The 120,757-nt window shown below is 32.5% G+C and overlaps 2 protein-coding genes across 6 annotated transcripts; one reads left to right on the forward strand and one right to left on the reverse strand.

The window, feature by feature from the left end:
• The first annotated feature begins 1,290 nt into the window (after nt 1–1,290).
• On the forward strand, nt 1,291–106,255 carry LOC135128201 (disheveled-associated activator of morphogenesis 1). 5 transcript variants are annotated; one of them, XM_064055110.1, is made up of 9 exons: nt 1,291–1,645; nt 86,810–86,932; nt 101,655–101,783; nt 102,545–102,703; nt 102,756–102,986; nt 103,037–104,443; nt 104,493–104,791; nt 104,846–105,398; nt 105,452–106,255. In XM_064055110.1, exons 2-9 carry the CDS (start codon nt 86,888–86,890, stop codon nt 105,896–105,898), a joined length of 3,270 nt encoding a protein of 1,089 aa, XP_063911180.1. In that variant the 5' UTR covers nt 1,291–1,645; nt 86,810–86,887; the 3' UTR covers nt 105,899–106,255. The 5 variants fall into 5 exon arrangements, with proteins under 5 accessions (XP_063911180.1, XP_063911173.1, XP_063911195.1 ...); XM_064055103.1 differs by lacking the exon at nt 1,291–1,645 and adding an exon at nt 31,057–31,159; XM_064055125.1 differs by lacking the exon at nt 1,291–1,645 and adding an exon at nt 46,249–46,267.
• On the reverse strand, nt 14,204–20,831 carry LOC135126327 (sialin-like). Its single transcript, XM_064052333.1, has 6 exons — nt 20,801–20,831; nt 19,889–20,746; nt 19,369–19,836; nt 14,528–14,810; nt 14,310–14,444; nt 14,204–14,261 (listed from the first exon to the last, which is right to left on the reverse strand). Exons 1-6 carry the CDS (start codon nt 20,829–20,831, stop codon nt 14,204–14,206), a joined length of 1,833 nt encoding a protein of 610 aa, XP_063908403.1.
• Nucleotides 106,256–120,757: the final 14,502 nt, after the last annotated feature.

The raw sequence follows: 120,757 nt of genomic DNA on the forward strand, positions 1-120,757 counted from the left end.
ATTGCACCATAACCTATTAAAACTTCTTCTTTACGTTTTTATCGTTGATATTCTTTAAGTTATGTCGAAAATGCGCGCACTTCTTTATATTTCTAGTTTCCAAAGCAATTTTTACTTTGCCGAAAGCAGGAAGTCCAGATAATTGATCTAATATTTCATCAGGAAACAATGATATATAATTTCTCAGTTTATTTATTTTGTATTAACTGTTAAGCCGTTAACTAAATAATTACACGAAGGTTTATAGTTTCCTAGACCATTACCTTGACCATTAAAGATTCCAGTTAAAAGAGATGAATAATTTTAATCAGTGTGTCTGACAGCTGCAGTACTACTTTAACTGTCGATTCTTTTAATATCGTTCCTTCATGTATACATTCTATGCATAACCGCGTATCATTTAAACACATTAGCCACATTTTTAATCTAGCGGATCGTAGAGTTATAAATCAACGCAACCGTTCAAGAAGCTTAAAAGCGAATTTATGAGCACAGTCTGCATATCTACGTCAACAGTAATGAATATACTGCAGCCCCTGGGTATTCGCTTAATTGATAAAATTGCATCGTCTGAGCCCCCCGGTGTCTTCCTGCATTCCCCTGTGTTTTAGAAAATTTGACAGCCGTCAGCAACGTGATCTGTCGTAATTACAACAAAAAGTCGTCTATGGAAACCGTTAATCCTTTGAAGAAACGAAATAAAAGAGACGTAAAGTTTAAGGATGTTGCAACGCTCCAGTAGCCATATGCACACCCAACAAACGGGAAAGCACGACATTTTCAGCGAACTTAATAAGTTATTTTCCGGCGGAATGTAACATTGATTAAACGTTTTGTCTCCACGATTTTGCATCTAATGGTTAATACTTAACATGAAGTTATTTCCATTTTACATTATAATTATGTAAAGCAGTTCAGTTCTGTGAAAGCTGTTGTTTGTAACAAGTACTAAACGTTGCTGAAAAACATGTCACAAATGTGTTGTTTGGATTAAATTCGAACGTTATGTTAATTTGTGGTGGGTGGTTACAACAAAACTGAAGCTGTCAGCTGAAACCATTAATCCCCCTGAAAAGAAATAAATGAGATGCAGAAGTTCAGGATGTTGAAACACTTCAGTAGCGACATACACAAGCTTTTTCTTTACTGGCGGCACGAGATGCAATCTTGTCTCATTTCAGTAAAATCGATTCAGACGTGCGCGAACGGTCTGGATTACTCCGGGCCTGCGCTGAAAACACATTGTTACAATTCCACTACAGTTTTCACGCACTTTTTCAGGGGCTTAACTGAAATAAGATTGTCTGAAAACTTCAGATCTTGCAGCAAAAATGAGTTGAACTAGAGGGCTAGACAGATTAACTAAAGGGTAATTTTTTTGAATTAGGAGGGGTTTGTGTGATGATAAGGGATAGAGACAGGGTGAAAGCTGTGGTGGAATTAGTATACATGATTGTACCGGACCCGGCCAAAAATGTTTGCGGTAGTGCAATGACCGGAGTTGGAAATAGTCCGGGTTTTCTGAAAGTTGTAATTTTTGATAACTTATGATTAAGTAGTGATCGATATGTGAGTTTTATGTGGTTGTAAAAACAGTGTATTCATTATCGTTATTTCGGTGTTGTGATCGCTGGAGTTTTTTCCGGTAAGTGATTAATCAAGATTTGAATTTTTTGTGGAACGCGTCTTTTCCGCAAAATTTTCATTGGTTAGTTGATGTTTGTTTTAAATTGTTAGAGTGACGGAAGTGAATTCAGTGTGTGAGTTTTTGAACCGGCAATCAATAAATGTAGCAATTTATTGCGGTGCATCAGTGCTGGCATAGCTGCACATGCAACTGCACTGAGTGTGGTATAATAAATTCATAATACTTCTGAAAAATCTGATAACAGTTTATGTTTATATAAAAGTAATCCGTTGTGTGGGTAGTATCAATTTCATTAGTTAGTAATAGGAGATAAACTAGCGTGAGTATATTCATGTTTGTGTCGATTAATTGGGTAGTAGGAGAACTATAGTACTGAATTAAAAATGAATCCACTGCAAGAAAAGACGTATTTTGCTTAAGACGAAAGTAATAAATAACTGTAAGTGGGTACGAAGTACGGAAAATGTGCATGTTAAAATTATGCTATGTGTATTTTGGGATGTGTCTAAATTCACTAATAAGAAAGCCAAGGTATTTCTTATGAATCATGAGGAGTTATTTACTGGATTATTATCTGTTACAAACAATGTGGTAGCATGTTAGAAATTTGACGGTTGTCAACAAATGGAAAAGTAATTAAAATAGATCGTCGTTGCATTCTTCAGTTTGTTTTAACAAAAACAACTTACATTATCCGTAGATATAATCTCAATTTGTATTTTTTTATAACCAAAGAGTATTGAACTATACACATACAGTCGAAGAATAAAAAAATATGTTTATGTTTTATGTTATTTTTTTATAAAAATAACAATAAAAAGTGCTTTAAAGTTATATATTGTTATTGATTATTGATTATTGATTATTTTTAATAGCACATCTGCTCATGTTGATAAAAATTTTACAAAAAATATTTTGGAATGCAATCTTTCTGTTGTTTTTCATTTGTACTATTGATGCGATGTAGACCATAAACTCTGTTCTTAAATGTCATAAAGCAATATAATTTACCCGACAACATAAAATGGATCCAGGTTTATGAATAATAAATCAGTTCTCGTAGTTTTTTATACACGTGAGAATGTCAATCGCTAATTCATGAATATATTAAATTGAAAATATTTGGGAACTCTTGTATGCAACTTAAGTTTTTTTTTTATTTGAAGCAAAAAAGATGTACACAACACCTGAATAAAAGTTTATTTTTATCAGTAGTGTACATAAATAATGATATATATTGATTGAAACACTAATATAATCAATATTGGTAGTTTAGTATATGAGATTTTAATTGAAGTTCATTTTCAATTCTCGTTGTTTTTATTATTTACACTATTTATTAATTAATTAGAGAGTATTGTGTGCTTCCTTTTAATTTGTATAACACGTTGTGTAAAAAATTGTCTATTAGATATAACACTGAAAATAATAATAATATTAATAATAATAATAATAATATTAAAAGTTGTTACGCAGAAATATAGTGTTTTAATTGTTAATATTCATTACTAAGTATTCACAAATTATCTATACAAGATGATTATTAATCTTTCTATTTAATTGAAAACTGTTTCTATATTTAGTAACACACAACATCTGCTAGCCAACTATTATTTCCTGTAGCACTGTGTAAATAAAATCGAAGATTATTTATTTATTGTTGGGATATTTGTATTTATGAGCGTTTTAAAGAAAACGATATTTATCGCTATACTAAAAATTAATAAATAAAATGAAGTATAAAATAATTTTATTGCGTGTACGGCCAACAATTTACAAATATAGGCATAAAATGAACGACGTGTTAAAAATATGTAATTTTTTTTAAGTGATAACTAAATGAAGTTAAAACCACTAACCAAAATTTGTGTGTTTTTCAACCTTAAAATAATTCTTGAAATTTTTCTTGCTTTTTCTTTTCCTCTAATTTATTGAACCACCCATATTTTGTATTTCATCTATGAAGTATTTAGTGTTTTAATGTCTCAAAACCTGGGTGTACATATTTAGGAAGTTATTAATTTAAAATCCTGGTACTAACATAGTTTGTTGTGATTAGTGTTAATAATTCTATACAATTTTTGACATAATCTTAAAGAATTGTATTTTAAAATGTTGTCGTGTTGTTGAAAGAAAACTCCATTTATTAAGAAAAAGAAACCAATAATTAAGCCCCACCCACCCACCCCTATCTCAATTGTGATGAATTTTTTATTTGTTGTAAGTTTCAAGCACGGAGCTTAATTACAAAATTCACATTTCTCTACGAAAATTTAAACCATTTTAAAGATGTTTTAAGTTCCATGTTGCCTTTAATCGAGTCCGTCAACCGACTCTGTACTTTTACGTTTTTTCGACTTTTCATAACCCCTAGAGTACGAAGAATTAGGTCTTCCGTTTCCGTCTGTCTGTCTGTCCGTCCGTCTGTTCGTCTGTCTGTTCGTCTGTTCGTCCGAATGCTTTGAATCTTGGAGATGTTTTAAAGTTATCATACACATGGTAAATTTTTGATCAAAATGTATTTGCTCATTATCCCTAAAAAATTGATGACGTCATCTCAAAATATTGCTCAATAAATCCTATCTTAAATGTGCAAAATATGATGAGTCTATGTTTGTGCTTTATCACTGCATTAATATTTTTTAGATTTGCTTATACGGGGTGTCCCAACAAAATTAATGAATGCGTGAATTTATTTTATTGATTTAATCAGGAACTGCAAAACCGAATACTTTGAAATCTTACAGACATTTTAAAGTTATTGTAGGCATGGTAAATTCTTAATCAAAATATGTCTGTTTATTGCCCCCAAAAAAATTGATGATATCTTCTCAAAATTTTGTTGAATAAATTCTGTCCAAAATGTGCAAATTATGATGAGTTTTTACTTGTGATTTATCATTACATTTATATTTTTAGGTTTGCTTACACAGGTGGCTCAAAAAACTTTATGAATGAGTCAATTTATTTTATTTTTTAAATTAGGAACGACTCATTCCATTTTCCTAGAAAATTTTGGGAATACAATCTCGAAACAACTTTAGACCAGTTTTTTTTTCTTAATATACCTAGCCTTCTATTCACAATAAGCAATTAAGCTCCACCTCTCGACTGACAACGAATGAAAAATTCTTCACGATTCAGTTAGGGGTGGGCGGGTGGGGCTTAATAATGCGCTTTTTCGTTCATAATAGATTTAAGACTTGTTCTTGAAAAATTATACAGGGTTTTTCATAGTCATTATTTTATTAGAAACACGACTCGGTTATGCGAAATAACGTGCAATTCTTTAAATTTCGAATCTTAGGTTGGTTTTAGAATAAAAAGTCATATCGTTAATAATACAAATTTTCAACGTGTTCTCTATTTTAGGTTGCATACCATAAGATCGAAAAAATATGTCAATACGCTTTGGATTTTTATTTATTTTTACTTCCCGATCGTACGTCAAGGAAGTATAATCAACCAATCGATTCTATCGGGCGACTTGCCACTTTCTTGTTTTCTTGACGTTTCATGACCCCTAGAGTACGAAAAATGGAGTCTTACGTTTCCGTCTGTTGTCTGCTGTCTGTCGTCTATGTCAATTTTTATTACACAGATAATCTCCGAAAAGACCGGACCCATTGTGTTCAAATTTTGTGTCTAAAACGCTAATTCTATTTAAAAATGATTTAAGTATCGTGTTGTTGAAAGAAAACTATTTGTTAAGAAAAAAGGCCAATAATTAAGCCCCACCCACCCACCCCTGTCTCAATTGTGATGAATTTTTCATTTGTTGTCAGTTCAAAGGACAGAGTTTAATTAGTTACAAAACCCACATTTCTTTACAAAAATTTATCATTTTAAAAATGTTCCAAGTTTCTTGTTGCTTTTTTTCTTATTGCCCTTCTTTTTCTTAAAATACGTAGCCTGCGAAACTGTCGACGTAGAAGACATCTTTTCTTATTTGTTATGTCCACGAGTCCCGAAATACAAAAAAATAGTATAAAGAAAAATGGACGAGAACAAAATTATGAATAGAAATACGTAGCCTTCGTTTCATAACAATAAACTCAAAACATGCTTAAATTTATAAATTTTTGTTGACAAATACCAAATTTGCAATTAAGCTCCGCTCCTGGAGTGACAACGAATGAAAAATTCATCACGATTTAGATAGGGGCGGGTGGGTGGGGCTTGATCTTGCGCTTCTTTTCTTAATATGTATAGTTTTCTTGCAACAACACGATACTTAGAACATGGTCCACATGGTAATTTCTTGTAGAGAAATAAAGATTTTACAATTAAGCTCCGCCTCTTGGCTCGCGACTAGTAAAAAAAAATAATAACAATTGAAATGGGGGGGGGCTTACATTGAGCCTTGTTTTTCTTAATATACCTATAGTTATCTTATACAACAATATACATACTCCTATACTTGTGATGTACGAATCCGCTTTGAGTTTTTTCCCTAAACGTCTAAATTTTCGCAGAAATATTTCCGAAGTACATATAATAACATTTTACTACGAACACGGGATATACGCCTTCCTAGAGTCGTGGGTAATTTAGGAGAACGTCAGCCTGCTGGCTTAATTAATAATTGTAATCCTGTTTCGAGGAGACACTCTTTCCAATCAAACAAATTGCTACGTGACATTCTTTCAATGTATAAACATAAACATTTGAAATTAAGCATGTTATTAATACATTTCTTTGCTGTGGTTATCTGCTTCAAATATTTTTTAGACTGTCCGTATTTGTGCGGCGACTCTCTGGAATTTACGCTCCCACGGCGCGGGGGTGTTATTTATGTCGCTGGTTTTTACTTTATAGAAGTTATCACAAACAAAAATTGCAAAATAAAATTTATACCATTTTTCAAAGAAGCGAACTTTTGAACTTCTGTCGAAATAAATTTCGACCAATTTTTTTCATCGAAAAATTGATGACGCGGTATTGGTTCCAGTTCAAAGGGAAATTAGGTGTTAATAACTTCACAGACCATTTAATGGGATTTCATTTAAAAATAAAATTTCGGACGGTGCTGTGAAAGCTATCACGTTTATTATGTGTGAAGGGTAATAAAAATCGCCGGAAAAATTATATCAACATTATTAACGTTGTAATAAAAATTTTCAAAAATTCTGGCTGTCATCTTGGAACTAAGTATTACATATTTTTTTATAAAATTAATTTTAATTAATTGAATGGTGCGAAACTAGTAAGAAAACTTTGCTCTTACAGATACTTTCCTTGTTTGATTGATTGATATTATGCTACGTTAAAGTTTGTTAACCGTTCTTTCTTAGCCAATTTTCCATCAGATTTAAGATTAAAACGTCCTATCCTTTCCAGTAATTAAATGTTGCAGCAGACAATCTTACTCATCAAAACATTAGTGGTGTCTACAGCCTGAACCGAGGTCGCCGGGGAAATAATTGTTAAAACATTGCACTGGCTGCAAATAGCAATAAATATTAATATAAAGCCCATTATGGTTTGCAATTAAACCATTAAGTATCTTCCATAAATTGAACATCCTTGCACTCATACAAAAAAACTTTAACAACTAGGTACACACAATGGAGACAAATACAGCAAATGAGTGCATTTAAAAATATATTCAATTTCAATTTGTAAACCGTAAGCTAATAGTTTATAGATTACGTTGACTGAAGCATCTAAAATAGACGCACAACACAACATATGCGTTTCGTCGGTTAGTTTTTATGTCAGAAAGTAACCACAAATGAGTGAATTAGCATTTAAATCTGTGTTTATTTTCAAAGATCGAGAATAGAAAGTTACGAAACTTTTAGAACTATAACAATTCCAAATTCTTGCCGCCACCCCTTGCCGCACTGTTTGAATGGCCGCACAAATTACAGCCTATTGTGTTAAGAGAGTCTTCAGTGCAGGAAACATGATATTACCAAGTACAATCAAGGTATAATTTAAAATTGAAGGGAACTCGTATATTATTGGGAGTAGTATAAATCGTCTGCTCAATTAACTCGTGGGGATTCTTCATGATTACAATACACAATGTGCATAATTTATGGCGTTTTGAAATATGGGTAAATGCGAGACCAAAGGGTGCTGTAGAATCGTAAACGTTACTTTCTGAGATTTGTTGTTATTGTTAATCAGTGCGGTAACAAAGCTGGGAGTTTAGATGATACTTGGCAGAGACGGGTTGTTTTAATGGATAGATGACATTTGCGCTTCCAAGTGCTTTGTTTTAGAGCAGTAGCGCACACACTGAAAGTGGGATGGGAGTTATTGAATTATTACAAATACCTACAAAAAGTTTGTATTTTTAACTACCGTTAAAGTGATTGCAGACCCAGAGGACGTTTTTTCACTTTTCGTTTTGTGCATTGATTTTGCCACTTGAAGAAAGATTTTTACTTTCCATTGATACCAACTTAAGTTTATTCCTCAACGAATTGAGATTTGTCTCAAGTTTCAAGAAAGTTACAAACCTTATTAGGAATCACACTCTAACTTCGTAAAACTTTTGCAAATAAAATACATTTGTTACAACACTTTTCCCTGACAGGCCAACTTAATAAACGAATTTGAAGTGTGGCTACTTTACTAATTTCACTTCTTTTGTTAGATGTTGGATAATTACAAGAAAGTGCTATCTTAAAGCTATTACTGGGTCAGTCTTGACGATTATCTGATAAAGCGCACATTTTTTAAATTTCTCTTCTCTGTGTATGTACACAGTTTTTTACTGTCAGGATGATCGTTCGAGGATTGACATCAAACTATTGTCAACTTGCAACTGATAAAACTCATAGGTTGTTTAAAAAACTGAGATAATTTAGTTATAAACCGTTATACCATATGATCGAAAAAAAAGTGCTTAAGCAGGCTATGGCATTTATTTTTAACATGATGATGTTGGTATTGCCACTATTTGACACTTTTTATTTTAGTTATATAGTTAATAAATTTCATAACCTACTACAAGACATTTTTTTTTCGATCATATGCTATCTGGTGTTTAATAAATTGAAAAAGTCATGAAGTTGACTGACAACACCGAAATGTCAAAAATAAATTAACTTTAAATTTTCTACCTCTGTGAAGACGATATTTTAAAATTAGTGAAATGAAAAAATGAAAAAAATAGTGACTTGACTGTGTCCTGATAAAATTTTGTAGTGACGTCATCAAATTTGTAGTGGGGATAAATATATCAGTTTGGGTAGATAAAATGTGATATTTATAACAACAGCATCTTTTCAAAATTTCAGGAAAATAAGATAATTGCTTCATTTATTATTATTATTATCATTAATGTTATTACAAGGCATCGTGGATTAATAATTCTAAAAAATAAGCAGGCGGCGATAAATTTGTAATTATTGATGGGGGCGATTAAAGGACTATCGTTAATGTTTTACCATTAATAGAATATTCGTAAAAGATAAATTTTCGGAACAATGAATCAGTAATATCGAAAGTTGTCTGACTAATAAAATCCCCAACACACCACAGATGCGTAGCCAGACAGACGAAAACGGAACATCAATATTTCGTGTTGATATAACCCGTAAAAGGCGGAGAAAACATAAAATAAACCGTTCGTCAAATGGACTCTATTACCTCAGCTTACCTTCGCGAAGTAAAAACGTCCGATTAGAATTAATGAAGGCACTAAAAATATCATCAGATGTTTTGCAACAAAACATTAATCGATTTATTTCAAATCTACTGCCTGTATGAGGAAAAAATTGATCGAAGTTCATTTCGACCGAACTTTCTTCGCGCCTGAAGTAAGTACACTACAATAAATCCAGATTTTTCCAAAAATTTTGTGAAATTTAATTTTTATTATAACCTTTACAAATTATATTAACAATATGTACATATAATGTTAAAGTAAAGACAAAGAAAAGTGGTATGAGTTTGTTTCAATTGAGTTTTTCCATGACAAAATTTTATCATCAACATTTTTGTAAGGCTACGTATATCAGTTTGAATAGATGCACTGTAATATTAAAACCAAGAGACTCTATTTCCAAATTTTTGGAAAAATGGATTTAGTCGTCAAAATTTTGAGATGACGTCATTAATTTTCTGGGAGGGAATAAACGAATGAATTTTGATTAACGGTTTACCATGATTACGGTAACCTTAAAATGTTTGCAAGATTTCAGAGCATTCGGTTTTGCAGTTTCATAGTATATTGGAAAATGTTGTTAAGCAATTTAGAATTTTTTCCAAAAATCTGGATATCTAAGGTGAAAACTCAACATGGATTCATACACCACAAATACAGGAGTATCTCATTTTATGATATTAAAAACAAATTTACAATAGTAAATTTATTTTTAATTTCATTCAGGACCATTTAAAATCAAATGGACAGTTCTTCAGTCAGTTTTGAAATATAGTTGGTGTAATGATTTTTTGATTCTTTACGTGCCAATATGTCACCATATTCTTTTGAAAATTGAAAAGCCATTAAAACATTAAATTTCTTGGAAAAACCGGGAGGGCTGCAATCAAGTTTATAATGCACTTGAACAATATATTTTTTAAAAGATCTTTGTATAATTTCTACTTCCTGAGGGTAAGCCCAGAAAGTATAGTAGTAATCGAATTCATCGAGCGATTTGCCACTTTATGTTTTCTCGACGTTGCATGACCTCTTGAGTTCGAAAAAAGTGGTCTTCCATTTCTGTCTGTCTGTCTGTCTGATGTCTGTATCCATTTTTATTAGACAAGGAATCTCCGAAACTACTGGACCGATTGTTGTCATATTTATTATTAGATGGTTAAACGTTAACTAAAATTTGGCTAATCATCTCCACCACCAATGGGATGACGTCATCTGAAAAATTGATAATAAAAAGTTATTTTAAATTTTACAAAATAAGATACGCCTGCACTTGTGGTGTCGAATTTTCGCCCAAGACATTCAGAATTTTTGGAAAAAATTCAAAAGTGAATCACAATATTTTGCAATATAACTTTGAAACTGCAAAACTGATTGCTCTGAAATCTTGTAAATATTTTAAGGTTATCGTAATCGTGGTAAATCGTTAAGCAAAATTTATTCGTTTAGCCCCTTCCAAAAAATTGACGACGTCATCTCAAAATTTTGTCTATAGGTACTTGTGATTTATCATTGCATTAAAAGTTTTTAAATGTGTTATACAGGGTATCAAATAAAAATTAATGTATGGGGCAATTTATTTTATTGATTAAATCGTTTTCTCAAAAATTGACGTTTCATGACCCCTAGAATACGAAAACATAGGTCTCTTGTTTCCGTCGTTTGTGTCAATTTTTATATGTATATTAGGACGACATTCCTAGTAATTCCCAAAGTGTTCAAAATTTCCATAGATTAGAAAGACGCTAGAGAGTCTAAAGACTAAATACTCTAAAATCTAAAGATTTTAAAGGCTCTAAAGGGTCTAAAGTCTCCAAGGACTGTAAGGGGTTAAAAACTAAAATTCTGTTTCGAATACTTGAAAGATTCTAAAGGTTCAAAAAAAATTCCAAAAAGCCAAAAATTCTAAAACTTGTAAAAATCGCGTGAACTCTTAAAATGCCAACGATTTTAAAAATTCCAAAGACTTTAAAGAAAACAAAAATTTTAAAAATCTGAAAGTCGTAAAGTTCGGAAAAATGCTTTCTTTAATTTTTATAAATCCTAAAAGCACTGAAGGCTTTGGACACCCTAATTTTTTCTTATAAATCTTAGAGACTGTAAAGATTCCAGAGATTCCAAAACTTCCAAAGATTTAGACTCTTGAGATCTATAAATTTTAGAAAATCTGAAAAAAATTAGGAAGTGTGGGAAAAAAATTTAGAAATCTTGAAAATATTGGAAAATGTTGAATTTAAAAATTCTGGTATAACTGGAGCCTGATAATTTTAGAAATTTTGGAAAATGTGCTCATTCTGAAAGATTGAGTTTTGCTGGAAAATCTGAACATTCAGGAAATTTTGAAAATTTTGCAAATTAGGAAAATTTCCCAAATTAAAAGAAAATAAAAAAATATTAAATTTCATAATTTCAAAAGTTTACACAATCTTAAGATTGTAGATATTTTAAAAATTCCTAATGTTTGAAATATTTAAAAGGTTTCAAACCTTTCAAAAATTTTAAAGACTCGACACATTTTAAAAATGTTAAAGTTTTCATCCACTAGAATTTGCGAATTGTAAAGACACCAAAGATGCTAAATAAACTAAAGTTTTAGTTTCTAAATAGAAGAAACAACCAACCAATCTTAAAAATTGTAAAGATCTTGGAGTATTAATGTTTCTAGTGATGTTGAAGTATCCAAATTTCCAAAGATTGTTAAAACTCTAAGGATTCTGAAAATTCTAAAGATTCTAAATATTTTAAGGCCTCAAACGTTAAAAAGATTTTTAAACTTCTGTTCCAAATATTTTAAAGATTCTATAATTTGTAAAAAACGCATGAACTCTTAACGGGACAAAAATTTTAAAGATTCCATAGACTCTAAACAAAACAAAAATCCTAAAAATTTGAAAATCGTAAAAATCTGAAGAATGCTTCCTTTAATTTTTATAAATCCTACAAGTATTAGTGGTCTTGAATACCTTAATTATTATCTTATACACCTCAGAGATTCCAAAAATTTCAAAGATTTAAAGACTTTTGGGGTCTATTAATTTTAGAAAATCTGGAAATATCTAGATAGTGTGAAAAATCTGGAAGACCTAGAAATCTTCAAAACTGAGGAAAATATTGAATTCTGGCATATCCGAAGACTGATGTTTTTATAACATTTAGAAAATCTTGAACTTCTGGAAATTTCAAAGATTTCGAGGATTCCAAGGGTGCCAAAACTCTAAGGAGTCTATTAATACAAAATTGATATATGTGCCGTTGCTAAAATGTTAATGACGTTATCAAAAAAAAATATATGGAAAAACTGACTATAAAGATAAAAAAAAAGAATTCTCAAAGTTAAAGTTTATAATTTTTCGAAGTTGTATTTGATCGACTGTACTTTAGGGGCTAGGGAAGTTTTGTCGAATAACTTTCAACCAATTTTTAGAAGTAGTGCTCGATGTAGTGTAAAAATTCAAAACAGAATTGCTCGTCGTGGTTTCCGATTTTTCCGCTACTTTCAGAAGAATCTTCGATATAACCCTCAGACTGTCGAAGATTTAATTAATTGCCGTTAAATTTCCCCCGAAATCTGATAGTATAGTAGCAGACGTCCTCTGAAAGCAATGTCCGATGTATAAGGTGGAAGTTGGCAAATTCAGAAAAGTCGTATGTCTGCGTCTCGGAATTTTGTTTTTTATTTCCGGTCTGTTGACTTTTACTAACTATTGTGTGTCATCAACCGTCATTTGACAAAGTTCATCTCTTCGATGTGTGCTAGCTAAGCCTATAGCAACATATGAAATTTAGTTCAGTGTCAAATACGGATCTGGAATAGAAAAAGCGATTACCTTGATCATCAGTAACTTTATAGACGATAACCCTCCCCTTTTCTTTTCAAAAGGCAAAATAATTTATCATATTTACTTATATTTCAATCGTTATTATTATTTAGTAAAGTTGTTATACGAAATAGTTGGTTCAAAGAGTTGAGAATATCCAAAATTTGTAGTTTTTTTTTTCAAAACAAGATAACAGGATATTTTCTGAAGAAGTTCTTTCGACTTTCTTGATCCTACACCAGCCCATGAAACGACCAAGTCGAAATTTGCGCTTTATACAAATTCTTCAATCTCTGGGGACGCCTTTTCGCTATGGATAATATGTTATAATAAACTTTAATACTGTACTATACTAAAATACAAAAATTATATTATATATTCAATTGTAAACGTCATAAAGTTCGCGTTGCTTTTCATAGGAGAAAATGCAGTGAAAAACGAATGTGTTTTATTAATTCTTACTATTGTGTATAAATTACATTTGACAGAGTTGTTGAAAAGCGTTAATTTCATTAACGAAAATGTGGGGTTAGGTTATTGCAGACATATTTCATAATGTTTACAAAAAATCAAGGCTACCTTGACGACTTTTTCAACTGATCACCCGATACCGGTCTTGTGGATCGACAAGAAAACAATAACACCAAATAATTTCTTTGTTATGGAAAATCTGCAACATTCTCAAAAAACTGTCAACTCACGACGTCACTTTTTAGATTTCCACAACAAAAGATACATTGTACCTCCCCTACTCTAAGAGACGCCACTGATCCCGTGTGACGCGTGCCACGGCACACCGCCCGAGAAGGCAGCTGTTCAGAGAGGCACCCTAAAGCCGAATGCACATGTCTTTTATTTTTTGGAGCAAGCACAATTCCCACATATGTTCGCCAGAAACGCAAAGCAATTACGCCGCTAAAAGATGCGAAATCATCCACTTCTGCGCCTCCCATTGTAATAACGGCATTCCTGACCGAAAATGAAATTTGTTCCCCCCTAATTTACTGTCGATTTGGAAGAACTCAAAGAAGAAATAAACCCACAGTACCAGGAAGAGCACATGTTTAAACACACCATCAAAGAGCTTCGGATGTTCTTCCCTGAATTAAACTCCACTTAAAATAAGTGATCGTCCAAAAGCGCGTCCTGCGTGGACAAAGCTGAAGCTGCGCATCTGCAAGAAATGTTAATTGCGAAATTACGACAGGTTGACCGCAAAAACTTTCTTTTGGGTGAATTAGGACAATTACGCTTACTGATAACAATACGTGGGTGAAGTTGCGACAGTAGCGGAATTTCCACAACCTCATTACTGTTCCTTAATAACTTGTGGTGGTAATTTGCATCAAAAAATAATCTGTTGGTTTAAAGTGCGGTTAGTCGAATTTCCATAAAGTTCAAGGGTGTAGGTCCAGCGTGGGCACGGGGCAAGGGGGTTACTTGACGATCGAGGGAATAGTGTACACATACGCACAGATGTGCATGCGTATCGTGTGTACCTTTGACTGCTTGAACCGTGCAGCATCAAGTCGGCTTTTAAACTTAGTGAACATGTGACAATCTGGATGACCGGCCGCTGTGATTTCGTTGACGTGGTTTTGACGTTTTGTGTATATGTGAATGTTTGTTTGATGAATGTGGGTGTATTTTTGAACTGGATGTGGGCTGGATGTGAGTCGTAACTGCAACTGAGGTGAATTATTATGATTTTTTGTTTTAGACTGTGTTGTTTAATCGTTAAAATTTCGGATGTGTAAGGCAGTTGTCGTAGATTAACATGTTTTTAAGTACTTACTTAAAAAAGGAAATAGTACTAAAATAAGGTCGGAAGTAATAAATGAGGCGAGGGTGCTTCGTGGTGTCGTAAAAAGCAGACGTGATTTTATAAATTTATGTTTTTGTTAACATTACCAAAATATTTCTTGCTAAAGTCTTATCAGATGGTTTTTTTTTTAATATACTGTCGTCTTAATGTGTTGATTCTTATCTTTTTTAAGTTTTAGTGTAAATATGAAATTGAAACTAATAAATCAAATAAAACTACATATATACTGAAAAATACTTGTGACATAAGTATTTTTCAGTTCGTTGGCTGGTTATATAAAATGAAAGTGAATTAATTTTTCTGAAGACATTTTTCTCTGTTGAACTTCCGCTTGGCAACCCTTCAAATGGCTTTTAATTTAAGTTAATTAAGGCTTGTCCGAGATCCCGGAAACTTTTGTAAACTAGGAACTAGGAAATGTAAATCAGAAGTTAATTATAAACTTAGAAAATAATCACATTTTTATACGAACAGGACAGCTTGATTTTTGTTCTGTTTGTAAAAAAATATTCATAATGTTTATTGTTTTTTAAACGTTTGTTACTTTTTCAGTTTGAATTTTCTTTTTCTTATTTTTCTACAGCTGCTCAGAATGAAGTTCAAAACTGCTTGAGAATTTCGCTAAAATTTTACGTAACTTGTATAATAAAATAAATTGTAAAATCTATGATGTCTATGTTGTGTTACAAAGAGTAAAACATTTTTGTATATTCTTTTGAAAATTTTTACTTAATTATTATTAAATATACTCGGGCGCAACATCACTGTATTTTCAAATTTTCGAGAAAATGGGTAAAATTGTTCTTGATTTGAAAATTAGAAAATTTGACTTTACGAATTTTTATTTCTGATCACCTCTATACGAGTACTTTAAAGAAAATATATAGATAACAGTAGTAATAATATAAGAATCAAAAAGCCTCTGAGAAAATCGAACGCCTGACATTCGTTCTAATCACTAATTTGAATATTCTTGTACGGGGCCCATTTATATTATTAGTATAAAAAGTTGCTACACAGTTTCGAAATTTTTGCAAAAATTTGGATGCTTCGAGAAAGACCTCAAGGCAGATTCATAAACCAAAGGTACATACTATTTTTTCCTACTCGTCTTGAAACGTCAAGAAAATATGAAAGTACCCATTCGTTCAAGTAAAAATACATTTTAATGTGAAATGTATTAACATTTTATATCTTTAACAAGGAAAAACTGGCAGTTTAATACACGGAGCACAAAGTTTTTGTCTAGATGTAACTTCCGGGAACGTTCGTCTTAAAATTTAATCTCAATTTAATTGCCTTTTAGTCAAACTGAAGTTCTTTTGTTCGCTCTTCAATTATAAGTTTAATAACGTGCAATTGTTTAAATTTCCAATTTAGCTAGGCTGGTAGTTTCGAAACGTATGTGCATGCTGGGTGCATACACCACATACCTATCAATGAATATGAAGTTAAATACTGAAGAGTAATACCATATGATCGGAAAAACTTGTTAAGAGTGCTTTGGAATTTATTACAAAAAAATAAAAAAATATGTCGGTAATGTCATTATTTTTGACCTACGTTGTTTAACTCTGTCAATTTGACGTTGTGTCTGATATGTCTGATACATAATGAGTTATTATTGATTACTGATATTACAAAATTTTGTGATGACATTATAGATACAGTATAATACTAATAATAATAGTATTGTATTCCCAAACTTTTGGGAAGCTGGAGTGTCATTTTTGATTTAATTAGTAACTGCCTGATTCATTAAGTTTTTTGAGTCACCTTGTATAAGTAATTTTAAAAACTATGAGTGCATTGATAAACAACAACAGTAGAGTCAAAATTTTGAATGACGTCATGAAGTTTTTAGGAGAGGATAAACGAATCAATTTTGATTAACAATTTACCATGATTATGATAAAATTTTGCAACATTTCACAACATTCAGACCCGATTTATAGAAAGCGAAGTTAAAGTTAATTCGCGATTAACTTTTAACCGAAGTCCGTTGCGAGGCAACGCGCATATGTATTTTAACCAATCACGGGCTCATATTCCATATTTTAATTCTCTGTTAACCTAATCGAGGATTAAATATTTAACTCGCTGTTCTATAAACTGGCCCTAAGTTTTGCAGTCTCAAAGTTCAGTTGCGAAATGTTTTTATAAAATTTTGACTTTTACAAAGAACTGGACATCTAGGGTGAAAACTGAATACGGATTATACACTACAAGCACAGGGGTATTTTTTTTATAGTTTATAGTGAGTTTAAAAACACTTATGTATTGTTGTAAATTTTGGAGATGCCATCCGATTGGTAGTAGGGATGATTAGCCAAATTTTGGTTCTGCATGATATTTCTAATATATATACTAAATTTGACGACAATCGGTCCAGTAGTTTTGGAGATTATTAGTCTAATAAAACAGACAGACAGGCGACAGACAACACACGGAAACGGCGGATTCTATTTTTCGTACTCTAGAGTTCATGAAACGTCAAGAAAACATGATTAAACCGTTACGACACTTCCTTACCTTAAGCTCGGGAGGTAAAAATAAATAAAAATCAAGAACACAATGACAAGTTTTTTTCGATCGTATGGTATATATAAACTTAAAATAGTGAGCACATTGAAAATTGATATTATCGACGATATGACTTTTTATTCTAAAACCATCCGAAGATTCGAAATTTAAAGAATCTCACGTATATCTGGTGTTAGTAGTAAAATGTTATTATACTTCGGAAATGTTTTTGCGAAAATTTGGACGTTCAGAGAAAAAACTTAAAGCGGATTCGTACACTGCAAGTATAGGAGTATATTGTTGTAGAAGATGATTAAACATATATTAAAAAAAAAGACTCAGTGTAAGCCCAGCCCCATTTCAATTGTGATTAATTTTTTTATCAAATGGGAACCAGGGAGGCGGAGCTTAATTGAAAAATCATTTTCTCTCTACAAGAAATTTCCTGGGAACCAAGTTTTAAGTATCGTGTTGTTGAAAGAAAACTATACATATTAAGAAAACAAGTGCATAATTAAGCCCCACCCTCCCGCCTCTATCTAAATCGTTATGAATTTTTCATTCGTTGTCATTCCAGAGGCGGAGCTTAATTGCTAAACGCGTATTTGTCCACAAAAATGTATAAATTTAAACATGTTTTGAGTTTATCGTTGTGAAACGAAGACTACGTATGTAACGAAAAAAGGGTAATAAGAAAAAAAGCAACAGGAAACTGAAAACATTTTTAAAATGGTAAATTTTTGTAGAAAAATGTGGGTTTTGCAATTATACTCTGTCTTTCGAACTGACAACAAATGAAAAATTAATCACAATTGAGATAGGGGCGGGTGGGTGGGGCTTAATTATTGGCTTTGTTCCTTAATAAATAAAGTTTTCTTTCAACAATACAATAATTAAATCATTTTAAAATAAAATTTGCGTTTTACACACAAAATTTGACAACAATTGTTCCGGTAATTTCGGAGATTATCTGTTTAATAAAAATTGACATAGACGGAAACGGAAGGTTCCATTTTTCGCACTCTAGGGGTCATGAAACGTCAAGAAAACATGAAAGTGGCTGAAAGTTGATAGTCAATGATATGACTTTTCATTTTAAAACCAAAAATTCGAAATTTACAGAATCGCATGCTATTTTGGATAAGTTACTCGTGTTGATAATAATGACTGTGAAAAACCCTGTACATTTTTTGAGAACAAGTCTTAATTCTATTATGAATAAGAAATTATCTCTTAGTTTGCAAACAATTTAAGAGCAGTTTCCAAATTTGATGGTTTCACGAATATCATTTTCCGTAGGTATGTCCTTGAGACCTTGAGTTTCCAAATTCTATCTAAGGTGTACTTACTTATTACTGCTCCAAATTCAAATTAAATCTGAAATTTTTTGTTATCCATAGTTACATACCAAAAATAAAGTTATTTTTTGCTTCAAAAAACTAAACAAAGCTATACAGTATAACCCAACTTTTTATTTTTTCTAAAATATTCATTCAAACTAGGACTATGGGTGACGTAACAATTTTGACAAAATTGCCCAGAGAATTTCAAATTTCATCTTAAAATTTAATTCATTTATTAGAAAATCAATTGTTAACTTTCTTCCGGTATAATTAACTGTCCATCATCATTCATCACAAAAATATTCAAAGGCTTGTAAGTAAAACGAAATTTTAATAATACTTGCTGAAACGAAAATTAATTAGTGTTGTTAATTAACATTAATGTCGCAGCAGATTTAGTAGGAGCCTGTTGTCTGTTATGTTATGGCATAAAAATTAACAGAATCAGTAAAATGGACAAAACGACCTATTCATCATTGTCTAACTCCAATACATCCTGTATTTAATCAATGTCCAATAATACTTCGAAATAGCTTAAACGACATCTTTATTAAGAGGAATTCCTTCAGCAGTACATTTCACTGTTTCATTTTTACACCGTTTGGAATCCCAACTTTGTAGTCTTCCAGAACATAAAACTAAATATATGATTCCACCAACACAGTATACACCACACTGAATCCAAAAAAATGGGCGCCAGTCTTGGAACGTGTGACCACTGCTTAGCAATAAAGCCACCAGTCTTGTAGCAACATAAACTCCAAATGCCGAAACCATGTTAACTAAACCACAAATGGTACCTGAATAATTTGGAGACACTTCCAGGATGTTTGGACAGTGTCCAGCTGTCACAGCTGCGTTAGCTATTAACGCTAGATAAAAAGACGTTAGCGCAACTGCTGCAACATTGCCCCAAACACCCAACAGGATCATAAAAATACTCGGAACTATTAACGAATACGTCCCGAAGACTTTTCTAACAGCGGTAACTGACATCCTTTCGGATTTTAATAATCGATCCGCTATGTATCCGTAACTCAAAGACGATATGTATACACCTGAAAAATGTAATAATAATTTCAAATGTAAGCTTCCGGTTGCAAAATCTACCCCAGTTTGGAAGACTTGAAAGAATCCCGTTTTGTTGAATATTGTAATGTAAAACTTGATCAAGATAAGACGGCAGCTCTGCATTTATAGTCATATTTCCAAAGAAACTCGCTGTTTGTGCAAAAGCAATTGCCCACACTGGTCCAGAAGAAAGGATTTGTTTCCAAGGAATTTCAGTAAACTTTATTTTCTTTCCACTTTCGCCAGTTTCTTTTATTTTGTTTTCGAGTTCTTGTCTTTCTTTTGGAGAAATTCTGGGATGTTGGCGTGGTGAGTCGTAAATTAGGTAGAACCAGAAGCCTGACCAGAGTAGTGATATTGTTCCAGAAAAATAAAATACACTCGGCCATCCATACTCGGAAATTAGGAAGCCGCCCAAAATTGATGACAAGGCATAACCTATGGAGGAAGATGTGATGCATGACATAAATACTGACTGTTCTGTGGGAGCAATCCATTTAAAGGATAAGGGCATCAGAGCTGGCCAGCTGGCTCCTATTAGAAAACCCATAAGGACTCTCGAAGTTAACAAAGCGTAGTAGTTTAAATGTGCAATTACTGGTGTTATAATTGTTAACACTGCTGCTAATACCATCGAATATCCAGAAACCTTTTTTGAACCGAACATTTCAGCTAATCTTCCACTGGGGATTTTAGTGAGCGCAAAACCCCAGAAAAACATGCCCAGTATATTTTGTTTTTGGTCTTCATTCCAGTCAAAAAGTTCTGAGTTGCTAGTTTCGTTATTCTTTTTTATCATGGTGACAATAGCGATGTTGAACATTGTTTTTAACAAACCATTGAGAATAAAGCCTGAGGTTACCATTATAAATAAAATTCGGCGACAAGTCATTAACTCTGGGTTAGAAAATTGTGAAATTAGTGTTATTAATGTTTGAAAATTACACATACCTAATGTCCATTTTTTTGTAGTTGATGCCATTGCCACAAGTATACTTTTGTAAATTTTTACGTGCTGGTTGTATTAAGAAAACTTTTTTCTACATTACTTATCTATTGACATATTTAAGGACACAGCAAACTGGGTCATAAAATTTAGAATATATGCAAGGACGATGAAATAAATTCGTTTGTCAATCAATTAACTACAATTTCGTAGAGTTTGGCAAAAAAAGTCGAACAGGGTCTACATAATATAATAATTGTCAGGTCGAGTCATAATTACAAATTTAAATTTGTGCAATTTTACTATTCATTATAAAAATGCTATCTTAAGAAAGAAATTTAATTGTGTAAAATTTAGATAGTTATTTTATTAAAATTTCGAAGAGTTTGTTATCTTCTAGAATCTGAAAAAGTAGGTCCACATTTTCATCTGTCTGTTGTTAATCGTTTGCTCATTTTATTAGTGAAATAATCTCCGAAATTCCTCTACAAATTACTGTAAAATTTAAGACTCATTTTAAAAATATCGTGTAGAAAGCAACAAGCCGACCAAAATTTGGGATGTTGATTATCTCACCAAGAAAATTTTACACTTTAACTAAGAAACTATAAAACCGATTTCTTTGCAATTTTACACCCACTTTAATCGCATCGTGAACGTGGTAAATCGCTAATCAAACATGATTATTGGTTCGTCCTTTTCAAAAACTTGATGACGTCCTCTTAAAATTTGTTAAATAAATCTTGTTTGAAATTTATTTCTGGTTTAAAAATGCAGTCATATTTTTGACGATATTTAGGTATATGGATTATTATTATCGTACAAAATTAAAATTTTACAATTGGTCTTAGAATTTATTAAGCCACTTTTTTTTAAATTCATTTATACATCCCCTTTAGAAAGTTAATAACGTCATCGCCAAAATGTATGGAAAAGTATTCATGAAAAATGGACTTCGAGAAGTCATTTGAATTTCTTTTAATTTTAATTTTTAAATTTATTTTTAATGAGTGAGTCAATTAATTTAATTGACTAAATCACAAGTACTCTTTACTAGTTTTCGGAAAATTATTAGATTAGCACATTTTTAATAAAGTTTACACAGTCAATTTTTATAATTTATTTAAAAAAGTGGGTTCGTTTTATTATGCGAGCGAAGTTCTGTGTAAATTATTTTATACCATTTTTACTTTCCTAGTGCAAGCAAACGAAGTGTTGCAGCAGAGTCCATCGGACGAAGGCTACTTTCGTGTTTTCTCGATGTTTCATGAACCCTAGACGAGGAATCTCGTTTCCGTCTGTCTGTCTGTCTGTCAGTCGTTTGTTATCTATCGTACGTGTCGATATTTAGATAGACAATCTCGGAAGCCATCAATATGTGATAACGTCAGCACAAAATTGTCAATAATAAATATTATATAAATTTTATAAAATAATATACCAGTATGTTATTTTATACATATAGTATATATATTTTTTCTTTTTTATTAATATACATAGTTTTCTTTTCACGAAAAGTAAACGAAAACATTTTCAAAACGGTAAATTTTTGTAGGAATGTGGATTTTGTAATTACGCTCCGCCCCTCCGTCTGATAACAAATAAAAAATTCACCACAACTGAGATTGGGACGGGAATAGGTGGGGCTTAACTTTTGGCTTTCTTTCTTACACAATACATATGGCTTTCTTTAAACACCACAAATACTTGAGAACATGTTTCACAGGGTAGTTTCTTGTACAAAAGTAAGGATTTTGCAATTAAGCTCCGCCCTCAAGCTCACTACGAATAAAAAAAAAATCAACACAATTGAGATCGGGTGGGTGGGCGGGGCTTGCATTTTTCCGTTTTTTATATTATATTATTTATACATAGTTTTTTTTTCACGACAACAACCTAAAATTTTCAAAATGGTAAATTTTTATGGGAAATGTGGATTTTGCATTAACGCTCCGCCCCTCGGTCTGATAACGAATGAAAGATTCACCACAATCGAGACAGGGGCGAGTATAGGTGGAGTTAAACAACATAATATAAAAAAATATATAAATATATACTTATACAGCAGTTACTGTATTTGCAGTTTATGAATACGCCCTGAGTGTGTTTATATTAATATAAGCGGGTTGCTTGGGGAAGTACTGTAATTGAGTCAATCGGGCGACTAACTACTTTCATGTTTTCTTAACGATTCATGATCCCTAGAGTACGAAAACGTCTGCCTATCTATCGTCTGTGTCAAATTTTACTAGACAGATAGTCTTTGAAATCGGACTGATTATTGTCAAATTGTGTATTTATAATAACAATATTGTGCAGATGGTAAAACGGCAACCAGAATTTGTATCAATCATCCCCACCAAAAATAGGCTGACGTCATATTCAAAATTTACAATAGCAAATGTTAATTAAATTTTATAAAATAACATACTCCTGCACTTGTGGTTTATGAATCCTTGTTGAGTTTTTTATCATAAACGTCTAGATTTTTGTAAACAAATCGAAATTGTATTTTAAAATTCTATCTAAAATATGCTCTATACTTGTAGTTTATCAATGCGGTCATAGTTTTTAGAAATAGTTATGCAGAGTGGCTCGAAAAATTAATGAATGAGTTAATCTATTTTACTGATTAAATCATTTTTGGAAAATTTGACTGTATAGTAATTATTATTAGAAAACCTCATTTGAAACATATGCATTGCATGCTTCTTGACCTTTATTTTAACACCACACATATATCTGTACTTTGCCTTCCAAGTCAAAATCAAATTTTACAAGTTTTCGAAGGAACAGGATTTGTTGGACTGCGTACTTCAGGGGCCAGGGAAGTTCTATCTAATAAACCCTGGATCAGTTTTTTAGAACAAGGTGTACACATTTCCCAATAAAATTAGACTGTTAAACCTTATTTAAATTGATTCTAAAAATTTTAAACATACATTATATAGATTATTATTTAAGGATATTTAAAAGCTGAAATTTTACTTAGTTGTATATCATCTTTATTATAATTTTAAAGAATGTGTAAAGTTCTCAAATAACCGGTTCGGTAGTTTGGTATAACAAAATAACGACATTTTGACAAAAAAGGGAGTAAAATTTAGACATTTTTGTTAAAACGGCCAGGACGAAAAGACAAAATATTTTTGATTTGTAAATTTATGTGTAAATCTACCAAATGTTGAAGTTAATCTTTCACAAATTTTAGCCAACAAGCTATAAAAAATTAGCCCACGTGGTAAAAATTAATAATTTTATTAATTTGAGATCATAAAAAAGCATAGTGCATAATACGTTTATAAATTTCTTTTGACACTCGTTCCGCTCAGCTTCGCTCGTGCCTATAAACTCCAAAGAGGGGTTTATAAAACTTGTTGAATTTAGCATACAAAAATGCGAGTTCCTATTTGCTTTTTGTATAATATTCTAAACTATTGTAAAACCTGGGATTCTATTTATACATTAATATTCCCAATGTATTGGTAAAACTACAAAATTTATCAGTTCCATCTGGCTATCGTTGCTTTAACATTATACTTAGGGCATATTGCAAAATAAAATAAATAAAATCAGATTTGTCCAACCAAATTTTTCGGTTTATCCAAAAAATAATATAATTAAGTTTTTGGTTTTGCTTCAGAGATAAATTTGGTGTATATTTTTTTTACGAATCAATTAAATAATTAACAGCAGTTAGAAGTTTGTAACACATGTAACTGTCGTTAAATTAGTCGTCTTTAGTAATCCAATTTTTACACGTGTTTCTAGCTTCCATGTCGACTATCTACGGACATGACATATTTAAAGACAACACAGGCGAATGGCTCATAAAACTGAAAACAAGAAAATAACTTTAGTTGTCAATTAAGCTTTAACAATTTACACAGGTCTGCAAAACCCAGTGCACACCAGTGGTGGTAATTAGTAAAGTTCGTGCATGTTGAACAAAATACTAAAACATATACCTACCGTGCGAAATTATACAATAAATGTCTATTTTGGTCCCTCTTTGTAGTTATTTTAGAGCGTATAAAATTTCCTTCGAGTAAGTATTATGCAAACATATATTTTTACAAAACAGTAACTTTCTCTTACATTTAATTGCATGAAATTATCTTCAATTCTTTTAATAATTTCAAATACCATAAGACGCGCTGCATTATCTTCCAATCTTAATGGAACTAATAGATGTATCAATTGCTACTAAAACGTAAAAACATTACTACCCATTATCAAATTAGACAGTATCAAAGTGCCGTAATCTTGAAGTACTTCCATATGGGATTGACCCCATCAACAATCAAGCTGGTGACGTTTATTGAAGTCATGGTCTGAATGCCTGCAGCCTAGCCTGAAGGGTGTGTATTGTTTAGCTCCCTCCCCTTGGAAAAAATTAGTCTGGTGCATGCTGCAGTCCCCAAATCGATCAATAGTGATGAGAGAAACATTCAGTCCTGTGAAGATGTGCATGCTTCATTAAGTTTGAATAGAACTGAAATGGCATTGTATTTAGTTGCGGAATTAATTTCGATTGTAAACAAACACACCGTATCGTAACAATTATCTGATTTACAAGCCGAGATAGAATTGTTGTCTTTCGATTGTCTAGACGAGAAGAGTCCAACAATGGATGTGAGGTAAGCCTACACACGGACTTTGACATTGATTATGTATATTCTTGTGAGAATGGATTAGGTCATACTGTTAGATAAATGGTTCAGTGTTGGAGATAAACGGGTGGTTGTTGGAGCTCAGTGGGTAAGACTGAACTTGATATTTCACGACGAGTACCACTTCAAAGGCTAATAGCATTCACCTCAATTATGCTTACCTACCTTAAAAGCTTTTTTTAATTTTTTTAAAAATGATATAAAAGAACAATAACAACTGTATTTAAAGGGAACGTGACGTCATTCCGCTGGTCAACCGATTCGGAATATACGAGTCAAAATACGATACATACATTTTTAATTGTACATAATTACAAGAAATTTTAAAGAATGTGTCTTTAGAATTAAATTTTTAATTTGACTAAATAAAACGTACAAATCTCGTATTAACGTCTAAGGACAATATTAAACGAGCCGCAGATATTTTAAATTTGTGTCAGATGTGGATGCATTTCTCGTACATCAGCTGTTAGAATTTGAACTATGTGGATTCAAGTAACATAAAAATTTTCAATTGTGAAATACGGAAATCCCAATTTAGACTGAAGTGAAGAATGATGTGCATAGAAATAGGTTTCGGATGTTGCTATGACGTCACCTATAAATTTCGCGCCACGTTAAACTACCAGCACTTTATTTGAATAGATATTGTTCTTTTAGCTATTTAAAAAAAGTGTGAATATTGATCACGGTTTTTTAATTAAAACGATGTTCATGTTACACTGAAACAAATAATTTAAAACACGCTAAGAAGTCTTAAGGAGGAAAATACGATGTCGATTATTGTTGTGTCTACCAAATACCACATTTTTTTTAATGTGTGAACATTTTAAATATTAACAAACATAAGTTTACATAAACAATATTTTAAAATTATTTATAAGTTACATCATCAGCTTTGTGTTCTTAAAATTTCGATGACATTAGATGAGTCGTTTCTGAAATAATCGGTTGAATAATTCCGTTCACATATTAATTATCAAGATCTCAGATTTTTTAATACAGATAATAAATGAATAAAATTTTGTTAATGGGCAAAGGAAGGTTAGTATTTGACCTAACGGTTTTGTAAAACGTTACTTTTTTCAAGACATATCAAATGCAATTTATTTAAGAAAATTTTGAGTTGATGTCATATATTTTATGGATTAAATGAACAGATAAATCTGTTAGCAGTTGTAAACAGTTTCGACCTTCTTGGGTCTGATATTAATAATTGCGATTTATTTTCTACTGCGCCATCTATGGCACAAGCAAACAGTACACCGTCGAAATGTCATTTTCGTTAGTAGAACTTCCATAAAAGTGGGTCCTATTCTATTTGTGGCTTTAATGTTATTTGTATCTAAACATCGAATTATATGTGTACAGTAACAGTATAATCGTTAGTAGGTTACCCATGTAACCAGTTTAAGATAGCGTATAGGCAACACATTAAACATTGATTGTCGTCCATGCACCGTAATTATACAAACCGAGCTGTCTAAACATACTGAAAACGTGCCCTAAATTTGTGAAATTTTGTATGGATTCAGTCGAATATGTAATCTGTAGTGGTTTCAAATATTTATTGTCATTAGTTTTCAAACTTCATTGCTGAAACATACAAAATCTAACGACTAGACACAGAAATCAAACTAAATCCATTTTTGTTATTACATTTCTGTAGCCACAACCACCGCCAAGATTAGGCTAGAATTACAATTTGCTTCATCATCAATATCAAACGACCATTAATGATTAGAAATTTCTGACACGATTAAAGACCGCAGTAATAAAATATTTCAGTTCCTCTATACCTTTGCGGTCTCTTCTTTCCCATTAATAATAAAATATGACTGGCACTTTGATGTTATAATTAGCTTTCATGGACCTCAAAAAATCTAACAATAAAAAAAGTGTAAATAATATGATAATGATCGATAAGCCGGATAATACTGACATACGTCGCACCTGTGTTCACCTACATCCTGTATCACCGAATTCATTCTTTGGCTAATTTTTTCAAATGGAGCAAATTTACCAACCAAGGTTACCCGTGCCCAGAATCTTAACGATCCACATTGTCTTATTATCACCGCTTTATAAATAATTTAACAAACTTTACTCATTTCTCTTTGTGTAACGATTACTAATCCCATTCGTATCGGTTTCTTTGGCATAATCGTATCCTTGTGGCTGTTTACCACGGATTAGTTTTCTAAATATAACAAAGTGGAGATCTAATAGAAGTGCACATGTTGACGACTGTTGCACAATAATTGAAAATTAGATTGTTTCCGCGCACTCGGTTGAAGAACATCCGGTGCGTTAACGACACTCAAAGTAGTAAGAAAATTGTGGGATTTTAGTACCACCAGCATAATTTCTGTGTCAGTTTGTCACATATGGAAAGCTCGTATTTAAATTCAGGTCTGGTGTTTAGTGACCCATTGAGCAATTATGCTCCAATCAGACTACTTTTGTGGCTATGCCATAATCAATTTCCATTGTTCAGGAGAAGCATCCTCGAGGAAACTAGGGAAGGCTAAGTGGAACGCGGTTGAAACCTCGTGTGATTTTCAATTGATGATAAAAATTGAAAATGCTCATTGGTTAATGGAAATCCAAAAGCAATTAAGATAATATTGTAACCTTTGGCTGGAATTTCTCTGATGCTTGCAACCTAATGGAAACGCTTTTTTTATGAGAATCACCGAGTAAAATGGCATTAACCGTTTACAAATGATTTCTGTAATAAAGGGTTAGCAATCAATTAGACAAATAATCTTTGTACTACGGAACCGGTTGCTTTGAAATGTTGTTTAAAGTTATGTTTTTCATTCATCTTCACTTAAAAATTGTTAATAATAAATATTATTGCGGGTTTCCCCAAAACAGTTAAGTTAAAAGACGTTATCAAGACACTAACATTGATTTTGGAATTATAGTGTAACATTGTAGATGTCAATTCTAATATATTTATCCCCGCCAAAAATTTGCAGTGCAATTTACGGCAAAAATTAAGACAGATACATAAGCCAAAAGTGCAGGAGTATATTTATCAAATTTAAATAGCATTTACCACGCAAAATTTTGAGGTGGCGTCATCAAACTTTGGGTGGAAATGATCAGAAAAATTCTGGTTAGCGTTTTATCATCCACCCGATATTCCAATGTTCCTAATCTAATACTATTAAACGAGCAAAGTTTGTATATATATATTTATATATATATATATAATGGGTTTCTCGAAAACGGCTCTAACGATTTCGATGAAATTTACAGGTTAGGGGTTTTTTGGGTCAAAAAATCGATTGATCATAGTTTTAACTTCTGAAAATTACAGCTTCATGCATTTTCAGCAATTTTCAGGCAGTGAATTATATTTGTTGCTAGGCAACTTCAGATGACACTACACGAACACGAGATTGTTTTATAAGAGAAGTTTGGGTGACAGTCTGACAGTACGTTTGACGTACCTTTTTATCTTCAATTGTACGTACCGAAACATACTCCACTGTATAGAGGACGTTAAAATTCACCTTCTGAGGTGAGAAAATTTACCGAAAACTAAAGAGTGAGCGTATAAAAGGCACACGAAAGTGCGTTGAATTGAGATTATTTTGTCAAGCATTCATTTCAGTGGTTCCGCGGTCGGAGTCAATGTGTGATCGTTTTCCGGGATGGGACCGTGTTATTTGAGTTTTTGGGCTCAACGTTTCGCACACTTTCGTAAGTAGCATCTTCGGGAGCAGGGTTGAGATTGAGAAATTAGGAATAACGCAAAAGAGCACGGTAACTCAGTATGATAACCACACCAGAGGCGAAACTCTTCTGGCAGTAAGAATGTAGTTGTGACCTTTTTCTAGAGTCGAGAGAGAGAACTAGGAAAAAAAAAGAACGACAGAGAGAAAACTTGGGTAACAAATGCGATTGTAATAAATGTCAAACAATAATTCCAGTTTTCTGTTCTTTAATCTCTACATGTCACTTATCACTGTTTAAAACAAAGACTGCTTATGGAATTTCTTTTTTAATGTGTATTTTTAATTAGCGCGTCTACTTCAAAATGCATACTATACGCATATTTATCTGTCCTAATCTGATCTAATACTACCAAACGAGCCGAGTGAAGCTCGGTCAACCAGATATTAAAAAATTATTTGTGCAAAACCTAATTTTATAATTTATCTAATCTACATTTATCTAGATTTGTTTGATTGTACTTTAGGAAGCAGGGAAGTTTCATAATTTTAGGACATTTAGGTGATATAGTAGATAACAATAAATAATTGGTTAAAGCTTTAATTTTTTAAGAAAACTTGTGCACTCAATTCTAAAAAATGAATCGTATCATTGAGGTATGTACTTATAATATTGTTACTCTCTCCCAAAGCGTTTTCTTTCAATTAATATTAATTATTTATCAAATTTTAAGGTGACGTCATAAATATTTTGAAGTAAATCAGTAATTCAATTTTAGTTCATCCTTTTCAAATTTTAATTAATTGTAGCCTGTACAAAATTTATTTGTATAAATCTCCGAACAATTTTGTTCTGGTGAAATTGAATAAAAAAAATCATGATTAGTACTGTGATTTCGATATTTTGGGGTGCATTAAACCTCCATAAATGGGCATATCAGCTTCTCAATTTAATTAAAATGACTCTTACTTCTAAAAATTATTATTTAAGGTCATCAGTTATATGGGACGAATAGATAAATTTTGGTTTTATTATGAACCGATAATAGTCTTAAAGTACATCTAAAATTTCATGGTCACCGATTTTGTATTTTCCAATATATCTGTTTGACACAATTTTCAACATTTTTAATTTTTTAAGTATGAAGTATTTATTTATTAAAAATGTTAAATAGTAGTTGTATTGTTGATCGTTCTTCACTTTGATAAGGATCTCATCAAAGAACATTATTTAGTTTTGGTGTCCCTAATGATAAAAGTCTTGTCTGAATGGCAGTTATTTTAGTTAGTGGTGGATCCTACTAATACTAACAGTACTAATATTATTTATTTATTGCTAAAATGTTCGCTTTAAACGATTTAATTAAGGAATGATTCATAAAATGTTGCTTTTTACGACATAACAGTGTCGAAAACCACCACAAATCAATTCACACTGACATAATTCTAAAAATCTACATATTTTTTATACTTTGCAATAAATACCACTGAATCGTTGTATAAATAAATGCGCGTTTTTTCCATCTTGAAATTATTACATTTTAATAGATGCGAATACGGAGAAAGTACCAAGAAAACGTAAATCGTAAGCTGCATTCCACGGTGTTCGATGTAAATATCCGTGTCCTGACTGACATTGAATTTTTCCAGTAAAACAACGATTAGCATGCTCTAAAACAATAAATAAAAAAGTGGAAGTTTCAAAGCAAAATTGCAGAATTTTAATGACTCACATTGCCATAGTTAACGTTGTACGTAGAAACTAGAAATATTTAAGATATGAACTATTTGTTTTGTTATTTGTGTTTGCATAGACACTCGTCAAACTAACTTAGATAAAAATCTTTAGAAAAACCACAACTTTGCCTTCGCGTTGTTACCTATTATCGTTTTAAATATAACAGTGTTATGAAAAACGTTGCCGATGCAGAACCGTATGACGTGAAAGTGTGGTGGTACAACATGAAAATATTTTCAGGAAATTTGGAGTCGCACGGAAGAATTTGTAAGTGTTTTTATCAGTTTCCGTTGTAAGATGTGGTTTGTTGATTTTTTATCGGTTTATTGCGAAATTCACGACCGGAGTTTGTTATCAGTGAAAGTATGTACAATGCAATCGTTAGTAGCACTGACCTATTCCCTAAAGAAAAATTTTTTATAGCCGGAATATCCGAGCATCAAACGCTTATTGTGTACCTCTATAAATAACACAAAATAAAAGAGTTTGCGTCCGTGATCTTTTTATTTTGTTAAATGCACGCAAATATCGTTTGCCGTGCTAAGTGAATGTACAATTACTGTAACACGTACAAGATGATATTTACCCGGTTAATATAAATTGAAGTGTCATTTGAAAACCTTTTACCCGATTTTATCAAATCATAAATCATTATTATTACTTTTATAAACTATTTCAGCAATAAATTATTACAATCAGGATGTTATGGTTGTTAGTGTTAATATGTTTATGTCTTGAATTTTCAGTACTTAGTGACATAAAAGTGAAAAGAATTACAACAGGTGGAAAGCGTTTTTCCATATTTGCTGCGTATGATCTAGTTAAAAATTTCTAAATTGACAATAATAAATAAGTAGCTGCCCAACCCATATTTATAATTAATTAATTGTGTGTATAAAACTAATGTTTCGGAACGATGATACTAATCATAAAATTCATATTAAAACTATGACACTTTCACCTACCTAGCAATAAAATTTTAATATCAACAAATTATTTATTTAGGTTATAAGCTGCTACTGTGGAAATACGAGGAATACCGCTGGGTTACAAATTTCCGGCTACTGTGTAGAAAAGCGGATTTTGTAAAATATGTATGATCAGACCAAGTACGTTGTTATTTAACACCTACATTTCAAGTTAATGCAAATGAAATGACGCTAAAAGCCATTCGAGTATGAGTCTTATGTCACTAATTATAAACTTCCAAACCAGGAACAAACTACAAGTTCAAGTTCAATGTCTTTCGATATCATCACACTTCGTTAAACATAAGAAATGTTAAGTCCAAACAAGTCTTCTGAATTAATGAGAAGTGTGGTCCTGTTGTTGTCCATATATCATGTACTATGAAAAAAGCAGTTTGACAATTTGTTAAATTTTTGATATTTAAAATGATAAAACTAAAGAACAAATTACTGCTCTATGGGTGGCAATTCTCTTCGAACTCGTCAAAAGAATGTGTTCTAAGTATCGAATAAAAAGGGAATTAGAGCTAACTGCGTTAACACTTGACTTGGCGATTTTGTGCGGTGAATTTTATACCCTAGTTATACTGTCATTAGCTGAAGGTCAGTTGCTACGTTTTAATGTTCATGCCAGAAATACCAGCTAAAATTAAAAAAATATAGCCAACTCTAGTTTTCTTTTTCTTTTGTGCGACATTATTAACACATGTGATATGAGAATGTCTTCATCATTTTGATGGGGATAAATATATTAATTCGTTTAATGACTGATCACTTCGTTACTATGTTTTTAACATTTGTTTGTTTGTTCAACTTTTTTTCGATATATAATCTTATAATAACATAAAATTTCAAAATAATTAATTCGGTGGTTTTGAGAATCCTTGGAATAAAATGGACAACTGTCAGAGGCAATGAAAAAAATGCATTTTTATAGACATTATATAACTGCGGTAATTATAATTGTTTTATTTGCATTTATATTTGTATTTAGAGGTGTAAAATAACATAATTTCTTCGCTGTAACCAGAACATAAAATAACTTACAGAACTTGACGTTTTAATGCACTCTATTAAGTAAGGAATTAACTTCTTTAATTCTTTTCTAAACTAATTATTGTCCTATCAAGTTAAGCTAAGCTGATATGCCTGAAAAATTCCTCTGAAATTGGATAAGTCAGGAAGAACAACGTTCAGGGAGAGGCAGATCCGACCCATTAAAATAATTACTAAATGGCATTAGACACCGTAATTTTAAAAGGAGAAGTCATTGTTCTTAGATATAAAATCTTAAATATATTTATTTTAATTTCCTTGACCTATTACAATGTGAAAAACTATTGATAACTGTAGATATTTCCACTTTTAGGACGATATAAGTGATGGACCTATAGGGTCGTTTTGCAATTATGCAATTTATTGTTTATTTTGTATTTTATAGTTCTTAGAACATAAAAAGTTTGTATGTATGTTGTCGATTTTATTAGATTTATTGCTTTCTTTAAAACATCCCTTTACTCCAAAAAATAAATCATTGTTTTATTTTTAGCTAAATGTTGTTTCAACTGTGGAATTGTCCTTCAGCCGACTTTCTATTTTTACGTTTTCTCGATATTTCATGACCCGTAGAGTAGGTACGAAGAAATAGGTCTCCCGTCTGTCTGTCTGTCTGTCCGTCCGTCTGGCTGTCTATCTGATTATCTGCCGCCGCGGTGTTTATTACATAGATAATCTCTCCGAAAGTACTGGACCGATTGTTGTCAAATTTTGTATTTATGTTAGGAATATCATGTAGATGGTAAAACGCTAACCAAAACTTGTCTAATCATCCCCACCATCATATGAGATGACGTCACTTCAAAATTGAACATAGTAAATGGCTTGTATAAAGTAACATAGTCCTACACCTGTATTTTATGAGTTCGTGTTGAGTCATTAGCTGAAACGTCCAGATTTTTGGAACAAAGAATCAAAATTATAAAACAACATTTTGCAATTTTATTTTGAATTTACCAAAACGAATGCTTTGAAATCTTGCATATGTTTTAAAGTAAGAAGAGCGTGATACATTTTTAGTCAAAATATATGTATTTGCTATCTTCTCCAAAAAATTGATGACGTGATCTGCAAAAATATGACTGAATTTAATCCATTAATATTTTTTGGATTTGCTTATACAGGCTGACTCAAAAAAATTATTAAATGCGTGAATTTATTTTACTGATTTAATTAGGAACTGCAAAACCGACTGCTTTGAAATCTTGGAGATGTATTAAAGTTATCATAAGCATGGTCAATTATTAACCAAAACATATCTGTTTATTCCTCCCAAAAAATTGATGACGTCATCTCAAAATTTTGCCGAATAAATTGTACTCAAAATGTGAAGAGTTTTTACTTGTGATTTATCACTGGATTCATGTTTTTTTTTTAATTTGCTTAAACAGGTGGCTCCAAAAAATTAATGAACTACTGTTATTTTACAATTTCCATTTTACACTAAATAAAATAAGCCAGTGAAGTGGAGAAAGGAGATGGGCAGGGCTAAATGTAGCTTTTCTCTAGTTTTTGTGAGCGAGTATTAGCCTCTTCGTTCCAGTGACTACTCTTAATATTGTTCAGTCCTAGCTTAGCAAGTTTTAGCCCCGCCTACACACCCTTTTTTTTCTTAGAAGATATTTCATTTACCAAAATTAATCTTATCTTAACAAGTACTAGCCCCGCCCATCTGCCCTCTATTTTCTTAGAGGATATTTCGTTTGCCACAATCAGTTTTATCTTAGAAAGTATTAGCCCCTCCCACCCACTCTTTATTTTCTTAGAAGGTGTGTCATTTAACAAAATCAGTCTTATTTTAGAAGATACTGGCCCCACCCACACACGCTGTTCTAATTCTAACGATTTTATCTCTCTTCAATTGAGATCCACATTTCATTCGGACTAGACAAAATGAATCACTGAAATGGAAGCAGGGTGGGTGGGCGGGGTGAATTATATGTTTTTTTGTAAAGTGAGAATGGGAACTAATAGAACGTAGAGACGGTAATTGTAATTTTTTTGTTATACTACTTATTTTCTATAAGATTTATTTCTTATTTCTGAAGAACAAAATGGAAGAACGGGTGGGTGGGCGGGGCTAAGTTTAACTTTTTTATACAGAATTTTTTATAAGCTTCAAGTGCCTACAAAGTGGGCTTATGCGACAACATTAAACGTATGAAGAAATCGGTTTGGATGAAATTGCGCTGCTTCAGGTTGCTTCTGCTGCTTAACTGGGTGGGGATAAATGCGTGGCTTGAGCAGTATTATCGTCACGGGCGGGATGGAATTGCGGCTGTCTGCATGGTTCGCTCGTCGTAGAAGGAACTGCGTCGCTTCGCTTAATCGCGGCAGTGATTGTAAGCGCAATTCGTGCGAAACGGGGGTTGAGGATTACGTTAGCCCTGACAAGCGTAATCTCTGCGTGAATGGGGATAAAATCGCCTATTCCGCGTAATTCCCGCCAAGCACAATCCAAAGTCGCGGGAGGGGGTTGGAGTGTAATTCTGTTTTCTGCTGAAGGAGGGTAACCCGTAAATCGCGGTCGTCCCTTCTACCCTGAGCTATGGTAGGAGCGTCTTTTGGGTGGTCCGTTGGGGTTGCCTGGTCTCGTACCAATGACACCTTCTAAAGGGTACTAGTGGAGCGTCCCGGTACTAACGCATTTACGCTAGAGCGGGATGTTCGAAAATATTTTTGCCTGCTTATATTATGACGGTTTTCATGTCATATGAAATTAGCCCATTCTTTTTTGCTTCTGGCTGGTACTCCCGCTTCCTCCCATGTGACCCCCACGTGTTTCTGGGTCTGCCTTTCTTTTTTTTTGCACTCTAGCTTCCAAAATTTATTTAATAGGTACTTGGTTCCTCTTTTCGATAAATTGTATCTTATGTGTAGTTTTTTAGTGCTTTGTTCACATTTTTGGTTGCTTCGTCAATGTGTATTATAAATAGCAGTGGATTTAGTCCTTTTCCATTCGTTATAAAGGGTTCCGATTGTATAATAAGACAAGGAAGAATATATGATTTTCATTTTCTGTGTAGATACTTTTTATTATTCTCATAATTTTTTTGTGGATTTCTTTATTTTCAAGTATTTTCGAAAGTTTCTTTCGGGGGATTTTATCGAAAAATTTTTATATGTCTAGGAATCCTAGGAATACCTTATTTTCTCATTGTAGGCATTTTTTTCTACTATTATTTTCAGAATAAAAATGTGGTCTTGTACTTATACATCTTCTTTGATGGATCTACTTTTGTCTAATATTTTTTTTGTATGTTTTCATTGTTACGCTGGTTAGTGTTATTCTTCTATAGTTATTACAGTAATATTTATCTCCTTTTTTAAGCACCAGCATTCTGAGAGAGAGTTTTCAATCTGTAGGAGTTTTGTTTTTCTACTCACATCTGGTTTAGTATTTGTGTTAGTCTTGCTGTAGCCCATTTTTTTTTAACATTTCCGATGTAATCCTATTATAACCCTGGGTTTTCCCTTCCAGTTTTCTTACTATTTCTTTTATCTCTTCAAGGTCAATACGGTTTTCTTCATTCTCTTCGTCTGCTATATCATTATTTGGTTCTGTGTTGTTTCCATTCTATTAGTGAAATCTATCCATTGTTGTTTTTTTTTTGTCACTAACTCTCTGACTCTTTTCCTTTCATTTTTGCATATTTCATAGCTTTCACACGTTTTCTTCTTTTTAATTTTTATTCGCTTCTTTATTTCTTCTGTCCACCACTCGGTTTCCTTCTTTTTACGACTTTTCTTTATATATCCACAAATGTCTTTAACTGGTTGGAGGACTGTATTTTTGAAATAGTGCTACACTGTGTCTACGTCTTCTTGTGTTGTTTTTTCTGTTGTAATTTTTTTTTGTCAGTTCTTGCTCATACATATTTCTGAAATTCCAATGTTCTGGACATTTTTTCTATTGTCATGTTTTTGTATTTTTTTAATTTTTGTTACTACCAGGAAATAGTAACTACCAATTTCTGGTCCTCTTTTCACTTTTTCTTTGTTAGTGTGTACTAACAGTTATCGATTTCTCTTTTCTGCTGACTTTTTCCTTTGTAACTTTGTGGATCTCTTTTTGACGGAAAAACGTATTGCTGAGTATCATTTCTTGTAGTAGACAGAAATCCAGCATTCTTATGCCATTATTATTTCTAACTTCCTATCCGTAGTTTACTAGTTACTACTACATATTGTGCTATAAATTTGATCTCGTTTGTCTACTCTGCTATTAAAATTTCTTGTTACATATTTCTCTCTATGCATTCTTGATAGAAAGTCCCAGAATTTATCGTTGTTTTGTGTTGAGTAATCTTTTTTGGTCTCCCCTTTTCAACTGTCTGTCGTCTGTCGTCTGCCGTCTATCTGTATAGAATTTTATTAAACCAATGGGAAAATTCACTAGAAACAGAGTTTTGAGCTTCATCAATGCATTCAAACTTTTGGAGCAATTGTTCGACCGTCCACCCGATTTCTTGGCACTCCGCGCCAGACCAAATATAAACAAGTTAACGAAGTATGTCTTTGTAGCATTATGCGTTGGAATCAACGGTAGCGGCCGAGTATGGGTCATTACAGTATGATACATTAACGAATTCAGAAAAACAAGCTCCACAAGTATCTCTAAAAAATACAAGCCCTCATATGGCGCATAAAGACAAGACTATTGTCGGAAGTTTCGATTGCGGGGTCCAGAAAAACCACGAAGCGGCGTTCGCGAACCATCCAGAGGAATGTATGGGTTTAAATAAAGGCCATCTTCGGGAACAAGTCTCAGTCAACGGGTGGAATCCAGACAGTGAGAGAAGTAATCTAGTTAAATCCTTTCCAGTCGAGTCGGAGTTATTCTGCACATAATCGCTGTGTAATTAGTCGTGTAAATTTGGAGAAATAAATTGTTGAGTTTTACCCACGCCGATTTTAATCACCGATCAACGTAACAATATTTTACTTCTCAAGCATAAGCTACTTTTTTTAATGTATACAAATTTCCCAAAATCAACTTTTACAATTGTCTTTACATTCAGTTTCTTTATTTACTTTGTCAAAACTGTTTGCTGCAGTCGAATGAAATTCGTTATACTCAGACTTATGGGTTACTCCTGAAACTGTAATAGTGACAGGTTTATAGCGACAAATAAGGACCTCAAAAAATGAAATAGCGATCTTTTTACAAGTGCAAGTCACTATAACTGGTATAAATTTCGATGTAGCGATAAATTCAATCAATTTAGAACATAATTCTTTCACTTGTTGCACTTTAATCATTTTTTAATAGTGTGGAAGTGTTCTACAATAATTTATTTACTTTACAGACAGTCATTACGTTATTTTTATCTTGTTATCCTACATCATGTTTTCATCAAACCATACAACCTAATCGAGCATTCGGCATCGGTCTTTGGCACGGGTTTATGTACGCATGTTTATACCTTCCCAACGGTACATGATAAAGACCTTGTGGTAAACACTATTACGCATATAGATGATCACCACAAAATCATCGTAATATCATTGTTCTACGACATAAATTCTTCAAAGTGCGTGAGGTCGAGGTAGGCGGTCGAAAGCACGCACCCAAAGAATTACTAACGCTGTGGTGCCTGTCAAAAGATAATTTGTAATTCTAAAACGAAAGGAATTTTCCGTGTAAACCTGGAGGAAACTCTTGATTTCTTCAAGAGGCAATGAAATCGATTCTGATGTGCTTTCTAATTGTGAAACATCTGCATGAATGATACGGCACCTGATGTCTAGATAGTCGTCTTGGTTCATCAGGAAGGAATTGCGTGCGTAAATACCAGGATATGTGGCGCTATGAAAAAGTCGAAAAGTAAAAGTGGTCAGTGCATGAGTTATGGATTTATTTAGATTTTAGATTAGTGAAAGTGCATACCTTCAAAAATTGAATTGTTAGTTTCATTTAATTTAGTACTGTTATGTATATTAAGTGCATAACTGTTTGCATTCTTTGCTAGTAATTTCGATCGAAGGTGTTAAAAGGAGTAACGCTGTATTAATTGCATTACAATATACATACATATGTGCATTCGGATTAATTGCTTATTATGCAGAAATGCAGAGGCAGTAAACAATGCATGCATTTCCTTTAGGCATCATTTGGTTCAACAGTTATACCAGGAAGAGTCGTTAATTTATTAGATTTTATATCTTTCATAGCATCAATATATTTGTCCGTTGTAGTTGTCTTAACTTATCAGCGTCATGTAGAGAAAGATGTAATTACAACATTTATATACACAAGATCTTTAATATAAATTCCAGAGCATAGCGTTGATCATTAGTTGGTATTCTTAGGTCGTCAGAGGAGGCGTTTAGCTGCTGACCCTCGCTTCATATCAACAAAAGCTAAAAAATGTAATTATAAAAAAGCAATTTAATTTTCAAAATAAAGAGTCTTAAATTTGGAAGTTCGAAAATGTGCCAGTAATTTATTATCTGATTGAGGAGTAGAATTTTTCATTTAATTAAAGGAGATACAGTTTGTAAAGAATGTAAACACTCATTCCAGAGCTTCTAGATTAATAATTCTGTCTGGGATTTATCATTGTTTGTTTTTCTTATTATCATCACAGACAGAATTCTTTCCGAATGACGGGTTTTTACCTAATAGTTTTAAAGTCCGTAATGGATGTTTGCTTTTATGGTTGGGGACACATCATGCCGAGTTATGACGTAAAGCAATACGAAATTTATTGCGATGTCATTTGTATTTTTTATTTTTGTGTATATTTATATACTTCACGCAAGCATATTTTACTTTTTATGAATATTTCATTCATTTCTAATATAATACAATAATACAAATATAAAATTAAGTTATGCGATACGATTATAACAACTCACGCTGTGATTAAATTACATTCATTCTTTATCATTGATGGTTGAGTGAACTTGTGGAATTTTGGATCCGCCAAGAAGCTGAATAATTTTTTTATTTAGCGTGAAATCTGCACATTTAGAGTGATTTTATAAATTGATTTGATAAAAATCTCGAAACACCACATTGAATGTACGATATTTGGGGAGAAAAAATCGTATTTGTTACTTTTTAATTGTTTACCCATTTCAGTTTGAAACGCTGTAAGAAAAGAACTGGGAGTTTCCCTTTCAGTAATTACCTACCTTGTAGTTCTGGTTCTCATTGTTGTATTATTTCAGTTTGAAATAATTATTTCTGAAACAGGTTAATCTATTCTTACTAAAAAAATTATGGGTTGTAAAGTATAAGTTAGATTGAAAGTGTGTCAGCATGTAGAAATATAACAACGCGCAATATTGTTCCACACGCAAAATTTAGCTGCATCTTACGTATTAATCAAAAGAAATGAATCTCAGAAATATTTAAAATGAATTTTATAAATGCCGAAGTCAATTATGATCGTAGAAGTTACGAACGCAGGTATTTTAATCAAGAAGGTTTTATGAAAACGTGCCAAGCTCCTAGATGATGGCGAAGCTGAGGGAAAGACAAGTGATAAAAAGTCAAGGCAGATATTTTCTCCGCAGCATCGTAAGTTTTTGATTAAAATTGGAAGAAATCTACCAATGAAAAAAACAATCCAGAAAAACGACTTTGCTAAAACATTGAGCAATTGAGACCGTAAACATAATCAAAAAGGAACAAAATACGTGAAAATCAAGAAGCACCGACCTCATCCTGTATGCACTTAGAATGCAGATTCAGTTTTTTAGGCAGCGCTGACTAACTGCACCTCGTTACGGTGTTTAGACTCCGGGTCACTTCGCAAAGCACAACTTCGTCTACTGAACAAGAAAAACGAGCAAAGTACTGTCGGTTTTGAAGATGTGTTCTGTGTTCCAAAAGTAGAGGCAAAGCTTTTATCAGTGAGCGAGACTGCGGACAAAGACCCCGACGTGCTGTTTACCAAAACACAAGTAAAACTGTTTTCTTCGAAACGAGACAAAACAACAGATCGTATCGGAGACTTATATTTTATTCGTGATTGTTTTACTGACACGAATAATGCGACTGCGGAATCTACAAAATCTGCAGTGATAGCGTCGATTCGGACATTTAAATTTTAAAGATTTAGGTGAAACGAGTAGACAGCATAGGAATGAAGAATATCAGAAGTACTACTAAAGAATCTGATTGTGAAATTTTTGATAGATGAAAATTATGTTCAGAAAAGAAGATATTTGAAGCTGCACGAGACATCAAGTGCTTCAGCACACCATATCCTAGTTAAATCAGTATATAGAATTATATGAAAAATTGCCATGAGTGTCCTGCTCAATGAAGATGAACTGAGTGTTGACGAAGAACACTTTAACAAAACGTGATGAGGGCTTATACTGAATATTGAAGAAAATGAAGTTTCTACAGAATTATGGCTAACTGCATTAAGGGACCAAAAACGTTGCTATTTTTCAGTGTTAAAATTAGATCGAAGAATATAACACTGAAGTCGCTTTATTCGCCAGAATATAGAGATTCCAGTGAAAATAGTTTTGTACTTATTAAAACATGTGGTATTACTGGTGATAGAGAAAGGAAGAAAACTTGTTTGTTAAGTGGATAATTCACCCAGAAGTCTGGTATGGAATTTAATGAAACGTGTTCTTCAGTGATTAAAACTGGAACAATTAGATTGTTAATTCTGGTAATTATTCAGTATTAAAATAAATGAAGTGCCTGGTACAACAGTGTTTTTTGCTGGTAACTTGAAGAAGAAGTTTGTATAATTCGATCCATATTTTAGAAGACAATCTATCTCTTCTCATGTCTTTCCAAGAAAAAAAACTTGAAGGATCAAATAAAGGAAATATCATCGCCTGAAACGTTTATATCAAGATATGTAGTACCGAAAATTACAGATGTTATTGAAATCTTATAAAATAACATGCCCCTACATGGGTGGATTATGAATCCATCTTTCGATTTTTCTACCCTAGACATCCAAATTACAATGTAATTTTGAAACTTCTAAACCGAGTGCTCTGAAGGCTTGCAGAAGCTTTAAAGTTATCGCAAGCGCGGTAAATCCTAATCAAAATTTATCCGTTTATTCCCTCCCAAAAATGATAACGTCTTAAAATTTAATTTTTTGTTTGTTCGTTTGTCAGGATCGACTGAATTTTGGTCTAATAACCTTAGACCAATTTTTGAACCCTGGGTTCACGAGCAATATAATATATGGTACCAAACCGAGTGACTATTAGTGTTTGTAACCTTTTTGATCAGGTCAGGTCAGGTCATTCTAAGTTTTCCGAAAAATTTCAAAAGACTAGCGCAAAAACAAAGGACCACTTTTAACGACTACTGAAATTTCCCGAATGGTTTTAGTATGTTTTTTTGACAATTTCGTGTTAGAAAATTCAAGTTTTATGAAAGTTATTTTGTGTTCATAATTGACACCATGTTTAAAAAAATTGTTCTAAGTTTATTTCGGCAGAACTTCCCTCGCCACTGAAGTATAAATCCAACAAATCCCGCTTCTTTGAAAAATTATAGAATTAAATTTTGCGATGTTTGTTATGTGATAACCTAAATAAAGTGAAAACTAGCAGCATAAATAACAACCCCGCAATCCCTGCGGCGTGTGCACGTACGGACAAGGTAAAATGTATTTAAAGCAGATAACCAACGGGAAAAAGGGCCCTTCAACAATAACAAACTTCAGCTTCAAATGTTTTTTTATTCATCGGAAGAATGTTACGTAGCAATTAGTTTGATTTTAATGAGTTTGTCACCTAAAACAGAGGACTAAAATTATTAATTAAGGCACAGTCGAAAAGAATGTTTTGAATATTATTATTATAATTCGTAGACATTAAATAAAAATATGTGTATTTTCACCTTTTTGGAGAAAATGGGGTAATTCGTTCTTAATTTAATAAATAATAAAAAAATTGTTATGACTTTATAAACATAGACAATACGCAGTGAGAGATAAAAAGAGATCTCCGGTTCGAATCCTGAGGCCTTTACTACTTGACCATAGTCGCTTATATCTTGAGTTAGCGATAATATGTTATTATAGTGTGTTAATTTTTTTTGAACATTGGTTTGTTTAAGGAAAAACTCAAAGCGGATTCGTACACAACAAGTACAGGTGTATAATATATAGTATAACATTTAAATCATTTTAAAACAGAATTCTTTGAAATTACGTCATCAAAGTTGTTGGTAGGGATGATTAACCAAGTTTTGGTTAGCGTTTAATCAGTAGTTTCTTGATTACGTGTTTAATAAAAATCGACGCAGTCGCCGGACAGACAGACAGAATAACAGATGGAAACTGGAGATTATTTCTTTCGTATTCTGGCGGTCTTGAAACGTCGAGAAAACAGTCGTCCGATGTACTCGATTACTAACTTCTTTAGCTTACGCTTCGGAAGTAAAAAGTGTTCTTGAAGCTGTATCAGGTTACTAAGCTAACTTGAATGTAACTTTAGTCAGAAGGGTTCTGCTGCGTTTTTTTGAAAAATAGTTTATGTAATAAATTAAAAAAAAATCTCATAGGTCGAAAGAAATTTCGGTAATTTTAAATAATTTCAGTTATTTCCAAAGATTCCAGTAAGAAGTAACTTCGATAGAGCCCGTTGTAGAACTACTTACTGTTCTCGGTATAAGAATGTTGACAAGAAAATTAATCTAAAAGTTTTATACAGTACTTCTCTCGGCATAAGGGGCATAATCCGATGTCATGTCATCGAAATTTTGAAACAAATAAACACGTTTAAGTTAGCAAATTATCTAGTTGATGGTAACATCACAACATGTGCTAAATTTCAGAATAACACATTAAGCACTTTCTAAGATAAATTGTAAAGTTTTGCTACGTGATTTTGACTTTTTTTACAAAAGTCTGAACAAGTAGGATTAAAAATACAGAAATAGTACTGATAAACCACAAGTGTAGACAATTTTGAAACGACTTTATCAAATTTTGAAAACTATTTACAACGTTCAGGTTCTTTTCTTTTATGAGATACCTACATTTTTCAATTTTTTTTGTAAAATCTTGATTTTCTAAAAATTAGGATGTGGAAGGCAAAATTACTGATTAATAGACCACAAGTATCTACACACGCATATTATTACATTAAAATTAAATAGAATTTATCTCGTAAATTTTGATCTGACGTCATCAAGTTGGTGGTGGGGATGAACAATCAAATTTAGATTATCGTTTAATGAAATATCAATATAAAATGTTTAAAGTACGTACACTCAAAATTTCACAACAATAGATTCAGCACTTATAGAAATGACGTGTCTAATAAACTGGCCCACAGACAGACAGACGGAAACCGAGACGGGAAACCGATTTGTAAATTTCTTAACTATGATTGTTAGTAACTATTTTAACTTGGATTTTTAATACTTTCTCTTCTTTAATATTTTTGTTACTTTGTTTGTGGAAATACCAAAAATAAACTATCAAGGGACATTTTTTAAACATTTCATACCTTACATAAGATATTCATCAAAAATTACTTTTTATTACAAAAGATGTATACTACAATTTTACAAGTATTTTGGAAGGGTAAAAAAAAGATTATGTAATATTTAGAAAAAAATACTAGACCATTCCAAAACAGGGGTTCCAAAAATTGTTTCAAATTCTTTCAAAAAAAAAAAACCACAAGAACCCCTAAAAATTATTTCACATTCTTAAAAAAGAGACTTGGGACCTCCAAGATTCTTTCAAACTCTTTTAAAAACAAAATATCCGGCATCTTGAAGAGTTTTTAAAATTCTTTAAAACAACTTAAGGGGCTCCGAAGATTTTTTCACCTATTAAAAAATGACACTAAGAATTGGTAAGATTCTTTCAAACTTTTTCATAACAAAAAACAGGGGTCTCGGAATATTGAAATTCACAAATTCTTCTGCTTCTGTGGTTCAATAATCCTTCTCTAGTTTACTTTAGTATATAGTGGTTGTCCTGAAAAAAAGTATAAAATCAAAATTTTACGATTTATTTAAAAAACTACAATAATGAATTTCTTTCAAATTTTCTGCAAAACAGTGTATACAACCTAAGATTGATTTAGTGGTTACAAAATATTAACAAAATTTTATTTGTCCGTTTCCGTCTGTCTGTCTGTCTGTCTGTCTGTCTGTATCCATTTTTATTAGACACGTAATCTTCAAAACTGCTAGACCGATTGTCGTCAAATTTTGTATGCATGTTAGAAATATCGTGTAGATGCCAAAATTTGGCTGACCATCCCCGCCAACAATTTGATGACGTCATCTCAATGAACCGTATTTTAAAACGAGTTGAATATTATACAAAAATATACCCCTATACTTGTAGTATACGAATCCGCTTTCAGGTTTTTCGCTTAACGTTTAAATTTTCGCAAAAACATATGCACGGTATAATAACGTTATATTACCAGCAGTAACCAGCAGTCTCCATGGCGCACTGGCAATTTCGGGGAGAACGCGATCTGCAGCGAAGTAGTACGACCTGCCGTCGTGGGTTCGATGCCGACTTGGCTTTTTACTTTTTTATTTTCTTGCATTGGTAATATGCTGTGACTACTGATGACGTCATCACAAATTTTTTATTGGTCAAATTAAGAACGAGTCATCCCATTTTCTCGAAAATGTGAAGAATACGTACGTCTTTATATAATAATGATAAAATAAGAATTATAACATTCAGAACATTTTGTTCGATTGTGGTTTAATTAATAATTTAATTTCTACTTGGCATTCGTTCGATGCATAAACATAAATAAACACTTGAGCGTCAGATTGCTATTACCTAGCGCTGAAGGACAAGGGATGTTATTTATGCCTCTGGTTTTTACTTTACAGCGGTTATCACAAACGAAAACCGTAAAATCAAATTTTGCAAGACCTAATACTTTGAAATCTTGCAGAAGTTTTAAAGTTATTGTAAGCATGGTAAATTGTTAATCAAAATATATTTGTTTATTCCTCCCAAAAAATTGATGACGTCATCTCAAAATTTTGCCGAATAAATTGTACCCAAAATGTGCAAAATATGAAGAGTTTTTACTTGTGGTTCATATTTTTTTCATCTGTTTCTGTATATTTATGATGACGTCATCGCAAAATTGTGTGAAGAAAAACCCAACAAAATGCTGGATATAGATTAGTATTAAAATTGTGCAACTTTGAAACCTTGACAATTCTCTGAACCACTGAACCACGTGAATCTCATCAGTAAATATTTATAGCTTAAATAGAAAAGGACAGAAATGGACAAAACAATGGAAATAATCCATTATATCTAAAGCCAGCTGTTGGGGGGCTCCTGGAGCTCAGAATTGCCGTGCGTTATCTAGTGGAAACAGGTCAAAGTATACACAATTAACCCAGAATAGGGTAATTAAAGCCAAAGACAAAATTTAGCATATTTTGTACGTTTTGAGGTCTGTCTATACATATAAAAGTGTTTGTTCTGTTCTGTTCTTATTCATCAGCGCAGAGCCTAAACTACTTGAGCTAGAAACATGAAATTTTGACAGTAGGTTCCTTATGTAAGGTAAGCACCCACTAGAAAAGATTTTTTGAAAATTCCATTCCTGAGGGGGATAAAATAGGCGATGAAATTTAATGTCAATGTTCTTTTTAAATGAAGTCTATAGGAATGCGTACCTTAAGTTTTTGGCAACACCATTCTGAAACGTAGTATAAATCATTTCATTACAACATTGTTCTAATACTTATCTTAGCAAGTACAAGCCCCGCTCACTCGCCCTCTATTTTCTTAGAGAGTATGCCATTTGCCAAAATCAGTTGTATCTTAGGAAATACTGACCCCGCCCACCCGCCCTCTATTTTCTTAAAGGGTATATTATTTGCCAAAATCAGTCTCATTTTAACAAGTACTAGCCCCACTTACCCGTCCTTGATTTTCTTAAAGCGTAGGTCATTTGCCAAAATCAGTCGTACCTTACGAAAAAAAACTTGCTAAGATAGGACTGAACAATATTAAAAGCAGTCACTGGAGCGAAGACGGGGTGGGTGGGCGGGGCTACTGCTTGTTCATAAAACTAGAAAAGATTAATCCAAGGTTACTTCGACAGAACTTCCCTCGCCCTTGAAGTACAATCTAACAAATTCCACTTCTTTGGAGAATATAGAGGTCATCACAAATAAAATTTCGCAAAATCAAATTTTATTATTTTTCAAAAAATCAGGCGTTGTTGGACTACTTCAGAGGTGAAAGAAGTGCTGTCGAAATAACCTTCGACCAATTTTTTAATCTTTTTTAGAAATAAATAAATAAATAAATAAACAAATAAACAAAAAATTTAGTCAAAAATTCGGTAAAAACTGGGGATTTCTGTCACGAATATCCAACGGTAATAGTTCCTAATTTGTTTAACCTTTGTAAAATCTATTACTTGTTACTATTTAATGAAGCACTTTTTCATATCTACAATTCACTTTCCGTTATCCATAGTCCTTCCACTGTTTGCCCATTCGAATACGACCTACAAGGCCTCCACAGAATACTTTTTGCTGCAATTACCAGCACGCAATTTTTCGCACTTGTTCTTGAAGGTAGACATAACATTTATGTTTTATTCTGCCTCATTGAAAAAGATACATAAATAGGCACAATAGTCCTCAATCATATTATTAGACACACCACTTCCTCAAGTGAAAAACGCGAACAAATTGCAGTACAAGGTAATCAATCATAATAATTTTTTTTTAATTTAATTAAGCGTATTTCTTAATACAGGCAATTAATCATTTGTGTTCACATTTAGCCATCATTTGCATGAAGAAGGAAGCGCTCTTGAGAAGATCCTCCAGCATACGAATAGCACGCCTTGAGAATGCATCGCGTGCAAATATTGCAACAGTTTGATATGTTGTTGAACCCGGCAGTCTTTGGCAGTGGGCCAAATTGTCGGGACGCTTGATGACATTGCACCTCGTCAACCTTGATGGTCACCGCACCCATCACGCATGACGCCGTTTAGATTTGCTCGCTATTTTCCCGGAAAACGCATTATTACCCATCAGTCGTGCCAAGGATTGTCTTATTTTCACCAGGTGGTTAAGGCGTGTCCGATCCGGCTGCTAGATAAGATTCGCCTTTGGTCGCTTTTTGTTGGAATCGAGTGGTGAAAATATCATATCTCTTCGGCATTTCAGTTTTTTGCAGCATAACCCAATTTATCCGATAACATCGTACTAACACCTCCGTCATGTTAAGTGATGTCAGCTTAATAGCGGCCAAAAAAAACCCGCACTTTAAACAAATTTCTCTAACCGGTTGCAAAGAATTTCAGATTTTTCAAAATTCTTGGAGTGTTTACGTGGACGATTGGCGGGTTTTTAGACGCCTGACCGTGATTTCTACGGTCTTGAGATTCGGTAAAATGTTGAATGTGTATATTACCAGAGGCTTAATGAGGCGGAGCGGGCGCCACAGATTTTCCTATTTTCAGATCATTTACATTTATTGGTTTTTTGTTCAATCACGAAATTGGAAATGCTTCTGCGGGATTATAGATAATTTAAAAATGAAATGCGGTGAAAGTAATTAAAGAGAAAACCGTGATAAAATTTGCTGGGTTATAGGGGATTGATGATAACTAATTATTGTATATAACGGAAAATTATCTTTGAAAAGTCACCATTCCAGTTTTCGCATCACGGATTTTGTGAAACTACATTCACGTTGGCATTATTAATCAAAAATTGGTTTTACTACCACGAATTTGTGCGTGGCTTATTTTACGTAATACTGGAATAGAGTGGTAACGACAGTGAAAGAGATAAATTGTCTACGAAACTAGATTGGGTCATTTTTGTATTTTAACACAGACTTCAAGTTTCCAGTAATGCATTTAAGAGTTCATTTAACAATAAACTTTGGACAATTAAAAACATTTTGAAACAATTTTTAAATTGTAGAAACATTTTTGGTTTTGCATATTGACCTACTTTAATAGGAGAATGATGTATGTACACGTTATGGGCAACAAGTCAAAAAATTGGTCTAAAGAGTTTAGACAGTACTTCCCTCGCTGTCGGAAACTTGACGACTGCATGCCTATTGTGTTTTTTTTCTCATTACATTTTTGTAGTGGGAATTTAAAAAAAAATTGCGATGACGTCATCAACATTTTTGCAAGGACACGTATATCAGTTGGGATAGATGTAGTGTAATACTAAGAATAAAATTATTATATTCTCAAATTTTCGGGAAAATGAATTGGGTCGTTTTGAATATTGATTTGTAATAATCAATAAAATAACGAAACAATTTACTCACGTATACGTATCAGAGGCAACTGAAAATCGTGTATGTATAAACACTCTTAATTTAAGATGACAGGCGTAACAGCATACGTGAGAGTCAAACAGAGAAACTGTAAACAAAACGACCATCGGTTTTATTGCTTCGACTTCCGCTTATTATATAAAACATTGGGTTTTATTTTAATTCTTGACGGTGAAATTCACAATTGGTTGATTATAAACATGTCTATTTCACATTCGCGGAACCAAGTGAGCGCATAAAACAAATGCAGGTCTGTAATGTTAAAGTCGATGTAAATAAGCGTGCTACCCTTATGTTTCAACCGAGTTTTTCCTTTAACAAATTTTGTGTCGACCAAATTGGGTTGGTTGGGGTGTAATACTAATAATAAGTGTTGCCTTTAATTTAATCAATAAAATAAATTGACTTCATTAATTTTTTTGAACCACCTCTTAAGAAAATCTAAAAAATATGAATGGAATGATAAATCACAAGTACAAACTCATCATATTTTTTGCATTTTAGATAGGATTTATTCAGCAAAATTTAAGGGTGACGTCATCAATTTTTCTAGGAGGGATGAACAAATACATTTTGAACAAAAGTTTACCATGCTTATAATAACTTTAAAATATTCCCAAGATTTCAAAGCATTCGGTTTTGTAATTCCTGATTAAATCGATAAAATAAATTCACGCCTTCATTAATTTTTTTGAGTCACCCTGCATATGCAAATCCAAAAATATGAATGGAATGATAAATCACAAGTACAACTCATCGTATTTTGTACATTTTAGATACGATTTATTCGGAAAACTTTTGAGCTGACGTCATCAGTTTTTTGTAGAAGATAACCAAATATATTTTGACTAAAAATTTATTATGCTCTTTATAACCTTACAACATCTGCAAGATTTCAAAGCATTCGGTTTTGTAGTTCCTGATTAAATCAATAAAATAAATTTACGCATTCATTAATTTTTTTGAGTCACTCTGTACATGCAAATCGAAAAAATTTGAATGGAATGATAAATCACAAGAAGAGACTCACCATATTTTGTACATTTTAGATAGGATTTATTCAGCAAAATTTTGTGGTGACATCATACATTTTTTTATGGGGGACGACCAAATACGTTTTGATCAAAAATTTACCATGCTTATGATAATTTTAAAATATCTTCAAGATTTCGAAGCATTCGGTTTTGTAGTTCCTGAATAAATCAGTAAAATAAATTACCGCTTTCATTTATTTTCTTGAATCACCCTGTATATGCAAATCCAAAAAATATGAATGGAGTGATAGATCACAAGTACAGACTGATCATATTTTGTACATTTTAGATATGATTTATTCGGCAAATTTTCGAGCTGACGTCATCAAGTTTTTGGAGGGGATAAGCAAATATATTTTGACTAAACATTTATTATGCTCTTTATAACCTTAAAACATATGCAAGATGTCAGAGCATTCCGTTTTGTAGTTCCTGATTAAATCAATAAAATATATTTACGCATTCATTAATTTTTTTGAGTCACTCTGTATATGCAAATCCAAAAAATATGAATGGAGTGATAAATGACAAGTACAGGCCCATCATATTTTGTACATTTTAGATATGATTTATTCGGCAAACTTTCGAGCTGACGTCATCAAGTTTTTGGAGGGGATAAGCAAATATATTTTGACTAAACATTTATTATGCTCTTTATAACCTTAAAACATGTGCAAGATGTCAGAGCATTCGGTTTTGTAGTTTCTGAGTAAATCAGTAAAATAAATTTACGCATTCATTAATTTTTTTGAGTCACCCTGTATATGCAAATCCAAAAAATATGAATGGAGTGATAGATCACAAGTACAGACTCATCATATTTTGTACATTTTAGATATGATTTATTCCAGAAACTTTTGAGCTGACGTCATCAAGTTTTTGGAGGGGATAAGCAAATATTTTTTGACTAAAGATTTATGATGCTCTTTATAGCCTTAAAATATCTGCAACATTTCAAAGCATTCTGGTTAGCAGATTAAAAATTAAATTTCAAAATATTGTTTTATAATTTTGATTTTTTTTCCAAAAATCTGGACGTTTCGGGTGAAAAGTCGATTCTGAGTTGTAAACTACATGTGTAGGACTATGTTATTTTATACAATTGAAAATCCATTTACTATGTACAATTTTGAAGTGACGTAATCGCATTAGTGGTGGGGATGATTAGACAAATTTTGGTTAGCGTTTTACCATCTACATGATATTCTTAATATAAGCACAAAATTTCACAACAATCGGTCGAGTACTTTCGGAGATTATCTGTCTAATAAAAATCCGGGACGGCAGACGGACAGACGGACGGACAGACGGACGGACAGACGAACAGACAGACGGAAATGGGAGACCTATTTCTTCGTCTTCTAGGGGTCATGAAAGATCGAGAAAACTTAAAAGTAGAGAGTCGGCCGACGGACTCGATTACAATACTTCCTTTGCTTACGTTCGGGAAGTAATTATTGAATTGAAAAATTGGAAAGAAAAAAAAACGAACCGAATCGAAAAATAGGAAAACCTAAAAATTGTATCACCGGAAAATTAAAGAATCGTCAAAATTGTAAAGTCGGGAAACTGTAACAACACTGAAAGATCGAAACACTGAAAAATAAAAAATTGTAAATGGAAAAACTGAAAAATCCAAAAATTGAAAAATTTCACTTTGAAAAAAGAAATATAAAATCAGAACATTCAAAAACCGAAAAGTTGAAAAATCCAAACACTTGAAAAATCAAAAAATTAAAAATCGAATAATGAAGATCGAAAAATTGAAACATTGAAAAATTGAAAAACGAGAAACTTAAAACACGAAAAAATAAATTAATCGTAAAATTGGAACCTTAAAAATTGTATAATTGGACAATTATAGAATCGTCAAAATTGTAAAATCGAAAAATTGAAAAATTAAATATCGAAAAATTGAAAAATTAAATATCGAAAAATTTTAAAATGAAAAATTCTAAAACGAAAAATTGAAAAATTTCACATCGAAAAAAAGAATTGTAAAATCAGAACATCGAAAAACTGAAAAGTTGATAAATCCAAAAAATTCATAAATCAAAAAATTAAAAATCGAATAATGAAGAACGAAAAATTGAAACATTGAAAAATTAAAAAACGAGAAACTTAAGACTCGAAAAAATAAATGAATCGAAAAATTGGAAACAAGGAAAAATGAATTGAATCGAAAAATAGGAAAACCTAAAAATGGTGTAATCGGAAAATTATAGAATCGCCAAGATTGTAAAATCGGGAAACTGTAACACTGAAAGATCGAAAAATTGAAAAATTAGATATCGAAAAATTGAAAAATGAAAAATTGAAAATGGAAAAGTTAAAAAATCCAAAAATTGAAAAATTTCACATCGAAAAAAAGAAATATTATAAAATCAGAACATTGAAAAACTGAAAAGTTGATAAATCCAAAAAATTGAAAAATCGAAAATTTAAAAATCGAATAATGAAGAACGAAAAATTGAAACATTGAAAAATTAAAAAATGAGAAACTTAAAACTCGAAAAAATAAATGAATCGAAAAATTGGAAACAAGGAAAAACGAACCGAATCGGAAAATAGGAAAACCTAAAAAATGGTATAATCGGAAAATTATAGAATCGTCAAAATTGTAAAATCGGGAAACTGTAACACTAAAAAATCGAAAAATTGAAAAATTAAATATTGAAAAATTGAAAAATGAAAAATTGCAAATGGAAAAATTGAAAAATCCAGAAATTGAAAAATTTCACATCGAAAAAAAGAAATATTATAAAAAGTTGTTAAATCCAAAAAATTGAAAAATTGAAAATTTAAAAATCGAATAATGAAGAACGAAAAATTGAAACATTGAAAAATTAAAAAACGAGAAACTTAAAACTAAAAAAAATGAATGAATGAATCGAAAAATTGGAAAGAAGTAAAAACGAACGGAATCGAAATACAGGAAAACCTAAAAACTGTAAAATCGGAAAATTATAGAATCATCAAAATTATAAAATCGGCAAACTGAAAAACTAAATATCCAAAAATTGCAAATGAAGAAAACGAAAAATCCAAAAAATGAAAAATTTCATATCGAAAAAAGAAATATTATAAAATAATAACTTTGAAAAACCGAAAATTTGAAAAAAAGTGTGTATCAACAATGGAAACGAAAAATTGCAAATCGAAGAAAGACTTAAATATTACAAAATCTAGAAACTGAAACATCCAAAAGGTAGAAAATTGGAAAACCAAAAAATTTTAAAATAAAAACTCAGAGAGTTGCATGTCATAAAGTGAAGAAACAAAAAAAATGAAAAACTGAAGAATTAAAAAACTCAAGTAAAAAAAGCTGCGGGAGTGTTATTTACGCCACTTTTTTACTTTATAATAGAGGTTATCAAAAACAAAAAACGCAAACAAATAGAGTTGGCTACAACTAATATAGCAACACTATCCTGGTACCATTTAGTTCAAAATAATTTAATGTTTACCTATGTCTAGACTGTCTAACTTCTTGTCGGATGTCAATATTTGATTGAAAGGTTCTTCTTTAAATATTATTTTGGTGATAAATATAAATTATGTAAAATTTTGTAATTTTACTCTACGAAACACTTTCCAAAATGTAATTTATAACAGCATTATTAGTGATAAACCACAAATAATTACATATCCATATAAAACTCTCGATACGTTTAATTCGTGACAACTATAGGATAAATATTAATGATCGATTGTGTTGGCAATTCTGAATTTATTGGCAACAATACTAGTAAGTCACTGACTTGATGTGGTAATTTTTAAATATGTTAACAACCTGGTTATGAAGTCTCAGTTGTGTGAGAAATATTCAAATTTCTAGTGTTTATTATCTCTAAAACTATGTCTCTCATGTGAATTCACTGTGATTATTTTCTTGTGTCGTTACTTGATTGTTACAAATTTTTAACTTTTTGGATCACATTCAAACCACCTGCCTTGAATACCTTACTTAATTTTTAAAAGTGAAACTAAAAATGCGATAAATCAAAAACAGTCTTAATGCTTACAAAAATAATTATCTAACAACATCGCACTTTATTTTCGTGCACGAAGTGTGAAATCTGAATAAAAAAATGGCACGACTATCTAATAACGCACCTAAGATGGCTATCTTACCCTCATTCCTTAAAAAAAAATTAATAATAGACGAACCCACCGCTGTAGATTAGCATAGTGAACATTGTAATACATAAATAATTACACGTATTGTAATTGAATGGTGTTAAACAGATTAAAATTATATATTTACTGCTTATAATAACTGATTGCTTTGTATGCATAATACGATAATGACACTAGAACTATATTTACAAGCCTGTGTTTTTCGAGTTCGTTTAATACATTATCGCGAGTATCTCCCATGTGCAGCAAGGTAGGAAAGTTGAATAGCTTGGGAGAAATACCTACCACGTGCTTAAAAATGCGGAAAATTAGTTTGAGTACGATATCACTTATTGTTACTAGAATATGTAATTAAATAATTAACATTAATTGAGGCTAAATGGTAAATATAAAATTGAAAAACTGTAAAGTTCCGGTGGTGTCTTCATCATAGACAAATATTTATAAGTCTGTTATGTCATTTTATTTATTTGAATTAAATTAGTCTATTTAGTTATAAAACATGGTTAATTGATTTTTAAGAAAATTGATTAATTCAGACATTTATTAATTCACATAATCCTGCTTACGCAAGGACCTCAAAAACTACATAGTTTAACACAGTTTCCGGGCAACTTACGGTATATAATTTAATTGAAGTGGTTTTACACGTGAATTCCAGATTTTGAATATTTATCAAATAACTCACAGATTTTTTTTGGTGATGATTTGGACCCTAATTTCTGTCTTCGAAGTCGCAAAATTGTCACAGTTTCGCTTCAAGCGCAACACGACTGTGAATTACTAAAAATTAACCGGAAAATCGGAATGCACCTGCAAATAAACCGTTTCATTAAGACTTATGCAACTGTAGGAAGCATCAGTAGTTCTAGAATGGTGTTTAAAAAGCCAGCTAAAGTGCATTATGTCACTCAAAACCAGATTTAATTCATTTTCACTTCACAATAACAATTCAATTGTTTTTGATGTTTCACTGAAGAGGAAATTGTGGAAGAAGTGGTGAGAAATGAGCCAAAGTGAGTGCAAGAAAATCAATTTTGTTGTACAGTAAGTGTTGACGTAAATTAACAGGCCTTTGATTTGAATTTAATTGAGTTCTCTCGAGCATCAAATAATAATTAAACTGAAGAACTCCATCACATTTCATTAACGTTTGTTTGCGACAGGGGTACTTAAATATTCCGAAAAATGTGTCGAGATCGTGCGAATGAAAAGATTAAATAGCTGATTCATCGCTAGACAAAAGCCAAATTTTTATTTTGATTATAAAACTGCTTTTACGTTTTTTACCACTTTCGTGCGGTAATAAAAGTGGCAAATGTGACATAAGTGAAAAATTTATATTACATAAGAAATTAAATTTTGGTTTAATCAAAACCGTGGCTAAATTAAATAAACAAAAGCGAAATATAATTTGATTTTAATTTAATCACGATTATATAAAACCCACCCAATGTACTCACGTTTTTCAGTTTTTACAAGTATAATGATCCGACAGTTTCTCAAGTCGTGATAATATTAAATCAAATTACAAAAATAGACGCACTTTACCAAAACCAACTTAACACTCTATTTCTTTTATTATAAGATCGGTATCATTGTGAAAGAGTTGCACCAACTTCTGTAAAAAAAACAACATTGATTAATTACCGCAGGTAATTTGAATTTGAACATTCGGTACACTTTATTCCAACAATGTACTTTCTCCCTATCTAAGAAATTTAATTGCAAGATTCATTATTTTTCCAACAACGTCCCAAAGTATTGCATATTTATGGATAGATATTTTTTCGTCGCGCAAAATGCCATCGACCACGTAGTCTCGCAGCCAAGGCGTGTAGGTAATTTGTAAATGCAATGAATTACACAATATTTATTTAGAAATGCAACGAGAAGATATTCGAATGTGCCGATGAGAGCACGTTATAAATTTTAATGCGTACATGGTCACAAGGTGGGATGCGGTCATAAAATGGTGCGATTTATCAAAAGGGGCTTTATAATCCCTGATTAATGAGGGATCTTGTTGACAAAAGTGCCAATATTTTCAAAATTATGTTTCTGTGGAGGAAGGAAATTTGTTCGTACACGGTTTCACGTAATAGGGAATTGAAGATCGTTCTGTACCAATTTTTTGAAATATGTTGACCTGTCGTGTTTTGTATGCTGTGAGCATGGATTTATGGAATTTGGGTTCAGTTACCACAACTCTCTATTCAACGAGACAACGCCGCATTTAATACAAATCGCGAGCTTTGTTCACTCCTAGAACTTTGTTTGTTTGACAGATTTCTGCATTCATTGGCCTACAATGCAGAAACGTTGAGTTACTGTGGTTTTGTATTCATTTTTTTACCATATTGCTACCAACTAAATAATTTCTAGGCGTTTATTTTTTGTATATCTTGATTCTCTCGATTACAATCCCTACATTTTCATAGAAGGTTAATCGCTTCGGGTCATTTTATATTCGTCACTAACCCTCCTATTATGCCGACCAACTTTTCATAATCACGTCATAAAATTTTAGTGAACAGGGGCGGATGGGACCATCTGGAAATCGGGAAATTTCCAGAGCGCCAGTGCCCGAATCCAAATTATCTATATTATAAAATGAAGTAAAATTTAGGCCTTTCAGGCGCGGAACTAAAGTTTTTCCGCTCTGGTCCCAACCGTCCCTGATCACGGAACTCTAAGCTTTTTTCAAATTACTTAAAAAAGTTGAGTCCTCGAGATTCTTTCTAATTACCTCAAAAATAAGATAAGGGATCTCCTAAACTCTTTTAAACTACTTTAAAAACAAAACAAAAAGGGTCTCCGAGATTCTTTCAAACTACTTAAAAAACACAGTAAAAGAGTCCTCGAGATTATTTCAAACTACTTTAAAAACAAAACAAAAGAAAAATCCGAGATTTTTTCAAATTATTTCAAAAACAAGGCAAGGGATCTCTAAGATTCTTTCAAACTACTTAAAAAAATAAAACAAAAGGGTTTCCCGTGATTTTTTCAAACTACTTCAAAAATCAGATACAAAGTCCCTGAGATTCTTTCAAACTATTTTAAAAATAAAAACGAAAAATTCTTGCAGCATCTTTCAGACTACTTCAAAAACAAGACAAGGTATTCCCAAGATTATTTCAAACTATGTACTACTATGTACTTCAAAAACAAAACAAGGCCGAGATTCTTTCAAACTACTTGAAAAATCAGACACAAATGTTCCCCGAGATTCTTTGAAACTAATTAAAAAATCAGGCACAAGGGGTCCCTCAGATCCTTTGGAACTGCTTTAAAAATAAAACCGAAGAATTCTCCAATTTTCTTTCATACTACTTCAAAAACAAGCAAAGGGATCCCTAGGATTCTTTCAAGCTACTTATTTCAAAAACAAAACAAAAGGGATTCCCGAGATTCTTTCAAACTAATTCAAAAATCAGACACAAGGATTCCCCGCGATTTTTCCAAACGAGTTCAAAAATCAGGCACAAGGGATCCCCGAGATTCTTTCAAACTACTTCAAAAATCAGACACAAGGGGTGCTCGAGATTCTTTCAAACTACTTAAAAAATCAGACACAAGGGATCCCCGCGATTTCTTCAGATTACTGAAAAAATTAGACACAAGGCGTCCCTGAGATTCTTTCAAATTACTTTAAAAATAAGATCCAAGAACTCCCAAAACTTCCTTCATACTACTTCAAATACAAAACAGAAGGGGTCCCCAATATTTTTTCAAATTACTTCAAATATCAGACACAAGGGGTCCCCGAGATTTTTTCAAACTGCTTCAAAAATCAGATACAAGTGTTCCCCGAGATTCTTTCAAACTACTTACTTCAAAAATCAGACACAAGGTTTCCCCGCGATTTTTTCAAGCTACTTCAAAAATCACACACAAGGGGTGCTCGAGATTCTTTCAAACTAATTAAAAAATCAGACAAGAGAGACAAGATTCCCCGCGATTTTTTCAAACTACTTCAAAAATCAGACACAAGGGATCCCCGAGATTCTTTCAAACTACTTCAAAAACCAGACACAAGGGGTGTTCGAGATTCTTGAAAACTACTTCAAAAATCGGACCCAAAGGTTCCCCGAGATTCTTTCAAACTACTTCAAAAATCAGACACAAGGGATCCTCGAGATTGTTTCAAACTAATTAAAAAATCAGACACAAGGATTCCCCGCGATTTTTTCAAGCTACTTCAAAATCAGACACAAGTATTCTCCGAGATTCTTTCAAACTACTTCAAAAATCACACACAAGGGGTGCTCGAGATTCTTTCAAACTAATTAAAAAATCAGACAAGAGAGACAAGATTCCCCGCGATTTTTTCAAAGTACTTCAAAAATCAGACACAAGGGATCCCCGAGATTCTTTCAAACTACTTCAAAAACCAGACACAAGGGGTGTTCGAGATTCTTGAAAACTACTTCAAAAATCGGACCCAAAGGTTCCCCGAGATTCTTTCGAACTACTTCAAAAATCAGACACAAGGGATCCTCGAGATTGTTTCAAACTAATTAAAAAATCAGACACAAGGATTCCCCGCGATTTTTTCAAGCTACTTCAAAATCAGACACAAGTATTCTCCGAGATTCTTTCAAACTACTTCAAAAATCACACACAAGGGGTGCTCGAGATTCTTTCAAACTAATTAAAAAATCAGACAAGAGAGACAAGATTCCCCGCGATTTTTTCAAAGTACTTCAAAAATCAGACACAAGGGATCCCCGAGATTCTTTCAAACTACTTCAAAAACCAGACACAAGGGGTGTTCGAGATTCTTGAAAACTACTTCAAAAATCGGACCCAAAGGTTCCCCGAGATTCTTTCGAACTACTTCAAAAATCAGACACAAGGGGTGCTCGAGATTCTTTCAAACTAATTCAAAAATCAGATACAAGTGTTCCCCGAGATTTTTTCAAACTACTTCAAAAATCAGACACAAGGGGTGCTCGAGATTCTTTCAAACTAATTCAAAAATCAGACACAAGGTTTTCCCGCGATTTTTTCCAGCTTATCAAAAATCAGACACAAGTTTTCCCCGAGATTCTTTCAAACCACTTCAAAAATAAAATTCAAGAACGTCCCCAAGCTTCTTTCATTCAGACAAGGGCTTCCAGGATTCTTTCAAATTATTTCAAAAACAAACAAAAGGGATCCCCAAGATTCTTTCAAACCACAGCAAAAATCAGACAAGTGGTGTCCCTGAGATGCTTTCAAATTACTTCGAAAACCAGGTACACGGGATCTCTGACAATCTTTCAAAGTACTTCAAAAGATAAAAAAAAATGAGTTTCCGAGATTCTTCCAAACTAATTAAAAAATTAGATACAAGACTTCCCGAGATTTTTTTCATATTATTTCAAAAATAAAACCTAAGGTAATATCTCCCCAAAATGCTTTCATACTACTTCAAACACAAAGCAAAAGGGATCCCCGAGATTCTTTCAAACTACTTCAAAAATCAGACATAAGGGGCTCTCGAGATTCTTTCAAATTACTTCAAGAATAAAACTCAAGAACCTCATAAAACTTCTTTCATTCTTTTTCTTCAAAAACAAGACAAGGGATTCCAATATTATTACCAATTACTTCAAAAACAAATAAAAGTGATCCCCGAGGATCTTTTCAAGCCACTTCAAAAACCAGGCACAAGGGATCTCCAAGATTCTTTCGAACTACTTCAAAAAACAAGTTAAGGGCTCCCAAGAATCTTTCAAATTATTTCAAAAACAAACAAATTGAATCCTTGAGATTTTTTCAAACCACTTCAAAAATCAGACAGGTGGTGTCCCCGAGATGCTTTCAAATTACTTCAAAAACCAGGCACAAGGGGTCTCTGAGATTCTTTCGAAGTACTTCAAAAAATAAAACAAATTGTGTCCCCGAGGTTCTTCGAAACTACTTCAAAAATCAGACACAAAAGGTGCCAGAGATTTTTTCAAACTACTTCAAAAATAAAACTCGAAAACTTCATTCTTCTTCAAAAACAAGACAAGGGATTTCAATATTCTTTTAAATTACTTCAAAAAACAACAAAGGGGATCCACGAGATTCTTTCAAACCGCTTCAAAATCCGGCCAAGTGGTTTCTCCGAGATGGTTTCAAATTACTTCAAAAACCAGGTACAAGGGGTCTCCAAGATTCTTTCAAATTACTTCAAAAAATAAAACAAAAGGGATCCCTGAGATTCTTTCACACTTCTTCAAAAAATAAAACAAAAGAGGTACCCGAGATTCTTTCAAACTATTCAAAAATCAGACACAAGAGGTGACCGAGATTCTTTCAAACCACTTCAAAAATAAAACTCAAGAACTTCCCAAGAGTACTTCAAAGACAAGACAAGGAATCCCAAGAATCTTTCGAATTATTTGAAAATCAAACATAATGGATCCCTGAGATTCTTTCAAACCATTTCAAAATTCAGACAAGTGGTGTCCCCGAGATACTTTCACATTACTTCAAAAACCAGGCACAAGGGGTTCCCGAGATCCTTTCAAACTAATTCAGAACTTAGATACAAGGGGTCCCTGAGATATTTTTCAAACTACTTCAAAAATAAAACCCAGGAATTCCCCAAGCTGCTTTCGTATTACTTCACAAACAAGACAAGGGATCCGTAACATTCTATTAAGCTACTTCAAAAATAAAACAAAAGGGATTCCCGAGATTCTTTCAAAATAGATACTTAAAAAAAAGGTGTCCCCGAGATTCTTTCAAACTACTTCAAAAACAAAATAAAACGGGCTGTCGAAATCTTTCTGACAACTTCTAAATCAAAACACATGCGGTCCCGGAGATTCTTTCAAATTGTTTCAAAAGCTGTACATAGAAAAATCCCGGACATTCTTTCAAATTACTTTAAAAACAAGACTATCTGGAAAACGGCAATTTTCCAGAGGATCCAATTGTATGTAATTTTAAATGATGTTAAATTTCGGCCTTTCCGGCTCCAGTCTAAATTTTCCAGCATTGGTTCACCAGGTCTCATCCGTTCCTGTCAGTGGATTTAAAAATAACATTCTGAGTGTATATGACCTTTACTAAATATCTATTATAATGCGGCAAATTTTAAAATTCAGTTGGTGTTCATAACTTCATGTTTATGTTTATATTTTCAGAACATGCGATGTTGTGGCGTCATATCTTTTGTATTCTTCCACATTCTCTAAAGTATTCAGTTAATAATACCTGTTTCTGCTGCGTCGGTTTGTTAGTTGATTTCGTGTAGTTTCAATGACCAGTTTCCCTAATACCACTGGCAATACAAAAAAAAATGTCAGTCTTTACTTCTCGAGCATAAGTTAATTAATTACCTCTAAAATATGAAAAAATAGGTCTCCCGTTTCCGCCCGTTTATCGTGTATCTGCCGTCTCTTTGTCGACTGTCGTCTATATCTATTTTTATAACCTCTAAAATTACTGGACTGATTGTTATTCATTGCATATATGTATATTCGTATTTGAGGAATATCGTGTAGATGGTATGATGAGGTCATCTCAAAATTTTGCATGGTAAATTCTATTTAAATTTTAGAGAATAACATAGTCCTGTAGTGGTGGTTTATGAATGCGCCTCAATTTTAAATCACAATTACTACCTAAATAACTTTGGGCGAATTTTTTGCAGTTAGCATATAGTTTTTGCACTGTATGTTACACAGAAAGAACAATAATTTTCAAACAAATATTGGCATGGATTTGAGATAAAAATAAAGCGATTTTGTTTGATACCGTCATCACGGTGGTTGTATTATGGACAACGACCTATTCTGGAATGTCCGTATGCCAGCTTGCACATAAAAGCAAAAGCAAAAAATATTGTCTTTGATGCACTTTTATGTGTTTGTGTGGTGGAATATATTTTCGATTAAAACATAACAATACAAGAAAGACAATCGTAACAAGCAACAAAAGCATTGTTATTGTACTCTTATGGGTAATAAAGACACTACTTTTTGTGTAAGGAACTTAAAGCTTATACAACAGTAAAGTTAAAAATTTGTTAGATAAACATACACAAAGATTGTTCTTCAGTACAATTATATCACTATAATGTTGAATAATGTGAAGCTTTATTATTCTCCAATTAAATAATATCGTTAAAATCGTTAGTTACACGGCACTGTATGTGCTAAATATTAAGACGAGCAACATTTAAATAATCATCAAAAATGGCAAATAAATTAAATTAACGATTCTCATTATTTATACTTCTAGAGAGAACCACTATCCTTCGGAAGGAATTTGTTTCACTTGCCACCACAAATATTCATTAAAGCGAAAACATTTCGAAAAATAAGAGAAATAGTATGTCGAGTAAAAATTTACCGAACGTGTAAACCTGACCTAAAATTTCTAAATCCTATCTACCTCCAAACACAAATCTAGTTCCAAACGTTCGATTTGAAATTCTTCAGGCGTCAGTGAATCCGAGACAAAAACAAACCACCACGAGAAGTTACATCAACCGTCAAACATTTTTCAACTTGTAATAGTTACAAGTTATAATAAATAATAATATCGGAATTACCATTTACATCTGCTGCAGATTCGGTTATGGAATCCAAAGTAGAACAAACCGATTTGATGAGTCATTGAAGCGCGATATTTCATAATTCATGTCGGCACCATATTCTGCAGAGCTCTTGTGCCGCCCTCGTTACCAGCACAACCCTTCTTTGTCTGCGAACGCCGTCAATCTCCGCTGCTATCCCGTTAGTGGCAGCGTCAATTAAAATTTTCATCGCGTGTGTAGCCTTTAGCGGCACGTTTATATGCAAAGTCCTAGATCATGTCTGTGGAGATGGCTTTTGTAGAACACACGTAAAACTACGTGAGCCTGATGGTGTTCGGGCGAGACGTCGAGACTCCGGGTTTAAATGAGCAGGGAATTTTTAATCGGCGAGGCTCAAGGGACCCTTCACTAACAACTGTTTCTCGTGCATGACTTTATCGGTTTGTTTTGTTGATTAACTTTTTATTGTGTAGCGGTGTCCTTCAGCGAATGCGACCAAATTACAAATGGACTAATGTGTACACGTGTGGTAGCGGATAACTGCCTTGACGAGTATTTTGAGATCAGGACTTTCTTTTTTGAAGAATTGACTACAAACTTCATCTCAGACATTTAGAACTGGTCTAAAATTACTTAAATGGAACTTCCCCTACTCCTGCGAACTTTATCTTTGTGTTACCTTATAATGTAATATAAAAACAGACACTAGGAACCTCCAAGATTCTTTCTCATACTTATTAAAAAAAATCACACTAGATACCCTCAAGATTCTTTCAAACTCTTTCGAAACAAAACACAAGGGGCTCTGAAGATTCTTTCACATTTTGAAAAAGACCCTAGGAGTCGCTAAGATTCTTTCAAATTCTTTCAAAAACAAAACAATACGGAACCGGAGATTGTTACAAATTCTTTCAAAAACAAAACACAAAGGACTCCAAAGATTCTTTCGAATTCTTGAAAAAGACCATTGGCTCCACCAAGATTCTTGATAAAAATCTTTGCCATCACTAAGATTCTTTCATGATCTTTCAAAGGCAAAATTCAAGAACTCCTAAGATTCTTTCACATAAAAAAACGCACATACTTGGTACTCCTACGATTTTTTCAAAGTCTTTCAAAAACAAAACACATGGGAGCCCAAAAATTCTTTCACATTGTTAAAAATACACTTAGGACCTCCAATATTCTTTCAAAAACAGAAGAGCAGGAATCTCCAAGGTCTTTTTAAATTTTTACATAAACAAAACACAAGAGTTCCAAAGATTTTTCCAAATTCTTGAAAAAGACCATTGCTGGCACCGAGATTCCTTCAGACTTTTTTAAAAGCAAAATACAAGGGACTCCTAAGATTCTTTTACATCTTAAAAAAAACACACATAGTTACATCTGTTTCCAAGGTTTTTTCAAATTCTTTAAAGAAAAACGACAGGGATTCGTAAATGTTTACAAATTATATTAAAAAAAGAAAAACTCACAAGGGTCCCAGAAGATTCTCTCAAACTCTTTCTAAAATATAGGACAACAAGTATTCGAGAGAATTTTTCAAATTCTTTTATAAACAAAACACAAAGACGACTTCTAAATAGTCTTTCACATTATTAAAAAAGGACACTTGGGATTTCCAAAATTCTCTCAAACTTTTTCAATAACAAAACATCAGGGATCCCTTTTGTTTATCAAATTATTTCAAAAACAAAACACAAGGGGCCCCGAAGATTCTTTCATAAACTCAAAAAAAACACACAGAAAGGACCCCTAAGATTATGTGCCTAATAATTAAAAAAAAACACTAGATGATTGCAGGATTCTCTCAAACTTTTTCAAAAATGAAACATCAGGGCTCCTGGAGAGTTAAACACAGCGAACCACGAAGATTCTTTTATATTCGCAAAAAATCAAAAAAGGCCACTAAGAATATTTAATAATTTAAAAAAAAAACACACTCTGTGACTTCAACAATCTAACAATCTTTCAAACCCTTTAAAGAACAAAACGAGTGTTCTTTCAAAAACATGATACAAGAACCCCGGAAGATTCTTTCACAATCTAAAAAAAGAGACATTTGGGACCTCCAAAATTCTTTCAAACTCTTTCAAAAAAAAAAGTATCAGGAGTCTCAGGAAGTTTTTCAAATTAAAAAAAAAACACAAGGGACCGCTAAAATTCTTTCAATCAATTTTTCAAATTCTTCCACAAACAACACACAAGGGACACTAAAGTTTCTTTCGTATTTAAAAAAAAAAACCAAAGGGCCCCTAAAATTATTTCATAACTAAAAAAACACCAAGTGATCCCAATAATCTTCTAAACCCTTTAAAAAATACAACAACAGATGATCCGGAGATTGTTTCAAATTCTTTCAAAAACATGTCCCAAAAATTCTTGAAGATTCTTTCACATTCTTAAAAAAAGCACTTGGAAGCTCTAAAATTGTTTAAAACTGTTTCAAAAACAAAAATTCGGGGTCTCAGAAAGTTTTTCAAATTTAAAAAAAACAAGGGACCGCTATAATTCTTTCAATCTCTTTCTAAAACAGGACAACAGGGCCCCTCATGAATTCTCTAAATTCTTTCAAAAACAAAACACAAGGCTCCCTAAAAATTCTTTCATATTCTTAAAAACGACACTTGGGACCTTGGTTCTTGGATAGTATTTGAAATTCTTTCAAAAACGAAACACAAGATACTCCAAAAAATCTTTCATATTCTCAGAAAATAAAACCTAGAGGACTCGAAGATTCTTTCAAACGATTTTTAAAACAGGACAACACTGGTTTCGGAAAATGTTTCAAATTCTTTCAAAAGCAAAACACAAAGACCCCTAAAGATTCTTTCACAGTCTTAAAAAAAACGTCTTGAGATTTCCAAGATTCTTTCAAACTCTTTCAAAAACAAAACACAAGGTACCTGAAGATTATTTCAAACTTTTTCTGAAACAAAACAAGGCCTTCCAGAATTTTTCAAATTCTTCCACAAACAAAACACAAGGGGCCCAAAAGTTTCTTTCGTATTCTCAAAAAAAAACTAAGGGCCTCTAAGATGATTTAATAACTAAAAAAAAACACCAACTGAGCCGAATAATCTTCTAAACCCTTTAAAATATGCAATAGCAGATGTTCCGGAGATTGTTTCAAATTCTTTTCAAAACATGTCACAAGAACTCTTGAAGATTCTTTCACATTCTTAAAAAAAGCACTTGGAAGCTCTAAAATTGTTTAAAACTATTTCAAAAACAAAAATTAGGGGTTCCAGAAAGTTTTTCAAATTTAAAAAAAAACAAGGGACCGCTATAATTCTTTCAATCTCTTTCTAAAACAAGACAACAGGGCCCCACGAGAATTTTCTAAATTCTTTCAAAAATAAAACACAAGGCTCCCTAAAAATGTTTTCATATCCTTAAAAACGACACTTGGGACCCTGGTTCTTGGATAGTATTTGAAATTCTTTCAAAAACGAAACACAAGATACTCCAAAAAATTTTTCATATTCTCAGAAAATAAAACCTCGAGGGCTCGAAGATTCTTTCAAACGATTTTTAAAACAGGACAACACTGGTCTCCGAAGATGTTTCAAATTCTTTCAAAAGCAAAACACAAAGACCCCTAAAGTTTCTTTCACAATCTTAAAAGAACGTTTTGAGATCTCCAAAATTCTTTCAAACTCTTTCAAAAACAAAACACAAGGGACCTGAAGATTCTTTCAAACCTTTTCTGAAACGAAACAAGGCCCTCCAGAATTTTTCAAATTCTTCCACAAACAAAACACAAGCGGCCCAAAAGTTTCTTTCTTATTTTCAAAAAAAAAGCTAAGATTATTTAATAACTAAAAAAAAACCAAGTGACCCCCAAGAATCTTTCAAACCCTTTAAAAACAAAATAACAGATGTTCCGGAGATTGTTTCAAATTCTTTCAAAAACATGTCACAAGAATTCCTGAAGCTACATTCACATTTCCAAAAAAAGAGCACTTGGGGCCTCCAAAATTCGTTGAAACTCTTTCAAAAACAAAATATCAGAGATCCCAGAAAGTTTTACAAAGTAAGTAGTCCCCGAGAATTTTTCATACTCTTTCAAAAGCAAAATACAAAGATCCCTAAAGGTTCTTTCACATTCTTAAAAAAAATCACATGAGATTTCCATGAGAATCAACTCTTTTAAAAACAAAACACAAGGGGCCTGAAGATTCTTTCAAACTCTTTCTAAATCAAAACAGGGTCCCCCAGAATTGCAGAATTGTTCAAATTCTTTGACAAACAAAATACAAGGGACCCCAACCCAATGTTTTTTCGTATTCTCAAAAAAAGAAAGATCACCTAAGATTATAATAATTAAAAAAAATACTAGATGATTCCAAGATTCTTTCAAACCCTTTCAAAAACAAAATTGTAGGAGTCCCGGAGATTGTTTCAAATTCTCTCAAAAACAAAACACAGACCTCTAAAAATTCCTTCACATTCTTAAAAAAGAGTCATTTGCGACCTGGGTCTTTTATATTCCGAAAAGATAAAACGGAAAGGACCCCTAAGATTCTTTAATTATTAAAAAAAAAATACTATGTGTTTCCAATATCCTTTCAAATTCCTTTTTCAATTCAAACAACAGAGGTCCTCGAAATTGTTTCAAACTCGTTCAAAAACAAAGCACAAACACTCCAAAAGATTCTTTTACATTCTTAAAAAAGGACACGTGGCACCTCCAAGATTTTTTCAAACTCTTTCAAAAACAAAACATCAGAGGTCCTGAAGAGTTTTTCTTTAATAAACAAAACGAAAGGCTAAGATTCTTTCAAACTTTTTCATAACAAAGCAACAGGGATCCCGAAGATTGTTTCTAATGTTACATTGTACATACCCAAATTGGTGTGTTAGTCTTCCCTACTTCAAAAAATATGAGTTGATTACAAACGATTATTGATAAAATCACACTTGAAACAAGTTCACACATTCTTTTGCTTCTGTGGTTCAATAACTTTGCTCTAGTTTATTTTAGCTTATAGTGGTTTTCCCAAAAAAATAAATTAGCCAAATGAAGGTTTTACAACTTATTTAAGAAACTACACAATGAATTTCTTTCAAATTTTCCGCAAAACAGTGTATATGTATAAACTAATATTGACTTGTTAGTGATTACAGAATATTAACAAAATTTTATTTGTCCAACTCCAAAAAACTGATGACGTCATTCCAAATTTTGTTGAGTCTTAAGTGTTAGAAGATCTTGCTTTTTTATTTTTAGGTTAGTAATCCGTTCCTAAAATGGTGTAATTAGAATTCATAGATATTTTAGAAATTACGTTACCAATTCCAAGAAACCTTGATAACTCCCTGAACCATTGAACCATATGAATCACAGTAAATGCTTATACCTTAAATGGACAGAGTAGGACAAAAGTATGGAACTAATCAAGTATATCTAAAACCAGTGTTGGAGAGCGCCTGGAGCGCGGAACTGGTGTGCGATGACAGCGTTTCATAGTGGAATCAGCTGATTAATATTATTAACGAGGTATCCACAATTTTTCAAATTTTTGTAGACTAGTTTTGAAATTTAATGCCAATGTGCTTTTCGAAATCGAAGTATGAGATTGTGTACCTTAAGTTTTTGGCAATACCACCGTGGAACGTAGTGTAAATAATTTAATTAAAAAATCATTTTAATACTATTATTGTTATTAACCAACAATATTACTTCTTATGGAGAAAACTCTAAAAATACATTTAAGGAAAACAGCATTCAAAAGTTTTAAGGCACCTCTGAATTAATTAATCTTGTCTTAAATTTACAATATTATCTTTTTTTTTCTGAAGCAATGTCTTGTAAAGAAATATTCGTCAAAGCCAAAATCCATTTGCCACGTTCGCTCTTTATCTAACTAACTTATCGACAACATACAAAGGATGTAATTGCTATTCGAAAATCGCCGTCGTCAGATTTAGATGGTTTCACCGATATCCGACTAATTCATCTTAATTATGGTCTACTTTAGTACTAATTCCACTATTGTTACCAGATGTAGACTCCAACAAAAGTCACTTCCTGCATGCTCTGTTCCTTCGTCATGAATTCCACGTGAAGTATAATAGAGAACCTTGGAACATGTCAACTGTATCAGAATAATTATCGCAAAACACAAATTATATTGACTTTAACACACTTCACTCAATCACCTTGAACGAGAAAGGAAAGATGAAGAAGTAATTCTTTACAGAATCCTAGACAACGATTCCTAGGTGCAGCTTTTTCCAGAGCATAAATGTTAAACAGTCGCATTTATGCAACCTATGCCCAAATGTCAACAGTTTCTATTGTGTCGACAGTTCTTCCATTAATTACCACCGTTTCATCTTTTTCTTCTCCTCAAAAAGCGAATATTTTTGTAATTATTGTGTCAGTATTAAGGACAAGAAAATTTACTTTTTATGTCGCGATTTTACGCAAGTTTTCAGGAAGGCGGTCACGATCTAACAATTTTATGCGAGTATGTGTAACTGTTTCATAAATTTAGACAATACAGTTTAGTATATCCGATGGAAATGTCAGAAGAAATCACGAAATTACCCTAAGAAGGTTTTGCAAAATTGGTTTCAATCGTATTACGGTAACAACGAACCACCATTATTACAGTAGTGAAAGTTTAAATTGCTTCGGCATGTGATAAAATTTTTTCGCCCGATCCGGTGTGGAGCTGTTGATAAAATGTATTATTGCTTTGTGGGTGTGGACTTTTGTTGTTTGAATTTTTAATGGAATTTAGAAACAAGACTAGAACTCATCTGCATAAAGTCTGCGACAACTTGACCTTGTCAGGGATATTAACCACGAAATTGGCTGAAGGTTCCGCATTTTTCGAATCTTTTATAAAGATAATAATATGGTGAATTTCTCGATGTGGAGGATCTCAACAAGTGGATAAAAGTTGTAATAAAAGAAAGCGTATAGCGCAGGATATAAAAAGTTATCACCGAAGTTCGCACTGAACTGTTATATGGATGATTGCGTGAAAATAAATTTTCCGGAAAATAGAACTAAAGTGCAAAAGTATGTTTCATGATTAAATTATTTATTCATGCATTTTTTTGCTTAGTTCGTGTTTTCTCTCTAATAATAAACCGCAAAGAAAAATTAGATTTTTCCAGTTCACAAATATTTGGAATTATACAAAAACGAATGACTACTTTAATGTTTTCTAAAGGTGTCGTGACTGAAACTATTCTCTTTTTTGACGGTGATCTGCTTTTGTAGTAAACTTCTGTTCGAATTCTAGAATTTTCTTTCCATGTAGACTCAGTTCTCTAGATCCAGTTTCCAAATGTTTGTGTTTCCACTCGGTCTCTAATGGAATTCTCAGAAGATGTTACATCAATTCTTAAATGTTCTAAAGTTTCATGGAAACTTCCCCCTCTCAGTTTACCAGGTTAGCATTTCTTCCGAAATTGTTTTCTTCTACTTTTTTCGTTACCATCTTTCTGAATTGAATTGACTTCTTTTCCTGGTTTTTCTCATTGTGCTACGACTTTATTTATTTTTCCACACCTAATGTTAACTAACTTCTCTATTATTTCTAAACTAAAATCCAAATGCTCTTATTTCCTGTTTCCCAACTGGAATTCCTTTAGAGCTTTTTCATGTCGAAAATTACAGAAAAAAATATTATCAAAAGCATTTAAGGGAACATTGTAATATTGTTGAAAATTTGAAGAATTTTATATTTAAATAGACCACATATCTAGAACAAATAGTCCTAAGTTGTTTAGAACGAAATTGCCTCGCCCATTAGGCACAGTTAATTCAATTCCGGTTTTATGTATTGTTTCTCCACATTTCATGACGCCAAGAGTATGAAAAAATAGGTTTCCCATTTTCCCCTGTCTGTCTATCTGTCTGTGTTGATTTTTTTTAGACAGATAATCCCGGAAAAACGAATCTGTAGTAGATCACAGCCTGGCAGTAATTAAAAAATTCAAGCCCGCTCAACGCGTTGTTGTCTCCCTGGCGCCGGTACTCGCTGAACGGTGCTGCTCCGGCTCCTGGGGACCCGGCGACGCTGAAACTTGGGCGGTATGGGGACAATAAGCCGAAAATTTGCTTCCTTACTTATTATTATAATTTTTATTGTTTAATTCTTTCTGTGCTTGTTAAAATTTAATACAATTTTATTTTACCCGGACATTTCCAATTCTTTTTTCTTTATTGATCAAATCAACATATTTTCAAGAAGACTAAAAATACAGTAATGCCCCGCCTATGTTTAATGCTAATAAAATAATAATTATCAAATTAACAGCTACTCATCTAAAATAATATTCAGTGTTTTTGCTCCATTATAGGGGTACAAAAAAATCGAAAAAAAAAACACAATAAAAAAAGAACGACAAAAAATCCGATAAGAAAGGCACAAAAGACGTGTAAAAAAGCCATAAAAAGCCACACAAAAAGGGCACAAAAACGACTCAAAAAAGGCACAAAAACCACTCAAAATAGGCACAAAAAGCAAGGAAAAAATAGTGACAAAAAAGGAGAACAATTGGCGATAAAAAAAGGCGATTGAAAAAGGGACATGAAACAAAAAAATGAGACACAAAAACGACACAGAAGACCACAAAAAAGGGAAAAGAGAACGAACAAAAAAACGACAACAAAAGGCCAACGAAAAAACGACGATAAAAGGCAGGCACATGAAGATGCAAAAAGGGCCACAAGAAATGGACTTATTAAAAAGAGTACAAAAAGCGAGAAAAGAGAAAAAATAGGCGAAATACAGCAACCTTTTTTTAAAAAAAGGCTACAAAACATAAATCGAAAAAAAAAATTTACACAAAAAGCTACAAAGAAACTAAACAATCGACTAAAAAAGCAGTGAAAAAAGGTACATAAGACGCAAAAAAGGTGACAAAAAAAGCATATTTCAATACAAAAGAAAAAGGTGACAAACATAAAAAAAGCAACAAAAACCGACAAGAAATGAGAAAAAAGGCGGTAAAAGAAGTCATTGAAAACGAAAAATAAGGTGAACAAAAAATCGACTAAAAAATAGCGCAGATAAGAGAAAAGAGGCGACCTATAAAAGGCGATAAAAAGAAGAAGAAAAATCTGGATAATAAAAAAGAAGACAAAAAATAGGCTAAAAAAGACTTGAAGAGGCGAAAAGAGGACTGAAAAAAAGATAAAAACGCTACGAAAAAATCAGAAATTAACAAAATAAAAGACAGCGTAAAAAGAGAGTCAAAAAATGACAAAAAATGAGACAAAAAAACGAGTTAAAAAAGTACTCAAGAGCCACAAAAAAGAGGCGATAAAAAAGTTGAAAAGGAGGCTATCGAAAGAACGACTAAAAAAGACGATCAAAAACGACCATAAAATTGAACATAAAAATGTAAAAAGGCCCACAAAAATTTACTCAATAAGGCCACACAAAGCAAGGGAAAAAGTGACGAACCGAAAAAGCCAAAAACAGAAGACCTAAAAAATCTTCAAAAGGAACGAAAAACACGATGTAAAAAAGAAAACAAAAAAATCCTAAAGAAAAGGACCCCAAAAAACAAAAAAAAGAACTGAAAAGGGGACATGAAACAACAAAAAAGGCAACAAAAAAGGAATACAAAAACGCCACAGAAGGCCACAAAAAAGGGGGCAACAAAATAAAGACAAAACAAAACGAACAAAAAAACGGCACAAAAAATGGACTTGAAAGGGGCATAAAAGGCAAGAAAAGAAGAAAAATAGGCGAAATACAGCGACCTTTTTGAAAAAAAGTCTACAAAACAGAAATCGAAAAAAGAATTTACACAAAAAGCAACAAAAGAGGGGACGACAGAACAAAAAACCGACAAAGAAAGACTTTAGAAAAGACAGCCAAAAACGGCATAAAAATGACAAAAAGAGAAGTCGATAAAGAAGAGCTGCTTAAAAAATGCAAGAAAAAGGTGAGAAAAGGATAAAAAGCTTGATATGTTTTTGCATTTTTTTCAAAAACAAATGCTCCGCGTTTTATGAATTTTGTGCATTACTTTATCCAAGGGCGGCTTGTCCTATGAGGCAGGTGAGGCAGTGCCTCACCAATGAATTTTACGCCTTATTAGGATTGTTACTATTTTTTAACGACACATTTCGGCCAATAATTTGTGTCTTTTTTCTAAAATTTTAAAAATAAATATGGAAAATTATATTCTTATTTTTATCTCAGTAGGTACTCGTTGCTCCCTTAATTAAACAGCGCGCTGAAACACTCGACACAACATGTATTTTGTGACGCGAATGAGGCAAACTCGGAGCTTGCCTCTACAGCGGATATAGAAATCATATCGTTAATAGGCAAGCAACCTGCAATACACTCATAAGCGGTATGAGTTGAAAAAAGACAAAATTGAGGCTAGCCTCATTTCCGTGCTTGCAAAAGAGATGGACAACAATATTTGCGCGCGGAGAACGTGCGATTACAATGCAGTCTGCATTTGCAGAAGTATTCAAAATTAGGCCGTTGATTGTTTTGCCACAAATCTGTGTGTGTATAAATTGATTCAAAATTTCGGTAACAGAATTTTGCCTACGTTTGTGTGCGTCGCGTTAGTGCTTTGTGCTTGTCATAATTTGATTTCGGTAATCGTTATTTAAGATTACGAGTAAATCGGAATTTTTCTCTACTAACGTTAAATGACAATAGCAGTTCTGTTTTTTCTACTTTCACGTATGATGATAAATTGTATGTAGTTAAGGAATTAAAACGGCCGGTTCCTGATTTGAGTAAATCGTTAATTATTATTGATCTATAAAAAAGTTTAAAATAAATCCAGAGTATTTATGTTTTATATGTTTTTCGTTTTGTTTTTTGTTATAAATCAAATAGGTTTATTTTATGTTGTATTTGATTTTTTTCGATATGTTTTCTTTAAAGTTTATTTTATTTTAATTTTGTTTTTTTTTTAAGTTATATTAGTTTTTTCTGACCACGTTTCCCTTTCCTTTTGTCCTGTCATTCCCATCCTTTCCTTACAAGAGTTCCTTACACCTTCACGTTGGTTCTTGGTGGACAGTTAAATGAGTTTACAAATTTGTTTATTTGACTAAGTAGAAAATATTTAAGTAATCTTGATTTATTTATATTTTGGAGCGTATTGTGCTTTGCCTCATCAACTTTTCAAGTCATGAGCCGCCCCTGACTTTATCATAATTCTGTATAGACAGGCGTTACTCTTGCAGTCTTTAAAATTGTTTTAATTGCTGTTAAACAATCGTTCAGAATTTCTGTGTACTAAGGAAAATATAAAATACCGTAAATAATGTAAACCAACCAAAACAGTTTACCAATAATTTTTAAATTCTCTAAATTTAGACTGTTAATTTTTTCTTTTAATCAATAAACTTCGTCTTCTTTCTGCTGCAATAAATTTTGGTAGTACTATTTTTTTATCAAATTAATCACAGAAATGGAGGCGGGTGGGTGGGCGGGGTTTATTATATGTTCTTTTGTAAAGTGGGAGTGGTAGCTCATGAAAACAAAAAAAAACGCTAATCGTAACGTTTTTTGTTCTCTTTCTTATAAGATTTATTTCTTATTTCAGAAGAAAAAATACGCAACAGTCCGTGCAATGTTGTCTTTGTTATCATGTTCCTTAGTGACACCATTTTTAAGTAACCAACACTCAGTTTACCAGTTTAAGTTTTTCCTACAGTCTTTTATAAGCAGGCGTAGCCCCGCCTACCCTCCCCTATTTCCTTCCAATTACTCTCTTAATATTGTTCAGTTTTATTGTCACAAGTACTTAATGATTTTTTCCTTTCTTCTGTTGTGAGTAAACAAAATCAATCAAATTTCTTTTTCTTTTAATATAAATGCAAAGTTTAATCTACTGCCGCCGATGTTGGTTATCTGTACGTGCTTAGTAGTCGAATTTTTTCCAAGTATAAGCATAAACAGTCGAAGTTAAGCATGTACTGATAATACATTTTTTCCTGTTGATTACCAGTTTTAAATATATTTTATACCTATGTATAGACGCAGCGAACTTAAATTATTTCATAATGTGTGTATTATTTATTAAACCGTAGCTGAAGCGAGTAACTACATGAATAATGAAAACAAATTTTAGTGATGAGGTCTGCATTTTCTTATATTTAGATAAAACAGAATTTGCAAAAATATATAAAATGCTGATTAAAAAACTTTGAAATATATTCAATTTTTTATAAACTAACTAGAAATCCAAAAAAATCGATAAAATGAAAGAAAAATGCTGTTGGCCTAATTATCATTTATATAAATTTGTTTACAGTGGAATTATAATTACATGTTATTCTCCACTTATGCCATATTATTTGCTATTTTGCAGGCACGCGGAACTCTTCATTTAAATTAAGCCGATTATTGTTATTTAGTTAATATTTAAATTTCTCTAATTGCCTGTAATTGCCACCCATTGCTAAATTCTTTTAGACCACAGTTGAAGGTAAATTATCTAGAAAACTAGTTTGGAGCTATTATGTTAATTTAATTTGTTTATAATAAATTTGTTGAGAGACCTCCAAATATTTTTCATTTAAAGAATGTATTCTTTTTTGGTAGATGTTTTCAGAACTGATAAATATTCCGTCTGGTTGGATAATGCAAATATTCAAATTTTTTAATTTTGAAGTTTCGGGAGCGTTGAACGAATTTCCTTCAAATCACTTTGATGCTCAGCGAAAATATATTAGTAGAACGGACAAGTTTTTTACATGTTGAACCTTAACTTTAGACCTACATACATTACAATAATTGTTTTGCCAAATTAACGTAAATATATAACACAGTTTAGTAAAAACGCTCAAACAATACTACATTGAACATCAGTGCAATGTTTATCCTGCTCTCAATTTTTCGGCCGTTTTCTTCCGAGGAATTTTCTGAACGTGTTGTTGCAAACAACAACCGAAAGTATGACGGAGAAAAATGGCCTGTAATCAATCTCCAAATTTACTTCTTTAATTATTCAATCACTGGGTTGACTTTCTCGTGCTGTGGCGCCACAGTCGCAAGTGGGTCATTCTCTTGGAGTTCTTCTGCGGGTATAGATAGGTGTTCGTAGCTTCGTACACCTGTCCAGGTAAATGGCTCGTGTTAGTAACTCCGGCACAGCTCACCTGTTGTGTTCAGTGTAAGCCGTGCTGCGCTGAAGACATGACAATCGCGCGGTATAATTTGAACAAAACAATGTTTGTATGCGAAGGGCGGTAATGAGGGGGTTTTGAGTGAGAAAAGGGCCAAGCCGTATCTGAACAGTGTGGTTTCTTAGTGTTTGACAAAATGTGTAGCAAAGAACAAATTACGGAAATTATGGATAAAATCCACATGGTAGGTTATTTTTTTTTAACAATTGCTCAATTTTGTGTTAAGACCCTTGTGCAAATTACAATGACCGAATTAGCGATACCACTCTAAATGATGTTTTCACGGTCGAAGAACTAGTCGATTGGAACTGCAAATAGGTATTGTTGAACTTAAGGATGCATCATAATTATAGAGTATTATTTATTATGAAATAAATTAGGTAATCGGTTACTTGAAAAGGAGTGTTTTTTCTGATATCTAGATAAAAGTAGGAGCATTTAAAATGCTAATTTTCGTGGTTTTTGACACACTTTGTATAGTAAGTGGAATGCTGAGGCAGTTTTTAGCAAAATGTGCTTATATCAAACCAGTCTAAATCGGATTTTTTTATTTTTATTTATTTATTTATTTATTTATTCAAAAACTTTATAGTGAGTCAACTACTGATTAAAATTTAAACGCGTTAATAATATTTACGAGTGGAAATCTTTGATGTTATAATTTATGTCAGTAGTCGGAAAATATTTTTCTCATTCTCTCCCTAGTACACAACTTTATAAGCTGATTAGATGTTAGGTACTATTTTACTACTGAGTAATAAATTACGTGTAGTGTTTTGTTATAGCTTAGTTCACAATACAAGAGTTTAAGCTGACGAAAAATGTCTTTGTTTAACCATCTTTAAAATCCGCACATTTTTATCTTCTGTTATACTGAAAATTATAATGGAGCAAAATAAACACCAAATTTTTTGAATGAGAAAGTGTAACCTTGATATTTAAACAACTATTTGAATTCCACCAGTTCTTCAAGCGAATTGCACAATCATTTGTGTATTATATTTTTTAAATCGTCAATTCATAAAATTTATCTTAAAAAATATCGCTAAATTATACACTGGAATATATATTGCACAATAATAAGACTGTATACTTCGCCTATAAACAGTTTCCAGGTAAACAAATTTGCATAAAGAATAACAGGAGCATTCTGTGTAATGAAATGATTAATCATAAAGCTGTTTTGCGTCAGTGGAATTAAAAGGGAGGTCTAAGTCGTGTCGAGTGTTAATTACACTATGCAACACTAAAAAATTCACAGAAAGTTCAGATAGTGTTTGAGGTTGGGTATACTCCATATACTAAAGAAAAAAATGTTTTATACTCATATCACATCACAAAACATAGATAACGGGTGTTTTGTTTTTCTTACTTTTTGGGACACTTGATTGCAGTTAATCGTAAAAATATCGCTTTTATGTATCCACCCATGCTTACAGACTTCTGTTGGTGTCTTCAGCGGGATACTGCGAGATCTGGCTACAATAGGAATGCCAATCGTTCGAAAAGAAAGACCTTTTTCAATGAAAAATGAAGTTTTGTTTTATTAATTTTGTATGATTTCAAAAAATTCAATAAACACTTTTCATTATGAAACCTGATGTGATAGGTTGGGTACCTATACTCCATGTACTAATGAAAAAAATGTTTTATACCCATATCACATCACAAAACATAGATAACGGGTGTTTTGTTTTCCTTACTTTTTGGGACACTTGATTGCAGTTAATCGTAAAAATATCGCTTTTATGTATTCACCCATACTTGCAGACTTCTGTTGGTGTCTTCAGAGAGATATTGCGAGATCTGGCTACAATAGGAATGCCAATCGTTCGAAAAAAAAAGACCTTTTTCAATGAAAAATGAAGTATTGTTTTATTAATTTTGTATGATTTCAAAAAATTCAATAAACACTTTTCATTATGAAACCTGATGTGATAGGTTGGGTACCTATACTCCATGTACTAAAGAAAAAAATGTTTTATACCCATATCACATCACAAAACATAGATAGCGGGTGTTTTGTTTTTCTTACTCTTTGGGACACTTGATTGCAGTTAATCGTAAAAATATTGCTTTTATGTATCCACCCATGCTTGCAGATTTCTGTTGGTGTCTTCAGAAGGATACTGCGAGATCTGGCTACAATAGGAATGCCAATCGTTCGAAAAAAAAGACCTTTTTCAATGAAAAATGAAGTTTTGTTTCATTAATTTTGTATGATTTCAAAAAATTTAATAAACACTTTTCATTTTGAAACCTGATGTGATACGAGTCTTTCAAGTATAGTCCTCAATTGAGTTTGAGGTAAGAAATTTTAACTACATACTGTGCATTCTGTGAATTTTATTTTTTTTTAATTTGTTGCATAGTGTTATTTTACTGAAAGGATCATCATTTCGTTTAATTATATTTTTTATTTGTTTATTAAAGTTTATTTTTCATAATTGCTATTTTTTCTCATTTGGAGCAAAAAACACGATCAAAAACAGCCATGGATTTTTGAAAATAAATAAATAATTTACAGGATCAGTAAAGACTTAATAGAGTAAAGAATCGGATATAATTATTGCCACCGGACTTTCTTCCTTACTAAAACAAATATCAGATTTTATTAGATTTAATTTTAAACATGAGATTCAAAATTCAAAAAAATTACGTTCATCCTGTGCAGCATAAAAACAACTTTTCCTCGTGTTTTATTATGTTTAATTGCACGGATAATCATTTTTCATATCCAGCTAAGATCTTAAATTTTTTTGAAACACTCCACACATTTAATTTTCAAAATAAACGGATATTTGCACATATAGTAAAATTTGGCAAACATTTAAATAATAATTTAGTTTTGAAACTAAACACGGTTTGGCTTTTACAGTGCACGAACTTGTTTTTATGTCTAGGAAGGATGCGTTTTTGCATTTTGTAATCACGCAATATGATCTCTAATTAAGTAATTAGTGTGTATCCGGTGTCTGAAGTTACGTAAGTTGAACAATATGGGCCACATGAGTTTCATAATAAACATTTTAATGTCTTTGATAATTGTTTATTTTTAATTTTTTGTTATGTATTGCCAGAAACTTGAGCCATGTTAATTTAGGCACCGAATTTTAAATAGATCACACATTTTCGCTTTCTAAATATATACGTATTATATATTTGAGACATATAAAGTCCGTTTATTCTGCAATAAACAAGTATGTGAAATATTTATGTCGCATGCACAATTCCCCAGAGATGTTCTACATTATTTTAAAAGTCAACAGCAAACAATATGGACAGTGTACAAATTCGCAGTGGAGTCTTAAAAGTTCTGTAATTAAGTTAAAATTGTATGCTTTGAAACCGCATACATTTGCACTTTTAGTGGCACAAATGTGACCATAATTTGTAAGAATAAGGTTATTATTCAAACGATGCATTCCAGGCCTCATGGTAATTACATGTATGCCCTTCACTTGCAAAACTAGTTAATAAAAGAAGCGTCACCTTAAGCAAACTTTCAAAATTTTAATGTCTAAGTGTGAAGGTTGCTCATGCATATTTGATGTTTTCTGTACAGTGGCAAGTAATAAAAATTACCGTTACCAATTTTAATCGAATCTTGCACTGAATTTTTATAAGATTAGAGGGATAATTTCATGTTTTTTCTGCTGTTTATAGACTAAATACCTCTGTCAATTTAAGTTGCAGTAGACATCTCCAGCGGCTAATAATTTTGTTGTCAAATATCACTGATAAATTAAGATGTCAACGCATAGCCTTAGGTTCCTTCAACCTCTTATTAAACCCTTATTGTTTAATAAATTTAAATCATGCTGCAATTTTGTATTTATAAAAAGAGCAGAATGAAATGGAAGTTCCAACCACGGTTAAAAAAGTCACCCAGATACCTATTTCAATCGACCAAGTAAAATACAGTTAAGCACCAATAACAGACTTCTATTTTTGCATCGGTGTCACTAATTTAATTAGCTACAGAACAGAACCATTATAGATTATTAAAACCTTACAAAACTATCATATCGTAAGATAAGCACGAAGCAAAATTATGCGGCAAAAACCGGCAATTTCATGTTATTATTTGTAATTTAATAACCGCCACAAACTTATTTTCCTTACAAATGAGAACATTTACCACACCTGATTGAAACTGCGTTCGATAATGGATGAAAACGACTTAAAATTAATCATTTATACGTTTATTAGAATACACAAACGACTGTCTTCCGGCGTTATCAACGCATGAAAAATATCACACATTTTTAAAAATAAGAATAACAGACTGTGCAGATTTACGACTACGTAACAGGAAACGTGAAAAAAGAAGAGCAATGTCAGCGAGCTAATGACAGTACTTATGCATAATTTTCCGATGAAAAGCCATGCAAAGCCATTACACTTACGAGCATGAGGATGCAGAAGCGAGAAGGAAGTGAGTTGATTAGCTCTGATAAGAAAACGGCGAAGGTCGGCTGAAAAAGCATGAAAAATTTCATGAACGCAGCCACGTGATAAAAATCAATATAATCGGATTAAAATGCATGTAAATGTACAGTTATCACGTGTTTCTTGTGCATCGATATCAAGGAAAACGTGTTATTAGCTGGAAAAATATGGTCATGTTATTTCGTCCTAAACGGGAACATCGTCCATATACGTAACGGGAGCTTACCCCACACGTGATGCAAATTCGAGCGATGGGTTGCCTTAGTTAATTAAAGTGTGTTAATAACGATTATTACAGCTGTGTAGCCGCAGACACGTGACTTTATTACACAGCAATGCGCACGTAAATAATGACAAATGTCACCTTTCATTCTTTGCATGCAAAATTCTGCCTCGGAGTAAAAGTTGTTTACTTACTTTAAATAGCTTACAAAATGCACCGTTAATTGAATCATTAAGACATTATAATGAAGCATTTTGTGGAACGTCTTTAAGGTCGACGTGTCAAGTGCCGATAATTTCGCATACTTTTTGTGGGATACTTGTATCTCCTTATATGAATGGAATGAGTACCGATGAGTATTAAAAATCGAATCTTGTCGGTTGAGCACTTGGCCTTATTTTGATACTATAAAACACTGCGTAACTGTCCTACATGCATCCGTTTATAGGTTTTCGATTCAATTTGTTGCGCCTGAACGAGCTGAAAAATGAACATCGGAAGAAATTCTACATTTTACACGTGTTGACCCAATTCTTGACCTCGTCACCGGATTTTTTCGTGTTTCACAATTTTGACTTCCACTTCTGAATGTGTACAAGGTTGATAAATTGCTATTAGGACTGTGGAGTTATCGATAGCTTGACTAGTACCGGAAGATCATCACGATTTCTATAATTTATTACCGTAGTTCTGGTGTATCTTAAGCAATACAACAAAATCCCTCATTTATTTTTGCTCTTTTTTTAATTTATTTAATACTAAGCGTAAGTTGCAAAATTGGTTAAAAGGTATCAGTACATCTGCTATTCCATTCTTCATTCTTTGTATATATACACTGTTCATTTTTAAACACCATTTCTGATTGGAAATAAAAGACTGTAACGAGCAACACTCAATATCTTCCGGTATTCGTGAACTAGCTATTTAAACAAAAGTAAAAAGGATCATGAAATGATTACAAAAAGAATCGTTCGATTTGTTCCATAGGGCAAGCGGTCAATAACTTGAACAGACTTCGAAGAATCTAGATTAAGAAAAGTGCTGCAAGAAGGCACTTTACAACTATACTACAATCTACTAGGTATATAACGTAGGAATTAAAATCTCAGAATCTGTACGCTATTTAGTTGCCGTGTTGTCATTCAAAATAATGAGCAACATGTTTACGATTTATAGAGTAGATGTCATTAATTTTATAACATGCTTGTTGATTTAGGCAATATTTTCTTACCTGTGAAGCACAAAAAATTTCTAGGGCTAATTTTTCACACAAAATGTATTTAATTATTTTTTTAATTTGACGTCATCAACATTGTGTTGGGGATAAAAATATTTGCTATGGTAGATTCTGACATAATCGATCGATCGATCGATCTATACCGGGTGTCGGATTAACTCTTCACTACGTTCTTAACATTCTCACATTTTGGTGGAGTTATAATGATTTTAAAATTGGTTCTTTTGCAACGTTTAACAACTAAACAACACATTCATTATCACAATAACTAGTAATACAACTTTTACAAAGATATGGTTGTGTTGTTTTTGTAATAATTTGATCAAATTCCATTTGACAACAATGGTTGTCCGATATAAAGCGAAGGTACAAATCAGCAAAAATCGAGTAAACAGTTAAAAATGTTTGAGTATCAAAAATTGTCAAAGTTTTCAAAACCCTACGTTTAAAATGTTCTCAGTTAATTTTAGGTTCCCTGTGTTTCATTTTCGGGTAAATTTAAAGGAATCTGGTGTTTTGTTGCTGTATGAACTTGAAAAAATCTTTTCAGCTATTAGTATTTTATTTTTTGTGAATTTGAAAAAGTCTTAAGTACCGCACTGTTTTTTTTTTTAATTCGGGAGACTCTTGGACAGTTGGACACCTATGGTGTATTATTTTGGGACCTCATGGAGCTTTTTTTGTAAATTATTTAAAACAATTTTGGCGAACTTTGGTATTCTATTTTTGAAAAATTCTGACCTGACTTATTTTTGAGTTAATTTTGAGACCCAGTTTTCTTATTTGAAAAATTTAAAACAATCTTGAGGTTCTAAGTATTCCTGTTTGAAAAGAATGTGAAAGTGCTTTGGAGCCACTCGTCTCTTTTCATATGATAATTTAATTAAATTTGTTAGAGGGAATGTCATTTGCCAAAATCGATCTTATTTTACCAGCTACTAACCCCGCCCACCCACCCTTCCTTTTCTTAGAGGGTAGGTCATTTGCCAAAATCAGTTCTATCGTAGAAGGTAGTAGCCCCACCCACCCACCCTCACTTTTCTTAGAGGGTATCTCATTTGCCAAGATCAGTCTTATCTTGGCAGCTACTAGCCCCGCCCACCCACCCTTTCTTTTCTTAGAGGATATGTCATTTGCCAAAATCAGTTTTATCTTAGCAAGTACTGATGCCTAACTTTTACAAAAAATGATCAAAATTTGGAAACATTACGAGCTTACTTATACATATTACCAAAGCAGGAATTTTATCCTATTAAATGTTTTTTTTGGTTTATTTATTAATGAACAATAACAGCTTGTTTTATTAATAAGAATGCACATTTTCCATTTTCCAGACACCCGGTATAATACCAAATGTTCATAATTTCAGATAATTCTGTAGATTCTAAAAGCACGTAAACTTAAAAGTAGAGATGAACTGTTAAAATACAGATAAAGGAACTTGAGCGATTTATTTAAATATTCATTTTTAGATGGAATGAACAGATAAATGTTGGCCACCACTTCACCATTTTTTGTGATACCTTTATTGATAAACTGTTTTTAAAAATAGCCTTTGCGGTATATAGAGAAAGTTGTATTTAAAATTTCATAGTAATAAAACTGTTAATAATGGAGGTATTACATTCTGAAAATGTTTCGAAAACTCTATAAAAGCCAAGATACCGACTCGCCTTAAATTAAATGTTCCACGTCAAACTATAGTGAATAAAAAATGAAAAAGAAAACTTGAACCAAATATAATAGTGTGAAAACAGATTACAATAGTCAGTTGAACTTATTTTAAGCAAAGATTTTAACAAACAACAAACACAGTTTTCTAAAATAATTTTTTATTAACCACTTTTAGAGCGTATTGGAAAGTTCGATGTTCCTATGAAATGACGCCCCTTCATTTTTCATTGTTAAGGTTATCTAAATTTTATGAAATAATATACACCTATATCAGTGCTTTATAAATCCGCCTTGATTTTTACACGTGATTCATGTAGCCGATATCTCGCTCCTGGATCAAATGAGTAGGATAAATGATTGACCGAAAGATGTTTTTAAGACTGTGAGTTGTATTATAATTATTTTTCAAATTTTATAATTTTTGGAAAAAACTAGACTTTTTAGTTTTCTTATTAGTTCTAACTTAACAGGACTGACACTTTGATGTAGCGACCTAAATAATAACGGAAAAACAACTTACATGAGTCTAGCGACTCGTCATAATTGCTACAGCAGCAATACATTAATTAGTGTTTTATGCAACGAGAGGTAAAAGTGATACTTTTACTACAGAAGTGAAGATTATTCATCGAAACGTATCCCCCTTCAAGACAGAAAATCGCCATGCTTTATGAAGACACTTTTACCTTGTGTTTTATATAAGGTTTGGCGTTCATATAATATCTTAAATCACAATAACAAACATTCTTTTGTACTTGTGGTTTATGAATCCGCCTTGATTTTTACCCTAACCATCAAAATTCGAAACTGTTTAACAACCTTTTGTAATATAAGCTGCACTGAAAATGACGATTCCAACGGGCTGGCGTCGATATCGCCTGATTTTATTATTATCACAAATAAAATGTCTTAAAATCAAATTGTTTAATTTTTCAGAGTGCTGTTGAAATGACCGTCGACCAATTTTTTTATTATTACTATTACACTCCACTTCTGGCTAGGAACATATTATTAATGCATTAATATTTTTGGAGTAATTGTTAACCGAGTTTCCGTATTCTATCGTCGGTGGAGAAGTGCGAACTGACACTCCGCGCCAGACCAAATACAAACAAACTGCAGAATGTGTTTTCGTAACAAAATGAGTTCGAATCAAAGACAGTAGCGGAGTATGACTAATTAAAATATGATATATTATTGTATTCAGAAAAACAAGTTGTCATTATCTGTGTTGTTTTTTATAATCAACTGTATTTATTTAATTGTACCTACTTCAAGGGTGGGGAAAGTTTTATCTAATAAGTTAATAACATACGATCAATTTTTTCCTAGTGACAAATAATAGTATTCATTTTATGGCGGTTCATAGTATATAAACCTAACTAATACATATATTTTGAGAAAAAAGAAAAAAGAAAAACTAGTATGATTCTATTTGGATTTTACAAATTTAGCTGACACTAAAAATTTGTCACTGGAAATATCACAACCTAACCAATATTTATTGCAAATGTAAACATATACAGAACTTTCTATAGAGATATTGGTGTTTGCTTTCCTACAATGAAAGAATAATACATTGGATTAAATAATGATGACAGAAGAGTAACTAAAACCATATTGCAAAAATTAAGAGAGTTGGTTAATTATAACCTATGTTTACATTAAGCTGTCTGTAAATTATTCTTGATTGTTATCTTAATCCCATGTTCACCTTTTAAACTGGTGATGATTGCTGCGTTCTTGCTGCGAATACAAAACAAGGATTAGGTGATGTTAAAAATGTTGTGAAGACAGATTATCTGAATTTAGTCACTTTAAATTGAAAATAAATCATGGCATATAATTTTTGTGTTCTAGCTTATAAATTTATGGTTTCATTAAAAAATAATAAATTTAATATTACACAGAAATACCTGTAACATTGGAAAAATGTCTCTAATAGAGTACGCACTACAAAAATGGTGAAAGCAGAAAGTGAAACAGAATCATGTGCATCCAAAAAATCTATAAAATAATTCACTAAAAAAAGATCAAAGAACCTGATTCTAATCTGTGCTGCTACAGTGTAGTTTACTTACTTACTTTAATATAAATATTTAAAATTAATTGCCACATTTTATTTTCTATTGTAGTTTTTTTGCTGTTCATCTGCTGTTATTGTGTTTCTCTCCAATACTTTAATTACAGGCAAAAATTAGACTCAGTCTCGGTTGTTACTCCAAAACGAATTCTGGTGCAATCTAAATGCGGTGAAAGAAACTTGTTAAAGGATGCTACAGAAATGGAAATCCTTTGTGTTCATTCAGAAAGAACGACAATCAGATTTACATTAGTCTAGTTACAAATATTACGTATACAACATGTTTGTCTCTTACAAGTTTTTCACGCCTATGCCATTCATTAAAATTGCGTTGGCTTATCTCTATTAAGAACACTTATACAAGCAGCTATTAAGTAGCCTAGATGTTATTAACACACGTCTACGATTTAAATAGTCCGGTCGTGTTTTTGTTTTTTATTTTGTAAGCAACATGCCGTTTAAGACGTATTTTTACAACCTTTGTAATTACGAAGAGATAAAACCAGGTGTTGTTTGACACGTGAATTATTTACAAGGCTTTTCAACAAGATTTGCGATTCTATATTTTCATTGGAAACGCACGCCCACTTACCTAACTCATTTTATGTTAGAATTTCTATCGATGCCTATCTCAGTCATAAATTCAGAGAAAATATCTAATAATCAGTTAAGGCGACGCTGAAAAAAAGAAACAGCATTACTGCAACCATTAACACTTCCATTGTACGTTCAGATAAAACTGTCGATAAGTAAAGCAACTTAAATAAATTTAAATAATTTAAGCACATCCTAGATTCCTACATTTGTGACTTTCGCGATGAGACTGCACAACAGCACTTTCGCTAGCTCGATTAGCTGCACTAATGGTGGAAGTGCGTTTTCCTGTAGCACAATGAGGTTATAGGGTGTATTTTTAAGTATCTAATGACAATTTCCCTCATTTACGCATTGTTTCGTTTAGTAGGTTTCTATGTTTCGCCCAAAGGCTTTCTCGATAATGACATGCTTCCAGTTTAATAAAATAAAAAGAAGGGCGTGCTGACAACAGTATTGTTCAATCGATCAACGTGTTTTTGGAATTTCCTCATTGACAGACTTTCTTTTTTTGTTTCAGGGGTTACCAAAGTGTTCACTCAAACTGCCTGCGTGGGAAAATATAACTAACGCCCTGCCTCGATTCCATATACCAGCCATGCCGGCCGTGCGGTCCAAGCGCGGCTGGTGCGGCTGCCTACAAGTAAGTAACATTGCGATTACATGTATGTTATATCCACGCAACATCGGTTTACGAGGGGAGTTAATAAAAAACGGAGTAAAACCACTTCTGTATAAAAAAATAATGCACAATTATTAATTATTAAGGTCGAAAGTTATTCAAAGTATTTATAGTGGAAAGAGTTGAAAGAAAAGAGTACAACTACCAGAAAAAACTACTGGTACCATTGCGGTTAGCAGGCACTTCCTAATGAAGTGGTCAACATTCTTGTGTTGTATGTCATCCCACGGTATCTCTAGATGATTTGATAGCTCATCTAAAATCTCAAGAGGACGGGACACTTGTAGCAATCGATGACCCAGAATGTTCCATACATTTTCGATAGGGTACGGGTCGGAGAAACGCGCTGGCCATGGCGTCTTTCGTGTTTTTGCTCTAATGTAACGAACTATCGCAGTTGTTTTCTATGATGTTTTATAAAAAACACTAAAATGACCTCTGTTTCATACAAGGGAATAAGGGCCGGGTGTATAATTTCATCTATAATGAAGACAACAGGTGATCACTAATCAATGTCTAACACCTGTAGGCACTCTTGCATTATCGCGTCTTCTAACTGTCAATATATTTTCACTTGTTTGATCGATCTTTCTCTTTTTTCACACTATGGAAATCTTAACCAAAGCAAATTAAAAAAAACGTCAGGTTAGATCATTTCAGTAGACACAAAGGACTGTTGCGGTTGTAACAAATCTGTTTCTTAAGAGGTAAAAATAATTTTGTTTTTAATAAATAAATGTTTCCGGGCGGAACACTTCCAGGACAAGAATTCCTTGTGCAGATTATGCATGCAGGCTGTGTCACCGGATTTCATTATACTTATTATTTTTTGCGCTCTTGTGTAGTAGAAACATGTTTTTCATTTTCGATAAGAACGAATACGGTACCACAATTTAGCATCCAACCGAAGCCAATGCTTTAAAATCATAAGAGTGTCTCGGAGATGGTAAAACCAAATTAAATCTCATTAATTATCATAATAATATTGTTCAGGCAAATTGTAACTACTTACTACCAGTTAAATAAATTGTCATTATGGATCTATTCGTGTTAAAATCCTATTTTATTTTTTTTTAATTTCAATCTAAATCGATTTTAATACTAAAAAATAAGAAAAATTAGGTCTCCTGTTTCCGTCTGTCTGTCTGTCTGCCATCTGGCCTCTGTGTTTTGTCGCCTGTTTTGATTCTCATTCAAATAATTTTTAGAGAGATAATATTTTAAACTACCCCTAGAATACGAAACAATAAGTTTCCCGTTTCCATCTGTCTATTTGTTTGTTTGCCATCTGCCGTCTGTCTGCTGTCTCTGTGCTTTTTATTAGGCAGATAATCTCCGCAACTGCCGAACCGATTATTGTCAAATTTTATATGTTTGTTAGAAATATCGTGTCGATGGTAACTAAAATTTGTTTCATGTAATGACGTCATATAAAAATTTTGCGTAGTAAACGCTATTTCAATTTTATAAAATTATATATTCCTGTAGCTGTGCTTCATAAATCCGCTTTGTTTTTGTTTATTATTATTATAACTTTTATTGTTTAAACCTTCTTAGCTACTTAAGCATGATTCAGACCTGTGAAAGGGCGCCCTATTTGCAAATAAAAGGCCCGGTTTGATCCCTGGCGACGTTTCCAGTTATTGGTATTGATTTTCTCAAAGTTTCATGACTCCCAAGAGTAAGAAAAAGTATATCTCCCGTTTTCGTCTGTCTATTCGATTTTCGTTAGATCCATAAACTCCGAAACTACCAGCCCGATTGTTGTCAAATTTTATAAGCGTGTAAATGCTAACACGCTGACCAAAATTCTCTAATCATCCCCAGCAACAAGGTAATGACGTCTTCTCCAAATTTTTCATTGTAAGAAGTATTATAAAATGGAATATTACTGAAATTGTGGTTTACGGATTCGGTTATTACAAATAAATTTCGCAAAATCAAATTTTATAATTTTTGAAAAAGTCGAGTATTGTTAGATTGCACTTCGAGGACCAGATAAGTTATCTATCAAAAGAACCTTTTTACCATTTTTTTTTTATTACTATTACACTGAACGTGTCGGAATTGACATACGTGTCCTTGCTAAAATAGCCTTGCGCTCTATCCCTTGAAGTACATTGGAACAATTACAATTTAATTTTGCGAATTTTATTATTTATGATAGCCCGTACAAGTTAAAACAAAGCTTTGTGTGGACTGCTAAACTACAACTAAAAAAGTTTTCCATAACGAAGTTGTGTTATGAAGTTATCAACATTTTGGCAAGGACATTTACATATACCAGTTTAAAGAAGTGTTCAAATTTTGGAAAAGTAGGATGAACCATTCTTGATTTGATCAATAAAAAAAACTGCGGCCCGGTATTGATCCCCGGACCTCTCATCTACGGAACGAGCGTGCTACCTCTAGAATACGTACTATGTGTCGGGAAGTAATTACGACGAAATTTTAAGCAGTTTCTGATACGTTTAAAAAAATGTATGATTTTCAAAAAAATAATAAGATATACCGGGTGTCTGGAAAATGGCGAATTAACTCTTCAGTACGTTATATACAATAAGAGTCTCGGGAGTCCTAAAAAATTATAAAAAAATTCTTTATGATGTAGATTACGAAAAAATCATAATTTTATAAAAGTAAAATTGGCAACACTGCACGCACCTTATGCGTGAATACCTCCGGCTTACTTTCTGATTTCTTAGTAACGAGGGTGACTGAAACCCATCTTTTATTTTTTTTAGAACAATAACCATAACAACCAGTAGTCATTAGTCGTTGTGGATTATCAATCAAACAAACTGTTATTTTTCATTAATAAATAAACCAAAAAAAATAATCATTTAATAAGACATTTATAAACTATAAAGAAAAACAAAACCAATAAAAGAAAAATTCATGAAAGCATAACCAACTAAACACTAGAGAAGATGTTCAAAATTCCTGCTTTGTTCATATAAGTAAGCTCGTAATGTTTCCAAATTTTGATCATTTTTTGTAAAAGTTAGTCATCAGTATTTGCTAAGATAAAATTGATTTTGGCAAATAACATACCCTCTAAAAAAAGAGAGGGCGGGTGGGCGGGGTTAGTATCTGCTATGACAAAACTGATTTTGACAAATGAGCTATCCTCTAAGAACAGTAAGGGCGGATGGGCGGGGCTAGTACCTGCTAAAATAAGACCAATTTTGGCAAATGACATACACTCTAGCAAAAGAGAGGGAGAGTGGGTGGGGTTAGTACCTGTTAAGAATTTTGGCAAATGACATATTCTCTAAGAAAATAGAGGGCGGCCGGCTGGGACTAGTACCTGCTAAGATAAGACTGATTTTAGCAAATGACGTATCCTCTAAGAAATTCAGTTAAATTATTATAAGAAAAGACACTAGAGGCTCCAAAGCATTTTCAAATTCTTACCAAACAGGAATACCTAGAATCTCAAGATTGTTTTAAATTTTTCGGGGTCTCAAAATTAACTCAAAAACAGGTCAGGTTAGACTTTTCCAAAAACAGAACACTCAAGTTGCCCAAAATTGTTTTAAACATTAATTAAATCATTTACAAAAAAAATCTCCATGGGCTGCCAAAATAATACACCATTGGTGTCCAAGAGTGTCTCGAATTAAAAAAAAAACACTGCGGCACTCAAGGCTTGTTCAGATTCATAAAAAATAAAACACCAGAAGCTCACAAGATTTTTCAAGTTCATCCAGCAACAAAACATCAGATTCCTCTAAATTTATCCTAAAATAAAACACCAGGGGACCTAAAATTAACTGTTTTTTTAGGTTTTTGAAAAATTTGGCAATTTTTGATATGTCAAAGATTTTTAACTGCTCACTCGATTTTTGCTAATTTGTACCTTCGCTTTTTCAGACAAACTTTGTTGTCAAATGGAATTTTATCAATGATATCAATCTGAAATGGTAATTAAACATGGTCATGGGAGAGAGAAATATTAACTAAAAGTTGTATTACTAGTTATTGTGATAAGGAATGTGTTGTTTAGTAAAACGTAGCTAAAGAACCAATTCTAAAATCATTATAACAAAATGTGAGAAGAAACTTTTTCTACTATTTTTCCCAGACTCATCACCAGTTAATTGTTAAGAGCGTATAGATGGATTATGTCAGAATCTACCATAACAAATATTTATGTCCCCAACACCACGTTGATGACGTCAGATTAAAAAATTATTAAATATCAATCAAAAATCAAACAACTGTATGAAAGAAGTTTTTCCTGAAAAAATTAGAAGTTTCGTTCTGTTTTCGCTCCAATTTTGAATATCAAACAGTGCATTTAAGCGCATATCCTGAAATTTACCGCCAAATCAAGAATCTAAATTTAATCCGTATTTAGCGTGTAGCCGCTCTATTATTTCTACGCTAAAAATGGGTTTATGACGTCGTGCCGGTAAAAACAGGAATCACTTATGACTTTAAACGTTTCGATGGACTGAAGTTAAATGACTTGCGTATGTAGATTCTACATAATAATTTTAATTATACATTATTAGTTAGGTGCAGACACTTCTTGTCAGTTTTTGTATGTTTGTGTCCATAAACAAAATGTAGTATAAATTATAAATACGACGAACAATAGGGAAAAATGTCAAAATTATTAGCGAAGAGGATATAGAAAAAATATTGAATATACTACAAGAAAAAAATTTGACCCTTACCTAGTTATGTTAGATAATGAACATAATACCCGCATACCTGTGACTAACGTTTTTACATCAGCAATAAACTCATAGCTATTGTCACTGCGAAGTACTTGACTTCATTAGAGTTGTTTATGACTACAATTATGCCGATATTATATACTTTTTAATGACTAGTTAACTCTTAAATACCGTTACGTTGCAGCAATTAGTCGTTTCTGTCTGTTTTTATGAAAACTGATTAAGGGCAACCGATACGAACACGTGCTTTTCTATGTTAAGTTCACGACCAATGTTACCTTCAATTAATAATTAACCTTCAGGCTTTTTCACTCTTGGAATTATAAATAGCAACAAATTGCGCCAATTTATTAAATACTTACAACCTGTAGTAGATACTAGCATAAGGCATAAAATGCTGCAAAATGCATTACGTTATTAAAAAAGTGGGGTTATAATAATTTTAAACAAATTCCTAGGTAAATTCTGTACGTTACATGTGTTCTGACGTAATCTTATCACACTTGTATGTTAATTTACACCTTATGGTAATAACGCTTCCATTCCACAGAACATAAATAACTGTGTACTTCATTTATAGTTTAATTTTTTTTTTTTTAGATTTATTGTCACTAAGTTTTATTTTAACGATTGTTTTATCTGTCTAAAGGTACAATTACTATCGGCAATAACTTTTTTTTTTCGAAAAATTTGGATGATATTTTAATTAATTTCCTGTGTTATTCAGTCCACTTTTACCCACTTTTATTTCACCTAGTACGTAATTATGCATCTATTAAACTCTGACGTCGACACGGAAATAACTTTATTTTTTCTATTTAAACTTTCTTTTTAATTAAAGCTAACAATGTTGTGATGTATTGTTTATGTAATATGGTGTTTATTGTTCGTCGTGGTTTTATATTAAAATTCAACCACAACACTTTGAGCAACGGTATTAAACGTCTGTTAAATTTCTGGTAGCTGTAAAGTGACCTTATCCATATAGCAGAGACAACAAAAGAGAAGAAGTCTTAGTGAACAAGAAAAATTACTAGTAAATGAATACATATTATATGAAAACTTTAAAAAATTGGACAGAACTTTTTTGTCTTCGTTTTTAGTAACGTTATTGTTAACTAGCCATTCATAACCACGTATTTAAGGAAGCGTTACTAAATTTCGTGGTCAAGTGTAACAATAGTAGAATTTTCCAAAAGGTGAAATGAAAAGTGTTGAGTGATTAATTTCACTCGTTTAGTGCTTTCAGGTTCAGAGTATATTCGTGCTGCTTTGCATTGATGATTGAAAAGCTATGAACAAGAAAAGTACCCATAATTATAATTCTCATTGTTCATATCATTTTTCTGGCTTCATCTAGTACAAACACACTGATGATGCGAAGCGGCAAAATATTTGGTTTAGTAGTAATGATCTGAAAAGAAATAGTCGGCACGTCATTTTTGACAATTATTAAAAAAAATATTCTTCAATTAAGATAGTCGGTCTATAACCATATTATTACTAACCTGTAAATTTAGCGTGTTAAATATCGCATTTCCATTTCCCACAAAACATGCTAGAAATAAATACCTACCTAAAACTGTCTATCACCACGGGTAATTTATATCAATCACTGGTGAGAGGCTAAATTAACAGAACAACTTGCATAAATTGAGTATGATCGCGGATACTGTAATAATTAAGTTATTAGCAACATTCCTATTAGCAATTTTGCACATACGAAGCTGATGTCTGACAGTGAAACATAAATTCGTTTGTTAAAACGGACCTTAATTGACGCTTTATGTTCCTAGTTAGTGGAAAGCTACAAATTAATGAATAATAAGGTTAGTTTGTGCACAAATTTGTGCCACGAAGAATTTTTTGCCCCGACCTCTGTCACCAGAGGTCACGTCGTGCTATTTGCAAAATGTCAAAGAAAATGTTGCCTTCTAAGGATGGTTTTAATCTATAAACACACTTTTATGAGAATTGTCTATATTATAAGCTTACCGATAATTATGCTAATTGTTTCTCTTTTCCTCATTAAGTGCCACCTTTTCCCATTTTCTTTGCATAAAATTGATTTTAATATCGGTGACATCGTTTTAAACTAGGTGAACAATATGAAAGCATCAATGAAATATAAATGAAGATTTCCATAAATCCACTTTCCAGGGATGAATGCGGTGACGTAAAATTGCTGGAATGTGAATTTTTTGCGTTATAGCCACATTTGCATGTGAAGATGTGCAATTTATTTATTTAGAAATCGATTTAATGGTAAATATCATAAAACAAATAAGTATCTGACATTAACTTCCCGGCACAAAAATGATCATCTTAATAGTGGGTAGTTGTGCAATTTTAAATTATAATCGTTTTATCGTGAACTCAGGATTTAAATAAATTAACAAGCTATTAAATCGGGCATCAGGATTAACTTGTTTTATTGTAAGGTTGTTTACATTGTCGTATTATGTAAATTTAAATTGATGGCAGTTTTTTGTTCGATAAGTCACTTTAAAATTAATATTTAGAATTGAAAGTAATATAGAGCTTTAATTGTTTTTAAGAGCAACAAATAAATAAATACAAATTTTGAAATCAATCGCTATTTTGAAATAATTCCACTCCAGACTACACAATTTATTTCAACACTATAATTAAAACAAAAAAGTAGTTCTACATAACATCCGCAACAGGTAGCCCGATATAGTTATAGAGGTACTTATATTAACGGCTTTAATTAATTAAATCTCATTGTGAAATTGCTTTTGCGTGCTTGTCCCACTCTTTTTTGCCTAAATTCCGACACAGTTAACAATTACAAGTAGTACCTGCCAAAATTAGTCGCCACAACCCACTTCATAATTAGTTTTCTTAATTAGACAGCTACATGACTTGATTATTTTTCACTCAACTTACACTTATGGCCAAACTGAATTGGTTCTAATTTACCAATCGGTTATTGTTTGAAAGTAACTTCCTCAATTAGACCCAAGGCTATAAAAGTTCTAAAAATCAACGTACAATTACCACATCACACCCAAAATTAGATTTATTATGTTTTCGATTCCGATGCAATTTTATGAATGTCTGACATAAAATAGAAATCTCCAAAGATCGACACGCAAAATACCATGAGTAAGTTTCTTAAATTAAACAAGGTAAAAGCATTGGGTAAAATGGAGAAAGTAATAGGAATAAATAAACAGCAAGTGCCTTGAGGATCAGTCTAATTATAACGTGTTACATCGGTTTGAAATAATCGAAAAATATTACTAAAACGATAAAAATCTCGTTTCGAAAAATCGTGGAATAACGCAACGAAAGTGTGTCTTGTGCGCAAGCAGCGTGAATTGATAATTTACTGCCTGAATTGAGAAGAGCGAACTATACAAATTGGATTCTGTATTTGGGTGTTGTCCTTGGCACTGCATAATCAAATTTACCTACTGGTGTGATTCGAAATTGATGTTGTATTAATCTTTTTCGAAAGAATTCAATTAAACTCATAATAATTACTCCGCATTTTTGTCAATAGAAAAGTTTGATTTGGAATGTTACGAGCAGATTCCATCAACCTCACAATGCCCGGGAAGTTTCGATAACCCATTATCTCGAGAGATAGTTAGAGACCTAACATTCCTGATTATTACTCGTTGGTGGAAACCACTAATGGCTAAAATTATGATAGAATTCCCTGGAAGATATGTACCTTGGGCTTTTTATCATTATGTCCAGAAATAAACAGCCTCGAGCTGTAAAACTATTATGATCCATCATCAGAGAATGCAGTCAGATACTTTCTCATCTTGTTTTTTCCTACCTGAGATTCTATGATTTAATCTTGAAATATCGCCGACATGGTATTTAATATTCTTATGTTTTTCTAATCTTGAACTTGTTACTATTTCCTCCACGTAATATAGTAATTGTGTAAAGGCCTTCAGTCGGAGCTAATTCTTCATTTATTGGACATTTTATTGTCTATACAAGGTTTCACCTTATTAATTTGCTACATATTGTTCGTTTATTGTCTTGACCTTTAATGCAAATCATCGTGATGGATTCTTGGGAATTTTAGGGAACGCCTCTTTCGAGTCAGTTTTTTTTATTTGTTTGATTATCCTTGAGACTGAAAGGAAACACGACACATTATTGAATGGGAATTTATGAAAAAAGACTTCCTTTATTATTAATGCGTCATTAATTCTCCAAGGAGGCACTTGCGAAAAAGGTAAAGTTAAATTCTTGTGGAATAAGAGCAATGTAAACAGGATAATATTTTCTGAATTTTAAACATCCACATTATAGTCTACAAACCTCTACCGATAATAAACGGTAGTGAATTCATTTTAATTTAATTAAAAACAGGAACAGCGTTATTATTTTGCAACGGAAACTGAAAACCGGAACTTTTTTCTAGAGTTAGAAACGCAAAAAGGCGTCGATTTTGTCACTTCGCAAAACAGGAATTATAATTAATTGTTAAATTAACATAATGTTTCTTCACACTCTAAAACACACATGATTATTTATTTGGATAAATAACAATGTCTCCATTTTACCGTCGCATTAATCATTAATTGCAGACATGAAGAAAAAGGAGTCTACATTCGAACACCTGGAAAGCTTTTGTGCCGGGGTTTTCGAGTCTCGATTTCGCCTTGAACGTATATATGTTTAAGTTTCATTAGTACTGAGAACCGGTGGTTTTAAACTATTGTGATAATTGTGTATTATTCCCAAATACAATTAGATGTAGGTATATAGCGTAATAACAAAACACTAGTGAAGCTAACCAATGCCGCTGTGGTATTTAAAAAGTGTTATTAATGACAATTGATATACAATAGTTTAAATTTTACTTATGTTTTATAGTTATGTCATAAATCTAAAAAAACACATTCATATTTGGAGTGTTTATTAATAATTAGGGTTGTCAATCAAACCACCAGACAAATTTTAATTTGTCCATATTTGTCGCTCACCTTTATATTAACGTTCACTATCCATCATAATAATAATAATAATAATAATAATAACAATAGGTTTTATTTTCCCAACAGACACAAGGTCCATATAGAGATAGAATCATACATTGATAACTAATGGCAAAAAAAATGAATAGAAAAAATAATTAAAACTAGTAATAATAATAATAATAACAATATAAACATAATTTCCAACCTCATAACAACTAAACAAAATATACTATTAACATTGCATATAGTAGTCAAGTAATTGATCCTTAACCTTACGTTTGCTCAAATCATCATGAAAAATGTCAATTTTATTTTGAATACAATTCCATAATTTGAAAGAATTTAACATTGGCGAGTTGTAATGGTGAAAAGTGTTTGGGATGTTATAGAAGAAGGTAATTGGCGATCTGCTTACAGCCCTAGGGACAACTATTTTTATTTGATTAAGTAAATATTCACTCCTAATTGATCCATTAACTATTTTTTGAATGAACGCTAAACTAGCCACATTTCTTCTACTCACCAAAGACCTTTCATTAACTAAATTAAGAAGCACATTTTGATTACAATGTAGAACTGGATATTGTCCGAACATTTTAAAAAATAAAAATTTGCAATATTTGCGTAAGACGTTTTCAAGTAGTGTAACATACATTTGTTGTGCAGGACTCCATATACTACTGCAATATTCAACTTTGGTCCTAACTAAGCTATTAAACAATAACCTTATGGAGAATATATTACGAAAATCTGAACTGTTACGTATTATAAAACCTAACAATTTTAAAGCACTATTTGTAATATATTCAATGTGCGGCACAAATGATAATTTTGTATCAATGATAACACCTAGATCCCTAAATTGATTACAACGTTCCAAAACATTACCATTTATATTGTAATTGTAATTAATTAGGTTTGTTTTCCTGGTTATCGACATAATCTTACATTTTGATTTATTAATGACAAGACAGTTTATTGAGCAATATTTAACAAAGGAGTCAATGCTGTCTTGCAAATCATAACAGTCAGACGATGAGTTTATAAACTTAATGAGCTTCAAGTCATCAGCGTATACAAAAAATTTGGAGTTGATGTATTCAGAAATGTCGTTAAAAAATATAATGAATAAAAGCGGTCCTAGATTTGACCCTTGCGCTACTCCACTATTACAACTAAATTCACGCGATTTGTAACCATTATATTCCACGTACTGGAATCTGTTCATAACCATGGCTTTTAACAATGAAACTAAGCTGGCACAAAAACCAAATCTCTGCAGTTTTTTCAAATATAATATAACAAGTGGTCTGATTTTTTCCGACAAAATTTGTGACACAAATTAACAAGTAGCTGTTGCGACGAAAATCACACGAGTCGACGAAGGAGACAAGTGTGATTTTCCAAAAGCAACAGCTACGAGTTAATTTTCACACAAATTTTGCAGAAAAAATCAGATCACGAGTTATATTCGGCTTGACAATCCAAAGAGAAAATTTTTATTTACTTTTTACGGACAATAATTCACATAATTTATAGTTAGCGTATTCGTTGAGTAACCATACCTACTTAGTCTAAATAGTAACAAAACAACAAGGCAAAACGTAAATAAATTTCTAAACATCAAATTTTGTGTGTGCTGCTGGTTGATTTTCTTAATTCTGGGAGCAAGATTTGGTAACAAGACTGTGTATGAAATTCGAAATGCAGTGAAAGAAAGTCAGTGCCGAAAGACCGCAAGAACGCAAGATTCAATTTGGAAGCAGTTTACAGAATTTTGTGAAATACACAAGTTTCCTCTGAATAAAGCAGTCGAAATGAACGAGGTGGCCAGTATTTTGGAAGATTATGACTTTAACGCCAACAGAAAAGTAATTTGTATGTTACATTATCATTTTTTTATTAAAGTTCATTTGACAAGTTTGACAAATTAATTTGACATTTTTTTTTTCGCTGAAAAACAGTGTTGTTGCCTGACAGAAGAATGTTTTTTCACTGAAAAAATTTTTCGGTGAATGCCATTGGACAAATTTCAAACAATTCTGCCATTTTATTGGTTAAGAATTTTCGAGTTGGATTGTCAGTAGAATACAATGGTGGACTTTATCAAAAGCTTTAGTTAAATCGGTGTAAATCACATCAACTTGTAACCTATTATCCAGTGCTTGAGATACCAACTGAGTAAATTCAAATAAATTAGTTGATGTTGATTTACCCTTAATAAAGCCGTGTTGATCATTCGAAATAAAATTAACTACATGTGCATATATGACATTGGACAAGATACTTTCAAACAATTTAGCAAAATTTGATAATATAGCTATAGGTCTGTAATTATTAATATCAAACTTATCACCATTTTTGAAAACTGGACAGACTCTGGATATTAACCAGCTACTGGGATATACAGATGTTTTTATGATTAAATTAAAAATATGAAGAAGAGGTACTACGAAACAACTAATACAGTCAGATACAATAAATGCAGGAACCCGGTCAGGATCTGCAATGTTATTAGACTTAATTCTTTTAACGGCCTTAACAACGTCAGACTCATTTATTTTAAAAGGATGTAGAACAGAAGAAGATTCACAGCTAGATTTCAATTGTAAAGATGGGCAGCACTTTTTATCACAGAATTCACAACGAATATTATCACAATACTGACCACATATATGATTATCACTAGAACTAAATACCCCAGCAAATAGGTGACCAAAGGCGTCAACGATGTCTTGCGACGATGTGAATGTGTTACCATCAGAAATCATATTTCCAGGGATCCTACTTTGATTTTTCTTATTATTAACAAACGTCCAAAAATTTTTCGGATTATCTTTAATGGAATGTTCAGCATTTTTTAAAAACGAAGAATATGCATTATGTATATCATACTTAATTTTACGCCTCAGTTCTTTGTGTTTGTCTAAGTGATTAATTATACCAGTTTTCTTGTACTTATTCCAATGATATCGCCTTTGTTTGATTGCATCGATTATAGATTTAGTGAACCATATAGGATAGTTATGTCGTTTTGAATGGCCACTACTTAATGGTACAAACTGTGAGAACAAATCAAACAATACATCATAAAAATAGTTGCAAGCTGTATCAACTTGTTTAATTTCTTCTATTTTAGACCACTCAAACGTCGATATTGATGAATAGAGGCCAACTAAATCAGCTTTCTTAAAATTAAAATAGAACGAATTTGGGTTATTCCGAAAATATGAGCTTTCAACTAGTTTAACTGTAATATTTATACTTAAGCAGGGACGATGTAAATCTTCACGAACTAATGGGAACTCCTCTTTGGAAATGTTAGTGATAACATCCTTGGTTGACACAACCAAATCAAGTAAACGTGCATTGTGATTCAGAATTGTATTCCACTGGGTGAGGCCATTAAGGCTGAGAAAGTGTTTAAAAATATTGAAAAGATACGACATTCCCATACCATTTAAACAGTCAACAAATTCAGGGATATTAAAGTCACCTGTTATAAGTACTGGGTGCGTAAAGGCAATAGTTGCTTCCAAATATTCTAACAGACGATCATATATATTATGTACAAGTCCTGGTGGGATATATAGCGATGCAATTACGAAGCTCTGTAAACCGCTAGATATTTTTACAGCAACTAACTCTATTTCCGGAATAGGTGATTTAGAAATAACACAGCATGCCGAATATTTATCCTTAATAGCTAAAAGGACACCTCCCCCTCTTGATGTTAATCTATCGCAGCGAAATACGTTGTATCCCATAGGAAAAAGCTCAGAATTAGCAACTCCTTCATGCAACCATGTTTCACTTAACATAACTATGTCAGCATCACCTGCACAAATATTCATATAAAATTCATTTACCTTTGAGTTGAGTCCTCGAACATTTTGATAAATTATATTGAAATTAGTTGAGGTGACTTGGTCAATAATTATCCGTTGGGATGTTATTGGTTTTTTTTAAATTAGGCATACCGTTGCGATATTTCAGTGTGATGTCATTCTCTCCTGCTGCAATCCTTCTCTTGAATTCATTGCGAATGCTGTAAGCCTTCTTTTGCTGCATCGGAGTCAGATCTCTGTTGATAAATATTTTATCAGAAGTCCTATATTTAACAATGACATTACGAGCAATACTAGACGATGAGAAAACCACACGAATGGGACGTATTTTTTGATTCGAAAATTTACCAATACGATGATGCTTAACAATATCAGAGGAAACAATACTGTTGTTGTTAAGTACTTTTTTTATTTTATTAAAAACTGACATGTGACGTTTTTTAAACAAGATGATTACAATTTCTGTGTCAACAAGACAGCAAAATTTACACCCAAATTGAGTGACAGACATAGCAATAATTTTGAACTCGACCTGCATTATTCAATTTATTATTACTTTAATAACACAGTTTTTTAACTAAAGGCTAAAACTACTTAAGTGTCGATTTGGAAACACGAAATGGGGTATTAATATTTTTTCAGTTGCCGTAGTTGTATATCCCTAAATGTAAATGTCAAATTTACTTCAGTTAGTGAAATTATAAAAATATCACGCTCATGGCGTTTTGCAAACTGTCGTTGAGAAACTATGACCTTTTCCTAACCGACTCTGATTAATGAAATATGACTTTTGCATTTAAGAATATCTAGTTATGTTAATAGACGAAATTTTAGTTCACTACTTACTCAGGCTTCTCAGGTATTATCAAGTGTAGAAACTAAAATATTAAAGATAAAAATGACACGACATGACTGATTGATATATAGGTATAATATAATAAATTCCAGATTAAACCACCCAACCTCTACATTTAAATATCCACATATAAAATACCTCCCGTGACATTAAATGACAACTTCCTTGACAATACGAAACGAGGAACAATATTATTCATTTAAACTTTACAATTATTATCACCTTCCTCGTTCGACTATCACTTATACATTTTATTTGAAAACAAGCAAAAAATATGACATGAAGAAGGTCAAAAACATAATGATAAAATCTTTTCAGGATGACGAACCACCCGAAATAACCTACTGTGTGGTGGAAAATACCGGAACCCTAACTCTTCAAGCAATCACCCCCACGCAACCGATGCCGTCACAAGAAGAACTAGATGTCAAATTTGCAGAACTAGTGGTATGTCCTCTTGTCATGCAACAATTTAACGTTAACAGTAATTTCGGTCGCTCGCTCCAACAAAATTACGCGAAGCGCAATTTAACGGCAGGCTTTCCTGATTGTTCTGTTAATCAAAGTCATCAACCTCCCTACAATAATTCATAAACAAATAAATAAATCGCATTCCTGGCTGCAAAAATATCGCTTTGACGGACGGGTCAAAGTACTTCCGGTGAAATTAATTCGTTTTTGCCTATAATTGTCTACTACCATTTGTGTTTAATGGTAAGAATTTTCGTGTATGCCGAATTGTGAAAGTTGGAGTAAAGTACGATGATGCTATGGCGAAAGAATGCCAAACATTAACTTTACGTTTTATGATAAACATGACTTTGATCAGCCTGACCACAGGCTACTGTCAATAAACATGGTCACACAATAAATTTGGCGTTGTCGACCAGATCTATTGTTGGATTGTAATAAATTATTATATACAGATCAGCACACTACTTTTTATTCGAGTATGCAAATAATCTGGTCGAGACTTTCTACTTACGTGATTTTTTTTAATCTTGAACTTGAAGTCTGTGTCGTATCTAACACGGATTAATGATACCGTTACTAACTTCTTCATAATCTTAGAGTAAAATTAGAATGATTTAACAGCATTCTGCTTTTAACTTTCGTTGTTATAGGTAGAAACAATACAAAGACATTAACGGTAACAAAGATGCATTAGCAAGAGGATTGTTGTTCTCATAAATAATGACGTTTTACAGGAGGAACTGGATCTGACAGCCCCTAACAAGGCTGCCATGTTAAGTTTACCATCGCAGAAAAAATGGCAAATATATTGCTCACGAAAGGGAGGAGAGGATACAGTGGACCATACTCATGCACCTGAACACTACATCGAAAGACTGCGAACACTAGCAACAGTAAATTTCCCGCTGACATAAAAACAAATCTTTTTAACTAGATTATTTTCAGCTGCAATACCCTGAAATTAACACAGACGAAGAAGTGCGATCGCGAACCAAACAAATGGACGGATTGAAAACGGCCCTCAGAACATCAACGCACAGTTTTGTTATCAAATTCATCGAACTGGATGGCTTATCAGCGCTTTTGGACTGTTTGGAACGAATGGATTACTTTACAGCTCAAAGCACTATTCACACAAGCATAATTGGATGTGTAAAAGCTTTGATGAACAATTCGGTATGTATGTGATAGTGTATAAAGTTCTCACTCATCAGTGATGATTACAGACTGGCAGAGCTCACGTTTTGGCGCACCCAACCAGCATTAACACCATTGCTCAATCTCTAAGCACCGAAAATATTAAGACCAAGATTGCGGCTCTTGAAATTTTAGGAGCCGTGTGTCTGGTGTCAGGGGGTCACAAAAAAGTGCTCGATGCGATGCTTCACTACCAAAAATACGCATTTGAACGGACGAGGTTTCAAGGGATCATCAACGACTTGGATCGTTCGACGGGAATTTATAGGGATGAAGTCAATTTAAAAACGGCTATAATGTCTTTTGTTAACGCGGTATTGAATTACGGTCAGGGTCAAGAAAACTTAGAATTTAGGTTACATCTTCGGTATGAGTTCTTAATGTTGGGCATTCAGCCCATTATCGACAAACTGAGAGGTCACGAGAACGAAACACTGAATAGGCATTTGGATTTCTTCGAAATGGTGCGGAATGAGGACGAGAAAGAGTTGGCAAGGAAGTTTGAAATGGAACACGTCGATACCAAAAGTGCTACCGCGATGTTTGATCTCATTAGACGTAAACTAAGTCATACAGCTGCGTATCCTCACCTACTTTCCTTGTTAGAACATTGCATTTTGTTACCTTTGGACTACGGTTCTCACCCTCAACACTGGCTTCTTTTCGACAGGATCGTCCAACAAATAGTCTTGCAACAAGACAACGAAGTCAAAAACCCTGATTTGTCACCCATAGACATAAACGTGAAAGAAATTGTTCATCTTCTTGCTAAAGAAGAAGAACTCGTAGAAGCTCGGAAAAAAGCTGAAGAACTTGAACGAGAGAATGTAGATATGTCTAACAGATTAGCAAAAAAAGAGCAAGAACTAGACCAACGCACTCAAGAAAAAGAAGATATCGAATCGAGTTTAACACGTATTAAAGAACGATTAGAGAAAGAAACTGCTGCACATATCGAAACTCAACAACGTCTAAACGAACTCGAATATCGGGCTGCAGATCTGGATAGACAGGTGTCTTGTGAGAGGGGCGAACGATTTAGACTCGAACGTTTAGTCAGTTCTGGGAGTATTCCAGACGATGCCAAAGTTATAGGTCTTAAATCTACCGTCGATGTCGACTACAAGAACGAGTTTAATTCTATTCCACCACCGCCACCTCCACTTGCACCACCACCACCGCCTCCGGCTCCTGGGCCTCCTCCTCCACCCAATGCTCCCATGGCACCACCTCCAGAGCCTCTCAAAATTGAATCGGTTAAAAAGAACATCCCACAACCGTCGAACCCTCTGAAATCTTTCAATTGGTCTAAGTTACCAGAAACTAAGCTTGCTGGTACCATTTGGAGTGAACTTGACGATTCTAAACTATACAACACGATGGAACTGGACTGCATTGATAAGTTATTCTGTGCTTATCAAAAGAATGGAGTTGCGGTAAGAGTTAATAATAAATGTAGATTTTGTTGTTAATTTGTTCTTTTAGAACGACGGTTCCATTGAAGATCTGAGGCAAATGGGTAAAAATAGAACCAAAGTTTTATCAGTGATAGACAGCAGACGAGCTCAAAATTGCACTATTCTGTTATCGAAATTGAAGATGTCGGATGAAGATATCACGAAAGCTATTTTGAGCATGGATTGCAAAGAACAGTTACCTATTGATATGGTGGAGCAGTTACTTAAGTTTACGCCAAGTTCAGAAGAAGCGGCTTTGTTGGAGGAACACAGTGACGAAATTGATTCATTAGCCAGAGCTGATCGTTTTCTCTATGAAATATCCAAGTAAGTTTTTGTGTGTGTGTGTATTTTTCCTATTTATAACGTTTTTCTGTTTAGGGTGCCTCATTACGAACAGAGACTTCGTAGCTTGCACTACAAAAAACGGTTCCAAATAACACTAAACGAGATTATCCCACGCATTACCAGCGTTATGGAGGCTTCTCGAGAAGTCTCCAGGTCTCGTCGTCTTAGAAGACTTTTGGAAATAGTTTTAGCGTTAGGAAACTACATGAATCGTGGGGCTAGAGGTAACGCCTCTGGCTTCCGATTAGCTTCACTAAATAGACTTGCTGATACCAAATCTAGTGCTGCCAAAGGCACAACTTTACTTCATTATTTAGTACAAATTATCGAGAAGAAATTTAAAGATATCCTTCGTTTAGATGAAGATATCCCACATGTTAGGGTAGCAGCCAAAGTGTCCTTAGGCGAACTCAGCAAGGATATGGCCCAGTTAAGATTAGGCTTAAAAGATGTAGCAAAAGAAATCGAATTCCATCTAAGTCAAAGTCCTTTAGCCAACGATAAGTTCGTACCTGTCATGCGCGAATTCCAAGCAACGGCAACTTGTAGATTAGCGGAAGTTGAAGATCAGTATCAAGACATGAAGGTATATATCACTATTGTTTGAAAAGTTGTAACTTTAGTTTAAATTTTTTGTAGACACGTTTTGAACGAGCCGTCCGCCTTTTCGGTGAAGATTCAACGAATGCCCAGCCTGACGAATTTTTCGGCGTCTTCGACGGTTTTCTCACCGCCTTTATGGAAGCCCGACAAGACAACGAAAACTTGCGTCGCAAGCAAGAAGAAGAGGAGAAACGAGCAAAGCAAGAGGCTGAACTTAAAAAGTTGACCTTAGAACGTAAACATAGTAGGGAAGGCATTTTGTCGTCGATTAATAAGAGCCTGAGTTTGAAAAACGGCGAAAGCGCTAAGGGAGAGTTCGATGATTTGATCTCTGCTTTGCGAACCGGGGACGTGTTTGGCGAAGACATGGCGAAGTTTAAGAGGTCGAGAAAGAGTCGAATTACGGGAAATTCACCACCTAGGAGGAGTTCTGTGAACAGGGATGATAGTAGGGAAAGAGTTGTGAGTGGAAGACGGCAGTAATTTTTTTATTGTTGCTCATGCACGTTTGAGACTTTGTATTATGCAGCTTTTCTGATTTTTTTTGTCATTTCTGCTATATGAATGTATATCACATGGTGCCCTGGCCTAATCGTGTTTTGTTTACTTGTGATTCAATATTTTGTAACTGGACCAATACTTACAATGTAAGCAATTGATATATTTTTATTATTCTAGTGCTGCCAAATAAGCTTCTCAATTTTTATGTAGTTTATAATTTGTATTATATTAACACCAATGTATGAATTTTATACAATATAACAAAATTGTATGTTTGTATGACGTAGTTGTAGATTCATGTTTATATATTGATATAAGTTTTTAGAAAATTGTGCTCTGCATTGAAATGGAACTGATTCTATACATTTTAATGTTAAAATATACTATTGTTAATTTATTTAATTTTTGATTTTATTTCTAAACCCCTGCTATAGAGGAATTTTAAAACTTTAATAAGGCTAATTAAACAGGGCGACGCTTTGACAGTAACCTGTAAATTTGAAGAATCAACTCAAAATTAAATTATCATTAATATGGAGGCAAACTTAACGATCTGACACAGCATTTTTTATCTTAGAGCTGTAACCACTAATGTTTTACTTGGGTTCGATGGAGAGGTCTAAATTTTAAAAATATGGTCGTTTTCTAGTTCTATTACTTGCGCCACATATAGGCAGCCAAATATACACACATATTTACTTTACAAAATTCTAACAGCTGAAGAAAGATTTTTTTAAAAAGACCTGTGGGTACAAACTTGCAGTACTTAAACGTAAATATCTTCTAAACTAATTATTTGCGCACAAACTGAATGCCATTTTCGTGGTCAGGAGTTATCTTCCCGTAGTTTCCATGCGACCTTTTCGTTGAAAGCCCTTGGGACCTAATCTATGAAATTACCAAATATTATACATGATAGTCAGAAAATGGCTACAAACAAACAATATTAAGGTATAAATGATATCGTCTGTGCGTATATTCTTTACTGCTTCTATCCTGCCACATCTTTTAATTCAAGCTTTTACGCTGGCGCTAGTGTCACCTTTCACCGAAGTTATCTACTATACGAAGTGTCTTTCCTTATATAGATGGCAATACCGCATAAGTTTGAAGACGAGTAAGGGAAGATTATCGATACCATAAACATTAAGGTGAATCAATAATAAGTGAATTTTCAATGAAACGAGAAAATGTTGGCCAAAAGAGAAATAAATATAAAAGAGTCACATAAAAAATAAATGTTCTCGGCTAAAAACTGTATGTTGTATTAAAATAAAGACTCCGACAGGACGTAATCCACGTAGAATGTGAGGATGAGAGAGCTCGAGACTGACTAGGGTTCGTTTTTAAGGACGTTCAGTTGAAGGGCATGCATCAACCACTGAACTTCCAATACCAAGAGGCCCCTAGTTGGGTCATCTATGGAACAGAACGAGTCGGGCCTAACACAACCCGGTTTATTGTTGGTTTACGGGAAACATCCATAATTCTTGCGGTTTTTCCAAGCGAAAATAAGCGAATTTTCAACCGACGTCAACATGCGGTGTAAATTGGTTTTATTGTTTGTAAATTCACAGTTCATGTTAGGATTTTAATCGTTAACTGGTTCTAACACAATTTAACAGTCATAAGTTTGTTCAGATAAAACTACTTGCTAGGAGATCTCATGAAATTCACTTAGTCAGAGCTCGTTCTTTGTTTATCTAATTATGGATAACGTTTCTGGATGCTTATACTTGAGTGTTATATTAAACACTTCTTAATTCCTCAAACAAGATTGCTAATATTCTTTGTTTATCTAATTATGGATAACGTTTCTGGATGCTTATAACTGAGTGTTACAATAAACACTTTTTAATTCTTCAAACAAGATTACTAATAGTTCATTAACGGCAGTTAAATCAACCTAGTGGGAAAAGACCGTAAAAATGCGGTAGAATTCGGGGGATTAAAAATTTCTTCCCTTAGGCAGTAATTATCATCATATCATCATCACTTCACCGAGATATTTTTCTCGCAACGTGGAAAGCTACATCACCGAGACATATTTTCTCGCAGTATTGAAAATTACATAACCGAGAAGCTTTTCTCGCAATGCCTGATACATTTTGTGTTTATTTATCATGTGTTTTGTCTGGGATAAGCAGAGAAAATGCCACGATATAAACACTCAAAGCTAATTGTTTTAAGTAACTAATCACTTGGGTAATGACATAATGTAAATTCTTTATTTGGATCGTTGATGAAGTGTGGCATAATTTAACATTATGTAAATTCTTTGTTTGAATCGTTGATGAAGTGTAGCATAATTTAACATCGGGTGAAGTCTTTGTTCTGGCAGCGGCCATGTTGACAGAGCATTTTCATACCAAACACATGTTTGAACTGTAAGATCTCATTGAACAAATTAACAACATTGTCATCTGGGACGTGCATTTTATTCCTTTGATTTAGACCATTATTTGCACAACGCCACAGGATTGATCGCATTTCTGGGAGACACATTTTTGAGGCATATTTTCTGGAGCGACGCATTCATTCAACGGCATTTTGAACCTCCAGATCACCTGCTATGTTTTTTGTGTTTGTTTTGGGGACTGTAAAACGATGTCCCACAATGCAGCTGAATAACTTCACTTTTAAAAATTAGCCAACAACTCGAATGAACATAAAATCTTAACCTCATGTAATTTTGTTAGCTTCATAATTTTTCTCTATCTCACAATTTTAGCCTCTGTAATTTTCTTTTTTGTATAATTGAAACTGAACGTAAACTTTCATGGTCTGCAGTTTCTAACCTCACGTAAGTTTTTATTTCACACCAAATTTTTTTGCTTTTATAATTCCTTGCTAGTTTTTTGTTTTGTAAATATTTTTGCTTTTTTTCTTATCATACATAGTCATTTTTTCACAACAAAAAACTTAAAACATGGTTAAAGGGTACACAAAATTTTCCATTTTAAACATGTTTTAAGTTTCATGTTGTGAAAAGAAGTCTACACAAATTAAAATAAAAAGGCAAAAAGTAAGCCCGCCCACCCGCCCTCTCTCAATTGTGATGATTTTTTTTTATTCGCCGTGAAACAAGGGGGCGGAGCTTAACTGCAAAATACTTATTTCTTTACAGGGAATTAAAGACATGTTTTTGATATCGTGTTGTTTCAAAGAATACTATGTGTATTAAAAAAAAGGAAACATATAAAACCCGGCCACTCAACCCCGTCTCGTTTGTAATAATTTTTTTTATTCTTAGAAACTTAAAACACATTTAAAATGGTAAATTTTTACAAGGAAATATGGATTTTGCAATTAGGCTCCGCCTTCTTGGCTCACGACGAATAAAAAAAGAATCATCACAACTGAGAGCGGGTGGGTGGGTGGGGCTTTTATTGTGCCTTCATTTCTTAATATGTGTAGACTTATTTAGACAACAAGAAAGCTAAAACATGCCTAAAATGGTAAATTTTTATAGTAATCAACCTAAATCCTCCACTTTTTTTCTTCTACAACCCCTTGAAACACGGCAAAAGTTGAACATCAAAGTTACTATCAACGACAACTTGATAACGGAGTTTATAAATAACAATTTTCACCTGTAAAAGCAACGTCAGTGGGAACAGCAACACAGCAACTGCAACTGGAACTTCAACGTCAACAGCAAGTTTATAAATCCCACTTTTGACCCGTTACGCGCGCTTCTGTCAAAGTTGACAACTGTAAACTCATGTTAACATTGCTGCCAATAATTCAAAGTTGCCAACACAAAAAATTTGGTTTAATAATGCACCTATATAAATTAAGCAGTGTCTCTCTGTTCTTAGTCTGGCTAAAAATACCAAGGGACCACTAATGATCGTGATTTTTTATCAGGCTGGCAGCATGTTTAATGTTATGATGTCAAACCTGATTGGCAAAATGAAATTTAGGACAGCAAATTAATCGTGTTCTGACATATTAACATTGCTGCCAATAATTCAAATTTGCAAACACAAAAATTTGCTCAAGTGTCAATCCCTGCTGTCAACTTCAAATTGACTTTCTATTCAAAAACCAATTAAGCCCAATAAAACACCCTCTTTCTTTGAACAACACGATATTCTAAAACAAGTTTTTAATTTCTTGTAAAGAAATAAATATTTTGCAGTTAAGCTCCGCCCTCTTGGTTAACGGCGAATAAAAAAAATCATCACAATTAAGACAGGGCGGGTGGGCGGGGCTTATATTTTGCCTTTTTGTTTTAATATGTGTAGACTTCTTTCCACAACATGAAACTTAAGACATGTTTAAAATGGAAAATTTGTATAAGGAAATATCGATTTTGCAATGAGGCTCCGCCCTATACCATTTGAACAATGTTCTATGTTTCTTGTTGTGAAGAAATGGCTATGTATATTAAGAAAAAAAAAAAGGGAAAATATAAGCCCCACCCACCCGCCCTATCGCAAATCTGATGATTTTTTTATTTGTCGTGAGTGAGCTTAACTGCAAAATCCTTATTTCTCCACGAAAAATTAAAAATATGTTTTTGAGTATCGTGTTGTTTAAAGCATACTATGTATTGGGATTAAAAAAAAATCATCACAACTGAGATAGAGTGGGCGGGCGGGGCTTATATTTTGCATTTTTGTTTTAATATGTGTAGACTTTTTTTACTATACTATGTATAATCAGAAAAAAACAAGCCAAAAATTAACCTTCACCCATATCCATCCTAAGCTTAATTGTCATGAATTTCGCATTTGTTGTTAGACCGAGGGCCGGAGCTTAATTGCAAAATTATTACTTTCCTACAAAAATTTAGCATTCCATCATATAATTGTCTGATGTCCAATCTTAATCTCAGATAAGAATTCTTTTCTGTTTAAAATTTCACGAGAGTGTATGGCGAATTTAAGTGTTATTTATTGCTCTTTGAAACTTTGACACTTGTTCAGTTGTTGTTTAATATCAGAGTCATATAAATTGAACATTTAAATTGAATTGAGGTTAAATAACACAGAAACACGTACCGGAAGCGGAGTGCGCGGTTCCTTGTCGAGCTGACGGCTGCGCAATTCACAAAAAATGCAGGTCTTGAATAGAAGTTGGGGACGGTCGGGATGACGTGACGGTCGCCCAATAGCCGGGATTTCCAACCACGAGTTTACGATTATAGCGAGTATTTATTAATTAATTAATTTGTTTATTTATTTCAATAGTGTCCAATGGACTTGATGCCCAATAACAGGACAAAGTTATAATACATAAATTAAATTACATACATACATACATATTACAAAACAAAAATTGGCCAATAGAACAAAACAGAAATTGACTAATTATAACATATGCAGGTCACTTACGGATGTTCAGGCCGAAATTGTCTTTTTAATCTATTGTTATTGAATATTCTTTAACAAATGCTAATTTTTATTACAAATGGTGTTTGTTTGAATCAGTGGCGGCTGGTGGGTCAAAATTTCGGGTCGGCCAAATATTTTGAGTCTACACCTTGGTGTTATATATTTTCGTAATGTATGGCTGCTACTCATTAACCACTGACATTTTACGTGCCAGGATGTACAAAACATCTCAAATGTTTCGACCTGTTAAAATAATTTTTTATAGGAAATTGACAATGTCAGTTTGATTCCAAATACTATTAATCCTTAATTCTACTTGTTCTGCTTTATCATTAATTGAGAACCACCGAAAACATTATTTTTACTGAGTTCCGCGTCGACCGGCGGCTATACGGCTTGCCGACCCCGGACATCCACAATTAAATAATAATAATTAAATAATGACATGCAGTTAAAAAATATAAAAAAAGTAATAATAAAAGTACCAACTGTTAACTATCTTCATTTACATTTATTTATTTTTAATGTATATGACAAATTGTCAAATAAATTAATTGAATAATTGAAAAATTAAAATGATTTAAAACTTTAAATTCGTTTCTGAAATATCTGAAAACGCTTAGATGCTAAAAATACAGAAAAAGCGCATTTATGGTGTAGCTAAGTTATGTACGAAAAATAAAATTTTAGATAATTTAATGTAATTTTTTTCGTTTATTATTCATACACAGAAAAATGTATTAAATCGACAATTATTATTTAAAAAAAAATAGTATGCACTGAAGAACATCGAAGCCGTTATTGTCTTGTAATTTGGTTAGCTATCTTAAATATTAAGCGTTTTAAAAACTAAATTCGCGTTGCTGGGTACGGCGAAGGAGGATTTCGCCGGACCTGGCACAACATACGTTCCGCCAGGTCTTTGTCTACTACAGTGTACTAGACAAAGAGAACGATGAAACCGTAAGCTGCTACGAAGTCGAAACATCGAGCATAATGCATTCCTGGGTACGGCTTGCCGAAATCTCGCCGGCAAAGCGTGTTTATCAGCATTTAAAATTAGCAACAAATGCTTTATTTTGTACCTACAACATAATAAAATATATTTTTAATATATATGATCTATCCTAACGTACATTCAAACTTTATTTCTTTTTTTATTTTCTAATTTCAACGCTTACTAAGTATTTTAAAATGACTGGTACGGCGTGGCCGACCCTGCCGCCCCTGACCAGCCGCCCCTGGTTTGAATTATTTTCATAGAGTATCTATCTCGTAGTGACGATTTTTTTCATCATGTGTTAATAATTTGCCAATCCATTTTATCCGTCCTAGTGACCACCTAGGTATGGTAACCGATGAAGTCACTGCTCAGCAATGTTTGATTTGACGCTTTCTTCTTGTCAGCCTATTGAATGCAAATCTGCCTTTAAAGCAAATAAATCTCAATGGAATTTTCGCCATTTCCGTGCTTGACATACAAACAATAATTTGCCTTATAAATCTAAATCTTGCGTTAACCTTCAGGCACAGGATGTTATTTTTCAACAGCCAAAATATGATTCACTCACGACTGAAATACCAACCCATGAGCCCAAACAAACGGAGTTATTTTGTTCGATTTAACAAACATTTTTTACACAAAATGACAGGAAAATTTTTCAATTTATTCTTTTTACAACATTGAAACGTATAACTGGTAGCATAAGAGTCTATAGTGGCACGAACAAACAAGAGATCCGGTTACTTAATTGACAAAATTAATCATTTCGAATTCCAGTAATGACATCACCTAAATGTGATAATTAAGTTGACTGAAACACATTTTATTGTCGGTACATTAAAGGTAAAACCTAAATTTTTTCTAATGATCTGAAAAGCGGTTTTAATTTTTTATCACATACCTAGCTATTATTTCCACAATAACATTCGAATAAAACGTCGGTATCTGAAAACCTAATTAGGCATGGGAATTGGATTAATTGGCAGTTTGTACTAATTGCTATTAATAGTTAATGTTACCTAATAAATTAATTAATATCGTCTACTATACTAAGTAGTAGGATGGAATCACATAGGCACGAAGAACCGTACGAAACCATTAATACAATATTGCGGTAAAACCATTTCCTTTTTCAGGCTAAAAAGACTGAAATCATCGTAGAGTCACAGAAATATGATCCATAAATATGTATGTTTATTGGTAGATTCGTATGATTAGATTATCAACAGCTATCAGATCGACTCAAACGATCAACAAATAGGAAGTTCACCGCAAGTTTATGTTTTAATTAAAAATTTTCTCAGAGTTGTGTAACTCGTTTTAAATATTTAATAAACGTCATATCATGATTAACTGGCACGAAATACTGCAGGAATGTGTCAAGTCTTTAGTATTCCACATTTGAAAAAAATCAAATAAATTCCGCATTTGCACACAAAGTAGCTATAAATCAAGGATAATTTTTTTATAATGATATAAATAATTATTAAACATGGGAAAAAGTAATAAAACGGTGCCCCATATTTTAGACTTATGCCTTTTTGTGCGTTGGCCAGGTAAATAATAATGGTCCTGAAGCACAAAACCCAGATGTTCTTACTGAGAAAAGTAATAAAACAGTATTTCGGCGATATGTGGGTGTAACACAACGGAACTTGATATTTACAACAGCTTACAAAATAATAAATAAATAACAATAAATTAGGTTGAATGAACACCTACGGAACTGCGCTAGATTCAAAATTCTTCTCACAGTATTAACTCATAATATGAAAATTGTCATTAATTATCATAAAAAACTTCAATTAAATGAATTTTTAAAAGCTTTTATTGCAAAAACTTATTTATTAGCCTGTCAGGTAATGAAATCACGTCGGCCTTCACCTTAAACTTAGATCGAGACTAATACATATTCTAACACTACTAATAAAAATGCTCAGCCCTGACCTACAACAAAACGCAAAATTTATTAACCATACGAAGAACAGTGGGAAGGTACTGTTAGAAAATTCTTCTATATTTATTACAAATTTTATTAAGTAGATCTCACAAACAACATTTTTCTCTCGAGACCTTACGTCTGTTATCCCCGACCCCATATCCTACCATCATAAATTCACAATATGAATTCCGCTAACGTATGGAACAAATTATTATCGCCGATATCTCCTTGCCATACGGAAATGAACTGAATGAAATAATGTGCTGCAAAACTTAAATAAAGAGGTCGTGACTTGCGAGAAGAACAAAACTTAACTCATAGCAACAGCCGTCATAAAAATGTAAATTTTAACCGATGACCCTCCTCGGGGCTTTTGGACTGCAGAACTCTGAGCCCGATATGCATTTTTGGCACGAACATAAGTAATTTTTTAAATTAAATTTGCGGATACCAGTTTATCCCGGTTAGGAATTCTTGCGGATTAACACAACAATAAATTAAATGTTTTTTATATTTCTCTGGCAGCTTCATTCTCAAACACAAATTATATGCAGTTCCATAAATCTTTTAAATTAATTCCATTTTATTATTTAATTAACGATATCAATAATTATTATTAATAACAATAATGACAGAATTATGATCTATCAGAAGAAATTCCTCGCACAGTCGTATATCTCGGCATTTTTTTATGGACTCGGTAAATGAGATGTCCGACATCTGTTCACGTTTTTCTTTTTTCTTCGATCGAGGTGTTAATAATTTAGGAACACATTTTAAACGTTTGTCGTTTCGTTAGAGAGTTATCTGGTATTATCGGGTTCAAGATTAAGACTCTATTTGAAAGAGTTGACACTGATTGGTGGCTATCGTGCAGGAAATTTACAATAATGAATTATTCAGTTTTAACAATAACCATCTTCATTTAATAAGTATTGAAACAGAAAGTAAATATTTAATAACACCATTTATTAATCAGGGTTTGTTCATTTACGTTACCCAGAAATCTTAAGAAGAATTGATTGGTGATATTTATTCCAATGTGCAGCAATTAACTAGTTCGCAAATTATCAGGTAGCAAATTATACTTAGAATTAAATTTATGCATTTCCTTTTTGTTCGTGTCGTGCGTAGGCACTGCTTTTATTGCGAAATATACTTAATAAATTCATTGGCATATAATTATAATTGTTAAAACGATATAAAAACTAAAATTATATTCCTATTTAAGAATATGTTTAATTAATTTAATTTAATAAAATAAAACTGCTTACTTTATTAATATTGCTTTAAATAGGATTATCGATGTACACACATGTTTTTACCTGTAGAAAATTAGGAAGGTTTTCCAAAAAGTAGAGCTACGAGATGCTGGGATCAAGTAAGTAAATGATAAATCCATCATAATATGGTGACATTGATGATTTCAGAAAATGACTTCAAAAAGAAAAAAAAAGAATGAACTGTTCTGTTGTTACTTCAAACCTAGAGAGTTCGATTGTGGTTTTCTTACACTGAACAACAAGTTGATGAAACTTAAGCAACCAAGCATCGGGATTCAAGTGTTTTGTTCGGTAGTTTAAATCCTATGTACAATTGTACATGTCGACACCAATATACTAAATTTAAGGTTGAAATAAACATTGATAAAAATGTTTAACGTTTTCCAATAGAATTAACTACAAATTTAGATACAGTTAAGTGGTAATGCATGTTTAATGTATAACGAAAATTAGCATAAGTTAGAACAAAGGTATGACGAGGTTGCGTAATGGTCAATTGTATTTAGAGACTATTAATTTTGTAAATGAGCCGAACCAGTTGACCATCAAAAAACTGAAGATTTATACCATGATTTGTCACCATTATGTTGTGAAAGTTTGACATTTCCTTTTTTAAAGATGGTAAGTTTTGTAAAAAGATCCAAAGGTGATTTATGATATTTAGAAGAGCAATCACTCATTCAAAAGTGACAGCTCACAATTTCCGTATCTATTACATCTGCATACATATATGTAACCATAAGTTCCCTTTTACCCTTACGAATGTAGGTATGTGTTATCCTTTAACGTCAGTCCCGTTTTTCTTTACGATATTTCCTGTTTTCCTTTTTTATTTCATTCCTTTCATTTATCTTGTTTGTCCGTCATCTCAATCTTTTCGATCTTATCCTGACTTAGTTTTTCATTTCCCTTTTTTGCCATTAATTGTTACGTTTCCTCATTCTTCCTTATTTTTAGTGTTTGTTTTGATTCTCGTAAATCACCCAGTTGTTCTTTACCTTATATTTTCCCATCCTCTTCACTCTTTGTTAAAGAAATGTTAGTTGTTCTACTCTGCTCTTCAAATGAATAATCCTTCAGTTCTCAGTCTTCTTGATTTTCTCATCGAAAATCTTTTAATTATTCCATTATGCCGTCATCAAACATTTCAACTTTTCCTTTTCGTGTTCTTGATGTTTTCTACTTCTTTTAAAAACTTCAGGTTCTTCTAGGGTGCCCCCTTTCCTTTTTAAACTTTCGTCGAATTTATTTTTTGAATGCGTTGTAAACTTCTGCTGTTTTGACATTTTGATGTTTTAGATTCAGTATTGTTACATCAATCGGTGAGTAAACCTCAATAATTTATTTCTTACTAACTCGAATTTACACGACTAACTATTACAGCGATTATGTACAAAATAATTCCTGCGCAACTTGACTGAATAATAATCGTTCCCGAAGGTGGCCCCTATTTAAACCTATACTTCTCCGATCGAGGTCTTCCTCGAATACCCATCGCGACTTCCGCTTACAGGCTTTTCGAACGCCGCTCGGCCGCCGTCACCAACGATGTCATTGCCGTGCACACCTACTAGAAAGCTCCCGACGGCCCATAGGCGTTGTACCGGGGTGGCGTATGGGTTTCTTTCATAGCAGTATATTAAAAGAAAACAAGGAGAAGAAATAGGAGTTGGTTTTCGATTTTAGTAAAATGAATGACAACTGTGTTTTATTTCAAAAATATGCATAATTTTGTTTCAGGCGACTCACATTTTGTTTTAAAAAACACTTGTAAAGCTGGTGAATTTTTGGAATGTCTTTGGTCTTTGTATTTTGAGAGAGAAAAAAGTTTTATAAAACCCTACTTTACTTTGACATGCTTAACGTCTGTGTTTTGCAAGACAAAGGACACAATCAGGATTACAGAACATACTTTATTTTTAAATCTTTATTTTATAACGATCAGATAAAAATTTTGCTTGACGAGTTTTAAAAACTAAATTAAATCTTGTAATAAAATTAAAATATGATTATTATTTTTAAAAAAGTGTTTAATGACGTCATAGCACAAAAAGTTTTCAGATTAGGGTAGGCTGTGAAAACATTTTTTTTATTGGTTTAATCAAAGAAACGAAATATATTTCCAAAGCCTATCCTAGTCTGAAAACATTTATCCGATATGTTTCTGCCGTTTTCTTTAATTTGCAAAAATAGGCATATAATATAACAACGGGAGTTTCAGTTTCCGAAGTTTCGGACGATATAATATATATAATACGGAGATTTCGAAAAAGAAATTAGTCAAAGTTGGCCATGCACGACAAGCCGTTTGTCGTAATTTAAATTTGTTTATTAAATGCAAATTGCCGTTTTCCAATTTTGTCCCATTTCTGAAGTAAGATTCTAACAAAAAAGCTTTAATTTCGTTTGATAACATTGCAAATTACTTTTGTCAACGTGACGTTTAATAAAAAATTATTTTAAACTAAGACAAACGTACATGGCCAACTTTGACAAATGTTTTTTTCGATCTCTCGGTACAATAAATATAATAAAAAGCAAAATGTTTTTTTATGGCAATCAAGACTCAGCGAGCAAGGATTAATATTCAGTTTCATTCACAAAAGAAAAAATCGCATAGTAAATTCAGTGTCGGATTGAGGACATGGGGGTCCACCGGGAAATTTAGAAAATGGAACCTTGTTGTATTGTATTGGATTATTGTATTGTTTGGGAATTATTATTATTACTATTATTATTTTCAGTTTTTGCTGGCGATATTGGTGTTTTAAAAAAACGATGTTGTTTTTGGAATTTTGATGATGCTACCAAGAAAAACAAAGCTATTGAAAAATTGTAGTAGGTTATTTTGACAGAACTTCCCTCGCCCTTGAAGTATAGTCCGATAAATTCCCCTTTTTTAAAAAATTATAAAATTAGAGTCTGCTATTTTCGTTTTATTAACCTCTATAAACTGGCGTAATTAACATCCTCGCAACGCCTGTGTCTTTAAATTTGAAATATATTTAAAACAGATAACTAACTGGAAAAAATGTTAACATTCTCAATTTCTCTAAACTTCGACTGTTTATGTTTATACCTCGACCGAATTCGACTACTAGCAAAACATCAGCGATGAAAAGAAAATGAAATTTGGTTGATTTTGTGTCCTCAACGCAGAGGAAAAAACTCATTGATTAATTTATACTCACTTTTTTCCCCAAAACACTCATAAATTTGAAGAAATTAACAATTTACCATGTTTCAAATAATCTTAAAATATTTGCATTTATATAATGTTGATTTTTTTTCCAAAAATCTGGATGCTAAGGGTAAAAACTCAACACGGATTCATAAATCCTACATGCAGGAATATGTTATCTTATAAAATTTAAAGAACATTTGTTCGTCAGAATTCTAAGATGACGTCATAATTTAGAAGGCCTTAAACGAACAAATTTTGATTAACAATTTATCATCTTTCCTATAACCTTAAAACGTTTGCAATATTTCAATATATTCCCTTTTACAATTTTAAAGTCAAATTGTAAAATACAATTCTGATTTTTTCCCCAAAAATCTTGATGAATAAGGCTATCTAGTCATCCAGATTTTTTTTGACCTTCTTTTCACCCCTCATCTCATAAATTCGCATCATTTAATTTCTTATTCCACATTCCACAAAGTCAGAAAAGCCTTTGAGAGTGAACTTGGTATCATTAAACAAATTGCCAATAATAATAAATTTCCCTTACACTTAGTTATGAAAATCCTCTATAAAACTTGTATCAACAGAAACTTTCCTATATATTCATACCAATTTCCAATCACAGGCTATCGTTTGCTCTATATCTCCTTCTTTGGTTTTCTTCTCTATCCATTTTCAAAATTTTCAAAAACTAGATTATAAAATAACATAAAAGACAGTATCAATCTGTTGAAAAATTAATACGAAAGTTTCTAGAAAAAATACGCTTTGCCATTGTGCTCACTTAAGCTTGAGTGGACAAAAATTCCAATTTTTAGATAAATTACTCGTATTCCTGATTACGGAAATCAAATTATGATGACCCCCAAATCACTGACTTGATACACCCAAATATTTAATAAAAATATTCTATATATAATTTTCTTAGAAGGTATGTCAAAATCAGTCTTATCTTAACAAGTTCTAGCCCCGCCCCCCCGCCCTCTAGTTTCTTAGAGGTTATATCATCTGCCAAAGTCAGTCTTATCTGTTCACCCTAGGGTGAAAACTCGGCACGGATTCATGAACCAGACATGCAGGAGTATACAATGCTATGCAATTAAATATATAATACCAAAAAAAGGGACAAATTTGTAGTAGTTAACCAAAATTATACGTTTCACCCCACATTTTGTTTTTTAATTTATTATTAGGTGCTTTATCATTTTTTTTAAACAGGCCAGTTTTGACGCTGAAGTGTTTTTTTATTTTGTAAAAATCTCAGTCAGCGGTTTCTATATGGATCCACTGGAATCATGGTCAAAATCTTTAGAAATCCACAACTTTTTAAAAAATAACCTTAAACATGGGATGAAATGTTAAAAAAATGCATTAAAAAAACTATACTACAAAAATTATCTTTTTTTAATTTATAAAAAAAAAACAATAAACAACTTTAATGTCAAAATTGAAATTGGCCTGCTCTAAAAACATGATAAAGTACCTTAAAATAGATGAAAAAACAGATAAAAAAGCTTAAATAGATGAAAAAAAAATGTTAGGTAAAACGTACCATTTTACTTTCCATTGATTCCAGTTTAATCCTTAAACCCGACTCATTCAGATGAGAATTGGATTTGAATTAATAAACAATGCTTTTGGAATCACCAAAAATTATATTTTTTATTATTAAACAATGTCATTATTGTTTTAGAGGGATATAAACGAAAAAAATTGATTAAGGATTTACCAGTCTTACGATAACCTTAAAACGTATGCAAAATTAAATTGCAAAATGTTGTGATTTTGACTTTTTTCTCCAAAAATCTGGATGTCTAAGATAAAAATTCAACAGAGGTGCATAAACGACATGTGCAGGAGTATCTCATTTTATAAAATTTAAATAATATTTACTACTTTAAATTTTGGAGATGACGACAACAAATTGTTGGTGGGGATGATTAGCCAAAATTTGATCATCTGCACAATATTATAAAATTTGACAATTGGTTCTAATAAAAATCCTAACAGACGACAACTATACAGACAGACGGAAGTAGGGACAATGGTAAATAAGAACGTGAATTCATTACAGAAGAAATGAT

Source organism: Zophobas morio, unplaced genomic scaffold, assembly GCF_036711695.1.
Source record: "Zophobas morio isolate AGI-343-1 ecotype UQ-CSIRO unplaced genomic scaffold, CSIRO_AGI_Zmor_V1 ptg000002l, whole genome shotgun sequence".
Classification (NCBI taxonomy): Eukaryota; Metazoa; Arthropoda; class Insecta; order Coleoptera; family Tenebrionidae; genus Zophobas; species Zophobas morio.

Excerpts from the sequence above, each read along its gene's own strand:
- LOC135128201 (XM_064055097.1), top strand. The coding sequence starts at position 76,163 with ATGTGTAGCAAAGAACAAATTACGGAAATTATGGATAAAATCCACATG. Across the intron at positions 86,933-101,654 it reads GCTGGTGCGGCTGCCTACAA|GATGACGAACCACCCGAAAT; the intron begins GTAAGTAACATT and ends AAATCTTTTCAG. Across the intron at positions 102,987-103,036 it reads AAGCTTTGATGAACAATTCG|ACTGGCAGAGCTCACGTTTT; the intron begins GTATGTATGTGA and ends TGATGATTACAG.
- LOC135126327 (XM_064052333.1), bottom strand. The coding sequence starts at position 20,831 with ATGGCATCAACTACAAAAAAATGGACATTAG. Across the intron at positions 19,837-19,888 it reads TTCAAGTCTTCCAAACTGGG|GTGTATACATATCGTCTTTG; the intron begins GTAGATTTTGCA and ends TACATTTTTCAG. Across the intron at positions 14,262-14,309 it reads CCTAATTCACCCAAAAGAAA|ATGCGCAGCTTCAGCTTTGT; the intron begins GTTTTTGCGGTC and ends CATTTCTTGCAG.